Source organism: Leucopleurus acutus (genome assembly GCF_964270905.1).
Source record: "Leucopleurus acutus genome assembly, chromosome: 2".
Lineage (NCBI taxonomy): Eukaryota > Metazoa > Chordata > Mammalia > Artiodactyla > Delphinidae > Leucopleurus > Leucopleurus acutus.
The window spans coordinates 22,309,698-22,453,876 of record NC_139143.1 but is presented as its reverse complement, the minus strand read 5'-3'; the positions used below and the strand labels follow the sequence as shown (position 1 = coordinate 22,453,876).

At 40.3% G+C, this 144,179-nt stretch overlaps 2 protein-coding genes across 4 annotated transcripts; one reads left to right on the top strand and one right to left on the bottom strand.

The window, feature by feature from the left end:
- Nucleotides 1–74,560: 74,560 nt before the first annotated feature.
- On the top strand, nucleotides 74,561–117,853 carry WDR26 (WD repeat domain 26). 2 transcript variants are annotated; one of them, XM_082832388.1, is made up of 14 exons: nucleotides 74,561–75,639; nucleotides 77,482–77,581; nucleotides 77,682–77,738; nucleotides 83,330–83,466; nucleotides 85,811–85,908; nucleotides 87,603–87,759; nucleotides 92,953–93,091; nucleotides 98,557–98,697; nucleotides 102,720–102,839; nucleotides 105,004–105,149; nucleotides 105,460–105,538; nucleotides 105,806–105,935; nucleotides 110,213–110,398; nucleotides 113,080–117,853. In XM_082832388.1, the coding sequence occupies exons 1-14, from the start codon at nucleotides 75,212–75,214 to the stop codon at nucleotides 113,103–113,105; spliced, it is 1,944 nt and encodes a 647-aa protein (XP_082688514.1). In that variant the 5' UTR covers nucleotides 74,561–75,211; the 3' UTR covers nucleotides 113,106–117,853. The 2 variants fall into 2 exon arrangements, with proteins under 2 accessions (XP_082688514.1, XP_082688513.1); XM_082832387.1 differs by having other exon boundaries at nucleotides 77,682–77,786.
- Nucleotides 117,854–124,936: 7,083 nt separating this feature from the next.
- CNIH4 (cornichon family member 4) lies at nucleotides 124,937–142,999 on the bottom strand (the record flags this gene model as incomplete). Of its 2 annotated transcripts, XM_082832958.1 has the most annotated exons (5): nucleotides 142,912–142,999; nucleotides 139,501–139,569; nucleotides 133,363–133,475; nucleotides 128,830–128,970; nucleotides 124,937–125,534 (listed from the first exon to the last, which is right to left on the bottom strand). In XM_082832958.1, the coding sequence occupies exons 1-5, from the start codon at nucleotides 142,978–142,980 to the stop codon at nucleotides 125,507–125,509; spliced, it is 420 nt and encodes a 139-aa protein (XP_082689084.1). In that variant the 5' UTR covers nucleotides 142,981–142,999. The 2 variants fall into 2 exon arrangements, with proteins under 2 accessions (XP_082689084.1, XP_082689085.1); XM_082832959.1 differs by lacking the exon at nucleotides 124,937–125,534 and having other exon boundaries at nucleotides 128,830–128,923.
- Nucleotides 143,000–144,179: the final 1,180 nt, after the last annotated feature.

Here is a 144,179-nt window from a genome sequence, read left to right as displayed (position 1 = left end):
GAAGCCCGCATGCCATGATGAAGAGCCGGCACTGTAACGAAAGGTCCCTCATGCCTCAACGAAGACCCCGCGTGCCACAACTAAGACCTGATGCGGCCTAAATAAATAAATAAATAAATAAATGATGGAACTGAGGCTGAAAGGGTTAAAATAACTTACCAAGGTCACACACATGTCATATCTGGTGACATGGAGCGATTTTAGACCCAGATCTGCCACATCTGGATCTCAAGAGACATCAATGTGGAAAGCCTAGAGAGGACTGAATTTGGAACCCAAAGGCTGGCTTCTGGCCCTGCGCAGGCTGCTTGTGTCTCCAAACCTCCATTTCCTCATGGTAAAACGAGGCCAGTCCTTCTGCCCTGCCTGTGTCACAGTTATTGCAGTGACTGAATGAAAAAGGACAGCTCTGAGGGCAGGTACCAAGTCTGTCTTGCATCCCCAGTGTTTTGCCCTCAATAAATGTTTATTGCAGTAATGATGCATCCAAAAGCGCTTAAAAAGCTGTAGAACATCATAAAGTACAAACGTATGAGATTCCTGAAGCACTAGTGTCTGTGGCCCCCTTTGGTGAGGGCCGGCTCTGCTATTGCAGCCTCCCCGGAGGGTTTGTGGATTCATGGCCAAACCTCAGGCCTCCGAACATTACAAATGGACACCCTCTCCAGTCTACAAATTACAACAGGGAACCATCATCCTGCTGACTTCCTAGAGGATGGCCCCAGGTGTGGTCCAGATTCCTTAGCCCCTTCCAAATGGACCCATCATCCCTAGGGTCCAGCAGAGTCATAACATCTTCACTGGATTGCCAGTAATGACATCCCAGCAACTCTCCTCAGATATGCTCCGAAAAAGAAAAACAAGAACACATTTCTCCTCAGAGAGAAATGCCCTAGATGCTAAGGTACCAAATGCCTATCCACGGAGGTACTTCAACCCTTGTGAGGCTGAGACAAGCCCCGCCCCAGCCTGACAAAAACACTGTGTGTAGTGTGAGTTTATGCATCTTGGTTCACAGGACAGCTCAGATAAATATGTTCCCGGCCTGTCATTTCTGCACACTTCACAGGCTAATGCCCTGAGAACAAGCCTCCCTCTGAGGTCTCTTCAGCACCACAGGAACCCAGGTCTTCAGCGGGCATAGGGGTCACCCTCAGCCCGTCAGCCTCCATCAGATCAGGAGTGCTGAGAGGATCAGGGCGGGGGAGCAGGGAACACAAGAGACTGGGATGCACACACAAAACCCAAATATATCCCATAGCCAGAACACTCATATTTGCCCACCACAATACATGGGATGCCCCATCTCCAGGATCCAGGTGAAATGTGCCCCACCCCACTCTAAAAATAGCGCCTCACTTCCCAGGCCCTAAAATAGAAGCTGGGCTGGCGGGAGTGGGTGGGGCCATCAGGCTTTCTACCTCTGTCTCCTAAAACACCCCCAGGGGGCCCAGGAAGGCCTCAAAGGAGAGAGGGTGTCTCCCTAGTGCTGCCTGGGGACAGATCATCTAGTGGGGATGATGCCAGGATAGCAGAGGGTAAGAAAATGTGCTGCAGAGTTTGTAGGCTGCCCCATCTGTTCAGCGCTGTTCTGTCCACAGGCGCCAAATGGCCCATCAGCTCCTGCCGTGCAGGCCAGCGCCAGGGCCCAGGCACCTGGAGAAGTCTGTGGAGACCTCTCCCAGGAGGGCCGGGCCACACTGTCTGGGGAGGTGCAGAGGGTTCACGCAGGCCCAGCGCAAAAGGCCAGAAGCCCATGACTCTTCACGGCAGCACTTTTGCTTTGAGATCTAAGAATTTGCCGTCTGTGGTCTGTGGTCTTGAGCTGGGCTCTGAAAAGACAAGGATGAATAGGATGCCACGCCCACCCTCAAAGTTCACGGTCTCGTGTAAAAACCACAGATGGGGCCAAATGGTAGGGTTTGTAGGTGAATATAAACTGAGGCTACACTGTGAAGGGCTTCACGTGCTAAGCCAAAGCGCCTGGATTATATATGTACGCTTGTGATCTCTAGATTTTGTGGGTTGCAAAAGATGATCCAGAGGGTGAAGGAAGAAAATATTAACTTTTCCATATATTTATCTCTATATAATTGAATAGAAAAATAAGATTCATTAATATTCACCATAAGCAACGGCTTTCACACCTTCCCTCAGTCCACTCCTCAGTGACGATCACACATCACTGAGGTTCTCTAGGGATCTTGGGGATGTGTGGACATTGGCTGACAGTGGCAACTTCGTTTCTAGGTTCTCTTTCAGCACCACATGACCTACTCCAGATGAGCCTAGGTCAGTGGAATTACAGAGCGGATCCAATTTTTAACTAAACTAACCATTGCAAAAAAGGGGCAAAAGGCTTACATTTTTTTTCTAAAAAGAAAACATGGATTGAAGTAACAATGCAAGACCAAGAAAAACGAACACCAAAGAAAAAGGCAGCCCTGACACATTGTTAGTCAGCCACATTACAAGGGAAAACAACGACAGTATAGTCAGATCTCACAGGTCAGCCAGAAAGTTTTTAAGTTACCCAGAAGACGATTTGAAATGCAGCTTTACATTTACTGTTGGTAATGAACCCAATCTTAAGCGTAAATGGTGCCTGAGATATTAGCGAATGACTGTAGAGAAACTGTTGCAATTAACAAAGCATTTTAAAATACTGTTTACATTATCTTTAGTATGTCTTCTCTGAATCTTTATGCATAATGTATTGGTACTGTAATGCATGTATAAAATTACAAGTAAATGAGTATACATCTGCTGGGAATGCATACTCAACACATTTCACTGCCAACAGTGGGCATTCAAAACGTCTTGGAAGCCGCTGCTCTAAGAGATACAACCCAGAGCTAGCCTAGATCCCCATCCAAACCCCCCTGTACTTCCCGAGGACTTCTTTGGCTTTCATACTCAGCAACAGAAGGAAAATTGTTAAGAAGGGAAGCTAGGCACTGCCATGTTCACAACTTTGTCAAAGACCAGCCCGAAGCATAAGACCTACCGGTTTAACCAGACTGTTTCCGCCATGGCCACGTGCCAAAGAGGAAACAGACCCAGCTAAATTCAGCTCCGCAACTCACAGAGATTTGGGGCAATTCACACCAATTCCACGCATGCAGAACAAAGGCTATGTACTGGGTGCTTTTATTTTAATGTTAATTCTTTATCTTAACATGTATTTGAGGAATATTAACTTTCTATTTATGGTCATGGTTTTCTTTTAAAATCAATTCATGTAAGTTTTCTATGAGTGGGTGTTAGAATACTAAGCAAATAATTTAGCTGGAGTGCAGATTCATATGTCAAAAATTGGAGAGGTGGGATGGAAATGACTGTAGATTAGGAAACACTGGACTAGATAACCTCTATCCAGTGCCCAGGTCTGAAACTCTGACTATCCTTATCTCATACAGATAAACTCAAATACTGTAAAGCTTTTATAGCAAATAATAGGACTTAGACATGTATAGTTCAGCTCAGGTTTTACCCATGTCTTACAGTCCATTCAGGCTGCTATAAGAAAAATACCACAGACTGAGTGGCTTAAACAACAAACATTTATTTCTTACAGTTCTAGAGGCTGGGACCTCCAAAACCAAGGTGCCAGCAGATCCAGTAACTGGTGAGGGCTTCCAGGTTCTTCTGGCTGAGTCCTCACATGGTGGAAAGGGCTGGAGCCTCTTTTATATGGGCACTAATTCCATTCATGAGGGCTCCACCCTCATGACCTAATCACCTCCCAAAGGCCCCATCTCCTAGTACCATCATATTGGGGGTTGCAGTTCAGCACACAAATTTTGAGAACACAAACATTCAGTCCATAGCACTTGGACCCAAGGAACTCTGGCTCTCGATTTAAGATGAAAAAAATGCAGATCAAAGGATGATGAATGACATGGCTCTTTGTGGTGACAGCTTCTGTGGCTTGGAGGCAGGGCCCCTGATCTCTGAGCCCAAGACCCTCACAGGACCCTCCCGGGAATTCCTAATATCGCTGGGCAGCTTTTTGCTTCTTTTTCCAGAAAAGGGGAAGGGGTGGTTTATTTGTTCTTTTAACAAAGAACATTCTCTGCTGTTCTGCTGTGGAATCTATTACAGAAAGAAATGGCCAAATCCCGGGAAAGAGAAGACAAGCAAACAGACTAATAAGAACGTAAGCTGGAGGCCCTGTCGCTCAACCAGGCTCCATCTCCCAGCAGAACTGTGCAGGTTTGGTGCCCCCTGCTGTCCCCTTCCTGCCTGTGTCTGTGTCCTGTGTTCCCCTGTGTCCTGTGTTCCCTGTGTCCTGTGTCTTGTGTATCCCATGTTCTGCCAGAAACAGACATCCCAACCATGGTGGGCAGGAAAAATCACTGCAAAATGAGCATTTAACAGTGGAATGAGGGCACAGTCTTGGAAAAATGCATCTGAAACATCAATGACGTAAAATCCATGACTGTTAAGAAAATCGAGTGCAGTGGGGTAGCTCTGCATCTCCACCCCTCACCACTATAGTGAACTGCTGTGTGATTTGAGACGACAGCAGAACCTGGTGAATGTCCTCAGTTAGGCAGCCCCAGTGTCACCTGGGTGTCCCAAGAACACAATTGCTGTCGTGCCAGCCCCTATGTGCCTTGAAGAATCATCTCTTCAAGAAATTAATAAGGTTCTACACTGAGCTAGGAGGCACTGTAAATAATACAAAGGGTATTTAATACAGACTAGGGGCAAGGGTCCTGCTGTCAAAGGTTTTCCATCTAGGGAAAAAAAAAAGATAAAAACATAAATGGCTAAATAATATTAGTCACCATTTATTGCCAGCCATTTACCATTATCTCCCATGTTAACAATGCTGTGAACTAATCATTGCCCAGGTTACAGATGGGGAAACAGGCTCAGAAAGGCCAAAGGACACAGGCCAGAAGTGGAAGAGGCAGGTCTCAATCCCTGGCCGCCTAACTCCAAACCCCATGCTCTGCACTTACATCCTCTATGGCTTGATTCTGTCACACAAGGGGTTGGGGGGACTACAGCCACCAACGCTGGTGCACACAGGCACACACTCTCATATCCATGACAGGGTCACCTCGGGACTTAGAGGAAGGGCAGTGAGTGAGATGGGAAATATACAAATGTTTTATTTCTTTTCTTTTAAAAACAATCAAGGTTTAAAACCCACAAATAAACTCATGGTGTGTTGTTAGATAAAAATAGATTCAAATGCTAATAAAAAGTGTTAATTATAAAAAATGTCAATAATTGTTCATTTGGTTGGTGGGTACGTGGCTGTTCATGATATCTGTGTGGCTCCATATTTTTAAAGAATTTTCCTAGATAATATTTTTAAAGAAGAAGGAAAGAAACTGGAAGGGAATAAACGTCCTCCAAGGATCAGAATATGAAATCATGAAAACCAGTCTACCCGCTTAGCAATCACATCTGAGCTTGACTGTGAAACCACAGGTTCGATCCTGGTGGAAAAAATCCAGCTATTTACACAGCAGCTTTCATCTGGGGACCTCTGAGCACTTCACAAACACAAATTAACGGCACCTCCTGTCACCTCCTAAAAGATGGAGGAGTATTTTACAGATGGTTAAAGAGAGTCTGGGGAAAATGAAGTGTCTTGTCTAACATCACACTCTGAGATGCACACTGCACTGAGTCTAGAGATTTAGAAACTCGACAAGCAGCCCTCTGGCCTCACCCCAGCTGTGATGGTATCCCTGATAAAGATGAACGGGCTACAGCTCCAGCCGCTCCCGTTCTCTTCCTGATGGAGTCTGATGCACTGCACCTAGAAGGAACAGCCCTTACAGAGAGGGCAGCCTCCCTTTCTTCACATTAAGCCTCATCTGAAAATATCCTTCCACATAAATAGAGATCTTTTTCAGGGACAACCCAAACCACATCCTCTGGCTTTTATTTTACACGTCCAGCCAGGCTTTTTTAAGCGCTGGGCTTAGGGTGGAATGAGGCAGCTCACCTCCTTTCCCATTTCCCCTTCTCTTGGCAGACTGGGCGTGGCAGGAACAGGGTAAGCCCTCAGCCTCAGGCCTCCACTGCCAGGGGAGGTCTAGTCTGAGCAGAGCCAGTACAGAGATCACCGGCTCCAGAATCCCCTTTGGAGCCATAGGAAACATCTCTCAGTGTTGATCCTGGAACCCATCACCTCTTACGCGTTCCTCTTTCCTGCCTACCTGATCCCACAGCACCAAGGGCAAGGCATTGGCCGGGACACTATAAGGTTCTGGCCCTTGCCGTCTCAATTGCCTCAGTTCTTAGCCTCCTGACTGGCCTCGGTGGCTCCAGGCTGGGACTGCTATAGTTCTAAAGCACAAATCTGACCATGTTGGGCCCCCACTGAAAACCTGATGCCTCCCCACCAGTGGAGGATGGAATCTACAGTCCGGGGCAGGCAGCACCTGGCTCCCACTGAGCCCTCCAGCCTTGCCTGCTTCTGCTCCCCCTTCCCAGAAGCAGAGCCCCCGCGGAGAATTCCCCGTGGAGCATCCAGACACTTCACTCATGTATTGGTCAAGAGGGAGGAATGCAGGGTTCAGTGATCAAGTTTAAGCAAGGCAGGAGGAAGGGGGTGGGCAAGCAGCAAAAAGCCAATGGAGCTCCAAACTGCAGACACCACTGCCTTCTCAGGTCTCCTGCCCCAGGGAGAGTGGCCACGGCTTCCTGGATTTGCCCCGGGAGACACTGGCACAGTCCGCTGAAGCTCTGCGCATGCAACGAGGCCTCAGGATGCTCCTCAGGCCCGGATGCTGCCCTGGGAAGGCCAGGCTTAGGCACTGCCATGACTCCAGCACTGAGACTCCTGGGGGAGGGAAGCCCAAAGGCGCCCAGAGGCGCCCAGAGCCTGAGCACCTGCCTCATCACTTGGGCACCTCACATGCACAGCTTTAGAGTCACCTTGTGACCAAGAGAGAGCCATGGAGGATTCTCCCCTGGAGGAGGAACACGATCAGATGGGGGGTTTGCAGAAAGACCACTCTGCCAGTTGCTTGGGTGCAGGGAGACGACCTGGGAGATGATAACAGGAGTCTGGGGGGGGATGGCAAGAGCCTGAACTGTGGCAGGGCCCTGGAGTCAGGGTGAAGGGTGCTGGGTCTCCAGGGCTGGGTGATGATACATGATGTGGGGGAAGCATGGAACCAGAACAGATAGAGGGAACTGAGAGGAACACCCACGGCCAATAAACCAGCAGTGATGGGGGTTTTACTTACCATAACATTCGCCCAGTAGTAACTAAGGGCACTCTTCCCATTTATTATCTGACACATTTTACCACCAGTCTTTGCTCAGATGCCTAGTTCCACTCCTAAACTGTAAGTTGCTTTATGATAAAAATCTTATTGTATTGAATTCTCTGGTGGTCCAGTAGTTAGGACTTGGCGCTTTCACTGCTGGAGGCCGGGGTTCAATCCCTGGTCGGGGAACTAAGATCCCAAAAGCCACACGGTGTAGCCAAAAAAAATTTTTTTTAATTTTAAAAAAAACCTTTCCTTTCAAAAAAAAAATCTTACGGTATTTATGTCTGAACCCCAGGGTCTAACACTGTACCTCACATTTAGTATAATAAGTGTTTAATAAATAAAGTCAATAAGGTCTCACCAGCATAAGAGAACATATATAGATATAAAATTAATGAGAGAAGCTGGAAGGTAGAGTTAAACGGTATTTTAAAATGTTGAATTAAAGGGATAGTTGTATATTTGATATTGTAAGTAGTGGGGAGTCATGGAAGTTATATGAGCAGGACAGCAATTTGATCAGAGCTATGCCTAGGAAAACCGAACTGGCCAAGATGTGTTCAAGAGATGAGAGCAGGGAGGAACGGGAAGTGAGATCAGTCAGAAAACTATAGCAATATTTTATCATAAAGAGCTCCTGCTGAGAGTATCACTCATGGCCTATGGCCCCATTCTACAGAGTGCAAGCCAAGTCACTGCCCATTAACTTGAAAATCACATCCCAGGAATTCCAATTAGGACAGACACAAATACAGTATAAAATCCAACTGTGCTAGTCTGAATATTTGTATTTGCTGGGAAAGCCTGCTTCTTCAAATGCCAAAAGCATTTACAACTCTCCCAAGTCCGAGCCTGTGCCACCTTGGGAGTTTGAAGAGGCCACATCTGGCTTTAATGACCACTGTCTAAAAAGAAACATAGAGAATTGGAAAGGAGGGAAAAGCTTGTGTTTGGTGGTAAATGGGAAGGATGGGTTTTATGTCAAACCATCTAGCTTCTATTTTTTAAGACTCCCCATCACCAAACACATTTCAGGCCTGGAGTCTCACAATGCTTACATATAACAGAAAATCGGGGCTAAAGTGGAAACACCTCTCATTTGTTACTCGGGTACAGCAGATGGCCTGCTCCTGATATTCAGGGAAATGGACTTTGCTTTCAGAGAGAAAAGGCTACAAAACAATGAAGAGCCGTCCAGGATGTGCAGAAATGCTTAACCCCTCGTGCACAGGCATCAAACGTGTACACGGACTAATCAACAGCATTCTTGGTCCATCAGGGACCAGGCCTTGTTCAACTTCGTATCTCCACAGTGCAGGTACATAGCAAACACCTCTAAATGCGAATGTCTATATAACCAGTTGAAGGAGAAGTCTCGACTCAAGGTATAAATTTAAATTGGTTTCTCGTACTGGTAAGCCTATGAGGTTCCCGCAGTTCAACAAGAATCCAACTGGGAAGCAAGATACCAGGTAGCTGCTTTTGCAGACACCCTTTGCTAAAAGAGCAGGGATGGGGGTGAGTTTGAAGTTCAGACTGTGTTATACTCAAAGCCTTTTGGTTCAACAATGGGCCCTAGTTGACAAATCAGGCTGCAGTATCTAGCATCATGGGGGTGTATTACATCAGAGAAACACCAAATATATGCATTTGACAAACATTTATAGAGAATTTATTATATTCCAGGCACTATTTTAATCGCTTTTAAAATATTCATTTAATTTAATGCTTGTAATAAACCCAGAAGACAGGTGCTATTATTAACTTCATTTACTGACGAGAAAACTGTGAGGCACAGAGAGGATACTTAGCCTGCCCAGGGTCACAGTGCTATTAAATAACAGACTGAAGATTTGAACCCAATCTGTTTGGACCCAAATTCTGTGTCTTAACGCTAACACCTGGCCTCATACATGCCTATTTTGGGGGTAGATTAAAACGTGATCATTTTCTCCCTAGTCCAATGCTGGGCATAGTCTGATGGCTAAATCCATGCAAAATTCCAGTACAGAAAAAGGTCTAATGTAAAAATGACTAATTCCATTTCCCAAGGTCGGCTGCTGGACATGGCGACTTGTTGCTCCCCTTCTGATCTCACATTGTTCCCCGAAAAGGGCTAAATCAGGTTTAACTTCAAGGGAGGCCTTAGAAGTAGGGATGGGGCAAACCCCATTCTCATTCATCCTCCCCTGTGCAAATGCCCCCGGGAGTAACACGCACACTGAAACTCAGTCCACTGAGCAGCAGAGTCCATGACTGCCAACAGATCCCTTACTACTGGAGCCAGGAGGAGGGAGGAGGGTGTTACAGGGCAGAACCCTGATGCCTGGCAGAACAGAGGCCAAGCCTGAAGGGGAAGGAGCAAAGACAGTCAAAACGGAATGTGCTCCGTTCAGAACTCTGCCCAGAGTGTTTCACATTCCACTGTTCTGGGACAAAGAGGAGTGGCTGTGTGTGCAGAAGATGGGAATGCAGCCCCTGTCCTGGGGACTCACACCAACACCACTTCACTGCTGAGTTTGTGGCTGTGTTTAACATCCAGCTGCCTTTGTCACAAAGGAATTTTATTCCCAAGAGATTCACTCATCCCAAAAGCTTCATTCCCAAAGGATCATAATAAATCAAAATTCTATGAACCAAGATTCCTAAAAATAATCAAACTTCTCCAGACCTCGGGCAACAACATCTTGCCGACGGGGGGGGGGCGGGAGAGAGGGTGTATTTTCCAAGTGGCAAACAAGAGTAAGCCTGATTCAAGCCAAGCGCTTCAAGAGATATAACCAAACTTTTAGTGCAACAGGTCACAGGGATCAAAGTACTACTTTCAGTTAAAGCTCTGACATATTCGAAGTATTATACTTTGCACCCGCAGATTTTTTTGTCATCAGTTGACAGTTCAATTTTGTCGAACACCAAGAGTTCGTATTGTGTCAGTATACCCAGTAAATGAAATTAAAGTTCAGAATCTGTTCTGCAAAGACAGTGTGACTAGAAGGCACAAACAGTAAAAATAAAATGAAATAAGACTTTAGATTCAAACAGACCTGCACTGGATTCCCAATCCTGGCAGCTGTATAATCTTAGTTAACTTAATCTCTTTGAGACCCAGTTCTCCTGTTGGTAAAATGGGGATAATTATAACTGTCCTAGGGATTTGATCTTCCTGTAAAAGTTAAATGAGATAACCTGTACAAAGTGCCCAGCACCGTGCTGCATACAGGTGTTTCTTTTCCCTGTAAAAGCAATATGCCAGAGAAGCAATATGCCATCATTGTCAATCTGCAAATTTACAAACGAGTCAACCAAAATGGGGGGAAAATGTATTCAAGGTATTTATTGATTACCCGACACATGTACACCACAATTCATGATATGATGAGAAAACAGAAGACATGCCTGCTTTTAAACAGCTTACACTCAAGACAGGAAGACAAAATGTTCACATTAGGCACTTAGCAACATAAAAGTCATAACGAACCTCGACTGAGCACTTACAATGTGCCGAGCATGGTGTGGACTTCAGGAACAAGGTCTCATCGAATCTGCTTAACAACCCAATGAAGTAGTTACTGTTATTCCCCATTTTCCAGATGAGGAAACTGAGGCTTAGCAAGGTTCAGTTGCTTACCCAAGGTCACAGAGCTCATATATAGGCTCTGAACTCAAGCAATCTGAATCTATAGATATGACTTAGATACAACAGAGTCTTGGGTGAACTCGGAGGTAGATTAAGGTAGAGTTAGGCTAGTGACACAAGGCTTTTTGGAGGAGTTGAGCTGGGCCCTAGAGGAAAAAATGGGATTTGGACTGGCAGAGGAAGCAGAATGAGTAAATCACAGGAAAAGCCTCCTACTGAAGGCACCAAAGGACCACAGGAAGAAAGGGAAACTTTCTTAGGGGGAAAGGAGACTAGAAAGGGAATCCCTTTACAAAATGCTGCTTGGAACCAAGAATTTCAGCTGGCCTGACATATAAGAGTAATGTCGGACTTGCATGGTGGCGCAGTGGTTGAGAATCCACCTGCCAGTACAGGGGACACGGGTTCGAGCCCTGGTCCGGGAAGATCCCACACGCCATGGAGCAACTAAGCCGGTGCGCCACAACTACTGAGCCTGCGCTGTACAGCCTGCAAGCCACAACTACTGAGCCTGTGCTCTAGAGCCCGAGCTCGGCAAGAAAGAGAAGCCACTGCAATGAGAAAGAAGCCCGGGCACCTCAACGAACAGTAGCCCCCGCTCGCCACAACTAGAGAAAGCCCACACACCCCAACAAGACCCAACGCTGCCAAAAATAAATAAATAAATAAATTTACAAAAAAAAAACAAAGAAGAATTTCTCACATCTTTAAAGAACACACCAGGGTTTACAAAATGCTTACACAAAATCATCCCACTTGGTGATGACAAGAAGTAACATTTACTGAGCAACTTATAATAAAGCAGGCACGGTACTAAGCTCATTCCAGCCTCAACAGGACCCTGTGAGTTAGGTTCTATTATTGTCCTCTCCAGATGAGAAAACAGACGCCAAGGTCAGCTAACATGTGGCAACAGTAGGGTCTGAACCCAGATCTAACCTTGGGAGGCATCATTCAACCACGTGGTCCTCAGAACAGCCCATTTGGTAAGCAGGGCAAGTATTACTGCCATTTTTCAGATGAAGGAAGTGAATCTCAAAGAAAGGAAGTAACTTAAGTTCACTCCGTTACAACCAAACCAGGTTTGGTGGCACCTACTCCCCGATATCCCCTCCCCCACCCAGGACAGGCCGCCCAGTCCCCTTCCTCCTTCCCGTGACCAGGTGTAAAATAGGACTCCTCTCGAAGAAGGGAGCGCCTGTTTGCCTTCCCACGACCCAGGGGTCTCCGGCTTCCCCGCGCCCCGCCCTCCCGGTAGCCGGTTGCCTGGCGGCCGCCAGGACCCCGCATTTGTGCCTCTGGGCCGGGCCTGTTATTTCACAGGAGTTGGCACTCCCTCCGCTGCCGCTGCCGCTGCCTCTGCCAGAGAGAGGGGCTGGGTCGGTTTTCCTGTCTATCTCCCCTGCAACAGCTGTGTTTTCAATAGGGACTCTCCTGCTCGTCTCTCCTCGTGGGAGGACCGCACTCCCCTCCACTTATTAAATACCAGGCTCCGGTGTGCAGCAGCCGTGGCAGGGCTGTGCGAGGATAAGATTAGGAGGGGGGCCCCGCCCCTGTGCGGTGGGCGGGCACCGAGGAGGCGCCGGGCTGCGGCTGGCTCTGGACAGCCCAGAGCACAGGCCTCCCCTGGGCCGCCGCTTGTGCTGCTTTGGGGGCTGGGAGGCCCGGGCTGTCAATTTCAGCACCTGGAGACCCAGGGGCTGCAGGCAGCATGGCCTTCGCTCTGCAGGGAACCCCGCGGCTTCGCCCATGCCGCGAGGAAGGAAATGAAAAGGGGGAGCGAGACAGAGACAAAGGGAATGAGGAAAAGCCAGGGAGGAAAAGACAGAGGAGTTCCGGGCCAAAAGACTAACACGGGAGAAAGAGGCCACTAAATGTGCTGCCCGCCTGGCTTTCAAACAAGTGTGAGCCCCGTGTCTCATACCCTGCTTAACAAATAGGAATTTTAACTATACAACGTTAACTTTTACACAAAAGGTACTACGTCGTGGCCTAAATAGTGTACTGGCTTTGAATGCAAAATAAAGACCGTTCTCTTATCCTCCTCCCAAAAGGGTGGTGATTTCACCCTTGCACAAGTCTCCCAGGTTTCCGGGACCAGGTTCTCTCCCCGGGAGGGAGCCGTGTGTTTTAGAACAGATGCTGTTCCTCTTCCTCCCGAGGCTGGCACCTGGCTTCCTTCCCGCCCCGCCTCCTCTCCTTCCCCAGGCCCTACCCCCCCTTCCTTTGCCCCCCACCACTCTACCTGGCAACTCACACATTTTCATCATCCATCTCACCCTCCCCTCCACCTTTTCTATCTCTCTGGCTCTGTTCCTCACCATTCATATGGTCTTTTTGTTTGTTTTTGCTTTTTTTTACATCTTTATTGGAGTATAATTGCTTTACAATGGTGTGTTAGTTTCTGCTTTATAACAAAGTGAATCAGTTATACATATACATATGTTCCCATATCTCCTCCCTCTTGCATCTCCCTCCCTCCCACCCTCCCTATCCCACCCCTCTAGGTGGTCACAAAGCACCGAGCTAATCTCCCTGTGCTATGCGGCTTCTTCCCACTAGCTATTTACCTTACGTTTGGTAGTGTATATATGTCCATGCCACTCTCTCACTTTGTCCCAGCTTACCCTTCCCCCTCCCCATATCCTCAAGTCCATTCTCTAGTAGGTCTCTGTCTTTATTCCTGTCTTACCCCTAGGTTCTTCATGACATTTTTTTTTTCTTAAATTCCATATATATGTGTTAGCATACGGTATTTGTCTTTCTTTCTGACTTACTTCACTCTGTATGACAGACTCTAGGTCTATCCACCTCACTACAAATAGCTCAATTTCGTTTCTTTTTATGGCTGAGTAATATTCCATTGTATATATGTGCCACGTCTTCTTTATCCATTCATCCGATGATGGACACTTAGGTTGTTTCCATCTCTGGGCTATTGTAAATAGAGCTGCAATGAACATTTTGGTACATGACTCTTTTTGAATTATGGTTTTCTCAGGGTATATGCCCAGAAGTGGGATTGCTGGGTCATATGGTAGTTCTATTTGTAGTTTTTTAAGGAACCTCCATACTGATCTCCACAATGGCTGTATCAATTTACATTCCCACCAACAGTGCAAGAGGGTTCCCTTTTCTCCACCACTTCCTTTCAGTGGTTCGAGAGGGGATAAAAGCTTTCCTTTAGGTTTGCCGGTGTCTAAATTGCTTCTGAAAACACCCAGTGGTAAAGACTATGAAAAGGGGACACTCTTTTTCAACTGATTGTTTATGTAGAACTCAGAGGGACTATAGGCAGGGGGTGCTCGGTAATATCTAGACTCCATCCACCTGGTCCGCATCCTGGCCCTCCCCCTAACGCTTCCTGGTGGAACAGGGCTGGCTAGTGTAAGGTCACCTTCACTGGGGCAAAGGTTTTGCCCTCTGCTCTCCCAAGCCAGGGGTCTCTGAAGCAGGCAATGTGGGCTTAGCTATGAAGGAAGGAGTGAGCCTCCAAGTCAGAAGCTCTCAACTCCTGCTGCACTGCTGCCACCTTTCAGGAGACCTGGGCTTTCTGCTTCCATGGATGCCCCTCTTCTCTTCCCGCTACATCATCCACATGGAGTTTCTACAAAGAAAGGCCCTCCGCTGCCCAGCTGCTTTCTCACAGGTAATTTCTGGCCACAGTCTCACCACTTATTTTATCTTTGCAGATATTCACTTGGGATTCTAATTTCCATTTCATCAAGCCAGTAAAATGACTTGATTCCCTCATGTGTGAGGACTCCAGGGAGACAAGAGCCTCAATCAGGGTGCTGTACTCAGCAGCACTTTGGATTCTGCCCACAAGTGGTATCCCAAAGGAAGACCCTACTCTGGCAAACCATCCTGAACAAGGCCCGGCGTTTCCTAGCCCTTCTTCCTTCTTCCCGACAGTCCCAATGTCCATTTAGGTGTCCATTCAGTTCTGGGGAAAACTTTTGATGTAAGGAGGAACCTTGTAGCAGCACATCTCACTACCACAGGGTTTGGTGCAGGAGTAAACAGATGACATAAACAAGTCTAATCAGATTGAAGATGGGTTAGGAATGCTGGGGCAAAGACGTTCTGTCTTTCTTTAGAGACATGAACAAAGAAGCACAAAGCCCAAGAGTTGCTGGCAATCATCTTGGGACCATGAGAATCAGACAGAAAAAAATTGGGTCCCTGGGGAAATTGTTGAGCTGCTGGACCAAGCGCTGCCTGCAGCTCACACTGATAATGGCCTTTTTTTTTTTTTAACCCAGGAGCAAATAAATCCCTGTATTGTATGAGCCAATTTGAGCCTAGCTTTTCATTTCTTGATGTTCAAGAGATGACCTGAAATCATGTATAGCAGGAATTTGGGGGGGGGGGGCATGGAGGGATGTAAAAGACATTGAAACTTGAAAGGTACTAGAGGGTTAAATCATGAGAGGCATAGGTTCCTTGTCCTATGCTAAGGGATTGGAGTTCATGTAGGCAGTGGGGAGACCCACTGAAGATTGTTGAGGAGGGGAGCTGGCACGATAGACTCTGTTTAAGGAAATTAACTCTGATGGCAGGATGAATGATAGACTGCTGGGAAGAGAGATTAGAAGCAAGAAAATGTGATTAGTAACGAGTCTGGGAAAAGGACATTTTATCAAGTAACCCCAGATGTCAACCTTGCCAGGAGCGGGGAGGGGTAAGCAAGCAAAGATACTCCTACGGCAACCCCTCTGATCAGTACCAAAGGCCTTTCCTCTGCCCTTAAGGGCATACAGTATACAGCTGAGGGTCCAAATCCCAATATTGTGATGCCTCAGAAGGCTATCCAGTTGTCTTAGAAGTTTCAAATAACAGGAATTTTTAAAACTTTTAAATCTAAGACAAAGTTAATTCTAATTTACTTAAATGTTACTTAAACCAAGAATACTTTTAAAGGGTAGGGAAAAGAATACACCCCCAAACAACAAGCTATAACAAAGTGTCTTCACCCCCAAGTGTGTGAATCACTGATCTAAATCATGGTGCTCCCAGGTCCCTTCCTGCTGGGGGCATCCATCACAGCTCGGGTTCCCAGGCCCCTTGGCAGCCGCCAGTGGGCTAGGACTTTCTGGAGCCTGTGCACAGTAAGGGGCCTCCAGCACTCACGTGGCTCCATCCCTTACACACACGAGAAGATAGAAATCTCTCCTGGAGCAATGTAAGCATCTTCACTTTCTCATACTAGACCTAGAGAGCCCCCGTTCCCTGCTGCCCTTGCTGCCCCACCGTTCCAGCGCTGCCTTGGGCTGATAATGCCAGGGCAATGATGGTCCACACCCCCATATATTGCCCCCTGCCTCACAGTTTCCTCCCCTGTGCTGTACCGGTGGCTTGATAACCTGGCTGTTCCCATCCTGCCTCATTCTCCAGTCTTTCCCACAGGCAGACTGCCACCTGCATTCCAAAGCGACTGTTTGATTTACATAATTCCAATAGCTTTCATTGCCAGCTTCCTGTTTTTGTAAACTCCTGGACAATTTTTTCGTTTCATAAGAAACAAGAGCCTTGGCTCACAATCAACCCTCAACCAACCTAGTCCCTCTGCATCAAAGGAGACAGGGAAGCTTCTATCTGATGGTTTCCCTTCTTGTTTTAGAAATAGAAGCTTAAAAAACACCCAGTGGTTTCCAATCCAGAGGGTTTCATACAAGCTTTTGACTTCACTGGTTACTGGCTTCCTGTTAACAGAAAGAAGTTTCAGGCTGAGTCAGAGAAGAGAGCCAGGCCCAGCCATGATTCATTAGTGTTACTAATGACACCCCTGCCACCACCAACGACCACTATCAGTGCTGCCTCTGCTGAGGCTGCTGTGGCCTCCACGTTAGCCTAAACCTAGGAAAGCAAGCAACTGAAGCTGTTTCCCTGACTTTCTCTTCCAGATGGTATAGCAGTCAGCACAGGCAAGCTGGCCTTGGGATAAGGAGACCAGATGGGCCCTGAATCAGGGTGATCGCAGGGTTGCCCAGGAAGGCACCACTGCTTCCAAATAACTTCCCACTTCACCCCACCCTCCCTTTTCGCAGGGCCTGCTGATTCCTCCCTCTGAGTTTTTTTTTTGGTCTTCCTTTAAGATACAAAGACGGCTTAAACAGGCCACTCACACCCTAATATGATTCATGTGATGAACTCACTTTGGAAAACACTGATCACTTGAGAAAAGCAGATGGAAGAGATGCAGAAATGATAACCCAAAAGGCTACCAGGCCAGCAAAGTGACAGAGATGTCAATTACTTCTCAGTGTTGCCCAGGACCAGGCTTGGCTGCCAGGTCAGCAGCTGGGAAGTCACTCACCCCTTTGCCATGACTCTAGTTTGGGGATTTCTCCTAATTTCAAGGTCCTCTCAAAGAGCCCCAGCAAAGAGCAATCCATGCAGAAGTTGCTTAATAAATGCACGAATGGGCTTCCCTGGTGGTGCAGTGGTTGAGCGTCCGCCTGACAATGCAGGGGACGCGGGTTCGTGCCCCGGTCCGGGAGGATCCCGCGTGCCGCGGAGCGGCTAGGCCCATGAGCCATGGCCACTGGGCCTGCGCGTCCGGAGCCTGTGCTCCGCAACGGGAGAGGCCGCAGCAGTGAGAGGGCCGCGTACCGCAAAATAAATAAATAAATAAATAAATAAAAATAATAAATGCACGAATAAAATGAGGGGGTTCCACTCCTACACTGTTGGTAGGAATGGAGAACAGTATGGAGGTACCTCAAAAAACTAAACATAAAATTACCATATGATCCAGTAATCCCACTCCTGGGCATATATCTGGATAAAATTATATTTCAAAAAGATACATGCAGCACTAAAAAGATTCATAGCAGCACTATTCACAGTAGCCAAGACATGGAAACAACCTAAATGTCCATCGACAGATGAATGGATAAAGAAGATGTGGTATATATATACAATGGAATACTACTCGGCCATAAAGAAGAACAAAATAATGTCATTTGTGGCAACATGGATGGACCTAGGGATTATCATACTAAGTGAAGTAAGCCAGAAAGAGAAAGACAATACTATATAATATCATTTATATGTGTAATCTAAAATATGACACAAATGAACTTATCTACAAAACAGAAACAGACTCACAGATATACAGAACAGACTTGTGGTTGCCAAGGGGGAGGGCAGGTGGGGGAGGGATGGATTTGGAGTTTGGGATTAGCAGGTGCAAACTATTATATATAAAATGGAGGGCTTCCCTGGTGGCGCAGTGGATAAGAATCTGCCTGCCAATGCAGGGGACACGGGTTCAAGCCCTGGTCCGGGAAGATCCCACATGCCACGGAGCAACTAAGCCCGTGTGCCACAACTACTGAGCCTGCACTCTAGAGCCCGTGAGCCACAACTACTGAAGCCCGCATGTCGCAACTACTGAAGCCCATGTGCCTAGAGCCCGCGCTCCGCAACAAGAGAAGCCACCTCAATGAGAAGCCATGCACTGCAATGAAGAGCAGCCCCTGCTCAACGCAACTAGAGAAAGCCCGTGCGCAGCAACAAAGACCCAACGCAGCCAAAAATAAATAAATAAAATAAATTTATTTAAAAAATTAAAAAAAATAAAATGGATAAACAACAAGGTCCTACTGTATAGCACAGGAAACTATATTCAATATCCTGTGATAAACCATAATGGAAAAGAGTATTAAAAAGAATGTATGTATATGTATAACTGAATCACTTTCCTGTACAGCAGAAATTAACACAACATTGTAAATCAACTATACCTCAATTAAATAAATAAACAAATAATAGGGTTCCAAACCATGCTGTAACCATAACGATAAAGAAAGCTCCCAGGTCTTCTTACAGCCAAGTCTATCCCATGGGTTGTCCTGTCTAATCTTCACAGCCACCTAGGAAATATAGCTTCTCCTGATTCTAGAGGTGAAGGGTGAGGATGACTCCACAAGGAAATTTGACCCAGGCTTTCTGACTCAAAGTATTACAATACATCGCAGTATAATTGATGAATTCCTAGATTTATTACAAATCAAGATATAACTCACACAACATAAAAGTCACCATTTTAAAGTATACCATTCGATAGCTTTTGTAGATTCACTGTTGTGCGACCACCACCACTATCTCATCCCATGTGCCAGTGGCACCTGATGGACAGATGTGAAAGTCCTTCCCCAGGCCCATCTGTGGCCAAATGGGCCAATCAGCTCCTCCTCAGGTAGATGGTAGTGGGCAGACGCCAGAAGACACAAGAGAGGAGGCAGCAGCAGAAGCCTCGAGGAAGCAGAAGTTCTGAGGTACCCAGAAAAAGGGAAAGGCGTTGCCTGGTAACCATTTTGTCGGTGCAGAAGATCAGAGATGAACAAACTCCTGCAGCCAGAAAGCCAAGGGCTGACTCTCTGGAATTACATGAGCTCTCCAGTAATTTTTCACTTCCCCGGTGGTGTCCACTCCACCTAAAAAGAGCACGTCCTACTGCTTAGCTGGTATCTCTCTACCCATGGATATCTCATAAACGTCTTCAACTTGACTAAATACAAACTCAAATTCTCCATTTTTCTCCCCAAAGTCTGCTCCCTCCTCCTACTCCCTTCCACTCCACCTTTGTCCTCCAAACTCGCTGGCCTTCTTTCATCTCCTTTGACTCACGCTGCTCCTCTTGCACCAGAGAATCGGCACATGCTGCACCTCCACTGGGGATGCTGCTCACCTTGTCATTTCCCTGAGCCCCGCTTCTCACCAGTGCCCAACAGCTCTTCAGCTAGAATGCCCACTCCTCCTGGGAGCTCAGCTCAGTGTCACTGCCGCAGGCAGGATCCCTTGGAGCAACAGGGCCCCTTCTAGGCTCTCACGGCTGCTCTAGGCACAGCTTCTTTGTAATAGTACATGCAGAGTGTGATTACTTCACTAACATCTATGGCCAGCTGAACTAAAACTCTACTAGAGCAGAGACCCTGTCTATTTGCCTCACCTTTGTACCCCAGCACCTGGCACAACGCCTGACACCTAGCAGGGAAATAGATATTTGATAAACAAATGAATTCAACTGGCGGCGGTAGGTATTACCTATCTATCATTGATATCTATTGAAGTATAATTGGCATTATAAACTAACATTATGTTAGTTTCAGGTGTACAATACAATGATTCAATATTTGTATATATTGTGTAATGATCACCACAATAAGTCTAGTTAACCTTCGTCACCATACATAGTTACCAAAAAAAAAAAGGGTTTTTTCTTGTGATGATTAGGACAGAATCCCTCAGAGCTCTCTAAGATAAAGTGGCTGCAAAAAGAACCTCAAAAGAACCACAGGAGTTAAGCTACAGAAACCGTATTTAATACTATCAAGCTGCTGACCACATGGCTTCAGCTACAAGCAAAGGTTCAGCAGAAATGCAGATTCAAGGACAGGGGTTGTCAGGCAGTGGGTTGATCAAACAGTGACTGCTTTGGTCTACTTTATCACCCTCCCCTTTCTGCTTTCAAAATGTAGGTTGGGGGCTTCCCTGGTGGTGCAGTGATTGAGAGTCCGCCTGCCGATGCAGGAGACGCGGGTTCGTGCCCCGGTCTGGGAAGATCCCACGTGCTGCGGAGCGGCTGGGCCCGTGAGCCATGGCCGCTGAGCCTGCGCATCCGGAGCCTGTGCTCCACAACGGGAGAGGCCACAACAGTGAGAGGTCCGCGTACAGCAAAAAAGAAAAAAAAAAAAAAAAAAATGTAGGTTGAAGGAGGACCTGAGTATGTGACAGTGGCTACTGTCAGACATATATTCTCTCAGCCTAGTGGTCTGAGAGCATTGGAAGGACACAGGGATAAAGTGGCAGGACTTGGCCTGCTAAGGAGATGTGAGCAGAATTCGTTCATTCTAATCACTTGGACTACACAGCATTTCAAGGGGCTTGGCAATTTTTGAAATTCTGTATGAAAATGATATGAGATCTAATTTTTCAAGTCCTTTTAGTCAATTTTATCAATAAACGATCTGAAATACCAACACTGCTGATAAAATAGAGATTATATGACCACAGCTTTTGACCCAACATCTACGATAAGACATTTAAAAATCGACACTGGTGACTTTTTTTTTTGCGGTACGCGGGCCTCTCACTGTTGTGGCCTCTCCCGTTGCGGAGCACAGGCTCTGGGCACGCAGGCTCAGCGGCCATGGCTCACGGGCCCAGCCGCTCCGCGGCACGTGGGATCTTCCCAGACCGGGGCACGAACCTGTGTCCCCTAGCATTGGCAGGCGTACTCTCAACCACTGCGCCACCAGGGAAGCCCGACCCTGGTGACTTTTAAAGACTAAAAGCCTGAAAGACACTATAACTGGTTTTGCAGTTCATCTGAAGAACCATACCTGATTTTACATTGTCCTTTCTCATCAGATCAATATGTTCAAGTTTATTGTCTGTTAAAATGCTGCAGTACAGCAGCTAATTTACATGGCATTTTGGTTCTAGGGCAGTGATAAACACAAAGCAGAGTTAATGAAGGAGCTCTAGCCTGTCCTTCGCACATTGGAGAGGAAGTATATGAGTCTCCATAACCAGGGGTGCCAGAGGAGAAAGGAATTGCATTCTGTCCTTCCTCACTCTCTTGGCCTCCAACCCCTACATACAGCTTCAGTCCTACCCTTGTTACTGGGCTCCCAAAAAGCACTCGGGAGGGCCAGGTGTGAGAGTGACCTGAATTATCTCTAATACATGATGAAAGCAAATCATTCACAAATTACAATATTTTGATAATAACGTTAACAAATCACTTGTGATGCACCTTGCAACCCATCCGGACACCTTGTTGAGAAACTTAATAAGGAGTTGATTGCTTTCCTGGGGAAAAAAAAAAAAAAAAGATACACTTGTTTACCAGCCCATGTTTACACATTACCACTCCCTGCTAACAAAGGGGATAATTCTGCTTCTTTTCAACCTCTTTGTAGTTGTGTCTCACTTAACACAACAGCTATGTTCCTGGAAACCTGTGTGCATTTCATGTCTTGTGAACAGTGCCATATTTGAAAGGCACTAAGGGAGCTTCCTATTTAAAGGAATTCCACATTAAGCAAATATCAGAACTATGGCTACCAAGACTTTGTGGCAACATGAAAAATACTTATGACTCAGTGTTAGGAAGAAAACACCATAATCAAAATTGTGTGTATACAATGATTAAATTTTTTACAAAACAGATGTACATATGACAAATTCTGGAATAAAATTTACCAAAACTGATAATAGCTACATTAGAGAGATGGGATATGGGTTATTTATGTCTCATTCTACTTTGCAAACTTTCTGGAATTATGTTTTTGAAACTGAAAATGTAAAGTAAAAGAATTATGTGCTAGGTCTTATAGAGTTGAACAGTTATTCAATCATGCTATCAGTCTGGATCTTTCCATGATGAACTTCACTTAAGTTCAGGCAAATCTGTATTTCAAAAGGTTTTAAAACCATTAATTTAAACACATTTTAAATTTAACAATTAGAACAACCCTAAAGTCAATCAAAATTTGCTAAGGACGATTTTAAAAGTCAAAAATGGCTTGTAAACTTCCTTTATGCTCTGCAAATATAAAATTTCCGCATGTCTATTACACAGATCAGTCACCTACCCACCTCTTTATTACCACCGTATCAAGTTGATATACATAGACTAAGCAAATAACTTTCAACAAATTGATTCCTTTAAAAAAAAATAAATAAATAGAAGAAAGATTTTATTAGTAGGCTTAAAATGCCCTTGTCAACTGATGACAAATGAAACACATTTTATGGGTTGAATTAAAGGCCCTGGGGTTAACCCCCTCCCTATCCAGGGAAATTATTGACTAAATCTTTGTAAACTGATTAGATGGCTCACTCTCCTCCATTCTCATATTGTTGGATATTAGAATAAAATAGTTGAAGTCATTCAATCTTGTCATAAACAGATGGCAGTCTGCCTTTCCCTCATACTTGCCTAAAGGCCTCTGCTATAAACTCAGAAGAACAATTGAAACTTTTGGAAGTAATCTCAAAAAGAGATACAATAAAAACTGTAACAGGTACTCCTAACTATTGATAATACAGTGAACAGACTCATAAGTGCAGGCTTCCCAGTCGAAGCTGACATCCACAGACACCTGTCCAGTCTGTATCAAGGACAGAAGGCCTCCAAGCTCAGAAACACGTGACTCCATGAAAGCTCCGTGACAGCTTAGTCTGAGATCGGCAAAATAAAAATGAATTTCCTGGGATTACGGAAACTGATTTAATTGTGGTTGATGTTCTAAAGAAAAGGAAAACTCCTTTTCTTTCTCCTTTATCTCTATCAGTCTAAGAGGACATACTTTCATAAATTGGAATGAAATATTCTTTAAGTGGTAAATTATTCCAACATCCCTCCTTAGAATTCAGAGGAAAAAAACTTCTTATGAAAATTCTTAGTATATATTTTCAACCTAAAAAAAACACTTAGAAAAACTCTAAAATAGTGATTCTGTAGAATACATTAATAGACTTTATGTACAAACTACCCAAAACAATAGTAAAAATGATTAAATATTATTCAAAATGCTTTTTCTAAATTCCTTTACTTTTTGTGATAATGTAGTTATTTACTCAGGCTCAGTAAAAATCCATTCTCCTTCCTATAAGATTGAACTGGATAAATCAAATTTGCAACAATAAGACACAACCTCATTTCATTTTAAAGATATGACAAGCTGCTACTAGGACTAAGGACTGTGCTTTACAAGTTGAAGGGAAATGTGTGTAAACAGTAATATGTTGGTAAACATTTAACAACTGGCTCTCTAAAATAAAAAGAAGTACTTCTTGGTATCATTTGCCAATGTCTGTGTTGTAAATTGTCCTATCATGGCCAATTTTAACATGACACCACTGAACATAGAATTGGGAAGAGACATGCAATAACGCACAATTATATAGAATTTCCACCACAAAGATACAATACATATATAAAAAAACCTCAAGAGCATACTTTTCTTTTTAATAAATTTACTTTTTTATTTATTTATTTTTGGCTGCATTGGGTTTTCGTTGCTGAGCACGGACTGTCTCAAGTTGCGGGAGTGGGGGCTGCTCTTCGTTGCGGTGTGCAGGCTTCTCATTGCGCTGGCTTCTCTTGTTGTGGAGCACGGGCTCTAGGTGCACGGGCTTCAGTAGTTGTGGTGCACGGGCTCAGTAGTTTTGACACACAGGCTCAGTAACTGTGGCTCGCGGGCTCTAGAGCACAAGCTCAGTAGTTGTGGCGCACGGGCTTAGTTGCTCCGCGGCATGTGGGACCTTCCCAGACCAGGGCTCAAACCTGTGTCCCCTGCATTGGCAGGCGAATTCTTAACCACTGCACCACTAGGGAAGTCACAAGAGCATACATTTTTTTAAAAAAGGTCATACAGAGTGATTGGTTCAAGATGGCAGAATAGAAGGACATGCGCTCACTCCCTCTTGCGAGAGCACCAGAATCACAACTAATTGCTGAACAATCATCAACAGGAAGACACTGGAACTCACCAGAAAAGATACCCCATATCCAAAGACAAAGGAAAAGCCACAGTGAGATGGTAGGAGGGGCACAATCACAATAAAATCAAATCCCATAACTGCTGGGTGGGTGACTCACAAACTGGAGAACACTTGTACCACAGCAGTCCACCCGCTGGAGTGAAGGTTCTGAGCCCCACGTCAGGCTTCCAGGCCTGGGGGTCCAGCAACAGGAGGAGGAATTCCTAGAGAATCAGACTTTGAAGGCTAGCAGGATTTGATTTCAGGACTTCTACAGGACTGGGGGGAACAGAGACTCCACTCCTGGAGGGCACACACAAAGTAGTGTGTGCATCAGGACCCAAGGGAAGGAGCAGTGACCCCAGGGGAGACTGAACCAGACCTACCTGCTAGTGTTAGGGGGTCTCCTGCAGAGGTGGAGGGTGGCTGTGGCCCACCATAAAGACAAGGACACTGGCAGCAGAAGTTCTGGGAAGTACTCCTTGGCATGAGCCCTCCCAGATTCCGCCATTAGCCACACCAAAGAGCTGGGTAGGCTCCAGTGTTGGGTCACCTCAGGCCTAACAACCAACAGGGAGGGAACCCAGGCCCACCCATCAGCAGACAAGCAGATTAAAGTTTTACTGAGCTCTGCCCACCAGAGCAACATCCAGCTGTACCCACCAACAGTCCCTCCCATCAGGAAACTTCCACAAGCCTCTTAGATAGTTTCATTCACCAGCGGACAGACAGCAGAAGCAAGAAGAACTACAATTATGCAGCCTGTGGAACAAAAACCACATTCATTGAAAGATAGACAAGATGAAAAGGCAGAGGGCTAAGTACCAGATGAAGAAACAAGATAAAACCCCAGAAAAACAACTAAATGAAGTGGAGACAGGAAACCTTCCAGAAAAAGAATTCAGAATAATGATAGTGAAGATGATCCAGGACCTCGGAAAAAGATGGAGGCAAAGATTGAGAAGATGCAAGAAATGTTTAACAAAGATGTAGAAGAGTTAAAGAACAAACACCTAGAAGAATTAAACAACAGACAAACAGAGATGAACAATAAAATAACTGAAATGAAAAATACACCAGAAGGAATCAATAGCAGAATAACTGAGGCAGAAGAACAGATAAGTGGCCTGGAAGACAGAATGCTGGAATTCACTGCCACAGAACAGAATAAAGAAAAAAGAATGAAAAGATATGAAGACAGCCTAAGAGACTTCTGGGACAACATTAAATGCAACAACATTCACATTATAGGGGGTCCCAGAAGGAGAAGAGAGAGAGAAAGGACCCAAGAAAATATTTGAAGGGATTATAGTTGAAAACTTCCCTAACATGGGAAAGGAAATAGCCACCCAAGTCCAGGAAGCACAGAGAGTCCTAGGCAGGATAAACCCAAGGAGAAACACGCCAAGACACATAGTAATCAAATTGACAAAAATTAAAGACAAAAAAATTATTGAAAGCAACAAGTGAAAAATGACAAATAACATAAAAGGGAACTCCCATAAGGTCAACAGCTGATTTCTCAGCAGAAACTCTACAAGCCAGAAGTGAGTGGCATGATATATTTAAAGTGATGAAAGGGAAAAACCTACAACCAAGATTACTCTAACCAACAAGGACCTCATTCAGATTTGAGGGAGAAATCAAAAGCTTTACAGACAAGCAAAAGCTAAGAGAATTCAGCACCACCAAACCAGCTCTACAACAAATGCTAAAGGAACTTCTCTAAGTGGGAAACACAAGAGAAGAAAAGGACCTACAAAAACAAACCCAAAACAATTAAGAAAATGCTCATAGGAACATACATATCGATAATTACCTTAAACATGAATGGATTAAATGCTCCAACCAAGAGACACAGGCTTGCTGAATGGATACAAAACCAAGACCCATATATATGCTGTCTACAAGAGACCCACTTCAGACCTAGGGACACATACAGACCGAAAGTGAGGGGATGGAGAAAGGTATTCCATGCAAATTAAAATCGAAAAAAAGCTGGAGTAGCAATACTCATATCAGATAAAATAGACTTTAAAACAAAGAATGTTACAAGAGACAAGGAAGGACACTACATAATGATCAAGGGATCAATCCAGGAAGAAGATATAACAATTATAAATATACATGCACCCAACATAGGAGCACCTCAGTACATAAGGCAACTGCTAACAGCTATAAAAGAGGAAATTGACAGTAACACAATAATAGTGGGGGAATTTAACACCTCACTTACACCAATGGACAGATCATCTGAACAGAAAATTAGTAAGGAAACACAAGCTTTAAATGACACAATAGACCAGATAGATTTAATTGATATTTATGGGACATTCCATCCAAAAACAGCAGATTACATTTTCTTCTCAAGTGCTCATAGAACATTCTCCAGGATTGATCACATCTTGGGTCACAAATCAAGCCTCAGTAAATTTAAGAAATTTAAATCATATCAAGCATCTTTTCTGACCACAAAGCTATGAGATTAGAAATCAATTAGAGGGAAAAAAAGGTAAAAAACACAAACATATGGAGGCTAAACAATACATTATGAAATAATCAAGAGAACACTGAAGAAATCAAAAAGGAAATCAAAAAATACCTAGAAACAGGCTTCCCTGATGGCGCAGTGGTTGGGAGTCCGCCTGCCAATGCAGGGGATGCGGGTTCGTGCCCCAGTCCAGGAGGATCCCACGTGCCGCGGAGCAGCTGGGCCCATGGGCTGTGGCCGCTGAGCCTGCGCCTCTGGAGCCTGTGCTCCACAACGGGGGAGGCCACAGCAGTGAGAGGCCCGCGTACCGCAAAAAAAAAAACAAACCTAGAAACAAATGACAATGAAATTATGATGATCCAAAACCTATGGGATGCAGCAAAAGCAGTTCTAAGAGGGAAGTTTACAGCAATACAAGCCTACCTCAAGAAACAAGAAAAATCTCAAATAAAGAATCTAACCTTACACCTAAAGGAACTAGAGAAAGAAGAACAAACAAAACCCAACCTCAGTAGAAGGAAAGAAATCATAAAGATCAGAGCAGAAATAAATGAAACAGAAACAAAGAAAACAACAGCAAAAATCAATAAAACTAAAAGCTGGTTCTTTGAGAAGATAAACAATATTGATAAACCATTAGCCAGACTCTTCAAGAAAAATAGGGAGAGGACTCAAATCAATAAAATTAGAAATGAAAAAGGAAAAGTTACAACAAACACCGCAGAAATACAAAGCATCCTAAGAGACTACTACAAGCAACTCTACGCAAATAAAATGGACAACCTGGAAGAAATGGACAAATTCTTAGGAAGGTATAACCTTCCAAGACTAAACCAGGGAGAAATAGAAAATATGAACAGACCAATCACAAGTAATGAAATTGAAACTGTGATTAAAAATCTTCCAGCAAACAAAAGTCTAGGACCAGATGGCTTCACAGGTGAATTCTATCAAACATTTAGAGAAGAACTAACACCCATCCTTCTCAAACTCTTCCAAAAAATTGCAGAGGAAGGAACACTCCCAATCTCATTCTCTGAGGCCACCATCACCCTGATACCAAAACCAGACAAAGATACTACAAAAAAAGAAAATTACAGACCAATATCACTGATGAATATAGATGCGAAAATCCTCAACAAAATACTAGCAAACAGAATCCAACAACACATTAAAAGGATCATACACCATGACCAAGTGGGATTTATCCCAGGGATGCAAGGATTCTTCAATATACTCAAATCAATCAATGTGATACACCATATTAACAAACTGAAGAATAAAAGCCATATGATCATCTCAATAGATGCAGAAAAAGCTTTTGACAAAATTCCACACCCATTTATGATAAAATCTCTCCAGAAAGTGGGCAGAGAGGGAACCTACCTCAACATAATAAAGGCCATATATGATGAACCCGCAGCAAACATCATCCTCAATGTTGAAAAACTGAAAGCATTTCCCCTAAGATCAGGGACAAGACAAGGATGTCCACTCTCGCCACTATTATTCAACATAGTTTTGGAAGTCCTAGCCACAGCAATCAGAGAAGAAAAAGAAATAAAAGGAATACAAATTGGAAAAGAAGTAAAACTGTCACTATTTGCAGATGACATGATACTATACATAGATAATCCTAAAGACGCCGCCAGAAAACTACTAGAGCTAATCAATGAATTTGGTAAAGTTGCAGGATACAAAATTAATGCACAGAAATCTCTTGCATGCCTATACACTAATGATGAAAAATCTGGAAGAGAAATTCAGGAAACACTCCCATTTACCACTGCAACAAAAAGAATAAAATACCTAGGAATAAACCTACCTAGGGAGACAAAAGACCTGTATGCAGAAAACTATAAGACACTGATGAAAGAAATTAAAGATGATATAAACAGATGGAGAGATATAACATGTTCTTGGATTGGAAGAATCAACATTGTGAAAATGACTCTACTACCCAAAGCACTCTACAGATTCAATGCAATCCCTATCAAATTACCAATAGCATTTTTTACAGAACTAGAACAAAAAATATTAAAATTTGTATGGGGACACAAACGACCCCAAATAGCTAAAGCAGTCTTGAGAAAGAAAAACGGAGCTGGAGGAATCAGACTCCCTGACTTCAGACTATACTACAAAGCTACAGTAATCAAGACAATATGGTACTGGCACAAAAACAGAAATATAGATCAATGGAACAGGATAGAAAGCTCAAAGATAAACCCACACACCTATGGTCAACTAATCTATGGCAAAGGAGGCAAGGATATACAATGGAGAAAAGACAGTCTCTTCAATAAGTGGTGCTGGGAAAACTGACAGCTCCATGTAAAAGAATGAAATTAGAACACTCCCTAACACCATACAAAAAAATAAACTCAAAATGGATTAGAGACCTAAATGGAAGACCAGACACTACAAAACTCTTAGAGGAAAACATAGGAAGAACATGCTTTGACATAAATCACAGCAAGATCTTTTTTGATCCACCTCCTGGAGTAATGGAAATAAAAAGAAAAATAAACAAATGAAACTTAAAAGCTTTTGCAAAGCAAAGGAAACTACAAACAAGATGAAAAGACAACCCTCAGAATGGGAGCAAGTATTTGCAAATGAAGCAACTGACAAAGGATTAATCTCCAAAATATACAAGCAGCTCATGCAGCTCAATATCAAAAAAACAAACAACCCCATCCAAAAATGGGCAGAAGACCTAAATAGACATTTCTCCAAAGAAGACATACAGATGGCCAAGAAGCACATGAAAAGCTGCTCAACATCACTAATTATTAGAGAAAGCAAATCAAAACTACAGTGAGGTATCACCTCACACCAGTTAGAATGGGCATCATCAGAAAATCTACAAACAACAAATGCTGGAGAGGGTGTGGAGAAAAGGGAACCCTCTTGCACTGTTGGTGGGAATGTAAATTGATACAGCCACTATGGAGAACAGTATGGAGGTTCCTTAAAAAACTAAAAATAGGATTACCATATGACCCAGCAATCCCACTACTTGACATATACCCACAGAAAACCATAATTCAAAAAGACACATGCACCCCAATGTTCACTGCAGCACTATTTACAACAGCCAGGTTATGGAAGCACCCTAAATGCCCATCGACAGATGAATGGATAAAGAAGATGTGGTACATATTTACAATGCAATATTACTCAGCCATAAAAAAGAATGAAATTGAGTCATTTGTAGAGACGTGGATGGATCTAGAGACTGTCATACAGAGTGAAGTAAGTCAGAAAGAAAAAAACAAATACCGTATATTAACACATATATGTGGAACCTAGAAAAATGGTAAAGATGAAGCAGTTTGCAGGGCAGAAATAGAGACACACATGTAGAGAACAAACGTATGGACACCAAGGGGGGAAAGTGGTGGAAGGTGGTGGTGGTGTGATGAATTGGGAGATTGGGATTGACATATATACACTAATATGTATAATATGTATAACTAATAAGAACCTGTTGTTTAAAAAAACAAATTAAATTAAATTTAAAAAAAGAACTTGCTGTATAAAAAATAAATAAAATTCAAAAAAAATTAAAAAGTTAAAAAAATAAATAAAAGGGTCATACAGAAAAGATGCTCAGGACTTCCCCGGTGTTCCAGTGGTTAAGAATCCGCCTTCCAATGGACACAGGTTCGATCCCTGGTAGCGGAACTAAGATTCCACTTGCCCGTGAGGCAACTAAACCCTTGCGCCGCAACTGCTGGGCACACAAGCCACAAGTAGAGAGCCCGCGTGCCACAACTACAGAGCCCATGCACTCTGGAGCCCGCGTGCTACAACCAGAGAGAAGCCTGCACGCCACAACTAGAGAGAAGCCTGAGCGTTGCAACAAAGATCTCATGTGCCACAACTAAGACCCAACGCAGCCAAAAATAAATAAATAAATAAATATTTTAAAAAAGAAAGAAAGAAAAATGCTCAACATCACTAATTATTAGAGAAATGCAAATCAAAACTACAGTGAGGTATCACCTCACATCAGTCAGAATGGCCATCGTTAAAAAGTCTATAAATAATAAATGCTGGAAAGTGTGTGGAAAAAAGGGAACCCTCCAACACTGCTGGTAGGAATGTAAATTGGTGCAGTCACTATGAAGAATGGTATGCAGGTTCCTTAGAAAACTAAAAACAGAGTTACCATATGATCCAGCAATCCCACTCCTAGGCATATATCTAGAAGACAAAAACTAATTCAAAAAGATACATGCACCCAATGTTCATAGCAGCACTATTTACAACAGCCAAGAATGGAAGCAACCTAAGCGTCCATTGACAGATGAGTGGATAAAGAAGTTGTGGCATAGATAGAGATATAGATATATATCTGTGTGTGTATAGATAGATAGATAGATAGTATATGAATACTACTACTCAGTCATAAAAAAGAATGAAATAATGTCATTGCAGCAATATGGATGGATCCAGAGATTATCATACTAAGTGAAGTAAGTCAGACAGAGAAAGACAAATATCATATGATATCACTTATATGTGGAATCTAAAATATGATACAAATGAACTTATTTACAGAACAGAAACAGACTCCCAGACATAGAAAACAAACTTATGGTTACCAAAGTTGAAAGGTGGGGAGTGGGGATAAATTAGGAGTTTGGGATCAGCAGATACAAACTACTAGATACAAAATAGATAAACAAGAAGTTCCTACTGTACAGCACAGGGAAATATATTCAGTATCTTATAATAAACTATAATGGAAGAGAATATGAAAAAGAATATATATATGTATAACTGAATCAGCTGTACACCAGAAGCTAACACAACATTGTAAATCAACTCTACTTCAATTTTTAAAAATAGTTTTAAAAAAGGTCATACATAATTAGGAGGTGATAAGTTTTGAGCATTTATTATCACTGATTTAAATATAATTTATTTAATTGTAAGTTATAAAGTTTAATTTCCAATAATGGCCATGTTTAACAAGCAGCTTACAAAATTCCTATAAATTTAACAACAAGTTCTCATGAATCAGAAGGAGCCAGTTCCAGTATACCAGTCCCAGGAAACTGTCCTGGAACTTATTCTATGGTTTAAAGAATATCAGCTTTGGGACTTCCCTGGTGGCGTAGTGGTTGAGAATCCGCCTGCCAATGCAGGGGGCAAGGGTTTGAGCCCTGGTCCGGGAAGATCCCACATGCAGCAGAGCAACAAAGCCCGTGTGCCACAACTACTGAGCCTGCGCTCTACAGCCCGTGAGCCACAACTACTGAGCCCACGTGCCACAACTACTGAAGCTCGTGCACCTAGAGCCCGTGCTCCAACTACAAGAGAAGCCACCGCAATGAGAAGCCCACGTACCGCAACGAAGAGTAGCCCTCGCTCGCCGCAACTAGAGAAAGCCCGCATGCAGCAATGAAGACCCAAGGCAGCTAAAACTTAATTAATTAATTAATCAAAAAAAAAAAAAAAGAATATCAGCTTTACAGGTAATAAAGAATTTTCTAGCAGGTCAGGAATTTGACAAACTTGAGTGTCTCAGACAGAGAGGGACCCTTTCAGGCTACTATAGGTAAACTTCATAGAAGCAAATTGGAAGGCCCTTGTTCCTTAGTTCAGTAGATGAGCAGATAAAGGCAATAAAATAATTCTGATACATAAAAGTAAATTACAACTGTAGAGGATTTACAGGTTAATTCTTAAACCAGAACTGCTCTGGTTTTATTAATATATAACAAGGATGTCTTTGTATATTAACATCTCTTATATGCTACATAAATAAAACCAGTTAAATAAAACAAATTGAATGAATAATAGTGAATCAGATAATCTCTAAACAATTTATGAGGTCAAATCTGCATGTGAGAGTGGGAGTTGACCATAAAGAATTCCAGTGACAAAACACACACACACACACACAAACACACACACAAAACATACACAAAAAATGTGATCACTGTGTATAATTCTAGTCCTCAAAATATGAAATCTTGATTCTTTCCTGTAGGTTAATGCCTCCCTAACAAAAATATCTCTATCCCTAACTTTTGTAATATCAATGTCTGAAGATATATCTCTACCTTTGTAAATGTTAAAGTCATGCAAGAAAACTACTGTTTTTCCACCATAAACAGAATGACAGTAAACTCAGTAATTTGGTGATTTTTTTCCTTTAAATTCCTGCTGCATTTTTTTACTTGATAAGCCTGTTTTTCTGAAGCCTGGACTCCCTTGCAAACCTCTTCATAAGTAAAGTTCTTTTCTTTTCTAAATGCTTTTGTCTCTGAGTCTTTATTTGACAGTAGCTTGCTTATTTGACCCTATGTTTTTTTGGTCATACATACCTACCTAGGTACTGCTGCTAGTCATGGCCATGTGGCTCCTGTGAGACCAACCTTCTTGCAGATAACAAATATAAACTCTGAGATAAATACAGAAACAACTCTGAAGACACTGAAAAGCAACCAAAAACAGGTAGATACTGAAAGGGAGTCAACATCTGGATGAAGAGAAAAGCACTGGTGAGTTTCCCATTTTTTTATGACTTTTATCCTGAGGGAAGTCCTCAAATTGCACTACACAGTGCAGCTAAAAGTCAGAAAGAAAAACCCAAAATCTTACTGGCTTGAAAAACCAGAAGACAGAGTTTGAGGGAAACACAGCTGCTGGAAAACAAAGGGAGAAATCCTAAAAAGTAGAGAGCCAGAAAGGAGGAGCCCCAAATCATGTGTATAAATTCTAGCCAGATCTCTGGCACGTGTTGGAACCATACATGTGTGAGGCAGACTTCAAGTAGTCTAGCTAAGACTGAAAGAACTGAGCAGAAATTTGAGCCACCATTCACTGCAAGGAAGATAAAGTTTAGTTTGAATTCAGCCAAGTTAACTTCCTACTATTAAAAAAAATAAAAAATACTCTTCAGGGGAACACAGCAGACCTGAGAATCTCTATAACGTATCATTCACAACATCCAGGACAGAGTTCAAAATTATATAACAGTCAAAGAAACAGGAAGACATTACCTATTCTCAAGAAAAAGTAAAATCAATGAAGGTCAATCCTGAAATGATTCACATATTGAAGTTAGCAGGCAATGGTTATAAAACAATTATTATAAATAAGCTCAAGGACATAGGGGAAAATATGCTTGTATTGAATGAAAAGTATCAACAGGTAACTAGAAACTATAAAAAAGAACTAAATATAAATTCTAGAATTTAAAAATATATATCTCAAATGTTAAAAATTACTGGATAGGCTTAACAGAAGAATGATGATAGTAGAAGAAAGAGTTAGTGAATTTGAAGAAAGATTAATACATTAATTATCCAATCTGAAGCACAGAAGAAATGATTGAAATAATTAACAGAGTTTCAGGAACCTGTGGGACATTATCAAAAGATTTAACATGTACAACTGGAGTCCCAGAAGGAGAAGAGGAATAAAATGAAGTAGACAAAATATTTGAGGAAATAATAGCCAAACATTTCTCATAATTGCTATGTCCCCATCTGGACTGCAAGCTCAGTGAAAGCAAGGAATTCCGAGTTATACCTCTTTAGTGGTCCACATAGCACCTAACAAAATCAGGCTACATAGCAAATTCTCAACTAATACATATTTATACATTCAGCATCAAAAATAATTATTTATTGAGTGCCTACTGTGTGAAAGCATGACAAAAGGTGCTAGAGACACAAAGATGCTTTAGTTACAGCCACTGTGCTTAATGAAGACGATTTTGAAAAAGATAAAAGGAGAAGCCCCATTGTTTCTGAGGGAGGAAAAGGTTTTCAATGGCTCTTGTTTTTCATTCTTTCTTTCCTTTTTCAATTCATCATGATTTTAGTTAACTTGCTTATAGTGATCCCTGCTAAAAGGAGAATGTAACATTGTAAATCTAGAGTGAGGGGGATCTCACATCAGAGGTCATGGTTACAGGCATATCATTCCAGAGCCTCTTTGGAGGCTTTTTACATTTCTAATGTAACATGTAATGTAACAGTCCTTTTCTTTGTTCTTTTAAATTTTTTGGATGCGTCAGGTCTTAGTTGCGGCACACGGGATCTTTCGTTGCGGCATGCGGGCTCTTCGTTGCGGTGTACAGGCTTCTCTCTAGTTGTGGCTTGCAGGTTTCTCACTAGTTGTGGTGTGCAGGCTCTGTAGTTGTGGTGCACGGGCTCCAGAGCGCGTGGACTCAGTAGTTGCAGTGTGCGGGCTTAGTTGCCCCGAGGCATGTGGGATCTTTGTTCCTCGACCAGGGATCAAACCTTCATCCTCCGCATTGCAAGATGGATTCTTAACCACTGGACCACCAGGGAAGTCCCTAAACAGTCCTTTTCTCCCCAACTTTGTTCAATTAGGACAAAAAAGGGAGACTCTTCTATATAATTTTCACTGATTTTTTACATTTGCCTTTACTTTTCGGCAGAACTTATGTCCTCTAGACACTTACAGATGATTAATAAGGACATATTTTTATACTTCAGCAAAATATAGTGGGAAACAGCTGAGAAAGACATTTCTCCACTTTGGGAAGAGTACACAGAGGTGTGCATATGTCTCCAGAACCTGGAGAGTATAAGATCAAAAGAATTATGTGTGTGTGTGTGTGTGTGTGTGTGTGAGAGAGAGAGAGAGAGAGAGAGAGAGAGAAAGACAGAGACAGAGAGATAGAGAAAGAGGACCAAGAGAGAGTCAGAGAGACAGAAACACAGAGACAGACATAGAGACAGAGAAAGTAGGACTCAACATTCCTTTCTCTCTGTGAAAGCTTGAAGCACTTTGCTCTGTCTGTTTAAAAACAATCCACTAACAGTCTGTGATTCCGAGAACCAGTCTGTCCACAAATAAACTCAGCAAAACACCACAACAGAGATGTGCTGGTCTGATATGCTCATTTCAAATATTACTGTGGATGTAAGGACATGGTTTGGGGCACAAAGCCCAAACCTAGATGCGTGGAACCATAAATTTAGTAAATCCCCTTGAAATGAGCAGCTGGAAATGTTTTGTTTCTATTATAAAACAGAATTCACCCATAAAGATATAAGAAGAAATTAGATTTTGGTATGTTTGCAGGAGGCTCTGAGTCCAGGAAGTGGCATTTATGACTTTGGTTATGGATCTGTCTGTGACTTTAGTCAGTATTTTAGTCTCTCTGGTGCCTATTTAGTCAGTCAATTAGGGATAATACTCTTTGCTATCCATTCCACAGCACTGCTACATCTGTCAATCATAATAGCTGTCATTTATTGAGTTACTACTATGCAACAGGCACTGTGATAAACACTCTTGTTGTATTATTTCTAATCCTAACAATCATCCTGAAGGTGGGTGTTATTCAGTTTACAGATGATGATACTGAATCTCTGAGAGGTTTAGCAATTGGAAAAGTCACACCAACTAGTAAGTAGCAGTGCCAGGATTCTACCAGAGACCTGGCACTACATTATGCTAACTTGTTTTTATTCATTAAGCATAATTGCTATATAAAGAACACTCTAGTTATGTGTCTGTGTGTATATATATATACATACACACTTAGGGGAAAAAATCTTAGAAATCTTAGGAACTGTATTCAAGGAGCGTGAACATAGATTAAATATGAGATATGACCTAAATCAACAAGAGACTATAAACAAAGCACAGAGCAAAGGCTACAGGCTGCAATTAAGGACTATGTATAAAACACAAAGTGACAGAGTATTTGAGATGCTTGGGGAATCACTGGAGACTCTTAGTCTTCATGTTGTATGCATCCTAACCTGGATAAAAGCCAAGAGTCCTACACACACAACCCTCAAGACAAAATGGGTTGTGTATTCCCTACCACATGATTTCTAATGTAACTTGAAAATAAGTTTCTAACGTTTGTAAATCAGAAGCATTAGAAAAATACAGTTTCTAAATCAACTATACCTCAATTTTAAAAAGAAAACACTGTTTTTTAAAAGAAAAATACAGTTTCACAAGTTAATGATTATTGATTGGTAGGTGGGAATACCTATTATACCAGTCTCTCTATCTTTTTGAAGGCTTAAAATTTTCCATAATTAAAGTTTTAAAAGAAAGTAAAGGGGAAAAAGGAGAGGAAGAAAAAGAATGGCAATCTGCCTAAGATGGAAGAAGAGTGACGCCTGAAAACAAGGAAGAAATTCTAATAAAATAAATGACTTATGAAGGAGCTTTTTTCCCCCAGTTCACCAATAGTTGTAGGATTTCCAGAGGAGAAAACTCAGGGAAGAAAGCAAAAGATCCTGTTGTTAAAACCTGAGAGTGTTCTTACAAGAAATGAGGGACTCTAAATGACCAAGAATAGCCAGTATCTTGGAAGATACACCAGAGTGGCCCAATAGGGAGAAGCTGAGAGTGGCTACACAAGGAGTTCATGAAAAAAGGGCAGGTTTGTAACAGAGGACTGTTTCCAATGAACTTAATGGCATCTAAGAACAAACAAAAATATTAATAAAATATATAATATATATGTATACATATCAAAAATATATCTATACTGATTTCTCAGCCCATCAGTCTGTTTAAGCACTTATCAGGGCTTCCACGCGGTTATTTTGCCCTAGTTGATCTTGTTGTTTGCTTCCACTGGCATGAAATGGCCAATTGTGGCTGTTACGGTTGTTCTTTCATTCAATTCTAACTTGTAAACCAGTGATTTCCAAACTTTTTCAAGTTAAGACACATTACCATTGCTTATTTGATTTTATGAAACGCGTTCCTTCTTTTCTCCTTAAAGGAAAAAAGCTATATGACATATTTTTAATAAAACTAAGCAAAAATAAGTTCTGATAATTCTTTAAAAATTTTTTTCAATATTAATAGGTATATAAAAATACCCAGCATTCAAAATGGTACAATTAACAATTTCTGGCATCCTATCAAAGATTACCAGACACACAAAGAAATAGGAAAACTTACCCTTAAAGAGAAGAATGATCAGTCAAGATTAACTGAGCCAGAACTGAACCAGATGTATTGTGTCCAAACAAGGACGCAAAAATAGTCATTATAGTTGTAGTACATATGTTCAGAATTTAAGTAGACATATGAAAGATATTTTTTAAATATCCTTAGCAAACTAATCCTAACAATCATCCTGACACACATAGACACACATAGATCAATAGAACAGAATAGAGAGCCCAGAAATAAAACTATGCATATTTCGGCAACTAATTTGTGACAAAGAAGCCAAGAATGTACAATGGAGAAAGAATAGTCTCTTTAATAAGTGGTGTTCAGAAAACTGGATAGCCACACACAAAAGAATGAAACTGGACCACTGTCCTACGCCATGCACAAATATCAACTCAAAATGAATTGAAGACTTAAATTTAAGACCTGAAACCATAAAACTCCTGGAAGAAAACATGGGCAGTAAGCTCCTTGACATCACTCTTGGCAATGACCTTTTGGATTTGACACCAAAAGCAAAAGCAGCAAAGCAAAAATAAACGAGTGGAACTACATCAAACTGAAAAGTTTCTGCACAGGAAAAGGAACAATCAACAAAATTAAAAGGTAACCTACAGAATGGAAGAAAATAATTGCAAATCTTATATCTGATAAGGGGTTAATATCCAAAATATATAAAGAACTCACACAATTCAATAAAATATCCAATTTAAAAATGGGCAGAGGAACTGAATAGACATTCTTCCAAAGAAGATATACAAAAGGCCAACAGATACATGAAAAGGTGCTCAATATTACTAATCATCTAGGAAATGCAAATCAAAACTACAATGAGATATCACTTTACACCTGTTTGAATGATTTTCATCATAAAGACAAGTGATGGGCTTCCCTGATGGCACAGTGGTTAAGAATCCGCCTACCAATTCAGGGGACATGGGTTCGAGCCCTGGTCCAGGAAGATCCCACATGCCACGGAATAACTAAGTCCGTGTGCCATAACTACTGAGCTCACGTGCTGCAACTACTGAAGCCCGTGCACCTAGAGCCCATGCTCCACAACAAGAGAAGCCACCACAATGAGAAGCCTACACACTGCAATGAAGAGTAGCCCTCACTCGCCACAACTAGAGAAAACCCATGCAGAGCACCAAAGACCCAATGCAGCCCAAACATTTTTTAAATAAAATTTTAAAAATTAAAAAAAAAAAGACAAGCCATAACAAGTGTTGATGAAGACATGGAGAAAAGTGAACCCTTGTGCACTCTTGGTGGGAATGTAAATTGGTGCAGCCACTATTGAAAAAAGTATGGAGGCTCCTCAAAAAATTAAAAATAGAACTACCATATGTTCTAGCAATTCCACTTCTGGGTATATATCCAAAGGAAATAAAAACAGAATACCAAAGAGATATCTGCACTCTCATGTACACTGTAGTATTATTCACAATAGCCAAGATATAGAAATAACCTACAGAATCAACAGATGAATGGATAAAGATGTAAGATACATATTTTTTAAATGGAATATTATTCAGCCATGTGAAAGAAGAAATTCCTTTCATTTGAGACAACATGGATGGACACTGACAGCATTATGCCAAGTGAAATAAGCCATACAGAGAAAGACAAATACTACATAGTATCACTTACATGTGGAACAACAACAACAAAAAGTCAAGCTCATAGAAACAGAAAGTAGAAAGGTGGTTTACCAGGTATAGTGGGGTAGGAGAAGTAGTGAGAAGTTGGTAAAAGGGTATAAACTTTCAGCTATAAAATGAATAAGGTCTGAGTATCTAATGTAATGCATAACATGATGACTATAATTGATAACACTGTATTATAAAATTGAAATTTGCTAAGAGAGTAGAACTGACATGTCCCCACCAAAAACAACAACAGCAAAAAAGATAAATAAATATGTGATATCAATGTATTAATTAACTAGATGGGAGGAATCCTTTCATAAAGTATATGTATATCAAATCATCCCAATGTACACTTTAAATATCTTACAATTTAATTTCTCAATTATACCTTAATATGCTGGAAAAAGTAAAATAAAATAAAATACCAATCTACCAACCAACATCTAAATAATCCTGGTGGGGGGGCGTCTAGAGATGAAAACTACATTACGTAAGATAAAAAAAAAATAAGTTGGATGGAATTACTGGCAAAGTAGATACTGCAGAAGAAAGAATTAGTGAATTTGAAAACATAGCAATAGAAACTATTCAAAATGAGACAGGGAGAGGGGAAAAAAAAGAATTTAAAGAAATGAAATCATCAGTGTGCTGTGGAACAACTTCAAGCAGCCTAATATATATGTAATGGGAATCCCCAGAGGACTGTCACAAAGGAGACATGGGGATGCAAAAAAATTTGAAAAATGATGGCTGAAATTTTTCCAAATTGGATGAAAATTATACAGCCACAGATATAAGAAGTTCTATGAATCCCAGCACATGAAATATGAAGAAAGCTACACCGAGACACATCAGATTCTTAGCCCAAAACTAATGCTGAAGGGAAAATCAAATGGATGTCCATAGGCCAAGAAAAAAAACACTTCAGCCTAAGCCTCGCACCTTTTACAAAAAATTAACTCAATTAACTCAAAATGGATCATTGATTTAAATGGAAAGAGTAAAACTATGAAAATTTTGAGAGAAAATCTTCAAGATCTAGGACTAGGTAAGACATGCTTAGACTTAATATCAAAAGTATGATCCACAGAAGGCAAACTTGATAAGTTGGACCTCTTAAAATTAAACAATTTTTGCTCTGTGAAAGACCCTGTTACAGACTGGGAGAAAATATTTTCAAACCACATATTCAACAAAGGACTTGGTACCTAGATGATACAAAGAACTCTCAAAACTCAACAGTTGACAAGCAAACAATACAATTAGAAAATGGGGCGGGGGGAAGAAGGATGGACTGGGAATTTGGGGTTAGCAGATACAAACTGTTACATTTACAATGGATAAACAACCAGGTCCTAATGTATAGCATAGGGGACTATGTTGAATATCCTGTGATAAACCATAATGGAAAAGAATATTAAAAAAATAATGTCTATATGTGTATAACTTTGCTGTACAGCAGAGATTGGCACAGCATTGTAAATCAACTCTACTGCAATAAAAAAAATTTTTTTAATAAGTAAAGTAAAACTCACGCTCAAAAAAAAAGAAAGAAAAAGAAAATGGATTAAGAATATTTCAGTGGGCTTCCCTGGTGGTGCAGTGGTTGAGAGTCCGCCTGCCGATGCAGGGGACGCGGGTTCGTGCCTCAGTCCGGGAGGATCCCACATGCCGCGGAGCGGCTGGGCCCGTGAGCCATGGCCGCTGAGCCTGCGCATCCGGAGCCCGTGCTCCACAATGGGAGAGGCCACAACAGTGAGAGGCCCGCGTACTGCAAAAAAATAAAAAATAAAAGAATATTTCAGTGACGGGAATTCCTTGCCAGTCCAGTGGTTAGGACTCTGTGCTCTCACTACCAAGGGCCTGGGTTCAATCTCTGGTCAGGGAACTAAGATCCCACAAGTCGTGCAGCATGGCCAAAACATAAATAAATAAAATAAAATTTGCTTTTAAAAAAAAGAATATTTCAGTGAAGGGGATATAGAGGTGGCAAATAAGCCAATGAAAAGATGTTAAACATCAGCAACTAGGGAAATGCACATTAGAACCACAATGAGACATCACTTTACAATAGCATCAAAAAAATATGAACCAGTAGGAATAAATCTGAAAAAAAATATTCAGAACAGGCACACTGAAAACTACACAACACTGATTAAATTAAAGAAAAACTCTTTTAAGAAGTAGAGGGAGAAATAGACTTTGTTCTTGGACCAGAAAACTCAATATTAAGACATCAACTCTTCCCAGATTGTTCTATAGATTCAATACAATCACAATGAAAATCTCAGTGGTATTTTCTGTAGAAATTGACAAGCTGATTTTCCAATTTATATTAAAATGCAAAGAACTTAGAAGAGCCAAAACAACTTTGAAAAACAGTAAAGTTGGAGGACTCACACTACCTGACTTTAAGATTTATTTAAAGGCTAAAAGAGTCAAAACGTGTGGCTTGGTGTAAATAAGGCAAATAGATGAGTGGAACAGAATAGAGAATCCAGAAATAGATCCATACATACATGGACAACTAGTTTTTGACAAAGGTGCCAAGAGAATCCAGTGGAGAAAGAACAGTGCTGGAACAATTGGATATCCATATGCCAAAAAATGAACTTCGATCCATACCTTGCACCATATATAAAAATTAGCTCGAGATGGAGCATAGACTTAAATGTACAACCTAAAACTATAAAACTTCTAGAAGAAAATATTGGAGAAAAATTCTGTGACATTGGAGTAGGCAGAGATTACTTAGATATGACACCAAAGAGTGACCCATAAAAAGAAAATTTAATAAAATGGACTTTATCAAAATTTTAAACCTCAGCTCTTAAGAGAATGAAGACAACCCAAAAGGTGAGAGAAAATCTTTGCAGAGCATATAGCTGATAAAGGACTTACGTTCACACTATATAAAAAACTCACTATATAAAAAACTCTCGGGACTTCCCTGTTGGCCTAGCAGTTAGGATTCTGGGCTTTCACTGCCCAGGTTTGATCCCTGGGCAGGGAACTGAGATCCCACAAGCTGTGCAGCGCAGCCAAAAAAAAAAAAAAACAAAACTCTCAAACGTTGACAAGAAAACAAACGACAATTTTTCTTAATGGGCAAAGGATTTGAACAGATACTTCACCAAAGAAAATATACAGATAGCAAATAAAAACCAAAAGATGCATTAGGGAAATGTGAATTAAAACCACAATGAGATCCCACTACACAGCTATTAGAATGGCTAAAACTTAAAAGATTGGTCATCCCAAGTGTTGGAAAGGATATGGAGGAACTGGAACTCCCGTACACTGCTGGTAGGAATGTAAAACGGTGCAATCACTTTGTAAAACAGTTTGGCAGCTTTATAAAAAGTTAAGCATAGCACAGATGATTTTCAGGGCAGTGAAACTATTCTGAATACTATAATGATGGATACATGTCATTATATATTTTTGTCCAAACCTAGAGAATGTAAAACACCAAGCGTGAACCTTAATGTAAACTATGGTTGAGTGATAATGGTGTGTGAATGCAGGTTCATAGATAGTAAAAAATGTACCATTCTGGTGTGGGATGTTGATAACAGGGGAGGTCGCGCGTGTGTGTGGGCAGGGAGTTTAAGGAAAGTCTCTCAATTTTGCTGTGAACCTAAAACAGCTTTACAAAATAAAGTCATTTTTTAAAAAATGTAATGAAGTACTGATACATGTTACAATATGGATGAACCTTGAAAACATCATGCTAAGTGAAAGGAGCCAATCACAAAGGACCACATATCAGATTTCCCTGGTGGCGCAGTGGTTAAGAATCCACCTGCCAATGCAGGGGACACAGGTTCGAGCTCTGGTCTGGGAAGATCCCACATGCCACAAAGCAGCTAAGCCCATGCGCCACAACTACTGAAGCCCATGTGCCTAGAGCCCATGCACCACAATAAGAGAAGCCACCGCAATGAGAAGCCCATGCACCACAACGAAGAGCAGCCCCTGCTCACCGCAACTAGAGAAAGCCTGTGTGCAGCAACGAAGACCCAATGCAGCCAAAGATAAATAAATTAACTAAGTTTTTTAAAAAGTAAGTTGTAAGTGTAATAAGAATATTTGATTGGAAAAAAAAAAGCTAAGCATACGCCTACCATGTGATCTAGCCATTCTAGTCCTCTCTATACATCCAAGAATAATACAAAGACCTGTACACAAATGTTCATAGCAGCTTTAATAGCCAAAAACCAGAAATGATCCAAACATCTATCAACAGGTGAATGGATAAACAAGTTGTGGTATATCCATAAACTGAATATTATTCAGCAATAAAAAGGGGATAAATTGATACATGAAAAAGATGGCTGAATCTAAAAAAGATTATTCAAGTGAAATAGGACAGAAAACCAGAAAAAAAAAGAGTACATGCTATATGATTCCATTTACATAAAACTTTAGAAAATGCAAACTAATCTGTCATGACAGAAAGTAGTTCAGTGGTTGCCAGGGGTGGTATGATGGATTACAAAGAAAACTTTAGAGGTGATGCGTCTGTTCACTCTATTGATTGTAGTGACAGATTCACAGATGTAAACACATGGCAAAACTTATCAAATTATCCAGTTTAAATAGGTGCAGTTTATTGTATGTCAATTATACCTTGATAAAGCTGTCGGGTTTTTTTTTTTTTGAGATGACTCAAAGATCAAGAAAAATATGGGTCATCTGACACTAACAAGCTCACCTCCCTGGTGTGCAGGGGAACGGAACCAAGGGCCTCACCTCTGGTTTCTCTGAGCTCAGTACCAGAGCTTTTTACAAGCTCCAAACATGCCTGCAGGATCTTAGTTCCCTGACCAGGGATTGAACCCGGGCCAGGACAGTGAAAGCACCAAGTCCTAACCACTGGACTGCCAGGGAATTCCCCAAACATGCATTTTTACAAAGGCAATGAGATCAGCCTGGTTTTCTCCTCTGCGACCTTAGTAGCCTTCGTCACCGCCCTCCACCATACTTAAACCAAAGCTAAGAAACACGAATGTGTGCTTTTGAAACTCCAGCTCTACCCCACCCCTACTGTGAGAAAGACTTAAAATCAATAATTCTAAGAACAACAGCACAACCAGATCTACTTTGCTGTGTGCACAGAGTCCAACCAGAGGAAAGCCCCGCCAGAGATTCAATTTGTATTATTTCTGCTCTTTATTAAGAACTATTTGCCCCTATGCCATAGTATAGACGAGAACAAGAAAACACCTGGATATCACGGAGGGTCGCTGTGTATGTTACAGTTAGGTTTGGCTGCAGATAACAGAAAGCCCAGTCATTCACATAGGTGGGGGATTATTCTCCTACTTTATTGAGGACAAGAAGTAAGTAGTCAAACTGTTTTGGCAGCTCCACGTAAGTCATCAGGGTCTCAGCCTTTTTCTGTCTCCCCAAGCAGGTGGTTTCCATCCTCAAGGTTACATGGTGTCTGCTGGAGAGCTTTGATCCGAGCAGTAGAAGAGAGGAAGGAGGAAAGGAGAGGTACCCTGATTGTCCCGGAAGGTAGAAGGGTGCTACCTGGAGGAAGGAGAGGTGGATCGCCAGGAGGTCAGTGCCTGGCTCTGGGAGTCAAAACGATGGTGGACCCGGAACTGATCCTGGCAGAGCACTCATGCTGTCTTGCGCCTTGAGGTACTCCCCAAAAGAGTTAATCACTGGAGCTGAAACATGTTCTCTGGATATAAAGACCAACAATTGAGTGGGGTGCTATGATTTTCTTTCCTGGGAGAGCCGCTTCAAAAGAGTTCCACTCCTGTGTCCTGGTCCCATCCTCAGGGACTGCGTTACAAGGACAGCAGGACCTCTCTCCTCCCTGTAGACCAAACGTGGCCCTGGGAGACTCCCCTGGGGCTCTGCCCCTGAATGTCTTGCATCTTCCTCTCAGGTCACTCAGCCCCCCAGTGTTTCTGGGCTACTGGTTGGTAAGCCGGGTGAATGGGCACAGTCAAGTGAGAGGAATGTTTGCTGTCCTGAGCACATACTTGGAAAGTGGTTACGTGCAACACATTCGTAAAAGTATGTTATCTTTGGGGGGGTAGTGGGAAAGCAGTGGGAGGTCTGTTCAAGAATGGAAGGAAATGTTGGTATCGCACAGTAAGAGGCATAGAGAAGCTAGTCAGAAGGTAGCCGCTTTCATCAGACCGGGCTTTCCTGCCAGCCAGCCCCAGGCCACATCCGCCCCCAGCCCTGCTCTCTGATGTTAGAGCCCGGGGAGCTTCTGCCTCACACCCCGAGTGGCCTCACCACGCCTTGTGAAACTTGGCTCCTGGCGCCTCGCACCTGTGAGGCATCGGAAACTCGAATGAATGGTTGGCTCTCCAACCACTGCTGAGCATGACCTTGGGAAGTGGGCAGCCCACACCTGACAGGAGCACTGCTTCCTTCACTCCTGTGACCACCAAGGGAGCTGGGAATTTTTCCCAGCTTCAGCACTCCGGCCAGACAGCTCCCTAGGACCAGTTTCTACTCAGTTGCTGGGCTCCTCCACCACCATCAGTGAACAAGATCAGAGGGAGAAATGGATATAGCCACTATGGAGAACAGTATGGAGGTTCCTTAAAAAACTAAAAATAGAACTACCATACGACCCAGCAATCCCACTACTGGGCATATACCCTGAGAAAACCAGAATTCAAAAAGAGTCATGTACCACAATGTTCATTGCAGCACTATTTACAATAGCCAGGACATGGAAGCAACCTAAGTGTCCATTGACAGATGAATGGATACAGAAGATGTGGCACATATATGCAATGGAATATTACTCAGCCATAAAAAAAGAAAGAAATTGAGTTATCTGTAGTGAGGCAGATGGATCTAGAGTCTGTCATACAGAGTGAAGTAAGTCAAAGAGAAAAACAAATACCATATGCTAACACATATATATGGAATCTTAAAAAAAAATGGTTCTGAAGAACCTAGGAGCAGGACAGGAATAAAGACGCAGATGTAGAGAATGGACTTGAGGACATGGGGAGGGGGAAGGGTAAGCTGGGATGACGTGAGAGAGTGGCATGGACATATATACACTACCAAATGTAAAACAGATAGCTAGTGGGAAGCAGCCGCATCACATGGGGAGATCAGATCAGCTTGGTGCTTTGTGACCACCTAGAGAGGTGGGATAGGGAGGGTGGGAGGGAGACGCAAGACGGAGGGGATATGGGGATATATGAATACATAAAGCTGATTCCTTTTGTTATACAGCAGAAACTAACACAACATTGTAAAGCAATTATACTCCAATAAAGATGTTAAAAAAAAAAAAGATCAGAGGGAGTCCAGCCGTACTCCATGCCCTCAAAACACGTGAAAGCACTACAGGTCCTTGGACACAAAACCAGGAGAGGGTAGGAGCCCTGGAGGGGAATATCCTGGACTTCTGGACCTCCTGCCCAAGTGGGGTACTTCAGCCACAATTAAAGTAACACATCCATTTTGTTTAAAATTAATTTCAAAGAGAACTAGAAGGTGTAAAGTAAAATAAGTCTCTCCTCCCCCCACACCTAGCTTCACTTCCTAAGGACTATGACATGAAGTTTCCGGTATATCTTCACAGAAATTTTCTATTCAAGTGTATTCTGTTGAATGCATTTGCAAGAATTTTACTTATAAATAATTCAATTAGTAATAATAACTAATGTGTAAAGTACATGTTATTTACATTGAAATCATAACTGGAAAAACAAAAATAACTAAAAGTGATCGAAGTGGACCTTGGATCCTTCCAGAGTGCAGTTTTTGAAGTGACCACCAGGTGTCAGAGTTATCAATAGTATTCCCCAAATCACACTGGAAAGTTACAAGAAGGGGAAGTGCCCGGCTGGAAATGAGATGGCGAGATCCTAAACGGATTATTTGGCCCTTCGGCCCAATATTTTGTCTACTTAGGGTTAGGTAGGGAGAGAGTAAAGGGAGCTGCGGAAAAAACTATTATATTCTCCGACCATAGATTCCCATTCAGTTGGGCACCCCTGGATCTTTGGCCATGGCTCACGCGCCCAGCCGCTCCGCGGCATGTGGGATTTATCCCGGACCGGGGCACGAACCCGTGTCTCCTGCATCGGCAGGCGGACTCTCAACCTCTGCGCCACGAGGGAAACCCCGCACTCCTGGGTCTTCAGAGAAGCTGTCAAAGCGCTGGTGAGTTTCACGTAGGAAATGTAAAAATGGCTGGGCAGAGTCGGGCCTCCTATAGTTGTGAGGCTACTTTTGGAATCCAGGGCCATCTCTCCTCTCTTCAATCAGGAGACCAGAGTGGGGGTGACCACAAGAGGAGGACACACACACGAGAAGTGTTCAGCTATGGCCATCCTTGTTTTAAAAGGGAAAATCCAGTTCTGTATCAAGAGCTCTTCCTACCTAACCTTGAACATCATGGTCTCCTATTCACTTCCAATTTGATCTCCTCATGTATACTTCCTTTACCAGGCCTGACCCGGCTGTTGTCCAGAGCCGCTGGCCTAGAAAACATCCGCCCTCCATGCTTGAGAGCTGCGGGCAGGGCACCTGCCATCGCAGTCTTGAGGCTGTGGCCCAGGGGTAGTTACACTCGTCTTCCTCCAGGGGCCCAGCCACTTCTCTGGCTCCCCCCATCTGGCTCTAGAGGAGTCAACATCCTCTGGAGGATTCCAGACGCCACCCATGGCAGGCCTCATCCTTCTGGAATCACCAGCGTCCACCCCAGCAGAAAGGGGGATGTTGATGCAGTCACAACACAGACTTGTGCAAGGAGGATGACCTAGGCTCCTCCTCCCTGGGAGGGCACAGCTGAAGGGTGTCAAAAAGGAAGGAGAACCCTTGCCACGTGTCTCAGTTGGCACTTGTCTAGGTTGTTCCCTGGACCACATCCCATTTCTGGCCATGGGTCCAGGGAAGGGTTCAGACCCACTATGTACCGGGACTTGTCACTGGTGGAACTTTACTGTGAATAACAATGCCAAGCTTGTGGAAGAGGTAAGAAGTGGTGTAAGGAGAGGGGAGAAGGAAAGAAGGATTCAACATTTCATGGACAATGTTATTGATATTTAAATACTTCTCAAGACCTGTGATTTCCATGAATTTGGACAGGCAGATTAAGGGGACTTTTTATGTGATCTGAATGACATCATCTGCTAAATTGGTACATCCTATATAGGCCAAATGAAGCAACAGTAATGATTTCAGTCACTATATACCTTAAGTGCTATATACATAATTTAAAATGATACACCTGTGGTACCATACACATAATAAAAATCCCAGTTATCATTAAAACATAGGTAGTATTCATATTCAAATATGATCATGCATTATGTTTGATGTTTCAAACAGAATATACAAGCCAAATGGTTCATTGAAAAACAAAAATGGATAAAACAATGTTTATATCAGGACCCATGTTAATTTACCATGACTAGTATATTAACTGTTGCTTTGATGTGGCCAACACTGGTATGGCAACTGAGGGGTTTTTTTTGTTTTTTGTTTTTTCCATTATCCTGTTACATATGATATAAGAGGGATGGAACAGAAAGAATCTCTCATAATGCTAACCATAGCCTGACTGTTTCAAAGACAATGCTCTCCAGACTAAAGCCAAGGATAGGGACCATGAAGCTCCACCCTAATCTCTCTGGGTTTATCTCCCTCAAGGAGACCCCAGTCATTGTGACTCCTGGATAATCCTGGACCCACTGGATCCCCATAAGTCAAAGAGCCTCCCACATCCCTGAAAAGTCTGGCTATCCATCACATGTTCCACCTCATTTGGCCACTCAAACAACAAGGGTTTCACAAGCCCAGGACAGACTTCACTGGTCAAGGTGTATCTTGAGATCCCCAGACTTCTAGGTCCTCTGGAAAAGGAACAACCAATGGGGTCCCCAGGCTGGGAAGGGAAAGGATTCAGGCCCCTGCCTCACCAATGCCTGCTTACCACCCGCCCCCTCCAGTTTAATCATGCTTTGTGTCGGTGAGTCACAGAGGAGATGGGGCCGGTTGCGTATGGTCTGGCCATGTGTGTGGTATTCTAATGACAATGACTCCTCCCCCTACTTAATCCTTCTTCCCAGCCCTGCACTCAGCCAGGCAAAAGGCCGGATTCAGAATCTCCTCACGGGTACCCAAGGCTGTTTCCCTTTGATAAAGCGAGTAAGGAAATCGTTGATGTGAACACACAAAAATAGAAGACTTCCTGAATCAGACGTGAGTTTGGGTGCAGAGTAAGGCCAAGCTAAAAGCTCAAACTCACTGACCATAATTATCCCTCCCGTAGTGCAGCCTTCCTTACCTGTAGCCAAGCAGCTTCAGAGGCTGTGACAAATAGCTGAGCCTGTCGGAACTCCAGAAGAAACATTCCTCATCAGGCCTCCCAGCCCCAGCTTCAGCGACAGGGCACCAGGAAAGTAAACAGATTAAACCCATCGCAACAAGAGAGAACTGGTTCTTCTGCTCTCCAGACACTGTTCATGACACTTCAATCAAGTTCAACACAATATAGCTGAATTATTTTTAACCTTTATGGAGGCTCCTGGCTTCACAAACGAAATATTAGTCAGCAGAGTCGGTATAAAAATCTCTTTGCGGATTTCCCTTGTGGCGCAGTGGTTGAGAGTCTGCCTGCCGATACAGGGGACACAGGTTCATGGCCCTGGTCCGGGAAGATCCCACATGCCACGGGGCGGCTGGGCCCATGAGCCATGGCCGCTGAGCCTGCGCGTCCGGAGCCTGTGCTCCTCAACGGGAGAGGCCACAACAGTGAGAGGCCCGCGTACCGCAAAAAAAAAAAAAAATCTCTTTGCAAAACTTATCAAGCGTATACCACAATGTCACAGTGAAAAGACATATCCAAAGTTCTTCTGATCATGGTATTAGATCCTTCCACAAGAGTTGCAACTTCCAATGCCTTACAGATGCCAAATAGATCTGCTTCCTAATATCACCTTGAGCTGTATTCTTTCGACCTGTATAAAGGTAGAAGCCACTGTTAATGCCGATAATCCTGCAGGAGTGTGGACTCAAGTCTTTCTGGAGAAACCAGAAATCCAGATGTTTATGTGTAATCTCCCAATTTTTAAATATGGACTACTAGCTTAAAAAAAACACACTTTGCTACCTCCCTTCAGTGACTAAAGGCAGTATGACTGGGAGTCAGGAACCCAAGTTCTGACACCAACTCACTGTCTGTCCCTGGGAAAGACACCTAACCGTCCTGGTCTGCAGTCACCTTGTCTGAAAAGTTTAGACACCCAAAATTCCTTTCAATCCTAAATTATTACACTGTATAGTTAAGTAAGTGTTCTAGATGGTCAATTCTCCCAAGAACAACCAGAAACAAAAATAAAGGGAAAAAAACCCACAAAACATAGATCACTGTGCCATAGCGGGGTCTATTACGATGTCTAGACATGGCCTTGGTGTGGCCAAGCCACTTGCTTAATATATCCACAAGAATGTGAACACTTTTATCAGACCAGATCTCCTCCATGATGGCCACCCACCCACTGGGGAAGATAAAAATTGTATTATCACCATGACTGTGGCAGGGAACACCTCTCTATGAAACAGAACACTCTTGGGTCTTTTGAACCCAAACCCAAGGTTTCAAGGGAACATTTTGAGTTGGGAAACAAAGCTGACCCGCAGGCTGCCCTGAGCCATGACTCCTGACTTTCAAGTTCATGCTCAGCCTACCTGCGATGAAATTCGGAGTTGCCAAATTTGGAGTTGCCTTCGGTATCAGCCAACTGTACTCGGAACAGTTTTGTTACATAATCCTCAGCTGTGCCCCACGTGTGTACATGAGCACACGCTCACCCTGTACAAAAGCCCACAGATCTTCAGATACAGCACCTTTTTTTCAGCACAGGAAGGGAATAAAAAATATTAAGCTGGAAAATAATGAGGGACGGGTAAATTAAAGGCCCTTTCCCACTGTAAATGTTAAAAAATAGACACATTTCAGAGCAAATAAAAGTATTCACATTCTTTTGGTTATATTAACTGTGGCTTGGGCAAACTGCAGGCCCAAAGAAGAGAAAGCCAAGTGGATTACAACTGGGCAGTTTCTTCACACAGGCCACCTTGACACAGGTAGCTTGGCTCCAAGTGAAGTGGGAAGGGGTATTCCGCAGGCACCTACATTCCTAAGGGCTTTTGTGCATCAGTTGTGAACAACAGGGCCTTTTTATTTTGCTGTTAGTAGCTGCCAATAAATAGTATGGTGTAAAGAACCTTTGACTCCTAAACCAGCTGTGACCTATCGCTTCAGTTCTGCCTGCTAGAGACATTTTCTTCACTGTGCCCCACTGTTGCCCTGGCTTTAGGTAACCAGTGTTTATTCTAAGTCAGCTTGATCTTACCCTAAGGCCTTTGTATTATCCGTTTCCTCTTCTTAGAATGCTCATTACCCTGACCTTCACCAGGTAGTTCATTCAGACCTCAGCCTCCAGGCTGCCCTCAGAGAGGCCCTCTCTGGCCATCCAACATAAAGTACACACCCATGCATTCTGTGTCACATGACCCTACTTTAATTCTCTGCCTACACTTCCTACCACCTGATTTATTTCCTCTTTCTTTCTTTCTTTCTTCTTGCCTGTCTTCTCTCGCTGGTATATAAGCTCCATGGCAATAAGGATTTTGTGTCTTTTTCAGCATGGCTTTGTAGCAACTAGAACAGTGCTTTGCGTATAGCAGTTGCTCAATGATTATTAGTTGAAAGGAAGATGGATGCTTGGATGAATGGAAGAATCCATCCAGCAAATACCTGTGAAGCATTTATGGTGCACTGGGAATAGATGAAGAATGAAATCCTCCTTCAAGACTCCACAGTCTACCAGGGAAGACAGATGTTTATACGGTGCAATACCGTGAGAGAACTGCTTTTAGAAGCATACCGTGCCTTCTACCCAAGGTGAGTACGAAGACAATCTCTAAGGAAAGTTAAGAGTTCGCCGAAAGGGCAAAGGTGAGAAAAAAGGTGGCAGGGAAATCACCCTGTTGAGAAACATCACAAGAAAGGCACCAAATCTGAAAACAGACCGTGGGTTCCAGGAGCCCCAGGAGGTCTAGGATGGTTGGTGCCACAAGTGACAAAATGAGGGAGACGGGACCTCGAAAGAGAGGTCTGGGCCAGTTCTTAAGGAGCCTTGTAGACCAGCCTCTGGATGTTAGATTTTAATCCTCTGAGCAATGGGAGCTATTGAGATGTTTTTAAGTAGGGAAGTGACATGAGGGTTTTATGCTTTATAATGTTGATGGCAGTGAAGGCAACTAGTCAGAGAAAAGAACAAAGCATTCAGGAGGCTATTGTCCAATCCAGGTGAACAAATGTCAAGGATCCCAACTAGTGGCAGTGGAGAAGGAAAAGAGAAGACAGATGTGAAAGCTATTAAAAGGGTAGAATCAATAGAGCTTAGTGACACATGAAACGTGGGAGGTGAGAGAAAGGATAGGGTCAAAGGGAACTCCAGGCTGTGGTTAATGTCATCAAAATTAATGGTTCTCCTGCTTCAGGCCTGGGAAGCCCTAGGTTCATTCTGTTTGTGATGTGACTGGATCTGAGTCTGCTCGCTTACATGAGCTCATGGACACTTGCCCAGGTGGCTATCTACGGTCCTAGCACAAAGGTTCATTTCCCTGCTTAACAAATAAATTTGTATAGAAGTCCCTCTGATGTGTGTGCATCCAATCTACAACGGCAATTATTTATTGGTTCGCAAAGAACATATGTTATTATTTCGATGCACGGCCATTTTTGGAGGCACACATTTATCCATCACCACAGAAGCATGACTATTGGTCTAAATATAGATGTGCCTGTCACCTCAGAGAAACAACAGACCAGAAGTCATGATTCCACTTATTCCAAGGAAATTTTAAAGTGATAAAATTGAAAAACAAATCAATGTCATGTTTTGAAGTCTGTAAATCTGATCTACAGATCCCATTATGATTACCTCACCACTTCTCTTGAGGTTAATTGTTAATTTAGCCCCCAGACCCCTTGAAAGCAGCCCTCACCCCCACCCCAAGATATTGCTTACAGCCCTCACGGGCTATCTCACAGGTGCTGAAAAACAAGTAGAGTAGGCTCCTGGCCAGACACCCTTCAAGGATCCCCAGTTTATTCCTTTTCTCCTACTCTAGCCCCCATCCGCCGCTGCCACCTGAGAGGATATATAATGTGAAGAGATTGGGCGCTGGTGCCTGCTAGCTGGAGTTTGAATCCTGGATTTACCACTTATAAGCTGTGTGACCTGAGACAAGTTATCTAGCCTCTCTGTGCCTCAGTTTCCACCCTTGTAAAATACGAATAATATTATCTAATTTACCTCATGGGGTAGTTGTGATGATTAAATGAGTTAATGAGTTAATGTTTATAAAGTACTTAGAACAGTACCTAGCACGGTAACAAGTAACAAGCACTCAATAAATGTAAGCTATTATTCCTACTACCACTGCTCCTGCTGGCACTGGGGAAGCCTCTGGTGACTCCTGCCATACGGTGCCAAAGCGACAGACAGGAGTTCTGTTATAAGGTAAGGGACAATGTCCTCCTTTTGTAATATGATATCAAAGGGGTCACACAGCAGTACAGTGCATGCCCAGTGCTTTCTGAAATTACCAGTAAAAGAGTTATTTGCATTTTTCACTTGCAGCCTTCCCTCCTCACACCAAAGGACTGAGACTTGAGTCCAGGAGCACCCAGGCTGGAAGACACATGAGTGACAGACACCACGCGATCTCCCTCCCTTGGAGCAGGGCTTTGTTACAGGGTCAAGTGGGTCCAGCCTGGCTTCCACTCCCGTAGGATGAGCTCTTCCCAGGAGAATCCTTCGATCCTCGCCTATATTTCCTTCTAGAGCCACCCACTTCTCAATCCCTCCAAAGGAAGCGTTTAAATCTGATCCTTTAAAAGAAGGAGACCAGCTGTATTGTTAAATTATTTGTAAGTAAAAAGCAAACATAAACTGTAAAAACATGCTAAATTCAAGACTAAAGAATAGTTCTGATATGGACTTTTAATTTATCTTTGATGATAAAGTACCTGTCCATAGTCTTAACATTGGGACAGGCAGAGGAAAGTCAAATTTTGAACATGATGCCATTTATATTAGCATAAAAAAAATCCAATACATGGAACAGAATCGAGAGCCCAGAAATAAACCCACACATATAAGGACAATTCATTTACGACAAAATAGCAAAGAACATACAGTGGAGAAAGGACAGTCTCTTCAATAAATTGTGTTGGGAAAACTGGACAGCCACATGCAAAAGAATGAAACCAGACCACTATCTTACACTAGGCACAAAAATTAACTCAAAATGGATTGAAGACTTCAGTGTAAGACCTGATACCATAAAATTCTTAGAAGAAAACACAAGCAGTATGTTCTTTGACATCAGCCTTAGCAATATTTATTTGGATCTGTCTCCTCAAACAAGGGCAACAAAAGGAAAAATAAACAAATTGGAGCTAATCAAACTAAAAAACCTTTACACAGCACAAGAAACCATCAAAAAAAAGGAAAAGGCAACCTACTGAATAGAACAAGATATTTATAAATGATATGTCCAACAATGGGTTAACATCCAAAATATATAAAGAACTCACGCAACTCAACAGCAAAAAAACAAACCATCCAATTAAAAATGGGCAGACAAACTATTTACAATAGTCAAGACATGGAAGCAACCTTAATGTCCACTGACAGTTGAATGGATAAAAAAGATGTGGTATATATATATACAACAGAATCCTACTCAGCTCTAAGAAAAGAATGAAATAATGCCATTTACACCAACATGGATGGACCTAGAGGTTATCATACTAAGTGAAGTAAGTCAGACAAAGACAAATACCATATGATATCACTTATATGTACAATCTAAGAAAATCATATAAATGAACTTATTTACAAAACAGAAACAGACCCAGACGTAGAAAACAAACTTATGGTTATCAAAGGGGAAAGGGTGTAGGGGAGGGATAAGTTAGGAGTTTGGGATTAGCAGATAAAAACTACTATATATAAAAGAGATAAGCAACAAGGTCCTACTGTATAGCACAAGGAAACATATTCAATATCCTGTAATAAACCATAGTGGAAAAGAATCTGAAAAAGAATATATATGTGTACACACACACACACACACACGTATGTATGTATAACTGAATCACTTTGCTGTATACCAGAAACTAACACAACATTGTAAATCAACTATACTTCAATTTTTAAAAAATGGGCAGACAAACTGAATGGACCTTTTTCCAAAGAAGACATGCAGATGGCCAACAGACATATGAAAAGATGCTCAACATCACTAATCATCAGGGAAATGCAAATCAAAACCACAATGAGCTATCACCTTATACCTGTCAGAATGGCTACAATCAAAAAGACAACAAATAACAGGTGCTGGCAAGGATGTGGAGAAAAAGGAACGCTTGTGCACTCTTGGTGGGAATGTAAATTGGTGCAGCCACTACAGAAGATGGTATAGAAGTTCCTCAAAAAACTAAAAATAGAACTACCATATGATCCAGCAATTCCACTTCTGGGTATATATCCAAAGAGAACAAAAACACTAATTTGAAAAGACACATTCACCACAATATTCATAACAGCATTATTCACAATAGCCAAGGTATGGCAGCAACCTAAGTGTCCATCAACAGATGGATAAAGAAGATGTGATACTGAGATAGATGATAGATAGATAGATATACACAATGGAATACTACTCAGCCATAAAAACGAAGGAAATTTTGCCATTTGCAACAACATGGATGGACCTGGAGGGTATCATGCTTAGTGAAATAAGTCAGACAGAGAAAAACAAATACTGTATGTTATCACTTACACGTGGAATCTAAAAAATAAAACAAACTAGTGAACATAACAGAAAAGAAACAGACTCATATATAAAGAATAAACTGCTGGTTACCAGTGGGGAGAGGGAAAAGGGGGAGCGGCAAGACAGGGGTAATGAATTAAGAGGTACAAACTACTATGTATAAAATAAATAAGCTACAAGGGAATATAGCACAGTGAATATAGCCAATGTTTTAGGACTATAAAAGGAGTGTAATCTATAAAAGTTTTGTATCACTATGTTGTATACCTGAAACTAATATAATATTGTAAAACAACTATACCTCAATTTTTTTAAAGATATATGCACCCCTATGTTCATTGCAGCATTACTTACAATAGCCAAAATATGGAAACAACCTAAGTGTCCATCAATGGATGAATGAATCAAGAAGATGTAATACATGTATACAACGGAATATTACCCAGCCAAAAAAAAGAATGAGATGTTGCCATTTGTGACAACATGGATAAACCCTGAGGGTTTTATGCTAACTAAAATAAGTCAGAAGGAAAAAGACAAATACTGTATTATTTCACTCATATGGAGAATATAAAAAAAAAAACAAAAAACCCACAAATGGAGAAATAAAACACATCAAAAACAAACTCATAGATACAGAGAACAGATAGGTGGTCACCAAAGGGGAAGTGGGCTAGGGAGTGAAGAGGGTCAATTGTATGGTGACAGATGGTAACTGGACTTTTGGGGTGAATCACTTTGTAATGTATACAGATGTTGAATTGTACTGTTGTACACCTGAAACTTATATAATTTTTTTAAATCCAATACATAGGAACCCAGCAATTCCACTCCTGGGTATATATCAAAAAAACCAAAAACACTAATTTGAGAAGATACATGCACTCCAATGTTCATAACAGCATCATCAAGCAATGTGGATGGACTTGGAGGGCATTATGGTAAGTGACATAAGTCAGACAGAGGAAGACAAATACTATATGATATCACTTATATGTGGAATCTAAAAAATACAACAAACTAGTGAATAAAACAAAAAACAAGCAGACTCACAGATATAGAAAACAAACTAGTGGTTACCAGTGGGGAGAGGGAAAGGGGAGGGGCAATGTACGGGTAGGGAATTTTTAAAAGGGGTTACTATGGTATTATATGAAATCATGTGTGTGAAACTCTTGAAAATTGTAAAGCACTATAGAATTTAAAGAATCCTTCATTCAATTAAAAAAAATCCAATACATAAGAATAAATCCAGTAAAAGATGTACAAGATCTACCCAGAAAATCAAGAAACATTACTAGGAAAAATGAAAGACCTATATAAATGGAGAAATATGCCATAGTCCTAGATACAAAGATTCAATATTACAAAGATATTTGTTCTCCCCCAATCGATCTACAGATTTTACTTACTTCCAGTCAAAATCTCAGAAATTTTTTTGTGTAAACTGACAAGATGATTCTATTTTTCTATGAAATGTAAAGGGTCAAGAATAGCCAAGACAATCTTGAAGAAGAAAAACAGTTGATAGATTTACACTACCAGATGGCAAAACTTATTATAAAATTATAGCAATTAGGGCCGCATGGTATTAGCACAAACTTTTGTCAATTAAAGCATAGAGTGGGGAGCTCCGGGAATATGGCGGAAGAGTAAGACGCGGAGACCACCTTCCTCCCCACAGATACACCAGAAATACATCTACACGTGGAACAACTCCTACAGAACACCTACTGAACGCTGGCAGAAGACCTCAGACCTCCCAAAACCCCCCAGGTACCTGGGTAGGGCAAAAGAAAATATAATAAACAGACAAAAGGATAGGGACGGGACCTGCACCAGCGGCAGGGAGCTGTGAAGGAGGAAAGGTTACCACACAGTAGAAGCCACTTCGCGGGCGGAGACTGCGGGTGGCGGAGGGGGAAAGCTTCGGAGCCGCGGAGGAGAGCACAGCAACAGGGGTGCGGAGGGCAAAGCGGCGAGATTCCCGCACAGAGGATCAGGGCCGACCGGCACTTACCAGCCCGAGAGGCTTGTCTGCTCACCCGCCGGGGCGGGCGGGGCTGGTTGCTGAGGCTTGGGCTTCGGTCGGAGCTCAGGAAGAGGACTGGGGTTGGCGGCGTGAACACAGCCTGCAGGGGGTTAGTGCGCCACGGTTAGCCGGGAGGGAGTCCGGGAGAAGTCTGGACCTGCCGAAGAGGCAAGAGACTTTTTCTTACCTCTTTGTTTCCTGGTGCGCGAGGGGAGGGGATTAAGAGCGCTGCTTAAAGGAGCTCCACAGACGGGCGCGAGCCGCGGGTAAAACGTGGACCCCAGAGAGGGGCATGAGCAGCTAAGGCTGCTGCTACCGCCACCAAGAAGCCTGTGTGCGAGCACAGGTCACTATCCACACCTCCCGTCCGGGGAGTCTGTGCAGCCCGCCACTGTCAGGGTCCCGGGATCCAGGGACAACTCCTCCGGGAGAACGCACGGCGCGCCTCAGGCTGGTGCAACGTCACTCTGGCCTCCACCACCGCATGCTCGCCCCGCACTCCGTGCCCCTCCCTCCCCCCGGCCTGAGTGAGCCAGAGCCCCCGAATCAGAGGCTCCTTTAACCCCGTTCTGTCTGAGCGAAGAACAGACGCCCTCAGGCGACCTACACGCAGAGGCGGGGCCAAATCCAAAGCTGAGCCCTGGGAGCTGTGTGAACAAGGAAGAGAAAGGGAAATCTCTCCCAGCAGCCTCAGAAGCAGCGGATTAAATCTCCACCATCAACTTGATGTACCCTGCATCTGCGGAATACCTGAATACACAAACGAATCATCCCAAATTAAGGAGCCGTGTGGATGAAAAGCTCTTGGTGCTGCAGCCAGGAGCCAGTGCTGTGCCTCTGAGGTGGGAGAGCCAACTTCAGGACACTGGTCCACAAGAGACCTCCCAGCTCCACATAATATCAAACGGCTAAAATCTCCCAGAGAATCTCCATCTCAACACAAGCACCCAGCTTCACTCAACGACCAGCAAGCTACAGTGCTGGACAACCTATGCCAAACAACTAGCAAGACAGGAACACGACCCCACCCATTAGCAGAGAGGCTGCCTAAAATCATAATAAGGTCACAGACACCCCAAAACACACCACCAGATGCGTTCCTGCCCAACAGAAAGACAAGATCCAGTCTCATCCACCAGAAGACAGACATCAGTCCCCTCCACCAGGAAGCCTATACAACCCACTGAACCAAACTTAGCCACTGGGGGCAGACACCAAAACAACGGTAAATACGAACCTAGAGCCTGCAAAAAGAGGACCCCAAACACAGTAAGCTAAGCAAAATGAGAAGACAGAGAAGCACACAGTAGATGAAGGAGCAAGGTAAAAACACACCAGGTCCAAACAAATGAAGAGGAAATAGGCAGTCTACCTGAAAAAGAATTCAGAATAATGATAGTAAAGATGATACAAAATCTTGGAAATAGAATAGACAAAATGCAAGAAACATTTAACAAGGACCTAGAAGAGCTTAAGATGAAACAAACAACGATGAACAACACAATAAATGAAATTAAAAATACTCTAGATGGGACCAATAGCAGAATAACTAAGGCAAAAGAACGGATAAGTGACCTGGAAGATAAAATAGTGAAAATAACTACCGCAGAGCAGAATAAAGAAAAAAGAATGAAAAGAACTGAGGACAGTCTCAGAGACCTCTGGGACAACATTAAATGCACCAACATTCGAATTATTGGGGTTCCAGAAGAAGAAGAGAAAAAGAAAGGGACTGAGAAAATATTTGAAGAGATTATAGTTGAAAACTTCCCTAATATGGGAAAGGAAGTAGTTAATCAAGTCCAGAAAGCACAGAGAGTCGCATACAGGATAAATCCACGGAGAAACACGCCAAGACACATATTAATCAAACTGTCAAAAATTAAATACAAAGAAAACATATTAAAAGCAGCAAGGGAAAAACAACAAATACCACACAAGGGAATCCCCATAAGGTTAACAGCTGATCTTTCAGCAGAAACTCTGCAAGCTAGAAGGGACTGGCAGGACATATTTAAAGTGATGAAGGAGAAAAACCTGCAACCAAGATTACTCTACCCAGCAAGGATCATATTCAGATTTGATGGAGAAATTAAAAGCTTTACAGACAAGCAAAAGCTGAGAGAGTTCAGCACCACCAAACCAGCTTTACGACAACTGCTAAAGGAACTTCTCTAGGCAAGAAACACAAGAGAAGGAAAAGACCTACAATAACGAACCCAAAACAATTAAGAAAATGGGAATAGGAACATACATATCGATAATTACCTTAAACGTAAATGGACTAAATGCTCCCACCAAAAGGCACAGATTGGCTGAATGGATACAAAAACAAGACCCATATATTTGCTGTCTACAAGAGACCCACTTCAGACCTAGAGACACATACAGACTGAAAGTAAGGGGATGGAGAAAGATATTCCATGCAAATGGAAACCAAAAGAAAGCTGGAGTAGCAATTCTCATATCAGACAAAATAGACTTTAAAATAAAGACTATTAGAAGGGACAGAGAAGGACAGTACATAATGATCAAAGGATCAATCCACGAAGAAGATATAACAATTGTAAATATTTATGCACCCAACATAGGAGCACCTCAATACATAAGGCAAATACTAACAGCCATAAAAGGGGAAATCGACAGTAACACATTCATAGTAGGGGACTTTAACACCCCACTTTCACCAATGGACAGATCATCCAAAATGAAAATAAATAAGGAAACACAAGCTTTAAATGATACATTAAACAAGATGGACTTAATTGACATTTATAGGACATTCCATCCAAAAACAACAGAATACACATTTTTCTCAAGTGCTCATGGAACATTCTCCAGGATAGATCATATCTTGGGTCACAAATCAAGCCTTGGTAAATTTAAGAAAATTGAAATCTTATCAAGTATCTTTTCCGACCACAACGCTATGAGACTAGATATCAATTACAGGAAAAGAGCTGTAAAAAATACAAACACATGGAGGCTAAACAATACACTACTTAATAACGAAGTGATCACTGAAGAAAACAAAGAGGAAATCAAAAAATACCTAGAAACAAATGACAATGGAGACATGACGACCCAAAATCTATGGGATGCAGCAAAAGCAGTTCTAAGAGGGAAGTTTATAGCAATACAATCCTACCTTAAGAAACAGGAAACATCTCGAATAAACAACCTAACCTTGCACCTAAAGCAATTAGAGAAAGAAGAACCAAAAAAAAAAACCAAAGTTAGCAGAAGGAAAGAAATCATAAAGATCAGATCAGAAATAAATGAAAAAGAAATGAAGGAAACAATAGCAAAGATCAATAAAACTAAAAGGTGGTTCTTTGAGAAGATAAACAAAATTGATAAACTATTAGCCAGACTCATCAAGAAAAAAAGGGAGAAGACTCAAATCAATAGAATTAGAAATGAAAAAGGAGAAGTAACAACTGACATTGCAGAAATACAAAGGATCATGAGAGATGACTACAAGCAACTCTATGCCAATAAAATGGACAACCTGGAAGAAATGGACAAATTCTTAGAAATGCACAACTGCCAAGACTGAATCAGGAAGAAATAGAAAATATGAACAGACCAATCACAAGCACTGAAATTGAAACTGTGATTAAAAATCTTCTAACAAACAAAAGCCCAGGACCAGATGGCTTCACAGGCGAATTCTATCAAACGTTTAGAGAAGAGCTAACACCTATCCTTCTCAAACACTTCCAAAATATAGCAGAGGGAGGAACACTCCCAAACTCATTCTACGAGGCCACCACCATCACCCTGATTCCAAAACCAGACAAGGATGTCACAAAGAAAGAAAACTACAGGCCAATATCACTGATGAACATAGATGCAAAAATCCTCAACAAAATACTCGCAAACAGAATCCAACAGCACATTAAACGGATCATACACCATGATCAAGTGGGGTTTATTCCAGGAATGCAAGGATTTTTCAATATACACAAGTCAATCAACGTGATACACCATATTAACAAATTGAAGGAGAAAAACCATATGATCATCTCAATAGATGCAGAGAAAGCTTTCAACAAAATTCAACACCGATTTATGATAAAAACCCTGCAGAAAGTAGGCATAGAGGGAACTTTCCTCAACATAATAAAGGCCATATATGACAAACCCACAGCCAACATCATCCTCAGTGGTGAAAAACTGAAACCATTTCCACTAAGATCAGGAACAAGACAAGGTTGCCCACTCTCAACACTCTTATTCAACATAGCTTTGGAAGTTTTAGCCACAGCAATCAGAGAAGAAAAGGAAATAAAAGGAATCCAAATCGGAAAAGAAGTAAAGCTGTCATTGCTTGCAGATGACATGATACTATACATAGAGAATCCTAAAGATGCCACCAGAAAACTACTAGAGCTAATCAATGAATTTGGTAAAGTAGCAGGATACAAAATTAATGCACACAAATCTCTGGCATTCCTATACACTAATGATGAAAAATCTGAAAGTGAAATCAACAAAACACTCCTATTTACCATTGCAACAAAGAGAATAAAATATCTAGGAATAAACCTACCTAAGGAGACAAAAGACCTGTATGCAGAAAATTATAAGATTCTGATGAAAGAAATTAAAGATGATACAAATAGATGGAGAGATGTACCATGTTCTTGGATTGGAAGAATCAACATTGTGAAAATGACTCTACTACCCAAAGCAATCTACAGATTCAATGCAATCCCTATCAAACTACCACTGGCATTTTTCACAGAACTAGAACAAAAAATTTCACAATTTGTATGGAAACACAAAAGACCCCGAATAGCCAAAGCAATCTTGAGCATGAAAAACGGAGCTGGAGGAACCAGGCTCCCTGACTTCAGACTATACTACAAAGCTACAGTAATCAAGACAGTATGGTACTGGAACAAAAACAGAAAGATAGATCAATGGAACAGGATAGAAAGCCCAGAGATAAACCCACGCACATATGGTCACCTTATCTTTGATAAAGGAGGCAGGAATGTACAGTGGAGAAAGGACAGCCTCTTCAATAAGTGGTGCTGGGAAAACTGGACAGGTACATGTAAAAGTATAAGCTTAGATCACTCCCTAACACCATACACAAAAATAAGCTCAAAATGGATTAAAGACCTATATGTAAGGCCAGAAACTATCAAACTCTTAGAGGAAAACATAGGCAGAACACTCTATGATATAAATCACAGCAAGATCCTTTTTGACCCACCTCCTAGAGAAATGGAAATAAAAACAAAAATAAACAAATGGGACCTAATGAAACTTCAAAGCTTTTGCACAGCAAAGGAAACCATAAACAAGACCAAAAGACAACCCTCAGAATGGGAGAAAATATTTGCAAATGAAGCAGCTGACAAAGGATTAATCTCCAAAATTTATAAGCAGCTCATGCAGCTCAATAACAAAAAAACAAACAACCCAATCCAAAAATGGGCAGAAGACCTAAATAGACATTTCTCCAAAGAAGATATGCAGACTGCCAACAAACACATGAAAGAATGCTCAACATCATTAATCATTAGAGAAATGCAAATCAAAACTACAATGAGATATCATCTCACACCAGTCAGAATGGCCATCATCAAAAAATCTACAAACAATAAATGCTGGAGAGGGTGTGGAGAAAAGGGAACCCTCTTGCATTGTTGGTGGGAATGTAAATTGATACAGCCACTGTGGAGAACAGTATGGAGGTTCCTTAAAAAACTACAAATAGAACTACCATATGACCCAGCAATTCCACTACTGGGCATATACCCTGAGAAAACCATAATTCAAAAAGACTCATGTACCAAAATGTTCATTGCAGCTCTACTTACAATAGGTGGGAGATGGAAAGAACCTAAGTGTCCATCATCGGATGACTGGATAAAGAAGATGTGGCACATATATACAATGGAATATTACTCAGCCATAAAAAGAAACGACATTGAGGTATTTGTAATGAGGTGGATAGACCTAGAGTCTGTCAGAGTGAAGTAAGTCAGAAAGAGAAAGACAAATACCATATGCTAACACATATATATGCAATTTAAGAAAAAAAATAATGTCATGAAGAACCTAGGGGTAAGACAGGAATAAAGACACCGACCTACTAGAGAATGGACTTGAGGATATGGGGAAGAGGAAGGGTGAGCTGTGACAAAGCGAGAGAGAGGCATGGACATATATACACTACCAAACGTAAGGTAGATAGCTAGTGGGAAACAGCCGCATAGCACAGGGAGATCAGCTCTGTGCTTTGTGACCGCCTGGAGGGGTGGGATAGGGAGGGTGGGAGAGAGGGAGACGCAAGAGGGAAGAGATATGGGAACATATGTATATGTATAACTGATTCACTTTGTTATAAAGCAGAAACGAACACACCATTGTAAAGCAATTATACTCCAATAAAGATGTAAAAAAAATGCATAAAGATACACAAATAGACCAACAAAACAAAGAGAGTTGGGAAACAGACCCACACAGGTATAGTCCTCTAGTTAGGATAATGATAGCACTGCAGGACAGAGGAGAAAGGAATCTTTTCAACATGGTGCTAGATCAGGAATTTCCTAGCAGTCCTGTGATTAGGACTCCACACTCTCACTGTGGAGGGCCAGAGTTTGATCTCTGGTCGGGGAACTAAGATCCCGCATGTCCCACGCCATGGCCAAATAAATAAATAAATAAACAATAACTAAAAAATGGTGCTAGATCATCTGGGTATCCACATGGAAAAAAATTAACGGGGGCTTCCCTGGTGGCGCAGTTGTTGAGAATCCGCCTGCCAATGCATGGGACACAGATTCAATCCCTGGTCAGGGAAGATCCCACATGCCGCGGAGCAACTAAGCCTGTGCGCCACAACTACTGAGCCTGTGCTCTAGAGCCCGCGAGCCACAACTACTGAGCCTACACGCCACAACTACTGAAGCCTGCGTGCCTAGAGCCTGTGCTCTGCAACAAGAGAAGTCACTGCAATGAGAAGCCCCCGCACTGCAACAAAGTGTAGACCCCGCTCACCACAACTAGAGAAAGCCCGTGTGCAGCAACGGAGACCCCATGCAGCCAAAAATAAATAAATAAATAAAATTAAAACAAACAAACAAATTAACACTGACCCCTATCTCACACTCGTCACAATCCTAAATTCTCGAAGGAGTGTAGACATAATTTGGAAAAGCAAAACACTGAAACTTCCAGAGGATAACTTAGAATATTGTCATGCCCTTGAGGCCAGGGGATGACTTCTAAAGCAGGACACAAAAAGCACAAATCATAAAGGGAACAACTGATGAACTGGATTTCATTAAGAACTTCTGTTCATTAAGACACCGTTAAGAGAGTGAGGGCAAGCCACACAGTGGGAGAAGAAATATGCAGTACATACATTCAGCAAAGGACTCGTATTCAGAATATATAAAGAATTCCACAAATCAATAAGAAAAATGAAACACAATTTTAAAAGGGAGAGAGAGGAGCAAAAGATTTGTAAAAGGAACTTCTTTAAAGAGAATATACACATGGCTCCAAAAAAATATTTTAAAAGGACTTAGCGTCATCAGTCATCAGAGAAATGCAAATTAAAACTACAGTAGGGTACTACTGCGGTCCCGGTAAAGTTCTATTTCATAGGTGGTGGTTTCATAAGAAAAACTTCACTGAGTTGTATATAAGGATTTGTGCACGCCTCTCTGTATATTATACTTCAATAAAAATTTTTCCTTAAAAAAAGTGAGATTTGAGAAATATATCAACCAAATGCAACGCGTGGATCCTGTTTGGACCTTGCTTCACACGAGCCAACCATTAAAAAAGAATATGTGAGACAGCTGGGGGAATTTGAAGACTAACTGCATATTTGATGATAATTAAGGGATTACTAAGTTTTTTAGGTATGATGATGGCATTGTGGCAATGTTTTCAAAAAGAGTTCTTATCTTTTAGCGCTACATAGTGAAGTATAAATACATATATTATAAATAAAATAATAGCTTGGATTTACTTCAAAATAATCAGAAGAGGGAGGATGGATGAAATGGGAATCTCTGTACTATTCTAGCTTTGTGTATGTTTAAAATCTTGCATAATAAAACCTTTTTTTTTTTTAAAGCTATGGCATAGCCAAGGTTTTATGCTTTGGGGCTATTTATGACTCCTCTCTTCTACTCCTCTGCAACCTAACCAAGTAATATTATGTAGTGACGATGGAAACCAGAAACATTGAAGCCTTAGGCTACAGGGACCTCAGAAGTCATCTAGGCCATTTCCTCGTTACCAAGCAGAGTGTCTGAAACAGGAGAACCCACACCACATCTGCTGCAGAGACTAGCATAGGAGGCATAGTGTGACTACTCTCAGAGAAGCAGTTAAAAAAGAAACTTTCCAGAGACCTGGATGTGGCAGAGCAATCATTTACCCACATTCTTCGGGGCACATGCCAATGTGAGGTCTCTAAGCAGCCTGGCTGCCCTCCCTACAAAAGTAAACTCTCAACAGGAGCTCTGGTAGCCTCCCTGAGCTGGCCCTTCCTGTCCTACCGCTGGATGCTATGCATATGCTGTCTGACCTCATCTCAGTTAGATATCTATCTTCCTTTGCCAGCTGACCTGGCTGGAGCTGTTAAAGGAGTAAAGCAATGAAGTATGAATTCCTGTATAAATCAAGGCTGGTTCTTCCTTATTCCACGATCCTAGACGAGTACAGGCTTACACAGTTTAGAAACCCTCACTAGATAGATACAAGTAGTTGCAAAAACAAGCTGGATGAGGCCTCCTGACTTAATGTGTCTCCCAAGAAGCCCTCTAGGTTTGGAGCTTTCCCGCTTTGAAAGGAAATTAAACGCATTGATTCCTTCTGGCCCTCATTCACTATTTTAAGATGAAGTCGTTTAAATGGAAAAAAAAATCTCCAGGTTACACCTAGTTTTAGTGTGCTATCCCTTCTTTGCAAAACGCTGCATTTCAACAAGGACTTATTGGAGAAATGAACTCTATCTTTGATAAGGAGCTTTCAGGCACTCTCAGTGGTAGCTTCTGGAGGGAGGAAAACCTTTTACTGGCCCTCACATACTCACTTATCTACCACTAATTAGGCCAATGAGATGATGAGGGCTTCAAAGGTGAGGGACCATGTTTTCATGTACACAAAAAGGGCAAAGTTGAAAAATCAATTTATAGGACTTGTTTATTTCTTCTTTTGGCCCCTTTAAACAAAGGGGACTTTTCAGACTGATACCAGTTCTGAAGCCTGTGCATCCAGCTCTCCCACACACCAGCTATGTGACCTCAAGTTTTCTGTACCTCAGTTTATCAACTGTAAAATGGGGGTAATAACAGTACATACCTTATAAGGTTGGTGAGAAGGCTAAAATAGTACAATGTATGTAAAGCACTTAAAACAAAGGCTGGTTAGTGTTAACTCTTTGTATTGTTTGATTATGACAGAAGCCCTGCCATGGACATGTGCCATCACAGGAAAGAAAGGATAAGAATGGGAAGAGTGGACACTAGGAAACAAAAGGAAATGAGCGGTGTTGTTGAAACTCTGTGGCTAAACCTTACAAACACACCTATTTCTAGCTATTTTTATAATATATGTCAGTAATTCAGGAATAGAGAAAAAGATACTCCGAGATAAAGGGTCAGAGGTATAGCAAGAAAGTGGACATCCTTGTATTTCAGATATGTATATAGAAAGGGTACTCTTATGTGAAGATACAAACGCCATTAGTATTAAAGGGACTGCAAGTCCTGTTGGTCTTGATTTAGCCAAGGACGGCTCCACCAGCCACAAAAAGAAGCTAAGAGCTACTGTTTTGCTCTTTTGTTGTCAACGACTGGCATTCACGAGTTCATTAAGCTTTTTTATCTTATTTATTTTTTGGCTGCGTTGGGTCGTTGTTGCTGCAAGCAGGCTTTCTCTAGTTGCAACGGGCTACTCTTCGCTGCGGTGCACGGGTTTCTCATTGCAGTGGCTTCTCTCCTTGCAGAGCACGGGCTCTAGGCGAGCAGGCTTCAGTAGGTCCGAGGCATGTGGGATCTTCCCGCTGCAGGAGTCGAACCCGTGTCCCCTGCCTTGGCAGGCAGATTCTTAACCACTGTGCCACCAGGGAAGTCCCTCTTTTTTTTTTTTTTTTTTTTAATTTAGGCTACTATGTCACATTTGCATATACATTTAGTATTATTTAGTAAAGAGCACAATTTTGAAATAAAATTAATTGAATAAATGCAGGGACACTTTCAACAGTTTTCTTTTCAACTTTATGAATAATCACCTACTACAGTCTTTAACATTTTTAATTTTTAAAAGTCTAGTCATTAGACCATTACCTCTATATGGGCTGTGTATACATAATCAGAACACATATTTTCTCATAATAATTAGCATTTGTTTGTTAACAATCATAATTGTGTTTTCCCATTGATTATTATTTACTATTATCATAGTGCCAGAGGGATGAACCACATATAGGAACCTGAGAAGAAGGAAGACTGCCCAAAGGGCCTGCTGTCCACTGTCCACGGACTCTAGGGGCTATTAATTATTTATCTACTTTTCAAAGTTAATAAATAGGAATGTCTTTTTGCCCTTTATTCCCCAGATGAATTTAACCAAATGAGAGATGGGTGTGTGTGTGTGCGCAGCATCTACAGTCTGAGAATATAAGAGGTGCAGGTAATGGGAAAGAAGGAGATGTTTAAAAAGTAAATAGGGCTTCCCTGGTGGCACAGTGGTTGAGGGTCCGCCTGCCGATGCAGGGGACACGGGTTCGTGCCCCGGTCCGGGAGGGTCCCACATGCCGTGGAGCTGCTGAGCCTGCGTGCCCGGAGCCTGTGCTCCGCAATGGGAGAGGTTACAACAGTGAGAGGCCCACGTACCGCAAAAAAAAAAAAAAAAAAAAAGCAAATATATTTAATGTCATCAACTATACACAACACTGCTTCCTCTGGCATTTTTTATTATGATTAATTTTCATGAATAGTTTGATTGGTTTTGAGTGTGCTTTTAAGAACATGAGTGCTTTAAAAACATGATACTTATTAATATCAAAAAAAGCAAAATCCAAATAACCCTTATTGACACTTAAAAAATACTTACATATGGGCTTCCCTGGTGGCGCGTGGTTGGGAGTCCGCCTGCCGATGCAGGGGACACGGGTTCATGCCCCGGTCCGGGAAGATCCCACATGCCGCGGAGCGGCTGGGCCCGTGAGCCATGGCTGCTGGGCCTGCGCATCCGGAGCCTGTGCTCCGCAGCGGGAGAGGCCACAGCGGTGAGAGGCCCGCGTACTGCAGAAAAAAAAAAAAAAAAAAACACCTTACATATAGTTAGAAAATGCAAACCCTGCAGAAAAGTATCAAATGGAAAAATAGGAACCTCCCTCCTCAACCACCCAAGTCCTTCCACCCAAAGGTAAACCACTGTCTTATGCTCCTCTATCCTACCAGAAAAAAATGTATGTGTATATATTCATTTATTTACCCAAATGAATTACATTATGCACACTTCCGTTATAGGCATCTTTTACTTTATGTATCTTGATACTACTTCCACAACAGCACATGGTGATGACCCCATTCTTTTTGCTCCTACAAACAGTGCTGCAGTGGATATCTCTGCACACACAGTGAACATCTTTGCACACCCATCTTAGTGTTACATGCGTTTTGTTACAGTGCAGCAAGAACAAGCTACTCCAAGCAGTCTAACCCAGCTGTGTGGTGGGAGAAGAACAATCTAGTTTTCTTGGAGAAAAGGACGGTATTCAGCTTAGAGGACAGTGAATACTTCCACCTGTTCACTTCTGAATATAAGGCTCCTGTCTCTGCACTTAGATCCACCCAGTGTGCCACCCCTTTTCCCCTCACAGGAGGACACTAGATTCTTGTGGCATGAGTGGAATGTTTGTAGAAGGGGGAAAATAAGCAAGCACTGGAGAGACATATATGGAACAGTGGGTAAAACTGCCAGGTAACTGTGCCCTTCACTCTACTACATAGGTATTGGAAACTCCCCGTCCATGGAAGACCAATATAAAGACAATATTCAGACTTGTCTGGCTAGAGGTACACAGGAACACAGTTGAGTGGCAGAGTTGGGGTTAATAAGTGACTAGAGTCCACAGCTCAGACATATGAGTAATTATAAAATCTTCTTATATCTTTGAACTTCATTGCCTCAAATCCTTTTTGAAATGATGGAGGATTTAAGTTATATTTTGAAACCTTTCAAGATAGTCTTTTCCCAACGATCTGTTATATTTGATATGTCATTTGACTCACAGATCAATTCTCTGAGGCAGGTAGGCCAGTGCCATTATCCCCACTTCATTCATGAAATGAGTGCAGGGCAGCGAAGTTAAATGACTTGCCCAATGTCAATCAGCTGACTAATTGTTTGTTCCCCAAACAAAGAAAAGCTAGGAATGAAGCTAGAAATGTAAACACAAATATGTCCCTCTCCAGGGATACCTGAGATTCTGAAAACTACCTCTTCAAATAGAAATTGAATAAATTGAATAATATTGATGATGCTAAGTACCAGGTTGAGACACCAAACTTAAAACTTGACAGAAGAACAATAGTCTCTTCTAGTTTTTTTACAAAGTCTTTTGAGAAAATTTGGTTTCATGTTTTATTATAAACACCTATACTATCTCAGCTTTTTTTAATATAGTAGCTTTTAATTTTTACAGCTAAGACACTGCCGTGGACAGAACTTGTGATTTGTCATTTAGATATCTAACACCAATTTCCTGAGTTGCCTTTTTGTCAGTCAGGAATGTCCTAGATGAGTGTTTTGGAAACTTTTTTGAGAATGGTCTACAGAAGAGATATATTGTACTTTGTAAAGCATAGATATATATCTGCCATTGAAACAGAACTTCCACAAAATAATAATGACCTTTCCTATGGGTGACTGACTTGGATGTTTTCTACTCTTTCTCACTTTTCCATTTCATTTTTTTAAATTGTAATCATGACCAATACACTGATTTCATGACTCACAGATAGGTCAGGACCCACAATCTAAAAGCACTGGCTTAGACGAACAATACACAGATCCTACCTCAAAGAATTTATACTCTAGTTGGGAGATGCGTATGTGCATAACTCACAGATATCTTGTAGCTGGAAAGTCTTTAGACATCAATTAGTTCAACTACCTACTCTGTAATATCCCTGAAAGCCTTTGCTTGAATATCTCTAGGACAATAAGTTGCCTCTTATTTGGAACCTAGCACAGGCTTGGTCATATAAAGATTTGGTAAAATAGCACAGAAACAAGATAAATGAATCAAATACCTGAATATACATTCAATTTTTCCCCCCTAAAAGACAGCTTGGGCCTTTATTCATAAATGCATCTCAGTTTTTTCCAGGATGAGGGTGAAAAGGGGAAGGCAAATCAGGGGGACAGCAATCTAGAAAGGCTCCTCCCTGATAACTTGAAGAAGGGGCTTTACCAAGTTAAAAAACATTGCAAGGGCTTCCCTGGTGGCGCAGTGGTTGAGAGCCCGCCTGCCGATGCAGGGGACACAGGTTCGTGCCCCGGTCCGGGAAGATCCCACATGCCGCGGAGCGGCTGGGCCCGTGAGCCATGGCCGCTGAGCCTGCGCGTCCGGAGCCTGCGCATCCGGAGCCTGTGCTCCGCAACGGGAGAGGCCACAACAGTGAGAGGCCCGCGTACCGCAAAGAAAAAAAAATATATTGCAAGCAGACTTCAATATTGGAAGGTTAAATAAATGATCCTCAGAAGGAGGGCAAGGAGGCTGGAAGTCAGGAAAGGCTCCCCCGAGGAGGTGAGAAAGGAGCCAAGTCTTGGATCAGAAGGATGGAGAGAAGGTAGGAGGTATGGTCAGATGCAGAAGAAATGAGCCCAGCACATTTGGGGGACAGCAGTGAAGGGTTCAGAAAGGGGGTAGGAAAAGACAAAGTCAAAGAGAAAGATTGAGGTCAATCTACAGAGAGCAAGATAAACCCTGGATTGTATTCTCTAGGTAATACGGTGTTACTGAAGGTTTCTGAGTGTATGTAGAGTGGTATTTCAGAATTATTCATCTGCAATGGACTTGAAACCTGGCTCTAAAAAAATCCAGAGTTCAGACAACAGAGTCTCCAGCTGTACTTCAGTTTAGAGAAAAATGTGTGCACACGTGGACTTCATAAATTCAGAATTCTAGTAACAGCAGTCTCGGTCTCATAAAATATAGAAAAGCTGGGGTATATATATTGAGTTTAGACACCAGTTGAGACCAGTTTCTTTTGCCTTTCATCCTTTACTTTTGTTCATGAAGTGTAAGCCGTGTCTGTGGCTACCACTAAGTCATTGTTTCCTTTATGAAAGCTACAGATTTTATTCAGAAGCTTGTCCTCAGCACTGCTATGGGCCTCATAAATTATTACAAACGACTTTGCAAAATTTAATTTTGTATAAACAATAACAACGCTTTTAATAAGAAGTCTAAAGTTAATGAACAAACAGGGATCTCTGAAGTGTTAACTATCTAGTAATTCAGGCTCCTCTGGATATGGTGGCAGTGCCCTACGAAACTTAGCTAGAACTCAGGTCTCTTTCAGGTGAATAATAAAATTGAATGTGAGTCACCTTAAAATTACACCGCCACCTGGAAGCACATTTAAGAGATGAGACTAAAAGCTAAATCTCTGTCAGATCTTACAGTGGTCTTCCTCTCCCTTCCTCTAGCCTGTGGATCAGTAAAGCTTAGGATTCTTTAATAATTTCTCATAAGCATTATTTTTTTAATTATTTTTCTAAATTTGAAAAGTAACCAAAGACCTCAAAGTTACTTTGAGCTATAAAATTTGCAATTTCAGAGCTATAAGATGCATTAGGGACTTCCCTGGCGGTCCAGTGGTTGGGACTTCGCCCTCCAATGCAGGGGGTACGGGTTCGATCCCTGGTCGGGAAGTTAAGATCCCACATGCCTCGAGGCCAAAAAAAGCCACAAAACGTAAAACAGAAGCAATATTGTAAAAAATTCACTAAAGACTTTTAAAATGGTCCACATCAAAAAAAAATCTTAAAAAAAAAGATGCATTAGTTGAGTCCATGTTTTTCCACAGGAAAACTTCTTCAGAGAAAGATTGTTTAAATTTCTGAGAAAATGTCTGTACATATCGGTGTATATGCTATCGACCACACACCGGTAAATAATTGTTTGGGGTAATGGAGACTATTCACCAATGATCAAGATTCAGCCCAGCTCTTCCTTGCCGCTTTTCTACATCCACATAAACGAGTAAATTACAGCGACGCTGAAGCCTCACAGTTCACCTAAACATTGCAAGCCTGGATCTCAAGTTGAGTATGAATTCTTCTTAAGGTGCATGTTTTGGAGGCAACAGCTCGGTCTGTATTACTGCTGCCTAAACTGGGCAGTGACTCAAGAGGCAGCTGGAAGGAGGTGCTGGGCAATAGCTAAAAAAAGAGTGAAAGCCCCTCAGCAAAGTCCCGCCTCACTACACCCACAGTCTTTTTCTGACTCCTTGGCCCCATCAGATATTGCTCTTATCCATTATCCCACCTTCCTGGGGTAGAGCACAGAGTCTCCTAGGCTCATCATCTCAAACCTCCTGGGATGGCCCGGGCACGACAACTGTGTGTGGCACTTGGCTGTGGAAGTTCGAGTTCTTCACACTCAAACGAAGAGCTGGTCAGTCCTGGTTACCATTAAGTGAGTCGACAAGGACTGCCACAGCCCTGTGCCTGGGAGTTCTCGTGACAAAACCTCGCCACCTGCTCGACCCCATCCTCGGCCGGGGATGGAAATCTGCAGTCCCTCCGCACGCCTGGCGTTTCTAGGTCACCCTGGGGTCCACACGCACACACTCGCGCACGCGATCGCCGCCCTCTTGTGCACGCCCGGCTTCGGAGGGACGGAACAAACTTACTTCTCGCCGACGCAGCCCAGCCAGGGCGCTGGGGGCGAGACCTAGCCGGCCAGGCCCGAGCTCCGGGGTGGATCGGGTCGGGTCGGGTCGGGGTCGGGGTCAGCCCCAGCCGGCCCGCCGGCCTCCCTCCCCTCGCGCCCAACCGGCCCCCGGCGCACGTGCCGGGTGACAGGCCCCCTATAGGTTCCATACCTGCCACCGGAAGTGAGTGAGGAGGGCAGTATAGGCATTTCCTGTGACGCGAGCGCCTGGACTCCATTAGGCAGCAGCTGGGGGAAGAATCAACACACCAGGGAGCAGAGCGGAGCGGACCCGAGGACAGAGGCGGCAGCTGCCTCCGCTGCCGCCCGCCGCCGCCGCCGCCACCGCCGGGGCTCAGCCCAGCGGCGGGCCCCACGCCCCCGCAGCCGCCCCGCGGCGCCCCCCGGCCCGACCCCCGGGCCGCGCACCCCGAGCTGCCTCCGGGAGGGGGGGGGGAAAGGGCCCGGATCCTCCTTCTCCCCCTCCTCCTCTCCCTCCTCCTCCCCCTCATCTCACCCCTTACCCTGACCCCTCCCCGGCCCCCCCTCACCCCGACCCTCTCCCCGGCCCCCGCCTCCCCTCCCCCGCCTCGCCCCACCGGCTTCCCACCACGGCCTCTCTCGGCGAGGAAACTCTGGCCTCCGCTTCCTCCTCCTCCGACTCGGACACCGGCGGAGCCTCCCCGCCCCCGCGGAAGAAACCCCGAGCCTCGGCGGCGGAGGGAGCAGGAGAGCCCGGGGCTTCGGCAGGCAGAGCAGGCCTCTCCCCTCCGTCCTCGTCGTCCTCGTCCTCGTCGTCGTCGTCCTCCTCCTCCTCCTCCGTGGTGGTAGTGGTGGGACTCCCCCCGGCTGCCCCTTCCGCCGCCGCTGCCGTCCCCCACCGAAGTAGCGGCCACAGCCTGGTCAGCGGCAGCATCATGCAGGCCAACGGGGCAGGAGGAGGAGGAGGAGGCGGCGGCGGCGGCGGCGGCGGAGGAGGAGGAGGGGGCGGCGGGGGCCAGGGACAGACCCAGGAACTCGCCTGCCTGTCGGCCCAGAACGGGGAGTCGTCCCCCTCGTCGTCGTCGTCCGCGGGGGACCTGGCCCACGCCAATGGGCTCTTGCCTTCCGCCCCCTCCGCCGCCAGCAACAATAGCAACAGCCTGAATGTCAATAACGGGGTCCCCGGCGGGGCCGCCGCCGCAGCCTCCGCCACCGTTGCAGCTGCCTCCGCCACCACCGCCGCCTCCTCTTCCTTGGCCACCCCAGAACTGGGCAGCAGCCTCAAGAAGAAGAAGCGGCTCTCCCAATCAGATGAGGATGTCATTAGGCTAATAGGACAGCACTTGAATGGCTTAGGGCTCAAGTAAGTATCCCTTCCAGGCAGCTGGTGTGGACAGACCGAGGGACGGAAGCTGGCGGGAGGGGAGGGCGGGGGGTGGCTGGAAAGAGCTCAGGCAAAGGGAGAATTACTGCTGGGCCCAGGATACAGGAGGACGCAGCTCAGACAGGCTGACCGGGGAGGAGGAGCCCACCTGCAGGGAAATAAGGGGAAATCAATCAGTCTGACAAATTGTGTGGTTGGGGGTTGGGCAGGGGGCGTAGAAACCAAGAGTCACCCCTCCCCGTACACCTTCAGAGCGTAATTGTCTGTCAATAAAGACAGATGCGGGAGTGTGTCTGTGTGTGTGTTGGGGGAAGGGTGGATTAGAGCTGGTGGAAATAATGAACCTTGGAGGATTTGTTTTTCAAGGGTACCTCAGAGGCATCTTTGTGGGACACCTCCCCCCCGCCCCCAGCCATGACAGACAACCCAGGCAAACTACCAATCAGGAAAGACAATCACTTACAAGTGTTTATGGGAACTGAGGGGCTGGGATAATTTGGAAGGAGGCTGCTGAATAAATCTGATGGGAATAATGGAGTAAGTTACCATGTTGATGTCATTTAAAGGCCCTTGTGTGTGTACAAGAGGCCTGCCACTAACTTGTCTGAAATCCCACTGTAATACCAAGAAGGCGACTGCCTCTGAAAAAGGGACATCTGATCTGGTGAATCATTTATTTTCAGATACAATTTAGATGACCTTGTGTACCTAAAGTAGGGTGAAGGTAGACGACCTTGGCCCCAAACCCCCGTTTTGTATACACACAAAGGAAAACCAGGGGTGGTGGAAAGTAGGATTGGTGGGAGTGCCGTGGAGCTTGATGGAGGATGAAGCAGAACCAGAGAGAATTAAGACTAGAGAACAACATGCAACAGTTTCCAGCTTCAAAGCATAGATTAAAATAAGCTCTTAGTATATTTTGGATTTATAGATTTGTTCTGGGGAGAGGGAGAAAAGAGCACTTTTTAAAAGTGACATAAGTATTTTGATTCTCAGGCAGATTATTGCACTGTTTTTTGCTGAAAAATAAATGGAGCTGAATAAGAAAGCATTGAAACATAAGCAAATATGTAAGACTGTTAAAGATTCTTAGATATCAAAATATCTGATGGAAGAAACCACATGTGAATCGTTTAAGCTCTGAAAGAAGTATATCGAAGGAAGATTTCACTTTGTTCCCTAAGGAAAAGCATTTCCTAAATGCTAACAGAACATATTACTGAGACAAGAAGCAAGCTGACAGCAGCAGGAGGAAATAACTCGTGACTGTTTGGAACCTACACCATAGTAAATTTGCTATTTTTAGTATAGAGAGAAAGCGAATGATTTTTTGATGCTGGATTTATTTCAGTTTTAAAGATTGACCTATTAGAATTTCTTTGCAAACATAATATCTGGATGTAAGGCTTTTACCTAATACAGGTCATCTCCATTACCTTGTATGTAACTAACAGTTTTTATCTTTCCAAATGTAGTAACGTGGTTAGTATGTAGATCATGGTTTTTCACTTTTTTTAACCGGTTGGTTAGAACACATTTTTAGAAATTTTATACTTCATTAAAGACATTAAATGGAAAAGGAGGAAGAATTTATTTTGATTCTGGTTTCAAGAACGTTTTTGACTTGACTAGATGTAAACCTAGGTGGCAGTTTAAAAATCAAGTTTGTTTAGCCAAGCACATCAAAGCTATTTATTTCTTTTTCCTTCATCATGAGGTTAGCTTAAGAACTTTTGCAACTGTTTTCATAGACAGTAGTTTATTTGGAAGAGTAAACCCTAAAGTTGGTCAGGTCTTTTTTACACTGTATCTCTCCTGCAGCCAGACTGTTGATCTCCTCATGCAAGAGTCAGGATGTCGTTTAGAACATCCTTCTGCTACCAAATTCCGAAATCATGTCATGGAAGGAGACTGGGATAAGGTAAAGTAGGGCATATAGAGCTGTGTAACTGCTGCTAAAATTGTATATTTGATGTGCATTTTGTGACATTTCTGTTTTTCTCTTATACCAATTTTTGCAGGCAGAAAATGACCTGAATGAACTAAAGCCTTTAGTGCATTCTCCTCATGCTATTGTGGTAAGAGGCGCACTTGAAATCTCTCAAACGTTGTTGGGAATAATTGTGGTAAATACACTTTTGTTCTTAGTTTCACATTTATGCTTATTTTAGTAGGTTATTGATAACTCTAGGCTTCTGCCTCTTATAAAAGATAAGGCCTTAACTTTCAAATAATTAAACTTGTAAACTAGGATGAGTGTTGATGTTTTAAAGTTTGAGTTTTATATTTTTAAAATCATGTTTAGTAAATGTGTCCTTTGAACCTTTGAGTTTATAAATTAAGCTTTTGCTAAATTATGTTGAAAGATCTTTATGCTTTTGGTACTGTTAATAGGAGTTTAATATTTATAGAATCAGGAATAAATTATACTTTTATTATTTAAAATACTGAATGTGCTGGTAAAGAAAACATGTTTGGGTGTATATATATCCATATAGCCTTAAGTAGCTGACACATTCATTATCTTTTTTTAAAACAAATCTTTGGGAATTGTAGTTAATTCAAACCAGCTCCATTGGTGTGCTCACCATTTTCCATTCTTGCATTCCAGTTGTGTGAATTGACAGTGTCCAAGTTTGTATAATAGATATCACTCTGGTGGAGGTTTAGTATGCAAATTTGACCATTGGGCTCTGCTTACCGGCCTTATTTCCTGACAAGATCAGTTTAGTAGTTTAATCTGTTAGCCTCTTTCATAAATCTTAATGAATCTTTTATACTAATAGGCTTTAATTCTTCAGTAGATGTTGGTGAGGGAGAGGAGGGGATGAGTTTTTCCTAAGTCCTTGTGATTGGAAACCATGAAGAATCAGCTGCTGGCTGCTGGCTTTTTAACTTCTAGCTGATTCATTTGTTGTCAAAAGCAGTTTCCTGTCTGGTGGGGGAGGGACAGAAGGCAAATAGGAAGTGAAGTAGGGAAATCAGCTGTTTGTTAAATATTAGTAAATGCCTGTTACATTTTGATTTTATTTTTAATTGGGTCAAACATTAATCTTTCTGCCTTTATGTGTAGACCTAATAGACTCTCCTGTTTCAGTTTTGGGTTTTTTTTTTTTTAAATCTTAATTACAAGAGTTTTCAAATTCTTAATATAATTGTTTACAAAAATATCCTAGAGAATGGACTTCAGGTGAATTAAAGGAGCAACCAATATGAACAAATACGGATTCAGTTAAATTGATGCTCTAGTGTTTTGTGGGTTGTTTTTTTTTTCCGTAAATACTAAAATTTTTAACTTATTATCAGGCATCTGATTCAATAGTAACTCATGGAATAATCAGTTCCATGGTAAATTTTTAAAATGAAAACACAGAAGTTAAACATCTATATTCAAAAGGATTGCAAATTTTCTAGTAATTAAATTTTCCCCAACCCATATGTTTGGGTTTTTAAAAAAAAAAAAAAATACCTAAGTAAATTTTTATTGGGCAGTTTTTTGTAAATTGTTAGCCCTGACAGAATGGAAGGTGACCCTAATATAAAGACAATTACAAGGCCAAAATAAGAATTGGGTTTCCTTTCCCACTGGACAAGTTAACACTGCTTATATGGTGACAGTAGAGAACTTGCCCATGGACTATTTTAAAATAAGTGTGTGATTTCTTGGAGGATCATTATCCTTTTTTAAGCTTCATCCAAATTATATCTGTAATTTAGCAGTAAAAATTATTAATTAGACACACTTTTTTTCTTATTTGTTTATAGTAATTTGAGACTTCTGTATTGGATTTAGATTATAACTATTTCATTAGAAATCGTCTTTGTAGATAATAAGGAGGAATCCTTTCTTTGTACAGCTGTTCAGTCTGTAGAACATTCTAGGATCTAATAAGAGATGAAGATTAAATCTCTGGCTGAGCCTCACACCATCAAACTGTTTAGGTATTTATACACAGAAAGGGATTCCAACTTTATCTCACTTTAAACATTAATGAATCAATTGCTTTTAAAGATTCAGGTCAGCATTTTTTCACCTAATTGTGTTTAGATTTACTCCTCTCCCCCATTCCATCTCCAGAAGATAATCTAATGTAAACGTAAATTTGTCATAATACCTTAGAAGACAACTATTTGGCTTTTGTTTAACATAATTATTTTAATTGTATGCCCAGACACATTTGATAACTTAGTCTAGACTAAAGTTGTATATTCTTTTTTAAACCTGAATGTTTCTATTGACCCAATCCACTCCCCCCTTTCAACCCCTGTATTTTTAAATGGTTTCTAGTCAAATGATACTAGGAATAGCAGAATTTTTTCCAGAGTTTCTGGAAGCTGAGCTTATGAATCAACATATTTTAGTTTGGGGTCAGATATTCTTAGCCATGTCTGGGGAATTTGGGTGGGTATTTGAGATCAATAACAAAACTTTTATATGTCTAAAAATGTCTGATTCTTATTTTAATAGAATAGAAACATGCTTAACAAAAGTGTTCAAATATTAACTTGATCTACAGAAATTTACTAGTATATTTTAAAGTCAAATAGGGAGGAGTTTTGAAAGCCATGGTTTAAATATAATTCATTTCTGCTTTCCTCTGAGTCATGATTTAATTGATATAACTTGGTTATAACCTTATCTCAGAGCTGGTCAGAACCACTGCTAAGTTAGCTAGGAGCTAACTGCCCTTGATAACCAGACTTCCTGTGTATCATAACTTCTGAGTTTCACATTGAGTTCAGTATAATTATATGGGAGGAAACAGTAAATCCAAATATTGGGTAGGGTGATGGGGGACAACAGCAGGATTTACCACGTGCACTATCTATCTTTCAAACTATCCTACCTAGTCACTTACCAATTTCAAGTTTTTATCAGATAGTAAAAGAGAAAAAATTACTGCTAGGCCCAAAGATGCTGAAACATTTTCAGAGATCAGGAATGATCTCTTACAGAGGTCTAGTTAGGAGTTGGGGAAGGATACAAAGGAGAGTTTATTATCTCAACCTGTTTTCTTTTTTTCTTCATTTAAGAAGCTCATGATCTTTCAAAAAAAAAAAAAAACCATAGTAAAGCCCTGTCCCCACCTCAGCAAACTTCAGTTTTGCCTGATTCTTTAAATTTTTTCAGTACATAATTAACGTCTTTTGTGACAGATGTTCATTTTCTTGAAACTGTATTTACATTTTTGTGCTTTAAATTTGGGGAAGTAAAATATAGCTTTACTTTCTCCATCTTTATCGTATGTGTCAAATACTTGAATTGAACTGATTTTTAGGAGAATAAACAGTTTCTCAACCAAATCTCTAGCTATTCTTGGCCAGTAGCTTATTAGTTGCCAGGTACACTACCAGGAATTGGTATCTGTTTGAGGGTATTCTTTGTCTTAATCTGGATAAAATGACTCATAGGGAAATGTTCTTGCGCTGCTTTTATAGCATTCCATGTATATACAGAAATATGTGTGTATATTGGCTTCTCTCAAAGTGTTACTCTGCGTTCCTCTTCTCTCCTGCCCTGCCTTTGCTCCATAGAAAGAGAGTAACATGTTCTAGTAGGATCTTGATGGGAAAGTAAGGGGGAAATAGGAAATAGCAACTAGGGCACTGTCCCTACACACATTGGAATGGGGAAGGTGGCGTGCATAGGACTTAATGATTGATACCCCCAAAGTTAAGACTTGCCCTGAATAAAAACAGACAGAATTTTCCCCCAGATTCCCAATTATTAAGAAAATTCAGTGAAGAAATTAAATACACATGCTGCCAATGGCATTTAAACAGAAAAATTCTGCAACTAAATGATACTCAAGTTTGATTCAAAAATCCTAGGTAAAGTGAAACTCTTAACATTATATTGATAAATGGAAGTATATGAACTCTTCATAAAGAGTTGAAGTTTTTTCAGAAGATAAAATGGTGAGAATATCCATAATAACTTTGAATATTTGATTTTTAGATTTTGTTCTATTTAGTCTTTTGTTTTTTGTCACCTGATGGACTTTAAAGTATTTTTTTTATTTGACATCTAGAGTTTAACGTTAGGTTACATGTGCAGTAACGTGTTTTCAGGGCATCTCGGTAACCTATTTCCGAAACATTCATTAGTAAATCTAACTTTACGTGTAAAATTTGTTAAGTGTAATTTTTCTAGTTATAGGAGCTTACCTCATAGTTTGAAATTTTTTCTTTTGTTCTTTAGCTATCGATTTAAGATTCGATTATTACCAAACATAAGCAATGTATCTTGTAGAAGATGTATTTAAATGTATGCCTAACTTACATGGGAGGGTTTGTTTGGTTTACTTTCTCTAGAAACGATTTTTATAAGCTTGTAGGTTATGCCTGCCTCCCCAATACTCCCTAAAAGAAAATCTTACAGAGCAACTCGTTATACTCTTAATTTTGTGAATAAACGATAATTTCTCCACACCATTTTTGACAGCAGTTTATTTTTAATGTCTTTTAAAGTAAGCATCTTAATGAAGAAAAGGCTGTCATTTGGGGTTTTCTTTTGAATGCATTTGGAATCTTTACCTCTATGTTCCTTGGAATCTCTAAGTATGACTAACATTTCCTGTCTACTAAATTTTCTACCTGCATCAGTTGACTTGCTCAAGTGCCACAAGTAACAGATTTGATAAATGAGTCCCTCCAAGCAGTGGTCTTTAATTAGGTTTAAGGTTTAAAAGAAATTGCAAGCTTAATATTCGTAAAAGCTCTTTTGTCTAGCAAAAAGCTGCTAAAACTGCGATGATCACTTTCAAGTCAAAAGTAAAGTAACAGAGTAAAGGAACATTAAAAGTATTAAAGCTGTACACATTTCAGAAAAAAACTAAATGTGAACGGGCTTCACAATAAGCTGGAAATGGTTTGTCCTTTTGGGGGAAAAGAGTTGATAATAATTGTGCTTCATAGTGAAATGCATCAAGATAGTTACCAATACACAAAGACCTTTGAGTTCAACCTTCGATTGTTCAACCTTCGATGGCATCCCTTTATTGCCACCTAGAGACAGTGAGTCCATCAAGCTCATGCTTGTCCACTTTAGTCATAGGAAACTCAGTACTTTGCACACCAGCCTCTAATCCAGTTGCTGGACACCTTTTCTTACCTTTGATAAGCCAAAATATGACACTTTGTAACTTTGACCCAGTGGCTGCAGTTCTGCTTTCTGGTCTACTTAGTCCTTCTTTCACATTGTGGCCTTTAAGTAATTCCTCCATTAACTGGTTTTTCTGCTGTCTTTTTAAAACTTGTTGCATGAAACCCCCCAACAGCCATTATAGAAGCCAGACTTTTTAAAAAGCAAATTTAGAATACTTGGAATAGTTCTAACTTTTCACGCAAGAAGTAAAATTCTAGGTGAATGTTTTGAGGGCAGAATTAATTTTCTCCTGTGTTGATGCCTTGGTCACTAATGATCTTTTCTAATTTGAGATTATTTGTTCAAAGCAGACTTTTATTAATATGTGAAATGGAGCAATAGGGTCACATTTAATCTGCTGTGACCCTATTAAATCAAAATATTTTGAGTCTTTTTAAAGCTTTATAACAATTATTTTTAAAGGGCATAGTAGAATGGTTTCTACTGTTCTGTTTAGGCACAAACATTTTCTGAAACTTCCATCAACTTTTTTCCCCTGACTGCTGCTTTCTGTCATGTCAGAGGATGAAGTTTTTGCTGCTGCAGCAGAAGTACCTGGAATACCTGGAGGATGGCAAGGTCCTGGAGGCACTTCAAGTTCTACGCTGTGAATTGACGCCACTGAAATACAATACAGAGCGCATTCATGTTCTTAGTGGGTAAGAAAGCTCAGTTCTTAGCTCCAGGTTGAGGAAGGAGCTATTTTTATCAAGGTTACCATTCCAAAGTTGCATTTCTTTTAATATTTTCCCAAGATGTGAGTATTGCTAAATTCTTGGGTAATATTTGTCTGGGTAATTTCACTTATGTGTGTACAAACTATTTTTGTCATCCTAGGAAGCTTTCCATATTGAAATAGATGCTTAAGTGGGTGAAGGGAGAAGAAATATGTATTAACAGTGAAATGCCATTTCATGATCTTCTATAAAAGCCCTGTGGCATAATCTTCTATTTAAAAAAAAGCAATAAAGTTTCTAGTGTTGATGCATACATTTTTTTTTTTAACATATACTTGTCATGTACCAGGTCCTTGCTAAGCGTTTCATAGACACAATCTCATTTTATCCTCGTGTTGATCCCTTAAATGTTAGAGTGCCCAAACCCTTGGTTTTGGACCTCCCTCCCTTCTCTGTCTACACACACCTTGTAGGTGATCTCATTCTATACTATGCCTTCACATACCATCTACATGCCAGTGGCTCTTAAACTTACCCTCTCATCTGAACTCCCAGTGTATATACCTGATAGCCTACTTGACAGTCTTCATTTGGATGTCTAAAAGGTATCTCAAAGTTACGTGTTGAGAACAGAAATGCTTAATTCCCATTGTCCCTCCACCCACCCAGCCCGCACAAACCTGCTCCTCCTCTCGTTTTCCTCATCTTCGTAAACGGTGAGACCTTCTACCCACTTCTTCCAACAAAACACTTAAACCTCATCCTTGCATTTTTATCTTTTAACTGTGACAAGTATTGTTCACGTAAGGAAATGGCCCAGAAATGACAAGATGTCTAATTGACATGGTTTCTTCCTCTTAGTCCAGTGTCCTTTGAGTTATACCACATGACTTCCCATAAATAGACACGCGTTTGAAACCTTAGGGTATAATGTGTATTTTCAAAAGGGAGCAGAAGCAACCATGGGTAACTTTTGGAAAATTCTAAAAGTAAACAATTTTTCGTAAAATTGATAATAACTCCCCAAAAGTTATTTTGGAAGCCAAATTTTTGCATTGTCCAACTTCTTTTATAGGGTTTTGTGAGTGTAATTACTTACATATTAAAAAGTAAGTTCTCATCAGCTAAGGCACTATATATTTAGTAAACAGCAAGAGAACAAGTAGTTCTGCTGTTGGGTAAGAGGCTATTACATTATTTAGATGCTAAATGTAATATGCTAAATGCAATTTGCAGTTAAGAAAAGGAGGTGGTGATACTCAAGTTAACTGAGAGGTTTCTGATACTTACATGACCATTTATCAAGCTCTACCTATATACCAGGTAGTAGACCAAGTACTTCATATACTCCCTCTTATTTAATCCTCACTACCCTACTTAATACCCTTGTTACAAATGAGAAGAACAGATTGTCTGAGACCAGAGTACCAGGCGAAATAGCAGGAGAGTTACTTGCCAGGTCTAATCTCCAGGTTTGAATAATTCTTTCACTTCTTTTACTTTTAAAGCCTGTTCTTCTGAGAAGAGCCAGAACCAGGTCAGGGTCACACTTCCAGCAGGGGGCCCTCATGTATTCTCCAGAATCCATGAATTTAGCATTTATGCCTCCTTCGGCACATATAGTGAGTAATAAAACAGTTCCCAAATATTCTGCTTTGGGATCTCAGTACCTTTCACAAGATGACACAAGGATGATTATCCAATTATACCATTTCTTGAGTGGCATTTATGAAAAACTTTTGAAGGTATGTTGTTTTTGTTTAGTTAACTGAGTATGAGTATCTTTGAAGGTTTGTTTTTTTTTTTTAGTTTCGTTTTGTTTATTGAGGAGCAGTTAGGTTAGCATACTGGTTAAGAGAAAGTTCTGCAGCTACAATGCCTGGGTTCATTTTCTACTTTGCTGCTTAACCCTAAGCCAGCTACTTAAGCTTTCTGTGTCTTGGTTTCCTCATTTATAAAAATAGAATAATAGTGTTTACTTCATACAGGATTGTTATGAACATAAAACGAACCAATATATGTTGAGTGCTTGGTTAAGAACAGAGCCTGGCACCCAATAAGAGCTACATATGTATAATGATAGATAACAGTAAATATAAGGAGGCATTTTGTTAATAGATAGCATAACAATAATATCTACTATTCTATTATTGTTATATTCAGGTGCCAGGTTGTATTAATGAATTGGGTCCACTGTAGAAATTTCTTCTTGATTTATATTTCTTAGTAAGAACTAGATATCCAAAGTAGAATCAGTGCTTTTCAATTATGTTTAATTCAGAGAAAAGGGTTTGATATTTGGTGCTTTCTCCTGTCATATTTTTAGGTATCTGATGTGTAGCCATGCAGAAGACCTACGTGCAAAAGCAGAATGGGAAGGCAAAGGAACAGCTTCACGATCCAAACTGTTGGACAAACTTCAGAGTAAGAGTCTTGAATTTTGATGTTTCTGTATTTTCTCTTAGAAATGATACTACGAATCAATTAGGAAGACTTGTGTCTAGACATACTCTTATCAAGTGGTTATGTAAGAGGAGTGAGGGGGAATCCATTAAGAGGCTCTTTATTTATTTTTTTGATAGGTCTTTATTTTTTTTTTAAACACCTTAATTGGCATATAATTGCTTTACACTTTTATGTTAGTTTCTGCTTTTTAACAAAGTGAATCAGCTATACGTATACTTATATCCCCATATCCCCTCTCTCTTGCGTCTCCCTCGCACCCTCCCTATCCCACACCTCTAGGTGGTCACAAAGCACCGAGCTGATCTCCCTGTGCCATGCGGCTGCTTCCCACTAGCTAGCTATTTTATGTTTGGTAGTGTATATATGTCAGTGTAAGAGGCCCTTTAAACCAGAGACTTCAAATTCCACCATGGAGTCTAAGAAGCTAACTTCAGGAGTCAGTAACAGGATGCTGGTCCCAGAGCAAGTCTCCTTTCATTTCTTTTATGTAGTGATGCTCCGCTTAAGATTCTGTTTGGGGTAGAAATGCTGTGGTTAGAGAAAAAAACATGTAAACCACAGCTTTAAGCCACAAGTGTTTTAGATAGAGGGAGACTTCGTTTTATTGCTCTTCACTTTATTGCGCTTCGCAGATAACTGCAGTTTTTACAAATTAAAGGTTTGTGGCAACCCTGAGTTGTCAAATGATAGTTAGCATTTTTTAGCAATAAAGTATTTTTTAATTAAGGCTTGTACATTTTTTTAGACATAATGCTGTTTCACACTTAACACACTACAATGTAGTGTAAACACAGCTTTTATATGCACTGGGAAACCAAAAAAATATTTGTAACTCGCTTTGTTGTGATGTTCCCTTTATTGCGGTGGTCTAGAACTGAACCCACAGTATCTCCGAGGTATGCCTGTTTTTTGTTGATTTCAACAGTAAGGCACAGATTTCTTTAGGTAAAATGTTTTACCCTCCTTCCAAATATTTTATATAACTTCCAAATTAGAGTAGGGGTTTCATTTTTGCCACATCTTTATAATGAAAGACCCTCTTTCCCTCTCTGGTTATACCATATTCTGTGTTTTCATGTTGAGGTGGGAGTGGAGATCCTAAGAATCAGAAGACCATGTGGTTGTGGAGGTGTAAGCCTTGAAGGATTGGAATTGATTGGTATCTATAATCAAAACTCCAGTTATATTCCCTGAATTTTCACACTATCCTTGGCATTAGAAGCAATTTGATGGGACCTGGAACTTGTTCCAACATTTTGGCCCGCTCTTCGTTAAGTGGGTATTTTTCCTATACTTGCAGTGATGCTTCATCTCCCTCTGGGACACAGTTATCTCTAGATTTTCTTTTCATCATCAGTGCCCTTTTATTTTTTGCTGAGTAGTTGTTGTTGTTCTAGGGGATCCACATGCAAATTAAAGCCCTCCTGCCCAAGTGTATTCCATTCTAGTGGCAACCTAGCTGTAGGTGCTGACAGATATTCATGAAGCTTACATGTTATGTCGCCCAGAACTGCTCTATTTAAGGGCATGGTATTATTACAGTAAGGGCAAGTACAGCAGAAGATGAGTCAGATGTCCTAAATAAAAGTAAACTGTTTTGTTTTATTAATTTTAATTTTTATTTCTCTTTTTAAAAATATCTTCTATTAAAGCCTATTTACCACCATCAGTGATGCTTCCTCCACGGCGTTTACAAACTCTGCTGCGGCAGGCGGTGGAACTACAAAGGGATCGGTGCCTATATCACAATACGAAACTTGATAATAATCTAGATTCTGTGTCTCTGCTTATAGATCATGTTTGTAGTAGGTAAGAGAAAAACTTTTTACATTCTAAAGTAGGCTAACCTTTTATGGTCTCACTTATGAACTTTATTAAAATGTTTTTTTAGAGTTTTATCCTGTCACCATAAAACAATTCATGTTTGCTTTAGCATTCACAAGTACAGCTAGAACTCTTGAAGTTGACAATTAAGAGAAATTTGTATATGTTTATATAGGAAACCAGTCCTTGAGAACTGAAGCTGCAAAGCCTGTTTTGCCTTTATTTGCCTGTGGGTTTGGTTGGTCATTTTCTATATCTGGCCATTTTTTTAAGAATTTGTAAGTGATACTGTATAAGAATGCCAGTGATTGAAGTGTTTACTGTCCTTGGATGCCGGAGATCACTTAGTGATTTTTTTTTTTTCCTGGACATTATGGCTGTTTTAACTATAGCCCAGATTATTTTCTGCTCGTAAAGGTCATGGAAATACTTTTTTCATAATGAAAGTTCTGCTTTTTAGTTGAAAGTGACCTTTCAACTAGACATGTTTAGAGCAACAGGTATTAACTTTCTGGTTTGGGTTTTATCATACCTACCCATCTACATAATTTAACTTTGAAGAATTCGGGCTTCACTTTCGATGTTAGGAGTGTTTTGAGTAAAAAAGTCCCTACTATTTGAACAATGATCTCCAAAATTTAAGCAGAGCTTTAATTTTTAAGATACTGAAAAACAAATTGTGAAATCTTTCAAACTCCAGGAAGAAAATTATTTGGGTCTGGTGAACCAGACATAACAGCTGCAGTGCACATGCTCAGTTTCTTTTATCAAATATCCTCAGAGAACTACTGAAAATAACATGCATAGGAAGAACAAAAATGTATAAGTATGAGAGCTTTGGAAAAACAAGGAATTTCTGAATAACTACAAAACTCATATATGTGTGCATACATGCACTGCGATTTAAGATCATCGTTTACTTGGGCATAAACTACTTTTAAATGTAGTTGGATTCTCACTTCACCCTCCCCCATTGCAATTTAAAAAATAGTGATAATTGAACTATTGGCCATAAATTACTTAAGTCTTAGTTATCTTAAAGTATTGGATAATTATGTGGTGTACTTAAAGAAAGTGATTAGAGATCTTTTTTCCTTTATCCCTTGTTATTCTTTAACATTGTTCTCTGATTTGCTTAAGAGAATTTTTAACTCTTTTCGTTTAAGTTGAATAGAGGTAGGAGGAGATAATAGATTAAAAGGCTATCTGGTTTCATATTTTATAGCTCCTTTAGGGAATTTGAGATCAATGTTAAAATTAAGGCGATTGTGAACCCGAATTTTTTTTGGTTCATGAATTTATTGGTGGTGGAATACATTGAAAGGTATATATGGTAGACTTCATGGTTCAGGAGGTGTCAGTAAGCTGAGAGCTTGCCTTCCTGTTTGGAAACTGCAATGTTATGAGCACATGACCTACATTTTTCTTAAGTGCTTTAATTTCTATACCAGTACCTGTGAAAGTAAATGATGGACAGTATTTAGTCTGACTTTTTCCAACCCTCAGATCAGGGATCAAACTCCTATAAACCTGCATAGAAAGCACTCTGAAGTGTTACGTAAGAATGAAAGAGTTCTTGCTCCTCAGAAATAACCATTGACTATTGGAAGGTCTTCCCTATAATCTTCTAAAAACAAAACAAAACTTTGATTCTGTGCTCTTCCTGGTTATTATTGCCCATGCCCCCCTCCCCCCCGCCGTAGAGCTAACTTCCTAAAATAGTTGCCTTCCTTACTACTTCTTCACCTTTCAGATCTCTGTAGTATTAGGGTTTACGCAGCCAACACAACACCAGAACTGTTCCTAATGTTGATAAAGAACAACATCTTTATTAAATCCAATGGCTACTTTCCAACCTACATCTTAGCATTTCTATAGCATTTGACTGCTTTGCCGTGAAGCTTTTCCTTTTTCCAGACTCGGTTTTACTCCTGGCTACTCCTCCAGGAAAGAGGCTCCTCCACTTTCCCTGTCCCTTTAGTAAGTTTGTGTTCCAGAACTATGTTTCTTTTCTCACCCTACTCTTCCTGTTTAGGTTATACTTACATGATTCTAACGACCCCTAGGTCTGGGCTAGAGCTACAGAACTATCTCCTAAGCCTTAGACCTTAATACGACAATGTGGATATTACTCAGGTACCGTAAGTGCAACATCTCAAACAAGAATTTCCCTCTCCTCTCACTTATCCCTGCAAAGTCTGTTTTTCCTATTGAATTCCCTCTCTCAGTGAAAGGCTTCCATCTACCCAGTTTCTCCAAGGAGTCAGCCTTGACTTTTCACTCTGGGGAGACACTAAGTGGGGAGATAGATGTCAGGCACTAACTAAGTCAGTATATATAGTCTTTAGAGTGAGTTGTGCCCTTTATTGCTGAACTGGGAAAATAGAACCTAAATTTTATGTAATTGCTGGTGTTCCTGACTCATCTGAATGTCTTCAAAATAAAAGTTGATATTTTTTATTGTTTGTTTTATTCCCTTTTAGAAACTACATTTTAGCACTGAAACTAGAAAACTGTATTTTCGGAATTAAATCTTAGCATTTAAATCTAAATACCGGCCTTCTTTAATCTCTGGAGAATAAAGAATTGATTATGAAAATATGAACTATAACTTTTTTTTATCTTGATCAGCACTGAAGAAATTTCATTAGATTGTATATTATTTATATTTTTCACAATTCATGCATACATATTTTTGGTGAAATTTGATCAGTAAGGGACAGGAATTTTCTTGTTAAGTAATTCTGTGGGATTTTTTCCACCAGCAAACGGTGGAAGAATATTTCCACAGATAGCTGCTTATAAGTATTATTTTTTAGTAAAGGATCATAAAATATTTATAGAGTGTTAAGATTTATAAAATGTTAAGGTTTAAAATGCTTGATTAAAATGCTACTTTTCTTCAGTTTGATTTGGGAAGGTACTGATATTTTTAACAAATCTAAAAATTTTAAATTTACTTGAACACAAAGACATAGCCTTTTAATAAACTAGGGGTTGTCAATTAGTCTTTTTAAAAGATTATTTAAGTAATAATAAAATAATGACAATTTAAATACCACCTTGACATTCAGATACAACTGACTGTCAATAATCTGGTTGCCTTGCACCCTGTAATTTTGATTATGAATCATTCCTTCCTTAAGAACATTTTGCTGCTCTGATTTTAGATATATCTTCATTCATGATCGACTTTAGCCATTTGAATTATTGTGTATTTTGTACCTAGATATAAAGTGTTTCTCACTGAATAAATATTGACTATTACCCATAGGAGGGGGAAAAATCATTTTTGATTTAGAAGTACTTATTTGATTGAAATTTTATCCAGCAGTGTCTTGAAAAATATGATTTGAAAAATGATATTTGGAAAGAAAACTGACCCTGGAGTCAGCCATAGGTTTAAATCCTAGTTCAGTTATTTATCAGTTTTATATATGTTAAGTTACTTGCTCTCCTTGAGCCTCCTGAAAATGGGGCTATTACTTGCCTTGCAAGGTAGTTTTGAGAATTAACGCTACTGTGTGTAAAGCATGTAGCGCAGTCCTTGGCATCTAGTAGGTGCTTAATAAATGTAAACTGGAATTGACTATGTTTCAGTTCAGATATAGACTAATATTTTAATATTAAAGCAATTTATAGTTAGTCTAAACGTTTAAAGCAGTCTCCAAGTAGCCAACTGCTAAGGTACATTACCATGTGTGCCAGATAAAGAATGTTAATTTAATTTACATATTGCCAGTCAGGCTGGTGAATTGACAGAATATGTTCTTAAATTATAGATTGGTTGGGGGAAAAAAATAGAGAAGACCATTTTTTTAAAACAGACTTAGAAGTTACCCATTAACGTTTAAGTAACTTTTTTACAATACAGATCTGTACTGTCCCAACAGTAGCCATTAATTACATGTAGCCATTTAAATGTAAAGGAAAAGTCATTCAAATTAAAATTAAATGAAAAAAATCTAAGTTCCTCAAGTGTGCTAGCCACCTTTCAAGTGCTCACTAGCCACATACAGGTAGGGTTATCACATTGGACAGTACAGTTATATAACGTGGGTATTATCACGGAAAGCTCTATTGGACAGTCCTGATGTAGAAACTGGAAAAGGATAGAATGGTTTTTAAAAGTGAGTGCTTAATGAGAATAGTCATTCTTAGGATAACTTTATCCTCTTTAACTTAGGAAAGTTAATCATAGAATTCTTTACCCTTAATGTATAAAAACTGCAACTTACAAAGTACTGGCTAAAAACTGCAACTTACAAAGTACTGGCTAAGCGTCAGACTCAGTCTAAATGCTTTACATTCATTATCTCATCCTTGTAAAAGGAATTCTATAACGCAAGTACCCTTGTCTGTCTTTATTTTATGGCTGGAAAAATTGAGATTTAGAGAGATTAAATAAGTTCCCAGAATCACAGCTAGTAAGTGGCCAGGATTTGAACCTAAGTCTCTCAGACTCTGCTGCTCCCATTCTTAAGGCTTTACTCTTGACCACTACAGCCTCTACCATGTATTGCTCTTCTCCTGTGCTGTCCCCAAAGTAATACTGGTAATCACTTCTGAATAGCTGTTACATTCCAGCAACTTCAGATGTGTTTCTCATCCTTATAGGAACCCTAAGAACCTTGTTACGTATATATTCATCTCATTTTATAGATGAGAGAACTGAGACTCAGAGGAGTTAAATGACTTGGCAAAGATAATAAAGCTTGTGACCCAAAATTGTCTGGCTACAGTGCCTGTTCTGTTTGTTATGCCAAGTTGCTTTTATATAAATGAAAATGTACATTATTTCTTCTAGAACAACCTGATGCCAGCCCACTTATACAGACAAACATGAAGCCCTGGTTGTTAATTTTTATTTATATGAACTGACTTAATCAGACCAAAAATTCTCTTTAATCTTGAGGGTGGGGGGAAAGGATAAATTGTAAATTGAAGCAGACTTTAGGTTACTGATTTCCCCTGAGATTGCCTGACTAATGTTATAATATTTTCTTTTTCAATATAACCAATATAAATGTGATTCTTAGGATTTACAAATGCATTCATATTTTATTTTGAAAGTTTTTGGATCTTCAAAGAAGTTTCATCAGTTGTTTAACCTTTTTCATTATTATTACTCTTAATCTATTTTAAAAGAATAATTATTTGTGGACTTATTTGTTTTAGGAGGCAGTTCCCATGTTATACTCAGCAGATACTTACGGAGCATTGTAATGAAGTGTGGTTCTGTAAATTCTCTAACGATGGCACTAAACTAGCAACAGGATCAAAAGATACGACAGTTATCATATGGCAAGTTGATCCGGTATGTACTCCAGTATGAATGTTTAGATTGCAAAAAGTAGTTTTTAATCTAATTGATTGAGTACATATTTTTAAAGTATGTGTATATAAGTAGCATTCTTTTCCAAGAGCCTTTTTTGTCATCTTTGTCATGTCTTATCTCTTTCTGTGTTGTTTAGGTAATATATACAGATTAATATTATCAAAATTGTTGAGCGTTATGTGCTAGGATTGTACTTGGTCTGTGCGTGCATTATCTAGTTTTATCCTCTGAATAACGCTGTGAGATTCTAATATCTCCTGTTTTCCGATGAGGAAACCTAGATAAAAGTTAAATGCCCAGGCCCTCACAGCTAATAAATGGCAGAGTTAGACTTAAATCCAGGAATACTTTTACTCCAGACCTACTGCTCTTAATGTCTCTGCCAGTTTATCTTTGTTAATACTTGATTTACAGATTAATACAATGTCCATTCTGTCACAGGTTAGAAAAGACTCGTTACCATTTTGCCTTCTGAAACCCTTCATTATCTTCTGTAATTTGTGGAACCTCTGTTAAACACCCCCCCCATTTCTCCCCCCCCCCCAGTGATACATACGAAAAGTATTGTATTCTGGATTTAAAATTCTAAGTTCTCTCTAAAATTAGATTTGTCCTTGTTTATAACCAGGTGACCTACAGATTCGTAGAAATAAGTGTTTCCATTTCTTTCAGCCAATTAAACATTTATCGAGCAATCAAGGAAGTACGTGACTTCAAATAGGTTAGGGAGATGTATTTGGTATAGGAGTCATTCACCTAAAATGAGAAATTATAAGTAATCTTATTTTAAAATTTAGAATTAGAATATGATATTAGCCCACAATAAAGTTTTGAACTCTTACGTTGAAAAAATAGAGAAAGGGAGCCATAAAAGGAAATATTTTAAAAAGAAGAGAATCAAATTTGACAGCATACATCAATTCTTGTGTACCTGCACTATGCTATGAATGAAGAAAGGTAAATAAGATCTACCCTTTGTCTTAAATAAGGCATTCTTTCCCTTTTATTGTACCATGTACTCCTCTGGCAGTCTGAACCCTGTGGACCCCCTCCTCAGAATAATGTTTTTAAATGCATAAACCAAAACACATAGGAAGCCCAAGTATATATTATATATTAATTACAAAGGTAACCCAATTATATTGAAATATAGTTATCAAAATAGTACAGATACAGTATAGTAATAATGCTGCTTTTTTATTAACATATTCAGTAACAAATTCTAGCAGCAGATCTGATAGCTATAAGAATTTTGAATTAGTGACAAGCATAAATAATATTTTGAGATATCTGCAACAACTATAATATGATGTGAAAATATTTGAGATTTCCATTATTAACAGTCACCTAATATGACCTAATATAATACTTGATACTACCTTGCTTGTTAACTGCCTGCATTCAAGATTGAAGGAAATACTGAACTTCAGTCTGTGGTTAGTGAAAATAAAGGTGTGCATTTTCAAGTACAAAGACTGCTGCTTCTATCCCTGGATGACTCCTTTAGATCTCAGGTTAAGAACCTCTGTGAAAGGAATGCACAGTTTAGAAAGGGGAATTACATACATTGAAATAAGAATCATACAGTATATGTAAAGTATTGTGAAAGCACCAAGTAGCTTCACAGGTTAGGAGTACCTCATTTGAGGCTTGCTGTGCATAGCACAGGTGGAGACAGGAAAAAGAAGAGAGGGACCTTCCCTTCCTTTCTCCCCACCCCCAAGTAAGAGAATAGGATGACTAAGGCAAAGCGTGGGAAACATGACTAGAAAAATAGGTTGGGATCCAGTCATAGCCTTTGAATACTATTATGAGGAGCATTTTTGTTCAGTAGTTATTTGCAAGATGTCTGAAAAGAAAGCAACAATATCAAAACTTTTTTTTATTTTGTTTTTTCTTCTAGCAGCAGTGTGTAAGAGTTCCTTTTGTTTAGCAAGTATTTATTGAGCACCTGCTGTGTGCCAGGCCTTTTGATAGAGAGAAGTCACACTGGGCTCCTGATAATATAGTGTACTGGAACTGGAAAGCAAGGGAAAGTTAAGGCAAGTTAAGTCTTGGGTGAAGGAGAAGTAAATAATTATTTAGGCAAAACCAGTTACACCTGGTCGTTGTGTGAAAGATAATGTGGCTGGACATTTGGGCAAAGAGATTTTGTAGACTAGGAGATGAGGTTAATGAAGTAAGTAGCAACCAGGTCGAGGAGGATCTTGCACACTAAGGAGTTCAGACTTTTATGCCAGTGTTTCCCAAAGTGTTTCTGTGAGAATACTGCTTAAGCAAGATGTTAATAGGTGTTATATGTAAAGGGCTTTTATGGCCAGATTAGCTTGGGAAATGCAGAGTTAATGCTTACATTCATAGACTTTGGTATCATGATATTTTATTCTGTCAAATACTATTTGAAAAACTTCTTAAGAAAATTGGTGCTCTTTTGGAACATGTGTTTTGTGTGTGTGTACTTTTAATGGATAGAAAAAAGAATGTATAGAGAACCTTAAGATTTCAATTGATGTGATTCCAATGCCTAGTTTCTTTTAACAGGTTTTCTTACCTTTCCCCCAAAAAGGAATTTTACCCATTCCCCTGCCCAAAATCCAAGCAAAGTTAAGTGGGTTCCATGAACACAGTATTACCACTTGGAATATCTTACTATAGAGATATTGTACTTCAGAAGATACAATATTAATATTCTCATTTGTTTTCAACTTCTTCTTTTACAGTGGTCCCCAACCTTTTTGGCACCAGGGACCGGTTTCGTGGAAGACAGTTTTTCCACGGGTGGGGGCGGGGGGGGGGAGATGGTTCAGGCGGTGATGCAAGCGATAGGGAGCGACGGGGAGTGACGGGGAGCGGCAGGTGAAGCTTCGCTGGCTCACCCGCCGCTCGCCTCCTGCTGTGTGGCCCGGTTCCTAACACGCTACAGACCAGTGTCGGTCCAGGGGTTGGGGACCCCTCTTTTACAGCGTTGTATTTTTTAATTAATGTGCATGAAACAGTTAGTTTTTGGTATTTTTTTTATTGGAGTGTAATCGCTTTGCCATGTTGTGTTAGTTTCTCCTGTACAACGAAGTGAATCAGCTATATGTATACATATATCCCCTTCCTCTTGGACCTCCCTCCCATCCCCTCCCCCCATCCCACCCATCTAGGTCATCACGGAGCACCAAGCTGAGCTCCCTGTGCTATACTGCAGGTTCCCGCTAGCTGTCTGTTCTACACATGGTAGTGTATTTATGTCAAACATAATCTCCCAATTCATCCCACCCTCTCCTTCCCCACTGTGTCCACACGTCCATTCTCTACGTCTGCGTCTCTCTTCCTGCCCTGGAAATAGGTTCGTCTGTACTATTTTTCTAGATTTCACATATATGTGTTAATATACAATATTCGTTTTTCTCTTTCTGACTTACTTCACTTCGTATGACAGACTCTAGGTCCAGCCACATTTCTACAAATGATCCAATTTCAGTCCTTTTTATGGCTGAGTAATATTCCATTGTATTATATGTACCACATCTTTATCCATTCATCTGTTGATGGACATTTAGTTTTTGAGTTAAACACTTCTGTAGTAGTATTGTTTGTCATTAGTTTAGAAGCAAATCTTTGTGTAGATCTAAAGCACCACTATGAATGAAAGTTTGTTCCTAGAAGATCTTGAACTAGTCCAAAAGAATTGACTTGCTTATTAAATTATGCAAGCCACTTTGACCTAATGATACTGTGATCAAATACTCCATACCTATTGTCATCTTCCCGAAGAAGAATCAGAAGTAATTACATTGTGAACTGTTGAATTTTGTCAAACAAATTCCCAGTCTTGTTTTAGCAGGCTAGTTCCAGACCCATTTCTAACTGCTTGTGGGTCATCACCATTGGAATTTCCCCGAGGCTCAAAACTGGTCTCCATAACTCTTTAGTCTAGCCAAATTCCTGCTTCCTCTATTCACTGTCCGTATCCATCCTTATCCCCTAAAACAGAAATTTAGAGGTTGTCTTTGAACATTTCTTGTCTCATCCTGTCATGTCAGTTTTGCGTCCCATAGATATTTTGATCTGACCTCTTTCAGTCCCGACCATGTTAGTTTAGGGCCTCATTTTTTTGTCTTAACTAGATGGCTGCTGTGCTGGCTCATTAGGGGTGTCCTTATCCTGTGTCTCTTCGTTCTGATTCATCTTCCACACTGTTGTATGAGTTCTGTTCCTAAAACCAAGTATATTATATATTCCAAGCTTAAAAATCATAAGTGGCTCTTCACTCACAGGATAAAATTTAACCCTTTAGCCTAAAATAATGGTGTCAGGTTTTCCAGTCTTGTCACTTGCCACTTCAGTGTTTGCACTATATATAGTTCATCCTGTAAAGCTTCAGAGTCGGGCACCTCAGGTTCCCTGGTATCAACAAAGGCAAGTTTGTAACCTATCTGAACCTTCAGTTCCTTCCCTGAAATACAGGGGAGGAGAATTGGTTTAAATGAGATATTGTTTGTGGATAGTGCTATTACTGATCAGCACTAAATAAGTGATAGCTCTGCTGGTGGGAATGTAAAACGGTTCAAACACTTGGAAAACAGTTTGGCAGCTTCTCAAAATGTTTAGCACAGCGTTGGCATATGACCCAGCAATTCTACTCCTACATATAGACCCAAGAGAAATAAAGACAGGTCTGCACAAAAACTCATACATAGTTGTAGCAACATTATTCATAATAGCCAAAAAAAGAAACAGTCCAGATGTTGCAAAATACAGTGTAGTCATAAAATGGAATATTATTCAGCAACTAAAAGGCATAAAATACTGTTATATTCCACAACATGGATGAACCCTGAAAACATCATGCTAGGTGAAAGAAGCCAATTACAAAAGACTTAGATGTTGTATGATTTCATTTATATGGAATGTCCAGAACAGGCAAATCCATAGAGTAAGTCGGGTTGCCAGCGCTGGAGGGAGGGAGAATGGGGAATAACTGCTAATGAGTATGGGGGTTCTTTTTGGGGTGATGAAAATGGTCTCAAGTTAGATAGTAGTGATGGTTGCACAATCTGTGAATATACTAAAAGCCACTGAATCATATACTTTAAAAAGGGTGAATTTTATGGTAAGTTATATCTCACTAAAACTGTCTTAAAAAGGAGGGGGTTAGCTTCTATTATACCTGTTTTCAGTTTCTTTGAAAGTCTCATAAGGACAAGGTCTGTGTCATCTTTATTTCCATCTAGCATACAATGCCCTTGTGTGTAGTAGACGCTTAACAGATACTGCAGCAAGAACGAGTCTTTATGAAGCAAGCTGTTAGAGCTTCAGTTGGGGGGGAAATTGGTGAAATCTGTGGAAATGTCTTCAGATTTAAATTATATTATCAAAGTTCATCTTCGCAGCTATTTAAGTTCTTGGGACTTTAGGAATTGGAGTTAACTAAGTTGTCTTGTTTTCCCTCCTAGGATACACACCTGCTAAAACTGCTTAAAACTTTAGAAGGACATGCTTACGGTGTTTCTTATATTGCATGGAGTCCAGATGACAACTATCTTGTTGCTTGTGGCCCTGATGACTGCTCTGAGCTTTGGCTTTGGAATGTACAAGTGAGCAGATTTCATCCTTGGTTTAGTCTTTAAAGTATAGTCATACTGCATGTATTCATTATAACTTTATTCATGATCTGTAGACCTAAATTACCATGAATGTATCTCTTGTAAAAGATAATTCGTCAAATGGAACCCAGGTGTCCAGATTTATACTAAATTTAAATATTATGTTGAGCATAGTAGCATTTTTGAAAGAATGATCAGCAGGTATTTTTAGGGATGTTGTACTTCGTAGTGTATAATTTGTACTATTTACTGTAGTACTTTGTACCTCAAAAAAGACTTTACAGTTGTTTTACAGTTGCACAGTGGTACACGAAACTTACCTTTCAAGTGTGAAAATATTGACATTATACCAAATTTTCCATTCTGATGGCAATTGCACCATCTCCTTGCCTATATTTAATGTTCCAATCTCGTTTAGTAAATTTAAATTATGTTTTCAGTACTTATTATTAAGGGTTTTATTACGGTTTCTAAATGAAAACTTGAACATTTTATCTAGGGTCCCATCCCATTAGAAAAACTCAGCACTGAGTTCACTCCATTATCTACAGACTCTATTTGGAAACCTTGTAGTTATCATTTAAAATTATTTTTGGGCTTCCCTGGTGGCGCAGTGGTTGAGAGTCCGCCTGCCGATGTGAGGGACACGGGTTCGTGCCCCGGTATGGGAAGATCCCACATGCTGGAGCGGCTGGGCCCATGAGCCATGGCCGCTGAGCCTGCACATACGGAGCCTGTGCTCCGCAACGGGAGAGGCTACAACAGTGAGAGGCCCGTGTACCGCAAAAAAAATATACATATATATAATGTGTATATATATATATATATATATATATATACACATAATTATTTTTTAAACTTCTATAAGGTGACTGGTTAGGTGATTTTGCGGGAGGGGGTGGTTGTTTTGGGTTTTTTTTTTTTTTTAATAATGTTTCTTTTCTTTTTTTTGTTTTTTTTTTGCCGTGCTGCGCGGCATGCGGGATCTTAGTTCCCCGACCAGGGATCGAACCCCTGTCCCCTGCAGTGGAAGCACTGAATCTTAACCACTGGACCACCAGGGAAGTCCCGTTCTTTGGTTTTTTAACCTCTAGGCAGGTGAATAGTTCAGGCTCTGGGTTTGAGTGTAGAAGTGTAAGTTGAAAGGATGTGGTTTTGAGTTTGAGGACCTATAAGTAAGTTGATTTTTACCAAGAGAGTGAAGCTAGAGCTCCATAGAAATGACTCATACAATAAGATGGTATAGAGGACAGATGAATACTAAGATGTACCTGAAGATGATGTGCTATAAATCTAATTCTACAGTAAGATTTCTGTTTCAACCCAGCTTTTTATTAAGAAAATTTCCAAACACTGAGAAAGGTTGAAAGATGAGTACAGTGATGACAGTGATGACCTGTATTCCGGCCACCCTAGATTCAACAGATGTTACTAACATTTTGTCACATATGTGTGTACATACCTACATGCATGCATACAAATGTACGTGCTTTTTTATATATATATATATATATATATATATATATATATATATATATATCTCCATACCCAAAACATCTGGAAGTAAATTAAGATGATATTTTACTCCTTAATACTTAAGCACGTATCTCCTAAAAAATAACATTCTCCTACATAATCAAATGCCATTATCTTATCTAAGAACATTAACTTTAATTCTCTCATGTCTAATATTCATTTCATAATTAAAAAATCCTCAGTTGTCCCCAAAATGTCTTTATGCCATTTTTATCAAACTGGTGTTGAATCAGTGTTGTATTTCTGATTGGGCTCGGGGGGTGGCAAAGCACAGAATAGATTGGATGGCTTCTCAATGAAACAGGCTTGAACTGAATCTGACCTAAAAGACAATTTTTTTTTCCATTAAAGTTGTTTTTCCCCCCTCAAAGGGAGGAGAGGTACATAGTCATAATCCTATAATAGAGACTCAATTTATAGTGCCTGTGTAGTCTTCCTTTGAGTCAATTTTGAATTTCTGGACAGTTCAACTATGTTCTAGCTTAACTGTTTTACTGTGCATTACGTTACATAGACTTGTTCTAAAAGAGTGGTTCTTTTAAGTCAGTTTTCAAATTGCTCCTTTGTGTTTTTAGGTAGATTCCTAATTACAGGTTTCCCATGCTACTTGAAAAGTAGAGTATTCCTGTGGAATGTTTCATAAGCTGAAATGGCGTAAAGCAGCGGTCCCCAACCTTTTTGGCACCAGGGACCGATTTCGTGGAAGACAGTTTTTCCACGGACAGGGTGGGGGGGGGGTGTGGCGGGTAGGGGAAGGGGATGGTTCAGGCGCTAACGCTAGCGATGGGGAGCGGCAGATGAAGCTTCCCTCGCTCGCCCGCCGCTCACCTCCTGCTGTGCGACCCAGTTCCTAACAGGCCAGGGACCGGTACTTGTGCGCAGCCCGGGGGTTGGGAACCCCTGGCGTAAAGTGAAGAAGCAGTTACCTTAGGACACATCTTACTAATGGATGCACAAAAGAAATCAAGATAAAGCACAGATGCTCACATAGTTCAAAGCCATGGCAGCTTGATGCTGAGATGCTGAGCACAGTTCCTGGGAAGGAGCTTAGCGATGCCACTCTCACTCTTCAGGGTGTGTGCTGCCTCTGTGACAATTCATTGCAAAACACTGAACACTACTTTCCCTTTTCACGGACTTTTTTTGTAAAAGCAAAAATCCTCTTCAGATGTCTTTTGGTTAGCAAAAACAGGTACTAATGTAGGTCTTTGTGAAAGCCACTTGGCGGAAAGTGAACTTTTGAAAAGCAGGGGATACCTGTAATGGCCTCATACACTCATGGTCCTGAGCATAACAGAGAAAAAGACCATTTCTGCCTTCAGAACTTAGTGTATTAACACATTTGTGAATAGAAAATGCTGAGGATTTAGCTGTTTCATGTGTATTCGTGTTTCTAAACTTTTATTTTTTACCTGTTTATATCGAGCAACCCAAAAAAACAGTGACTTGAGAGCAATAAACAATATGGGAGAAGGATTTAAGATTGCCGAATTTTTTTTTTCTTTTTCAGTGTAAGGAAGACATTCTGGTTTTTGTGCCCTCTTTGCTTTTATTACTTGGCCCCATTTCCTGATCATGCACTTTTTTTTTTTTTTTTTACTTTTGATTACCCATTTCTCACAGGAAAATTATGCCCATGTACTTTTTATTATACCAAGGGCAGCTATTATCTCTCAGATCCTGTTTCTAATCCATGAACAAAATGGAATCAAGACTAAATTAAATGGTATGTGTCTACCTTCTAAGTTGGATAACTTAGAAAAAATAACAGGAGGATATCTGAGGGTTGTAATCAACTAAATAGTCTTGATTAGTTGGGAATGCTTTAAAATGACTGTGCTAAACAGTACAAAAGTTCTTCATTCTTTTCTGTTACTTTTAATTGAAATAAAGTTATATATCAGAAAAATAATTTTTGTTTTTCTCTCCCCATTTTTCCTACTACATTTTGAGCATCTTGAATATGAAGTTTAACATAATTTAGATTGCCTACAGTCTTGGCCTAGTTTAAGGGCATAGTTTTTCTGCTTATTAATCGTGTTCTTAAGGAGTTGCTAATTGCATGAACTGTAATTTTAGAATAAAATTTATAAAGAACTATGAACTAAGGAGAAGTGGAAACTCAGAAGGAATAGGTATGTAGTACTGGGCATTTCATTATCTTACTTGGGAAAAATTACATGTTTTAATTTATGAATGTAATTGATTTAAGACAAGAGTTCTATTGGCGTTTATCTCATCTCTTCTTTGGATCACATACGCCAGGCTTTGTTTGACTCCTGAGTTTTCCTTCAAGTCCTTAATTTCTCTTCTGAGTGCTATAGTCTCTTTCTATGAGGGCAATTTAAACAGTTTATTTCTCTAATTAGAAGTATTAAACTAACCAGATATCCCAGTTACTATCTTTTTTTTTTCTTTGTACATTTCCTTTAGAAGAGTATCTTGAAGATCTCATCCACAGTTTTATTTCTTTGTAGACGGGAGAGCTAAGGACAAAAATGAGCCAGTCTCATGAAGACAGTTTAACAAGTGTGGCTTGGAATCCAGATGGGAAACGCTTTGTGACTGGAGGTCAGCGTGGGCAGTTCTATCAGTGTGTGAGTATTTAGTGCCCTCTTTCAAATGTTTGCTTATTTAAAAGCAAACTTAGTTTTGTAAAAATAAAGAATTCATTTGACTTGATATCTTTTATAAAATATACTATATGAAGACCTACTTTGCCATCTTTCTAGAAAAGCACTGTCCAATAGAACTTTCTGTGGATTTTTTTTTAAACCATTTCAAGTGCTTATACAAAATATAGGCTTTGAATTTAGTAAAACATTAAAAAAAATTGTCCTACTAAACATTTTGTTCTTATAAATAAGTTCCTAATGTATAGGGACAAAAAAGTTTAGTATTTAATTTCTTTGGGTTTTTTTAGCCCTTTGGAATTTTTTGTATCCAAAAAAAAAAGCTGAATTTCATGAGGAGACTGTCTTTAAATATTTGAGGAATAAAAGTGATGATGAGTGTTACCAGAAAACTTTGCGGTCTTGATTGGAGGTATCTTCTAATCATTACCTGCCCTGTTAATCTTGGAGTGTTGGGATAATAAAAATTAATAGGTAAAAAGTCTTATGACAAGGTAGATTGTGATACAAATCCCGTGTCATCACTCTTTATCTAGATTCCACATCTCATATCACTACCTAGCGTGGTTCTAGTAGGCCCGTCTAGATAAAATAAGATAATAAATCCCATCAAATCATTCAATGTAGGTCATTTATCATAAAGACTTTTATGTAGCCACTACAAATTATCAATTTCACTAAGCTGGCTGCTAGACTCGTGGAACCTAGTGTCATATTCTCTCAGCATGGTTGTAAGCCATTTCTTTCTTTTTTTGTTTGTTTTTTTTCCAGTTGTCCCAACACTCTTTATTGATATACCCATGATTTTCCAATTCTTTTTTTTTTAATTTATTTATTTATTTTATTTTTGGCTGTGTTGTGTCTTCGTTTCTGTGCGAGGGCTTTCTCTAGTTGCGGCGAGTGGGGGCCACTTCATCGCGGTGCGCGGGCCTCTCACTGTCACGGCCTCTCTTGTCGCGGAGAACAGGCTCCAGATGCACAGGCTAAGTAGTTGTGGCTCACGGGCCTAGTTGCTCCGCGGCATGTAGGATCTTCCCAGACCAGGGCTCGAACCCGTGTCCCCTGCATAGGCAGGCAGATTCTCAACCACTGCGCCACTAGGGAAGCCCCTAATTCTTTTAAAAAGTTATTTCAAGTGGTCAATACCATTGTTATATACTAATTTAGCATTTTATTTCTGGACTTTCTCTCCATGGGCTAATACTTTACTGCATTGATTGATTGATCTAATTGACATATAACATTATATTAGTTTCAAGTGTACAACATAATGATTCAGTATTTGTGTGTATTACAAAATGATTACCACAATAAGTCTAGTTAACATCCATCACCATACATAGTTACAAGAATTTTTTTTTGTTATGATGAGGATTTTTAAGATTTACTTTTAGCAACTTTCACATATGCAATACAGTATTATTAACTATAGTCACCATGCTGTACATTTTAGCATTTAAGCCATTAGTTCTTAATTCCCTGTGTTCAAGACGCATATATGTTTCTGCTGACTTTGCCATCCCATACATTGTTTAAACCTTCATGATACAGGACTTTGGTAGTTCCCTAATCTGTAAAATGGGAATGGGAATGCCTCTCAGAGCTCTGAATGTTCAATAAGATAATGATCCTAAGAGCTTTGCTCAGCATGTTACAGACTTGGTGACTTTTTAAAAAATGTCGTAACAGATTCCTAAGTTCTATAAAGTTATAATTAATGTTTTAGTAATTGTTTTCCATATCATAACTTGTGAATATTACAGGACAAGTCCCAGTATAGTGAATTTTAAAGGAATGTTTGAATTCTTTTCCAAAAGTTGTGAGACCTTAAAACTTAAGGATTCTTTCTTTCTTTGTATTTATTGTACTTATCTGTGCATGGTAGGTTATTGAAGGGAAGATAGATTTACTAAGATTCTCCCCCTCCCCCTTAGGTATTGTAATGAAATTTGACCTATATTCAAATTCTGATGATTAAAAACACTTATGGAACAATTAGGTTGAGATCAGTCTCAGGAAAAGACAAACATTACAAAAAGATATGCTAAGAGATTCTTTTGTTTTTGTTTGCTTTCTGAGTGCTGTTAAATAATGGTGTTAAATAAATTAATAGTAATTTTCTCCTCAGGATTTAGACGGTAATCTTCTTGACTCCTGGGAAGGGGTGAGAGTGCAATGCCTTTGGTGCTTGAGTGACGGGAAGACTGTTTTGGCATCAGATACACACCAGCGAATTCGGGGATATAACTTCGAGGACCTTACAGATAGGAACATGTAACTATATTTTGTATCCATTAAACAACAGTTATCTGATTTATGTTAAAATAAAAGTGTAGTGGAACTTACTTCTTCAGAAAAAGTTTTTATTATGGTTTTGGTTTTCGTTTGATTGGTAATTTGGGTGGATAGTCAGGTGGTGCTTAGTAATTATTAACTCAGAATCTTTTTATTGATTGAAATATAGTATATAATAGCGAATACAGACAAAATTTGTGATACTTAAGCTAGAACATTTTGTATTTTGATAATTTGAATGTGTTGATTCTTAGTATGTTTCTTTTGACAAATTATTTTTTGGTTACAGAGTACAAGAAGATCATCCCATTATGTCTTTTACTATTTCAAAGAACGGCCGATTAGCTTTGTTAAATGTAGCAACTCAGGTGAGTTTATTAGCATAATTCTCAGAAAAATTTAGCTTAAAGTTTATTGTGATTTTTAGTATATATAAACAAGTATTTCTGTGAATTCTTAAATTTCAAATGTGTTTGATCCTTAAGTTTGTAGAGTCAACTCGAAATTTTTCAGTTGGTATTTCGCATAAATAGAAAATGAAAATGTTCATCAGGCAAAGGGATAGTCACAGGTAACTTTTTAAAATTGTTTTGAGTTGAGTTAGAATAAATACCTGAATTCTCTTTTGCTTACAGGGAGTTCATTTATGGGACTTGCAAGACAGAGTTTTAGTAAGAAAGTATCAAGGTGTTACACAAGGGTTTTATACAATTCATTCATGTTTTGGAGGCCATAATGAAGACTTCATCGCTAGTGGCAGTGAAGGTAAATTGTGTCTCTGTTGGTTCACATATATTGATGGACTGAAAGTTCTATAATTCTCTCAACTTGTGAACATAGTCATGTCTCCAAACAAATTCAAGATGTTAAATCAAAAATTGTATGAGCTGTTTATCCAGTGCACTGTTAATTTCCTTTTCTTGGAATGATTTGAGTCCTCTTATTGTCACAAATTAATAGTGCCTATTTTGGCTTATGTGGAGGTGTGTTTAGTGCATGTGGGAAATCAAGATTTAGTTAAATCTTTATTCTCTCGTATGTTGACTTTTTTTTAATAGATTTATTTTATTTATTTTTTTTTGGCGTTGGGTCTTTGTTGCTGCGCACGGGCTTTCTGTAGTCGCAGCTAGTGGGGACTCCTCTTCATTGCGGGGTGTGGGCTTCTCGTTGTGTTGGCTTCTCTTGTTGAGGAGCATGGGCTCTAGGCGTGTGGGCTCAGTAGTTGTGGCGCATGGGCTTAGTTGCTCCGTGGCATGTGGGATCTTACCGGACCAGGGCTCGAACCCGTGTCCCCTGCATAGGCAGGTGGATTCTTTTTTTTTTTTTTTTTTGCGGTACGCGGGCCTCTCACTGTTGTGGCCTCTCCCGTTGTGGAGCACAGGCTCCGGACGCGCAGGCTCAGCGGCCATGGCTCACGGGCCCTGCCGCTCCGCGGCATGTGGGATCCTCCCTGACCAGGGCACGAACCCGCATCCCCTACATTGGCAGGCGGACTCTCAACCACTGCGCCACCAGGGAAGCCCGGCAGGCGGATTCTTAACCACTGCGCCACCAGGGAAGCCCCACTATTTTTTCATGAGACTGATGGTTTTCAGATGTTAGTAGGTAGTATCTTAAAAATCAAGGTTAATTGTTTTACCTGATCTTGGACAAAATTGACTATAGTTAGATCTTCAGTGTTTCTTTAGTGACCAAAGAAAATAATTTAGGATTCTTATGGTCTCAGAGAAGCTGAAATTACAGAATTGTGTCTACTACCTTTTTGAATAAACTTCTCTGGTCTAATAACATCGGTATTTCAGGCAGGCATGTGCCTAAACTAGTCAGTCTGATTTAAAATAGAAATTGTTTAAAATATGCAAGCACAAGTAAGTGAGGCAGTATTAAAAGTTGGTGTACGTTTTAAGGTGATGAAACATAAATAATGGCAAATTATTGAAAATTTTCATTCAACACATTTTCTTGAGTACCCACTATACTGTTCTAGTACTGTAGCAGCAAATTATTTAAGTCATTTTTTTAAAAACTGAATCTCGTTTTCCAAGGTAGACCAAGGAACTGGATTATGTTGGTAAACACCTGGTAATGTTCAATTACTGTGTAAGATGTTTCTGTTACCCATTTCTTGACAAAAAACTGATCTCAGTAGCTAAGAGGATCACAAAATGACACATGAGTTTTTCCTTTGTGTATAAGATATTTAAGGATTAAGACAAAGAGACATTTAGGGATTTAGATTTTAACATGAAGCATGTGAATTTATCTATTCTTTCTTTTCCCCCAAAAAAAATCAGTCAGATAAGATTGAGAAAAGAGAAGAGTGGTTTACTAGGTAACAATTGGGAGTTCACTTCTTTCCCATCAAAAAATCTTTTTTTATCTGTTAGTTTAATCATGTTATTTTTTTCTAGGTTCTCTATTGGCTTCTAATTTGATATGATCTAAACATATTAATAAGCCTTTTACCTGCTTTTTAGCTCTTCCTACTCAAAGATCTCTTTCCCCTTGCTCTATTTAATCCTGCTCCTGGGGGGTTTTTTTGCCTCTTAATTATGCCTCACAATCCCCTATAGCTCTTTCTAAAAATAATATGTAGCCTAGAAGTGCTTTAAAAATATGTGTTGCTACCATTATCCCTAGTGATGCCAATCTTTTTTTTTTTTTTGCGGTACGCGGGCCTCTCCCGTTGCGGAGCACAGGCTCCGGACGCGCGGGTTCAGCGGCCATGGCTCACAGGCCCAGCCGCTCCGCGGCATGTGGGATCTTCCCAGACCGGGGCACGAACCCACGTCCCCTGCATCGGCAGGTGGACTCTCAACCACTGCGCCACCAGGGAAGCCCCAATCTTTTTTTTTTTTTTAAGACCAAACTAACTTTAGAATTAAGCCTGATGAATAATGTAATTAAGCCACACATTATATTCTGCTTAGGGATAAAATGAAACATAACTATGATGGAAAGAGATTAGCATTCTCATGATTCAGGTGGTTTAGAATGGTTCTAAAAGTGTTTTCAACACCAAGTGGATATAGCAACTATATTATCTCCCAAGATGACCACAGTAATCCATTTGTCATTTATTGTCAGAAATATATTCCAAGAACCTTCCAAATCCCCAAATATATGAATGTCAGTATAAAATAGAGCAATTAGGAAACCTTTCCCCCTTAAAGTTATGCCATTACTCCAGCCTTTTCATTGTGCTGGAAATATATAGAAAAACTTATGTTTTACCTCTGCATAGGCACTGGATTCCCTAAACTGGTACAGTAAGCAGAGCTTGATCATAAAGCCTGTCATTCTGACCTTGACTACATCAAATCTTAATTTTTGCTGACTGTTCAGCAAATATCCTCCTCGGGTATGTGTTCGCAAATCCAAATGTAGGCAGATTTCAGTTGCATTCACACTTTTCAAGCCTGTAATCTTTCTTTGTGGACTTGCTCTGTCCAAGGGGAAACATAGCTAGTCTGGGCTTTTTTTTTTTTTTCCTTTTGCTAATTTTATTTTATTGAAAGAAAATTATTTTCAGAAATGATTGAAGAATAAGTACCCTCTAGGAAAGATAAATTCAGTACTTCAGTGAGTGCCTTTTAGCTTTTGCTTCACATACTCAAAAAAATGTTCAGAAACAGTTCCAACTTTTTATCTTTGTAAGTTGAAACCAGGGCATGGTTTTTTTTTTTTTAACCACAAGTTTATTACCTTTTCACCACTCTGAAGTTTCCTCAGTTGGCAGCACATCCACTGAAAGTTCCCACATTGATCTCATAGTTGATTGACAGATCTTCAGATAGGACACTTTTCTGATTTACCCTGGGATTCTGCCTTCTGCTGAAAAGCCATCACTTCTATTTCGTTAACTCTTTGTGGTAGTACATGGTGTTTACTACGTGCTAGACTCTGTTCAAAACACTTTTTCGTGTACAGACTTACTTTATCCTCATAACATGATGAGGTAAGTACAGATCCCCGTTTACAGAGGAGTTGCAAAGAGTGGGTAATGTGCCCAAAGTTACACGGCTGGTCCGTGATACAGGGAGCGTGTGGACTGGGTAGTCTGACTCTACAGCCTGTACTGTGAACTTCTACTCTGTACTAGTCCGTTGTTTTGTTTTGCTTTGTTTGTTTTTGAAGATTATTTTATCACAAAGTTGTCAGGGTTTTTGTTTTTTATGGTCACTTCATGAGATTACAAATAGACTACTACGAAGTCATATTATTATGCTGTCTAGCCTCACAAGTAAACTCTTGAGCAGGGCCTCCTGGATTTCAACCCCAGTTTCACCATTTACTGGCTGTTAACCATGAGCAGATTGCTTCTTCAGTCGCCATCCATAAAAGGGATAAGCATAGTGCCCACCTCATGATGATGGTGAAGATTAAATAATACACTTAAGGGCTTCCCTGGTGGCACAGTGGTTGAGAGTCCGCCTGCCGATGCAGGGGACACAGGTTCGTGCCCCGGTCCAGGAAGATTCCACATGCCGTGGAGCAGCTGGGCCCGTGAGCCATGGCCACTGAGCCTGTGCGTCCAGAGCCTGCACTCCGCAACGGGAGAGGCCACAACAGTAAGAGGCCCGCGTACCACAAAAAAAAATAATAATTAAAAAATAATAATAATAATATACTTAGTACATTATAAGCACTCAGTATTTAGCTATCGTAATTGCTATATTTGAATTTGGATACATTGCTTTTCTATCACCTCTCATTTCCATAGAATCTGTCTCTATCCTAGATTTGTTTATATTCAAAGATCTTGACTGTGATTATATATTATGTATTACAGGATATTACAGATAGATTTTGTGGTGACTTGCAAGCTAGTCAGTCATCAGTAACAGGGAAAAAAATGTGTATTTTATTAAAATGGCTTTTTTCAAAAGGTAGTTTGTTAAATTATTCACATTGTTTTTGTTGTCCTTTCAAGTTCTAATAAGTTATACGTTCTGTGTGTAATGAGCAGTAAATTTAAAATCAGTTGGTTTTGTTAATATGTAACAACTCCTTGACTTTTCTCTGAATTACTGTTTATTCAGATCACAAGGTTTACATCTGGCACAAACGTAGTGAACTGCCAATCGCGGAGCTGACAGGGCACACACGCACCGTAAACTGTGTGAGCTGGAACCCACAGATCCCATCTATGATGGCCAGCGCCTCAGATGACGGCACCGTTAGAATATGGGGACCAGCGCCTTTTATAGACCACCAGAATATTGAAGGTAACTATCATACAGTATCCCTGTGTTTTCTCCAGATGAAACGTTGCCCTGCTTATCATAAAGTTGTAGCATTTTTAAGCGGTACTTTATTAAAAGTGTAGGATACAATCAATTTTTTTCCCTCATTTAGAGATTGTACACTATATCTCACTCCGCAGAAGTTTAATTAATCTAAGACACAGCAGTATTTTGTTTGTTTGTTTTATCGGTGACACTGGGGAGAATAAGCTGCAATGTGCCACCTCATTTACATCCAGTTAGTATTGCCACTTTCAAAATTTTATTGAAAATCTTGCTTCATCAAGCAAGAAGTATTTTATACTTTCATACCCATGAAAACTAGCTAGTATATGAAATTTGAACTATTTGAACAACTTTAGAATGATCTTGATTATGGTTTTACCCTTAAAAATAAATATCTGTTAATACCAATAGAGAAAAAGAAGGGAACTAAAATTTATCATGTACCTATGTGCCAGGCAGCCTGCTAGGCCCTTTATATACACCGTCTTGCGTAACATCTTCATAGCCCTGTAAGAGAAGTAGAAGTGTTTTTATCCTCATTTCTGTGGATGTAAAAACTGAAGCATGGCAAGACTAGTTAACTTGTTGAGAGCTGCCAGGTCTTCAAATCTAGGTCTGAAAGGTTTTTTCCACTACTTCCAGATACTTGAAGAAAGCCCAAAGCCAAAAAGCTTAACAGTTAAGGACATAGCTTAATTGAGCAAGATATTGGTACTAGAGAGAGGAGATAACGAGAGCAAAAATATTTAGTTTGCTTAGAAAGAAGTAATTTACCTAGAAACAGATAAACAGATTTTTTTGTTCAGTTAAGTTATTCTTAGAGGAGGAGGGTTGTCAGGGTAGCATGTGTGGTTTAAAAGTGTATTTTCTGTGCTTTTGTCTTTGTGGTTCAAACTGTAAAAGACTTGACCAGATCTCACTGGTCGGTGAGGATGTACAGCCAAAGATGAGAGTAAAAAGCACGAAGAGCACACAGGTCAAAAAGCTTGAGAATTACTGTTCAGTTATTCAGAACCTTCAAGGACCTTTTTGTATTTGTACATCACTACATGACATTCTAACATTCCTCTGAAATCAGCTAAAACTAGAAATCTTGTTGATCTCCTGTTGTTCGTTGTTGTCCTTTTTTAGGTTTCAAGCCCCACTCTCTTAGATGTTTTAGAGATCTATAACTGAGATTATATGTGCTTTTCTAATTTTATTAGTCATTTTGGAAGTTATTTCTTCAAATAAACATTTGATTTGAAGAAGTAGGAAAACATTAGGTATATAGTAACAGATTTACCTTGTAAGTGGATTTATTTTAGACATACCTTTAAGGGTGTGTTTATGCTTCTACTGTGAAACAAAAGTTACACTGCTATTTGGTAGCTTAGCTATTGTGGATACTCATTATTGTGGGTGAGCCAAACTTGGCCCAGTTGTAAGCACTGGTTCTAATTCAGCAATTTTCAGTTGTGCTTTGCAACATAGGTATAGCCCTAAAATTTCATTTATACCTAAAATAGGAAAACAGCTTCTGTATAACTAGAAATTTGGGTAATGCCTTTTATGCAGGCATCTTCTGGGTTCTTTTTCCCACACTTGAAAACTTGTTTTTCTAATTAATACCTGTTTGGAATAGACGTTTTGGAAAAATATAGATGAGAAGCTAAGGAAATGACATTCAAAAATCATGATATCCTAAGATACTATAAGTCATTGAAGTAAAAATATTTCACTTAACTCAATTTCAAAAAAGAGAATTGCTGACCTTTTATTATAACAGTAAAGTTCCAAACTGCATTTTTTTTTTTTGAGGACTATAGATAGAATAGGATCAAGTACTAATAGAATAGTACTAAATAGAATAGGATCAAGTACTAATGCATGCTACAGCATGGATGAACTTTGAAAACAATATGCTAAGTGAAAGGAGCCAGACACAAAAGAGCACCTACGGTGGTTCCATTTACATGAAATGGTCCGGAAGAGGCTAATGCATAGAGAAAGTAGACTAGTCGTTGCTTAGGATGGGGGGGTGAGGGTTCGCTTACGACTGCTAATGGTGATGAAAATATTCTAAAATTGATTGTCATGATGGTTGTACAATCCTGTGAATATACTAACACCTATTGAATTGTCCACTTTAAATGGGTGCATTGTAGAGTGTGTGAATTTATATCGGTAGCTGTTGACACATTACCCCTCCCACACACACACAGAAGTGTAGGGTGATATTGCAGAATTTCAAACTGAGCCACTGAAAGGAGAATTAAATACATAGTTATGATGCACAGTTTATCTTGGACTGCCAGATCTTCTTTATTCTCTTCTATTGTAAACTACCATGAAGATTTTTCTATTCTGCATAAGTATTTCAAGGTTCATTTTTAAAGTATGAGATTCCAATATGATTATTCTCTTGGGTTCTCCAATTTTCAAAATAATCCTGAGTTTAGACTGTAATATATAGCCTAAGATGTGACGTGGACACAGTTCTAACGATAATGATGAAAGTATCAAGAATTTGCCTCGATGTGATTGTTTTCTAATGTTACGATATTTTGTAATGGCATGATGCTGATTTTAAAACTTTCTAACTGGTAACTTTTTTCTCCCCCTCCCCTCTTCTTCCTCTTTTCCCCCAATACACATTTCATCTTGTCTTCATTCAGAGGAATGCAGTAGCATGGATAGTTGATGGCGAATCTGGAGCAGACGACTTCTGTTTAACTTAAAATTAGTCGTATTTTAATGGCTTGGGATTTGGTGCAAACAAACATGATTGATAGCTGGACAGACATGCTCGTCATGAAAAAAGAACCATTTCTGAAGCCCGACTGGGGCCAAACATTTACACCTTGCTTCATAGTAACCAGTTGAGATGAAGCACGTCGTTAGAACGTTGTTGGACACCATGTTGAATTATCCCCCCATCGGTTGTGAAGAACTGTGCTACATTCAGGCTTACCCATTGAACTCAGTATATATAATTTTTTCCCTCCTGCCTTTTGTCGGGCAGGATCCATTCTTGTTGCTCTTCTGTGTAATGAAGTTTAAATGCTTGTTTGGAAAACTTTATTTAACAGTTTAGAAGGCTTGATAGAAAGAGTGCATTAGTCTGAAGAGTATACATTGGATAGGAAAGAATTTCCTTCTTTTGTTTCTCCAAATCTTTCCGCCTTATTTAGCTTGAGATCTTTGCAGCTTGGTTCATGGATTCTAGCCTTGCCCGTTGCGCAGTATATACTGATCCAGATGATAAACCAGTGAACTATGTCAAAAGCACTCTCAATATTACATTTGACAAAAAGTTTTGTACTTTTCACATGGCTTGTTGCCCCGTAAAAGGGTTAACAGCACAATTTTTTAAAAATAAATTAAGAAGTATTTATAGGATTAAAGTGACTTCATTTGTATACATTTGGAATCTAAACCAGCTTAAAAAGAGTTTCCTCTATGACTTAGATATGCAGTATAAACTGATGCTCTTCTGGAATACCACATGAGACATGGTCAGAAACAGTGCTTGGAAGGACATCACACAGGAAGTTCAGAGTAGCGCTTTGAAGATTTTCCCCCTTTTGTTTTATTCCTGAAGGAACATCAGTACCTGATCGTCAAGAAATTCAAGATTCATAACGAGAATTTTAAATTTATACCAACATGAGAGATCAGTAGTCAGTCCAGGTTTTCAGCAAAGCTTGTTCCAAGTTGTTCTCAACTTGGGGAATCATTTTGGTGTGATCTAGCAAGAGAGTAGAAGTCAGCAGATATAACCACTTTGGAAATTCATAGTATAACTGAGCTTGTTAGAAGAATTCAGCAGGTTACAGACATACTTAAACTGGGTTTAAAACCTAGGAGTCATTTCTCTAATTGCCCTTAATATTTTGACATATAGGGATACGTAAATTTAAAGAATATTTCTTCTCAGATTTTCAGATATTGCCATACTGAACCTCATTCTAAACTGGTGCTGTGGATAGTCTCCCTCTCCCCTCCCCTTTTAGTTTAAGGAAGGGTTTCCTTCATGGAAAAGCACTTTTAATTTTGAGAATTTCACGTTTAAAATAAGCCAAAAGCCTGATGTTCACGTTGTGCTTTTAAACCCCGTAACAGCTGAGTACAACATACTTAGTCTCCTTGGAAATTCCCTCCCCTCTTTAGTAGAGGATATAAATATGGTGACCATAGCTGTTACGTTGGGAAGAGGAGTGGGAATACCCCCAAAATAAGATTCTGGTGAAGAAAAAGTCTTACACTGTTCCCTTTCGGCCCAGCCAAGTCTACAATATATTATTACCATGAGTAGACTCCTTCAGGATCCACAAAGAAGAGAAAGGCTTGGATGTTAGGAGTTCTTCCATCGGGGGATGGGTGGGTAGGGGAAGGGAGCAGGGAGAAATGGGTAAAGTCAGGGAAGGGGAGAAGAAAGAAAACACAATTGGCCTTAAAATAGCTCGGATTCTCCCAGAAAATGATAGATCGTGGTCAGCAGATTATTTTATCAAATTGGTAATGTAAAAGATTTCTTTAAGCTCCATTTTGCAGAGACCACCACTTAGAGAATCAAGAATTCCTGTTTTGATACTTCTAAGTTAAAATAACTATGTTACAGTTTATCTGGTACTTCATTTTTCGTAACTAAAATTACTTTTTACTTTAAGCTTGAATAAAATCTTCATTGGTAACTGTATATAATTAAGTGGCAACTTCTCTTTACCTCAGTACAGTTAAATCCATTCATATTTTAAGTGATTCATGTATACCCTGAAGCCATTAATACACCCCAATCTCTATGGTAACATCACTAACAAAATGTGGGCATAGAAACTCCACAGCTGTTTACAAATTTGGTTACAGTGTGCTATGGTACATGTGTAACATTCACGGAGATTTGTGCCCGTTCAGGGGCAATTTGGCGCTCAAGTCTACTATACTTCACCCAGCCACCCCTAGATCTGAGTTTTCAGAGTGCTTCTGAAGTACAGTTAAAAACACTTTAAAAAAGTGGAGTAAAAGAGAGGCACATTTTACAAGAACATAACTCCATTAAAACGGAGTAACAACTATGCAAAGGTTTCTATAGCAGCTAGGTGAGTTTGTGTTCCGAGTCTGTCTTAACTGGCAGCTCCCTATATATACTGGTACTTTACTGTGCCAATTTGCTGTAAACGTCTACTTCATGCATGTGCCATGCAGCGACTGTGCTAGAAAGGTAAAATAAATGAAGATACCTAGGATTTTATGGTACAAAGAACCCGATAGCAGGATGGTCTAACTCATAGCTCTTAACTGAAAACTTCTGACAGTGCTGTAGTCTCTATATAGGCTTGAGGTGAGAATATACAGAGTGAGAATACTACCAAGCCAGCTGCAAGATACTAACAAACGTATAAACTGAAAAGTACCAATACTTTTTGCACATAGATCAAAATAGAGTGGAGAATTTTGGCTCCAAAAATCAGGTTAGTAGGCTCATTTCCATGTGCTTAAAAATGTTTTTTTGTTCTTACTATTCATTGATTAAGGGCTAGAGCACGTATGAAATTAAATGTCTTTTTCCTCCAAATAACTGGTTATTAGTAGTACAGTGTTGGATTTGGGGATTCTTAAGACTGGTGTGTGGGTGGTGAATTAGAGTTGGGGAATTAGCTGGGAGGGATGACAAAGTTTCAGTTTGGGTTTTTGTATGTTATTAGTGTTCATTCTAGCTAGCTACATTTCTTTTGCTCTTATTGGCCAGGTAAATGTTATATTTAACCAGGTAAGTAGTTTAAACAGAGGAAATTTTTTTTGCAAATGCCCCTACACATTGGCCCATTTCAGTGGGTGGGAGAACAGAAAGGGATTACCTAACTTTAAAAATAAACTTAAGTAATTAAAATAACTTGGTAATTGAAAGGAAAAAAATCAGTTTTTATCAGTATTTTCTTAATTTGAAATCACACTAGTAGTAGTATGGTAATTTTTATGATTAGGAGTGTTCTCCCTCTGGAGTGGCATTTCATGACATTAATAGAAAACCCTTTTTTCCCCCACCCCTCCCCATCTTGAAATTTTCTTTTTTAGGATGTTGGTTCCTGCACACAAGAACTGACCCTATCACCTCTGCTCACAGTGGTAAATATAACGTACATCTCTTGAAAGGGAAATATCCATGTCAGTTTCTTTCACAGCAGAAGAATGGCTACTTTTGAATGGGGAGGAAAGAAGACATTTTTCTTAATATCCTTTTTGTCCCATCTCTGAAGTGTATAAATATCTTTATTTCGTTTTAATTTCTCATTTAGATTTTAGCAACTTCTCTTTCGGGGTTGTTCTCCAAAATACTACTTCCATTTCAAAAACCATATCGGATTTAATTTAAACCGCTAACTTTAAAAGAAGAGGTGAATCTGCATTTATACTTAAGACACTTTCTAAAAACAGGGTGAACTTAATCGAAAATTTTCAGTGTTGTTAAGCTATTGTTATAGTAGCTGCCCTATAGTTGCAAAAACAAAAACTATAAAAACCCATCCCTTATCTACTTAATCCAGATAGCCTGGATTTTATGAAACTAAGAGAATAAAAATGTGTGCGTGTGTGTGTTGTGTGTCTGTGTGAAAGAAATTACTTAATTCATAAAAAGTCCTGGAAACAGCTGTCCTGGGTTCTTGTCAGTTTCACTAAAAGTCTCGTGCACATGTGAAGTGCCCTCTCTGAATTGAAGGTTTGGTTAATACTGGTATATTTTTATAAGACTGAAATTGTGTCCCCATCTTTAACTTAAAACATTTTCATCATCAGGGTCAATGTGCTAAAAACTGAATCGGAACATTTTTAGGCACAGATGGAAAAAAATGTTATTGGCTCCTTGAAAATGTGTGTGTGTGGCGAGGGGAATAGATCCACAAAAGCATGTATGTACTTACAAACCAAGCTGTAGAGATCAAGAAAAGAACTTAAGTGTTGATCTCAAGATTTCTAAATTGTCAAGATTTACATGGCATTGTGGTGGAACTAGTTAAAACTTAGAGCTTTTGATATATAATAACTATTTGCTATGGACTGATTAAATGTTTCAAAGGATTGTGTTCTTAAATATTGGGGTTTTTTTTTTTTAACTGCCTCTCAGATTATATTTAGTAGTTTAAATTTCTTTGCTTTATTATTTCATTAAAGCATAAGAAACTTCAGGTCTCTGATATATTTATTTTCACTTGTTCTACTAATTATTTACAAAACACCCTTTGTTAACTCTTATTTTATAAATGTGTAGTACATTAAATGTCTTTAAATTTTTGTTCAATTGAATCTACATTAACTTTGATTTGCTTTCCTGGGATTTTTTTTTTTAATACACCTTTTCCATGTCAGTGCATAGCACTTAACCAATCGTTTGTATTCCCTTTCAATCCAATAAACAGAATGAATAATTAAGTAATTGTTGCTGTGTTAAATCTCCTAATAGGCATTAGCCTGAGTGTCTAACCAGTACTATTTTTACCTAAAACAATTGATTTGCTGAATTTGACATCCATAGATTTACCTGGAGTTTTTTAGTGGTGTCTAACAGAGCACTGCTTTGCCAGTTGAGATATCTGTTTTTTTAAAAGCTGTTGTGTGTAATCATGGATTAATTTAGAAAACTCTCAGGAACATTTGCATTTTTAAAGGAATCATAAGCCGCATGTTCAAAAACATTACTGCGTCTGAAATTATGCGTTTAGGCAGTGGATATGCTGACAAGGGGAGAAAATATATTTCCAGTTTGAAATTAAAATTTATTTCATAACAAATAAATATATAGTTATTTAAAGATATCCTTGGAGAAAGCATTCAATGTATACAAACCTATATAGTACATTTGTATTTATGAAAAGAAAAGAAAACCAATTGCCCATCAGGGTGAATTATTACAGAAGTAGGCTTTATGATTTTTACTACTAAGAGTGGTGGTCTGCACAGTAAAAGGAAGTGCAAATGTGAAAAATTAGTACTTGGCAGGCAATCAGTGGAGACTCAGGATAGCAGATCCAGTGATGAGGCAGAGAGGTAATGCTTCCACACTACTGCTTACCACCTTAAAGGTACGGTTTGCCACTTCCTCTGATCAACAGGCAAGAGAGAAGTTTTTTCTACTTGAAGTCTTTAAATACAGCTATACTTTGCAGACTTAGCTTAAAGTTTCATGCCAGATCCCAGCACCAGGTAAAGAAAATTTCCCAACCTTAATAAATCTTAAGAGAGTTGTATTTTAAAAACACAATTCAATTCCCTTTCATTTAAGCAAAAGAAAAGTTGATGGTCTTCAGTTACATCATTTCATGACTTCTACTTGAAATTTTTCCCAGAAAAACTTAAAACTGTTAAAGAACATTCAACAAACAAAATGACCCCATCATCCTATCACTACTTCCAAGAATCTTAGGTGTCTGCCATTGGTTTTGTGGCAGTGGGCTCTCCTCCCTCAAACCTGATGAGCGTGCGTAACATGGGCTTGCTGTATAGGAAACAGTACAATCACGTAATTAACAAAATGTTAAATCGGCATGTAATGTATAGCTAATGCTGGAAACGGAAGAACAAGAACAAATTTTCAGCAAGTTTTAATTTCCTTTTCTGATGCGAGGATTAGTGGCTTCTTTGGTCACTGTATTAAATTGATGCAACTGGAGTCCCTCATACACAATTTAAGACTTTTAACATCTTATTCAAGACATAATTAGCCATGGTGATAGGCCGTATCTAGAATTCAAATAAATGAATGTGCTAATGTTCTTCATTTAAGTTCTGTGTGGCTTTTTCCTCATTTTGAATATAATTTTAAAATGCAGCTACACATTGAATTGGGAGTTGTATACCAAATAGTTTCCAAATATTGAATAACTTTTCCCTCATTCCCAAATGGAAAAATACCAGTTTGTGGCCTATGAATTCAGAAAAGGGGTCTTGATTTTATTATCAATGAAAAACTTGTTCTAAAAGTTCTTTCACACTATGTATAAATGGGCTCTCTTTCCCGTTAATGGATTTGCATGAAAAAACTTTTCAGTTAAGATTTTTTCTTTCTCCCCTGTTAATGGGTTTGCATGAAAAAAACTTCAGTAACATTTTGTGTTCTTGTCCACAAAGAACTGATACTATTCAACTGGTTTGGTTTTAATTTCCTTTCTCTTTCTGTGCTTTCTCCTAGTGTTTGTATAAATAACTGGAGTGCTTATTGGGCACCAGGCGCCTTATATACATTATTTAAACTTCTATCTCTGTAAGCAAGTATTGCTCACTTTTTTTCAATGATAAACTCAGGCTTAAGGAGACTGAAATACAGTTAATAGATGATAGTACTGGGATTCAAACCCCTGTTTGATTCCAGAGCCTGTGCTTTTAACTCCTAAATCCAAGGGCACGTGAGACTCAACTGAAGGCTTTTTTAACTTTTAGATTTCGAAGCCACCTTCCAGATCACAAGTCAAATTTGTTAACACGTCAGGTAATTGTATGTTGTCAGCTGACACTGATCCACACTGGTGGGTTTTGAAAACCGTGGGACTACGCTATATTATTACTTCAGCAATGAGACCAAGAATCAAAAGCAGGAGCAAGAATGGTAATGAGAGGGACTAACCACAACGCACACACTATTTGGTCGTTGAGTAACACGAGTACAGAACAGGTATTCCTTTGGGCTAATATACTGGGTGCTTGCTTTAGGCCAGTCACTATGGATGAGCCACTCATTCCATTCTCATTTAATTCTCAAGGTACCTTCATGGGGCAAATACTCTAATTTCCATTTTACAAATGAGGGAAGTAGGCTTAAATAAATTAACTGGTATGAAGGAGCTGGGATTCTAAGCCAGGTGCCCCTGAGCTTATGCTATTAGCCACTGCACACATAAACCTCCCTTGGTCTGTAGATGGCCACTTACACCCTAGATTAAAAATTGACTGTTAAAAACTTGTCAAAGCTAGGTAAAACATTTAAGGGCACACTTCTTTACTGATTCTAGTTAACTGTGTAGTTCATAGAAGAAAATGACACTTGAAATTGTACAGATTTTTCTCCATACAATTAAAGCAATCAATAAAACAGACTCATGAAGTTTCATAGAAGATAGAAGCACAATAAATTTGAATGTCTTTAAATTGTTTTATAAAGTAGTGGGTTTGGATTTAAATATAAATCCTATCACTTGGTGTGTCACTTTAGACAAATTACTTATCTGTCAGAGATCCCTCATCTATGAAAGAAGCTAACAGTATCTTCTTACCAGACAGCTTGTGATGGGTGAGAATGCACATAGTAAAATCACAAACGATTTTTTTTTAAGAGTCTATGGCAGTCAGCAAAAGCCAGATACTGGAGGTTCTACACAACAAATGATTGCTATGTCCAGTGAAACAGTTTCTTCAACAAATTGCAAGGAAAATAATAGGGAATTTAGTAGATTAAGAGACTTAAGGACATTAACCAAATGAAATGTACAGATCTTTGCTGAATCCCAATGTGAACAAACCGACTGTAAACCTTGAGCCAATGGGGGAAATTGGAGCACCCGTTGTGTATTTAGTACTAAGTAATTACCAATTTATGTATGCTGCTGGGACTGTGTGTGTGTTTTAAGAACCCTTATCTTACAGAGATACGTGTAGAAATACTACATATGTACTGATGTCTGGTATTGGCTTCAAAATAGTGTGGGGGAGGGAAGGTAGTAGGTTACAGATAAAACAAGAATGCCCGTAAGTTTGATTATTGTAACTGGTAAAATAGAAGATTACCAACTGACACGGATTAGTCCTGTTATTGTCTTCTAAAAAGTTAGTATCTTTATACACAGCTACACCAGAAGCTAGCCTTGCCCTGCAGGTCACTCTGATACAGCAGATGCAGTGGCAGCCAAACTTGTTGCTTTTTAATTGAGCTGTCAAGTTCAACCCTCGCCTGCTTTGCATCCAACCTGTGAAATAGGCTGCTGATCAGATAAAGTGATAAGATCAGGCTCTACAACTTGATTCCACTCACATCCTCTCCTTCAGAGATTATCAATTTGAATGAACTGAGGTGTGAAAACAGACGAAGGATTCAAGCTCCTTCCTTGTTCAAGTGCCAGCCTCTTGCCCAAAGAATATATGGTACTTAGAATAGCAGACTGAAGATGAACCAAGTCCCCTGGATAAATAACAAAGTGGGGATTCTGACGAAGCACCGGGTGCTTAGAAGGGAACCAGGAATCAGAGAGATGGCTGGAGAGTGATAGTATAGCAGTGTGTAACTCCGCACCTTTACTAGTCCTCTCAACATCTACACACAAGGTGCTGCACTGGAGAACAGCAATTTCAGTATTTGTTCGACTGACTCACATTCTGACTATGCGCTAATGTTGAATGGGAACTAATACAGGTGAAACCAAGACTGTTCCATAACGGATGTAGCAAACCAAATACACAGCAGGGGAAGCCACGGTCAAACCTCCGAGCTCCCAGCTAGCTGATTCTGACCACTCACCCACCACCCACCCCTCAGCCAGCCTCAGAGGGAAGCCATTGAAAACAAAAACAGCTTTTATCAAGGAATTTATTCTAAAGAGCAACTTGAGCTCTTAGTGACCAATCCCTTTAACATCTATGTCCTGACGGTGATTATTACTGTGATTACTGCGGTTCACAATGCTAACCCTAAGGCTCTGAATGACCCTCAGTCCTTAGATTATATTTAGAGCAGAACAATTTGACTACTACCTTGTACAATTTTCACGGTAAGTATGGCTTAAAACCAAAAGGCTTCACTGACAAATGCTCAGATAGAACAGCCCATTCTTTGAACAGCCTTATTAACTGTAGTTTCACTACACCAAGAATATTTCCATCTTTGTTACACTACATTGCAAAATAGTATTTTTGGCTTAAAGTACACAAATTCAGGTGGCAGCAATCTAGATAATAGGCATAGAATTTCAAGACTTCCCTTCTCTATCTTGCTGCCTGTTTCCATGTATTAGAACAATTTTACTTACATGCAGGGGGTAATTAATTATACCTAGTACATACTTTTCATCACAATTACTTCTGACAAAATATTACTTGTGAGGAAAACTGACTTCACAAGCCTCCAGTACACCAAATACAGCGATTTCCTTTCCTAACCTAGCATGTCTTAGAACATTCCATAATGCGACTGCCTTGAAAACAGATGGTAGACTTTGATTATGTTGCTCCATTGCTTCTTACTTCCCTGATGTAAAGGACATTAGTTAGACTTCATGCTGAAAGAGCAACAGAACAACACAATCAGATTTATGTATTCATTCAACAATCATTTATTGTTTCCGTGTGCAAGGCATGGACTGCGTTAGGTGCCAGGAGCAATAGGAAAATGATACAAATATGAATAAGAGGATACTCTGCCCTCCAGGAGTGTACAGTCTAGTAGGAGAGATTAACTGCATACAAATAACCGTAACACCAGATAGAAAGTGGTAAGTGCCACAGAAGAAAAAGTTCCATGGGGAGCTTTCTTATCCCTCAAATTCAAAGTGAGCTCAGATGAGAGGAAGCAGATTTGGATTATTATTCCATTGTCATCTGTGTGGCATGAAAAGGTGGCTGTCAGGCTTTGATGAACCAAGCTGCACCTTAGATCTTTCTTCCTCGGCTCTCTCAGCTGAGTCCAGTGATTAGCAAGTGCACCTGCTAACCACTGAAGGGATGGAAGGAAAAGGTCAAAGGAAAATGACAGAATACACAGATAAAAATATTCTGCATCCAGGAGCATGCCATAGTAGTCTGCACTGGCTGGGCCCAGGGTACTACCTTCACAGATGGACAGGGATGAGAAGTGATAAGGGAGAGAACACTGGACTAGCCAGGAGGATTCCAGATGTCTAAGATGAAGTTAGACCAAATGATCTCTAAGGGTCTCTGCAACTCTCCAATCAGTTAAAAGCACAGAAGATTAATCTTCGGCATCTTAACCACAGCTTTTAAAGTCAGTGCTTTTTCCCTCTTTTCATAATTTGTAGAAGGGCCCCTAAAAAATCCAAACAAAAAACTAGAGTTACCCCCTTTCCTGCCTTTGATTACAGACAAGCAATACAAGAAAGGTGGTTTTGTTTTTAACCACGGTTAATGTTTCAGAAGTAAAGAGCTCCTGTCTTTCGTTATAAATGAGGCACCTTTCTGATCTGCTCAGCCTCACCAACAGACATGCCTGAAAGGTATGTAAACTGACAGCCAGATGCTCTCAACTACACAGGTTTCTATTTTGGTTACTAAGAATACTTGTATATTCCAGACCTTGTAATAACCTATAATGGAATATAATCTGAAAAAAATAATTGAATCACTATGCTGTACATCTGAAACTAACACAATATTGTGAAAATTTCAATTTTTTAAAAAAAGAAGAATGAGAAGATAAAACATTTTGGTCAACAGTCCTCCACCACCTTTGAGCTTCCTGAAGTAGCTTGTTTATCTCTCAGTTCTAAGGATTTAAGTTCTCCAACAGTTTCATTGCTTTCAAAGCTTGAGCAGAACATTTAGAGGCACTGGAAGTTAGGGATAAAGTCAGAGTTAAGTGACTGTTTTTCTTTTTTTAAATAGAGGAAGGTGCCTAAGAAGGAAAGGGTAAGAGAGATGCATCAAACTAACTTCTGTGTTACAGCTTCTTCTTGGCTCTTTGCCTGGAAGAAAAACAAGATACCCCCAAGGAGCAATTTTTGAAGCTCGAAAGAGGCCAACAGAACCAAGTTTACTTTGCCTACCATTTCACCCTTCCTTTCACGTGTGGCCAGGGTATACCACCATCCTCAAAATGTGGGTCTATCCATATAGGGAGTTTTGCTTAGAGCCTCTCCGGCTTCTGCCAAGGCTAGACCCAGTCCAGGGCCGAAAGGACATGCAACATTTGATATCTGGTGACCACACACCTTATGTGACTATGCAATTCTGTCTCAACAGAGTGAATAACCTCTTTGGACTCAGCCATGTTTTGCCTAAATGCCAGCACTAAGATGGCCACATTAAAACACAAACGAGCACTGGGAATGAACTGCCAGGTTCACTTCACCCAGCAAACAGAGCCCAAGAGGTTAAGTGCCCTCAACAACTGCAAGAATTGACAAATATACCTCCAAGGAATCAAGTCTGGTTGGATACTGCTATGTCCATGAAATGGACAGTGGTCAGCGCAGCAGGACAGGAGTGCTACGGTTAATCAGGCCCCAAACAGAGCGCTGACAGGCTCAGTTTCACCGACACCGAATGACTGGCTACTCCTGCTTCTGATCTGATGGGCATCTTCTACCAAATCACCTCTCCAAACCCATTAAAAAATATATCGGACAGATCAAATACAACTGGACCAATGAGTGCAAAACCAAGACGCAGCAAGGGCCAGTGGGAGTATATGGGTTTGAGGGCGACTGTGGAGGCAGCGGCTTTTAAATGAAAGCTCTTGATGAAGTTTTGCTTTTTTGGTTTATTTTCCTTTCTATAAGCAGGAATTACATCGTATGTGTAATGGCTTATAAGGGTTCACAGATTCAGCAAAGAAATATATATTTTTTGAAATGTCATTTTCTGTTAACATTCTTGTGAAAAGACATTTGGCTTACAGCCCCATAAATCTGTAAACCATATTAAATACAGGAAGCTGCCGCAATATAGACAAAAGGGTAGTTTAGTTTCTTTCTTCCTTTGCCCAGACTAACAGTATCGCTTTGTACTCTGACTTCTCAGTAGACCTGAAGAGCCACTTTGCTCATCTATTACATCTTCCCTTTAAAGCGTGTCCTCTATTTCTTTGGCATGCAATGCTGGAATGACAGTCCTATTCCTACATACAAATAACTATCTTCAACATACAGATGATGAAAAACACCTTCACATGTTGGGGGTGCAGGCTAAAGTTGAGAACCAGAAAGCTACAAAAACTCAATTCATGTTTTTTAAATACTTTATATGGTAAAAATACAGCAAAAATATTTTTTGTTCAAAGAGGAAAAAATATACTGCTATGGTCATGGTTCTAAGGATGATTTAAGTCGTCTCTGGCTCCTCAACTGTGCACTGTAGTGTGGGCTGACTTCAACTACGGCTTCTCCAGCTTCAGTCATTTATCAAAGCTAAAATCATACTGTGGAGAGAAGAAATTAATGTTACTAATGTTTCCTTAGGAATGTTCCTACAGAGTCTGGTCTGTCCAGACTTGCATCCCTAAGGCTCAGCAAGGAACACTCATTTAAGTAAAAAGCAAAAGCAATCATTTACACCTAAAGGAAAGAATATCTATATTAGGACATCAAAAGGCCCTAACGTTTTCACTAAAAGAAAAAAAAAAAAGAAAGAAAGAAAACCGGGGTAGAGGTGGCGGTAGGGAGCGTAACCTAAAAGCACTGCTGGGCTCTAGCTTAGAGAAAACAAGCTGTGTCTAGGAAAAAACTTTAATTCTCCATGGAGATCTTTGCACATGTTGTTCCTGCCCCTGGAACCCCTCCTCTCATCCCCCATCAACCCAGTAACTTCCTCTCAGACTTCAGGATCCGGCAGGCTCCATCAGGCTCCGGCACGGCCTCTGGGAAGCCAGCCTCTCGGCCCAGGGCCGTTGCCCTGCCTCTTCCTGCACACCTCAGCTCATACCCACTTTCATTCTCCAGGATGACACCCGCGTGCTGCAATCAGCAGGCTCCCAGCTTTGACACAGGGATTCTGCACTGCTCCTTTTGTGTCACACGCAGTGCCTTACACAGTGTCTTTGACACATGGCGGTCACTCAGTAAATACTCTGTTAAAACCACCACACTTAACAAGAGTAACAAGACTATCATTTTTTTACTGAAATCAGCCTTGCTATGCTGAGAGCAAATGACTAAAACACAGAAATACCCTTACACTACCAATGGTATAAGTGATGCGTTGTCCAAATTTAAACAAACTAAGGGTACACAGTGCACAGCACAAATTAATGGTAGTAACCAATATTTTTGAACACTTTGTTAGAGCTTACAAGAGGTCAGCACAAACCAAAGTGCTTTATGTGCATTATCTCATTTAATCCACATCACAAGCCCATAAGGCAGGTACTATTATTATCCCATTTTCAGATGAAGAAATTGAGGCACAGAGAGGATAAGAAACTTGCCCCAGGTCACACAGTGAGGGAGTGGTAGATTACACCAGGCTGGCACCTAACCAAACACCAAAGGCATAGATTCCACCAATCTCTAAAGAAGATGGGAATTTTTTCCTTTAATTCTATTTAACAAACGCTGAATGTCTGCTCTGTGCAAGGCACCATGCAAGTGGTGGCAGGCGATACAGAAGGAGCAGCATAAATCCCTACATTAGAAATCGGATGATTTAGAATAGTAAACACTTTTTAAAAACAGCAACCAAAGCTAAGAGAAAAGTGTTACAAGAACATCTGCGATTACTCTTCCATCCTGATCCCTTGAGCTACAAGGAACGCCAAGGGGGAAGGAAATAGCAACATGGCTAAAAAGCTGAGAAGGGAAGGGAAAAGAAAGAAAAAGAAAGGATGCATCCAGTGAGCAATGCAGCTACTCAGGCAAACCAGTTATACTGGTTGCCTATCTTTTATTTCATTGTAAAGAACCATACCTTAAACCTGCCCCAAAATTGCTTCCTGATTCCTCCAATCCCCAGTCTTCAGTCCATCTTCCCACTGCTTTAAATTCAACAACTGAGAGGTAAGAAACACTTGTCCATTTTTAAATCCTAAGACTTTGGGTCTTACTAAGCAAGATACTGCTCCCTAATCCTACATTTACACCCAAAAGTGTGACTACATTAGCTTTGCTCCCAGATGCCTCAAGAAGCTCATGTTATCAAGACCTAGGGGATGTCCACTCTAGTTTATTCTCCAAAGCATAAAACCTGGAGGGGAGAGAAGGATGAAGAAAGGATAACCACCTTGCTTTTTGTCTCAGACAAATAGAAGGGAACATATATGATGGTAAAGATACCTTCATATGGTTTGACTTTAAAAAGTAATAAAAATAAGAATAGGGCTTCCCTGGTGGCACAGTGGTTGGGAGTCTGCCTGCCGATGCAGGGGACACGGGTTCGTGCCTCGGTCTGGGATGATCCCACATGCCACAGAGCGGCTGGGCTCGTGAGCAATGGCCACTGAGCCTGCGCGTCCAGAGCCTGTGCTCCACAAAGGGAGAGGCCACAACAGTGAGAGGCCCGCGTACCACAAAAAAAAAATAATAAGAATAAGAATAGGTGTATCATTGTATTCTTCATGTTAAATTTTGCTCTTTATTCTCCATCTTTAATGCTAGGATTAAAAATTAAGCACGTTAGCAATGAGGTATGAGAACCAGAAATGTTATTAGTGTGGTTTTTCTGTCCTATTTTTTAAAATACAGAAAAGCAAATATGATAAATAGTCAAAAGGAAACCACCTAAACTCTAATTTCAATCTAATCTGTGCATGGAATTAGCATAGCAAAAGGATTTTAGGAAGCCTGCTTTTTCAGGCAGAGGCTAAAATGGCTCTGACTTCTAAGCTATTTCAGACAAAATAGCAGGTTTTTAAAACTCTTATCTTTGTACAGTTTCTAATTATTAGGACTTTTTTGAGTGACAGAAGTTTAGTTCAGTACAAGTTTTTTCCTACTAGTCTCATGCCCATGTGAAAATTAAAATTTACCTCAGAAAAAAACAGGAATGATACAATTAAGCTTGGATACAAAAGCTTGACTTTTAGCCTCTTAAAGGCTTAATCAAATCATACACACATGACAATTTTTTTCTCTTCTTTGCTGTATTCTATGGGTCTATAATGGGTAAAGGAAAAGGTGGCATGTTATCTCTAAAACTTAAGGTAATAAATGTAAGTTTAAACAGGACTGCATGAGGCTTCCAGTGTCTGATAGCCAAACCTTCATATTAATTCTTACTTCCAATCTAACTGGAAGACTGATGAAATTTTACCCGAACAGACCACTTGCATCCCAGAGAAAAGGCATCACACCTAAATTCCTTAATGCCAAGAAAGATCAGCCCAACGTGGATATAAGTTGTTGAGAGCTGCTGCCAGTGCTCTGGTCCCCCGAAGACCCAGGAGTGGGAAACTCTCTGGGGGTACATATAGTAATGTTTATAACAGGCAGTGAGACCTCACAGCTGGATACCAGGGGAGGGAAAGAACAGCAAAGACAGTTTTAAGCATGTTGATAGCCTCAACAGCTAAGGAATAACTAATAACGCAGAGTAACTCTACTCCAGGTCAGACAGAATGGAATCCTGATTCAATGACATGACATAAAAAATCTACACAGCCACAAGAAATTCACATAATCCCCAAAAGCTCTGCAATGTTAATACAAAATGCTATGGTATAGTAATACCTCACCCGTCAAAAGCATATGGCATCCAGGAAAACGCCAGGACTGTAAACTCACCTATAAAGATACATGAAGAAACAGAGCAGGTGGAAACCAAGCTTGATCATGGCTTCTTTCATGTGTGACTTCAGCTGCCCTCGATTGTGTATTTCTGTTGGATCAAACACTCCCATGTTACCACTTGGCACCATAATGAACCTGGTAAATTAAAGGATGCACACACATTAGAAGGAAAATCAAATCATCAGCATAAATATTCAAAAATAAGTAAACCAGTAATAATCAACCTTCAAAAATGAACCAATCATAGCAGCCTTATATGACCAAATATGGACAAGGTATTATAATGATGTCACAGGCCATGCCTTAGTCTTCCTTTGAAAATACAATACTATTAATTTTAGGTGTAATTTCTGCCCTCTGAAACAAATACATTAACACTCTAGAGAAGGATATTTTATGCACTGAGACCCTTTTACCAATCTTCTGTAGAAAACTACTGAATCGGTAATACCTATAGCTGTCTTCCATGAGACACAAGTGAAGGGGGCCCCAAAACCAAACCAACTTTATCAAGTTCTTAGAAACTTCTTTATCTACAAGGTTCTAACTTAATTAATGCAATTCTCTTCACCTTCACAACATCTCTGCAAGTTGTCTTTATGTTTAACACTTACATCTTTGTGTCAAACATAATTATTCCCATTTCACAGATGATACTAAAAAGAGAGATTCTATATCCCAAATAGAATCCTCATGTTTGGTGCTCCTGCTGATCAACAGATATGTCTCAATCTGCATGGTTAATAAACAGTACCTACTTGAAAAGAGCAATTTAAAGAAGGCAGAAATGATTTAGAATAAATGCTACTGTGGTAAAATAAAACTCTTCAGTTAAGACAATAAATGGAGAGTTCAGATGCAAACGCAGTGCCTAACTTTACATGACACTTAAAAAGTACAGATTACACTTAATTAAAATATAAATTTTATTTTAAATTAATTTTTATGTAAATATTAAGTTAAATAATAATATTTTGACAAATAAGAGATGTACATTTTATAGTGATGGAGGTATGACCACAGTGAGGGAATGAGAACAGGGCTACAAAGACAATACGGAACCTAAAGGGCACAGTAAGCACACACCGAGTTCCATATCCAGACCAATTCAACTCAGTGCTCACACAGACTCAGACTCAAACTTAAAAAAAAATCTTCAAGATACTGTGTTTAACACGCTGTGGAGTCTTTGGGCCTCTTGAGATAACACATAACATTTCATATTTATTAAATACCACTGTGTATATAGTATTACATATGATAATCTTCTCCTTCTTCCCCAAATGATTCCTTTTACAAATAAGAAAATTGGGTTACTTTGAGAGGATCAGTGAGTTTAAGCGTCTAGGCTTCTGCATCCCAACTGTGCCATCTGCACAGCATGCATGTCCTAACCTAGCACTGATCATGACCTCTTCCTTCTCGCACGTCCAAGCTTCTCTAGTCCAACTTTGGGTTCCTCACTCTCGCCACACATTTGGTTTCTCAATTATGACTTCTTTGAAATGCAAATGGCTCTCTGAGTTTCACAAATCTAAATTCTCCCCCCAATCCTAGTAGCCCATCTATGGCTGAATAAACGGTATATATGGTATTTACAAATGAATATCTGGATAGCATCTCAACTCAATACCTATTTTCCTCGATTTACAATGGTATTATATCATGATAAACCCATCAAAAATTGAAAATGCAATTAACACACCTAACCTACCGAACATCACAGCTTAGCCTAGCCTACCTTAAACATGCTCAGAACACTTACATTAGCCTACAGTTGGGCAAAATCGTCTAATACAAAGCCTATTTTATAACATTACAAGAAAGTTTCGTACCGCATATCGCTAGTCCAGAAACAGATCAAAATTCAAAATTCGAAATACAGTTTATACTGAAATGTGTATCATTTTCACACCATCATGAAGTCGAAAAATCAAAAGTCAAACTATTGTAAATCGAGGACCATCTGTAGTCTCAAAGAGTCTTATCCTTCTCTGACTGCTAGCTTATCTAACAGGAGTGTCACCACTTCCTCAGTAGTCCTTAAAAACTTTCTCTTACTCAATTCTGACTTCTCTCTTCATCTTTCATAGGCAATAGGTTAAACTCTTGTCCATTCTTCCTTCCTATCACCACTTATATAGCCCTATCTTGTTGTTTGTTTTTCTTTCGGTACGCGGGCCTCTCACTGTTGTGGCCTCTCACGTTGCGGAGCACAGGCTCCAGACGCGCAGGCTCAGCAGCCATGGCTCGTGGGCCGAGCCGCTCCACGGCATGTGGGATCTTCCTGGACCGGGGCACGAACCCATGTCCCCTGCATCGGCAGGCGGACTCTCAACCACTGCGCCACCAGGGAAGCCCTAGCCCTATCTTTTTCATTCCCACTATCACAACTCTATTCCAGTACTATATTATCTCACCCCTGTCTCTGAACTGGTTTCCCTACCTCCTGCCTCTTTTCCATCCAATCAATACTATATAATCCTTCCAGAAAAATCTTCCCAAAGCATAATTTATATCATGTCAACTTAGCTAATCAAAAACATATGCAGCAAATGTATAAAATAAGCTACAAGGATATACTGTACAACACAGAATATAACCAATATTCTATAATAGCTATAAATGGAGTATAACCTCTAAAAATTGTGACTCACCATACTGTACACCTGTAACATATAATATTGTACATGAACTATAATTCAATAAAAAAGAAATTAATTAAAAACATATAGAGCAAGGAAGATATATGAATGGCTAATAAGCACATTAAAAAGTACTCAACATCATTAGTCACTAGGGAATGTAAATCGAAACCACAATGAGATACCACTTCACATTCAATAAGACAGCTAAAATAAAAAAGACACAACAAAAAGTGTTGGCAGGGATGTGGAGAAACTGTAACCTTCATACACAGTTGGTGGAAACGTAAAATAGTGCAGCTGCTTTTGAACACTCAGGTAGTTCCTCAAAAGGTCAAACCATAGAGTTATACCATATGACCCAGCAATTCCACTCCTAAAAGAAATGAAAATATATGTCCACACAAAAATATGCACATGAACATGAAAGGATGCTCTACATCACTAATCATTAGAGAAATGCAAAGCAAAACTACAATGAGATATTACCTCCCACTGGTCAGAATGGCCTTCATCAAAAAATCTACGAACAATAAATGCTGGAGAGGGTGTGGAGAAAAGGGAACCCTCTTGCACTGTTGATGGGAATGTAAATTGATACAGCCACTATGGAGAACAGTATGGAGGTTCCTTAAAAAACTAAAAATAGAACTACGATATGACCCAGCAATCCCACCACTGGGCATATACCCTGAGAAAACCATAATTCAGAGAGAGTCATGTACCACAATGTTCATTGCAGCTCTATTTACAATAGCCAGGAAATGTAAGCAACCTAAGTGTCCATCAACAGATGAATGGATAAAGAAGATGTGGCACATACATACAATGGAATATTACTCAACCATAAAAAGAAACGAAATTGAGTTATTTGTAGTGAGGCAGATGGACCTAGAGTCTGTCATACAGAGTAAAGTAAGTCAGAAAGAGAAAAACAAATACCATATGCTAACACATATATATGGAATCTTAAGAAAGAAAAAAATTCCCTGGGCAGGGACAGGGGCAGGACAGGAATAAAGATGCAGACGTAGAGAATGGACTTGAGGACATGGGGAGGGGGAAGGGTAAGCTGGGATGAAGTGAGAGAGTGGCATTGACATATATACACTACCAAATGTAAAATAGATAGCTAGTGAGAAGCAGCCGCATAGCACAGGGAGATGAGCTGGGTGCTTTGTGTCCACCTAGAGGGGTGGGATAGGGAGGGTGGGAGGGAGACGCAGGAGGGAGTAGATATGGGGATATATGTATATGTATGGCTGATTCACTTTGTTATAAAGCAGAAACTAACACACCATTGTAGAGCAATTATACTCCAATAAAGATGTTAATAATAAAAAAAAGACACGATCACATTGCATTTTGGTAAATTAAAAGAATAATTTTAATGAAAAAAAATATGCACATGAATGTTCACAGAATTATTTATAATAGGCAAAAAGTGGAAACTCAAATGCCCATTAATTGCAAACGGATAAACAAAATGTAGTATTGCCATACAATGGAATATTATTCCACAATAAAAAGGAATAAAGTACTGATACATGACACGGCATGGATGAACCCTGAAAATATTATGCTAAGTGAAAGAAGCCATAAAAGATCACATATTGATCTCTTTTAAATGATATGTCTGTCCAGAACAGGTTATTTTACAAAGACAGAAAGGAGACTAGCAGTTGCCTAGAGCTGGGGGAGGGGAGTGACTTCTAAAGGACATAGGGCTTCTTTTGGGGGTGATGAAAATGTTCTTAAATACGTTGTGGTGATGGTTGCTTACATCTATAAATATACCAAAAACATATTGGATAGTATAGTTTAAATGGGTGAACTTTATGCTACCAGTACTCATATGTATAAATAAACAAACTGTACTCACCGATATATATTCCAAGTGGCAACAGGCAAGTTGAGAAGGAAGATGAACCAGTGCAATGAAATAAGCATTAATACAGTGACAATAGTATGGCCAACCAATTCTGGAATTACCCACTGCAAGGGAAGAACACAGTATTACATCTCACTGCTGTGTCCTTCCGGAATGTACATGTTACTTGAAATTAAATCAAAGAAAGTACAGAGAATTTCCAAGCTAGTGTTTCAAGATTATTTTTAGGCTCGGATATCCCAGATTTGCATACTGCTATCACTGCTTACCCAGTGCAAATAAATCAGGACACAGCTTAAAAATGATGCACTTAGTCTTTAATTACATTTTACCCTAAGCAAAGATTCAGATTCATTCTCTAAGCAGGTACAAATGACAACTAGAGAAAAAATAGAGTATTATTTACTTTCTATTCCAATATCTGTGCTAAAGCCTCTTACTCTAATTTGGGATGGTTTATATCCACATACATGCTGCCTTTCAGGTCAGAATACCGATCCTAAACATTTCCAAGCTCCAGAACCCTGAGGGAAATCATCTCACATCCACCAAAAAAAAAAAGTACTTTAACAGCTTACAATATCAGCTCAAAGTTAAACAAATATGATAATGGACCAGGATAACAGAATCCCAGACTATTGGCTTCATAGCACCCAGTGCCCTTATCTATGTTCTTTGTTTATTGTGCAATATTATAGTTCTCATATATCAACAGCTATTGTGGCAGGTTCTCAATTCACCAATAGTTTTCCTCTCCTATGAGTAGAGATTTTTCTTTTAATGGAAGTTAATAGCTAGTATTTATTGAGCCACAAACTGGCACTCCCAACTTATAGAAATGAGGAAAATAAAATTCAAGAGAGATTAAGTAACTTGCCCAAGGTCACACAGCTACTTAGTGGCAGAGCTATATAACAGAAGCCCAGACACACTGGTCCCAGGTCTCTTGCATTTAGATTTCAGATACATTTTTTTCTTTTTTCCTGGGGGGGACGGTGTCACTCTGCGATGCCTACAGGATCTTATTTCCCCAACCAGGGAATGAACCCATGCCCTGGGCAGTGAAAGCACGGAGTCCTAACCACTGGACCACCAGGAAATTCCCTTAGATACGTTTTTTTTTTTTTTTGGCTGCATTGGGTCTTTGTTGCTGCGCGTGGGCTTTCTCTAGTTGCGGCGAGCAGGGGCTACTCTTCGTTGCAGTGCACGGGCTTCTCATTGGGGTGGCTTCTCTTGTTGCAGAGCACAGGCTCTAGGCTTCAGTAGTTGTGGCTCACGGGCTCTAGCGCTCAGACTCAGTAGTTGTGGTGCATGGGCTTAGTTGCTCTGCAGCATGTGGGATCTTCCCAGACAAGGGCTCAAACCCATGTCCCCTGCATTGGCAGATGGATTCTCTGCACCACCAGGGATATCCCACTTTTTCTTAATAAACAAAGAAGAAGGGCCTTAAACCTAATTTGCAATCAACCAAAATATTTTTAAGTATGTAAATGCATTTTTAAAGTGTAACCAATTTAACATAATGCTAATATGTGTAAGCTGCAAAATCAGATAAACCTGGAGTAAAACTCATGCTCTATCCTATTTATTAGCTGTGCAATTTTAGGAAGTTATCTACCCTCTCTAAATCATGACTTTCTCATCTGTAAAATGGAGATAATACTTACACCTCATGAGGTTGTTTCAGAGAATTAGACAAAATAATATATGTAAGCCACACACAAAGTAAGCACTCAATTCACATTCCCACCAGCAGTGCAAGAGTGTTCCCTTTTCTCCACACCCTCTCCAGCATTTATTGTTTCTAGATTTTTTTAATGATGGCCATTCTGATACTTATCTTCTGAAAGATAGATCAGTGGAACAGGATAGAAAGCCCAGAGACAAACCCACGCACATATGGTCACCTTATCTTTGGTAAACGAGGCAGGAATGTACAGTGGAGAAAGGACAGCCTCTTCAATAAGTGGTGCTGGGAAAACTGGACAGGTACATGTAAAAGTATGAGATTAGATCACTCCCTAACACCATACACAAAAATAAGCTCAAAATGGATTAAAGACCTAAATGTAAGGCCAGAAACTATCAAACTCTTAGAGGAAAACATAGGCAGAACACTCTATGACATAAATCACAGCAAGATCCTTTTTGACCCACCTCCTAGAGAAATGGAAAGAAAAACAAAAATAAACAAATGGGACCTAATGAAACTTCAAAGCTTTTGCACAGCAGAGGAAACCATAAACAAGACGAAAAGACAACCCTCAGAATGGGAACAAGTATTTGCAAATGAAGCAACTGACAAAGGATTAATCTCTAAAATTTATAAGCAGCTCATGCAGCTCAATATCAAAAAAACAAACAACCCAATCCAAAAATGGGCAGAAGACCTAAATAGACATTTCTCCAAAGAAGATATACAGACTGCCAACAAACACATGAAAGAATGCTCAACATCATTAATCATTAGAGAAATGCAAATCAAAACTACAATGAGATATCATCAGAAGTGAGAGAGTGGCATGGACATATATATACTACCAAACGTAAAATAGATAGCTAGTGGGGGACAGCCGCATAGCACAGGGAGATCAGCTCGGTGCTTTGTGACCACCTAGAGGGGTGGGATAGGGAGGGTGGGAGGGAGGGAGACGCAAGAGGGAAGAGATATGGGAGCATATGTATATGTATAACTGATTCACTTTGTTATAAAGCAGAAACTAACACACCATTGTAAAGCAATTATACTCCAATAAAGATGTAAAAAAAAAAAAAAGTAAGCCCTCAATAAATGTTAGCTGATGTTACTACTACTCCCCTCCATGCTATCAGACCCACATAGAAGTAGCTTTCAAACTTTGGATTTCTTACTGTGGGCTGCATTTTGGTTTACATAAACAAAAACCTAAAACAAACGTTTCAGGAAGCGGTACTTGACCTTATTATACTTGGATACTAACTTTCTACCAAGCCCTCTGTTCTCTTTCTCTTCCCTACTTAATAATGTGTTCTTCCCCTAACTTAGGGGTAAGAAGCTCTAGGCTTATTTCACCCAGGCAGGAGTTTGAAAGATTCTTCTCTGGAGTAACTTAATGGCACAAGAGAAAACACCTACAAAAAAACTGCTATTTCAGGTACCCCCAAAAAAGGTAGACACCAACTACCCTCAGTGAAGTCTTACCTACCAGTCAGTCAACAGCCTGGACCACCCAATGAGCTTCCAATGAGTATTTTCGTGCCTTACCCTAAAGTATGACTAGATAGCCATGTATCAGAAATTGAGGAAAGCCCTCAATATGAAAGAAGGGGGAAAAACAAAGAGAAAGGAACTTGGGAAAAAACAGATATAATGTAGGAAGCAGAAGGAAATTTCAAAACTACTATAATCAATATCCTTGAGAACAAAGAGAGTCAAGCATGAACCAAGAGAACAAAAAGCTCTTAGAAATTAAAAATTTGACATAAATGATATACATACAAGAAAATTCAGAAGATAAAACAGAGGAAATCTTAAAACAAGAAGGTAGAAAAAAGACAAAGGGACAAAAATAAGAAAAAGAAGAACTGGGAGATCAATCCAGCAGATAAATTATCCAGCAAATCCAAGTTACTGAAAGAGAAGAGAGAAAATAGAAGGGGAAGACATTATCAAAGAAAGAAGTAGAAGAAAATTTCCCAGATTCAAAGAACCTCTCAGATGCCCAAAACAATGAGTGAAAAAGGCCTAAACAAAGGTATACCACTGCAAAATTCCCAAACACCAAGGATTACCATAAATAAACCCAACCAAGGATAAAGGTTAAGATTCTAAAACTTCTGGAGAGGATGGAGGTAGGGGTGGGAGGAGAAGAAAGAGAGAGATCCCATCAAGACGATAAGAAATAAAAATGGCACCAGACTTCCCAACTTGAACAACACTAGAAGTTAAAAGACCTTGACCAAGCAAACTCTGAAAAAGAAATCTTTTCTAACCTAGAATTCTACACTCAGAGAACCTATCAATCAAGGGAAAGGATAAGACATTTTCAAACATGCAAGTTCTCAAAATTTAATTCCCATGTACCAAATCTCAAGAAGCTACTCCAGCAAAACGAGGTAGTAAGCCAAGAGAAAGGAAGACATGATTTCCAAGAATCAGGGGATCCAACCAGGAGTCCCAGGATGGAGGCTGTGAAACAGGCCTAAAGAGCAACCAGTCCAGACTATAGCAAGAGGATGTAGGTCTTGAGGAGAAATGTCACCTAGAAAAAAACAACTGACAGATTATTTTAGCATGTTTGAAACATGCAGAAAATAGTACTGAATGGCTTTAAAAGATGTTATCTGAAAAGACAAAGCTATGCAGAAAAAAAAATTGGAAAGAAAAATATGATCACTGTCTACCATAAGGCTCGGCAATAAAAAATGTTTATATAATATAATAGTATATCATAATGATATAAACATTGAATATAAACTTAAAAAGAAAATGGAAAAATAGGAGAGATGTTTAGAAGGGGGTACCTAAGAACTAAATCTGTCATATTGACTCAGAAGTCAATAGGTAATATGTAAAACTGATAAATCAAGAAATAGTGGGAGGGACTTCCCTGCTGGCGCAGTGGTTAAGAATCTGCTTGCCAATGCAGGGGACATGGGTTCAAGTTCTGGTCCAGGAAGATCCCACATGCCGCGGAGCAACTAAGCCCGTGTGTCACAACTACTGAGCCTGCACTTTAGAGCCTGTGAGCCACAACTACTGAGCCCACGTGCCACAATTACTGAAGCCCGCACGCCTAGAGCCCGTGCTCCGCAACGAGAAGCCACCGCAATGACAAGCCCGTGCACCACAACGAAGAGTAGCCCCCACTTGCCACAACTAGAGAAAGCCCACACACAGCAACGAAGACCCAACACAGCCATAAATAAATAAATTAATTAAAAGAAATTTATAAAAAAGAAATAGTGGGAATTCTCTGGTGGCCTACTGGTTACGATTCTGGGCATTCACTGCCGTGGTCTGGGTTCAATCCCTGGTTGGGGAACTTAGATCCTGCAAGCCACGCACCACGGCCAAAAAAAATGAAAAAGAAATAGTAGTGCAAGCACATAGAGAAATATGAATATAAGTATCAGAAAAAAATTAACAGCTCAAGTGTTGAAATCAGTTGCCCCTAAGAAGCAAGACAGATAGGATTTAAAAGGGTCAGGAAGGAACTGCTGTTTTTCACTACAAGCTTTGTAGTACCTCTGACTTTAGTTGTATGCAAGTATAACTTTCACAAAAACAAAAATTAACGTTAAAAAAACTACTTAACTTCAAACTGAAGGAGTAACTTTCTCAATAGAAGAATCCAGGTAACCTTTTTTTGTGTGTTTATTTGTATTTTTGTAAAAGAAAACCCACAAAATACCCACCTAAAATAGTGAGTAAGCAAGAAATATAAAAAGAAATACAATCCATCTGAAAATATATATATATTATTAGATGGATCTATCTATCAGTATAAAATCATTCTTCTAAAGATGAGGAGGCCTAATCAACCATACTTCAATTTTTTAAAAAAGCAGAGGGCCCGGCCTGGCACACAGCAGGAACTTAATTTGTTTAAAATTAATTAAATTTCAATTTTTAAAAAATTAAAAATAAAGATGAGGAGGCCTGAAACTAATGCAATGTTACATGTCAATTATATCTCAAGAAAAAAAAAGAACTCTGAAAGCATAGCAGATAAACAAAATCTTTTATTTAAATCTATCACTGTATTAAACCATGTTCTGGACAATTACGAAGGAAGGGAGGGAGGGAGAGAAGGAGGGAGGGAGAGAAGGAGGAAGGAAGGAAGGAGAGGAGAGGAGGAATATAATTTACTAGAAATTTTAATTTAAATTTAATGGCCTTAAAACAAATCAACTAATTCCATTTCTCAAGGAGCCACAAAAAGGTCCTCTTTCCAGAGTAAAGAAACAAAATTTCAAGTTAGGTCTTCTGGTATAGTTTCATGATCTAAAAATATTGCAAAGCACAGTAGTTCCACAAACATTCCAATGAATATCAAATACACATATGCTGACTATCTGTAATTATCTTTAACACAGAAAATGGAGAACTGCCTTCAATGCCAGAAAATGAGGAAAGAGATGTCTTACCTTGTTTAATTTTGAGCAACATGATCTAGCATTAATGTAATCACATTCTAAATCAGACAATGTAATTATCTGACAATCAAGATAAGGAATTATTAGACTTCTTTTATAACAACTATTTAAGTTTCAGAAAGCAATCCCAGTTGCAAAGCAGAATTAGATTTTTGACTTGAAAAGATTATTTCCTTAAAGTTCATTTATTAGACAACTAAATTTTCTCATTTATGTTCCCTCAGCAAGTGATTTTCACAAAATAATCCTCTTATTATGCACAATTCTAATGTGACCCATACCAGAACATTCAAGCTGGATTCCTCAAATGTCAAACAGTGGCCAAAAGAAATGGAAAATATGACCTATATAAACAGTTTAAATGTTATAAACCTGAATTCCCAATAGTAGAAAAAGTGTTTATTTATGATATATCCATAAAATGTCTTTGAAGACTTAAGATATGAAAAAAAAAGGATACAAAACTATAAACTCAGCTTGGTCATATGTTAGCAGTGGTTATGTCTTGAAAGTTGGATTACAGATGGTTTGTTTTCCCAATATTTTTCTCTATAATCAAACTTTCCACTTACATATATCATACTGGACTTAAACAAAAAGTGGGTTTTAGTACAAAATATAAACTTACAAATAAAAATGTGAGGGACAGATAGACATAAAAAGTCTTCAATTGAATGTGTGGTATTTACTTTAAAATGCACCCCCAGCCTCCCCACAATAGTTGGGAAAAAAATGAAAAAGAACGGCAAAATGTTGAAAATCACTGAAGGTGAGCAATAGAAACATGGGGTTTATTACACTACTCTCTCTACCTTTATGTTCGAAAATGTCCAATAAAATAGGTAAAAAGAAATGTTCTCAACTAAATTCTATACATTTCCATATGGATAGTCCCCCTATCACCTCAACCCAGTCAAAGCCAAAAGCATCACTTTCTCCACAAATAGTTCCACCCCCAGTTTATTTCTGTCAATGACACAAGCATCATTTGCCCAGGCTCAAAATATGGAAAGTTATTTCTACCTTCTGTTTCATATCTCAGAATCAATCATTACCAGGTCCTATCAATCATTTCTTTTTAACACCACTCACATTAATTCCTCTTTCACCTGTCCACAATTAGTATCCCATTCCAGATCCAAATGAACCCATTCCCTAATGGTTTCTTACCTTCCAATCTTTCCTGTTTCCAACCCACTCTACAGACTTATCTTCATAATACACCACTTTGTTTATGTCAAAAATTTTCAATGGCTCCCTATTGCCTAGAGGCTAAAAATGAAAGCCCTCCTCTCCTTAACATTCAAACCCTCCAAAATCTAATCTAATCTGGCCTTTCCAAACCTGACCTGCTGCCACCAAAATCAACCTTGTGCTCCAGATGGCCTATTCCTCCATTACCCAGAAAAGCCATGAACACACCTTTCTCTTCACCTTTGCTCTTGCCTGTATCTGATTTTGAATATCCACCCCTTTCCTTCTCTGCAGGTTTCTTTATTGGTTCAAAGTCCAGAAAAACTCTTATCCCTACAGAATGTATACCCGATGATTTTCCACCTCTTGGCTCTAATATTAAGCTAGTACAACTATCCCAAAATACAATAATACAATATGCTGAATTTCATCAAAACACATCCTGAATGTACCTTAATATCTAAGTCCAACACTCCACCTAACATGTTTCTATGTACATAAACTGGTATAAGCCAAGGCTTTTTTTATTTTTTGGCTGTGCCGCCTGGCTTGCAGAATCTTAGTTCCCTGACCGGGGATGGAACCCGGGGCCCCGCTGCAGTGAGCGCACCAAGTCCTAACCACTGGACCGTCAGGAAATCCCCTAGCCAACGCTATTTTAAATTATCAAGACTAGTTTTCCAAACTGCAGTAAGATAAATCCAAGTCTCATTTCTCTGAACTTAAGCTCCTGTTCCTTATGCCACAAGAGAGATGTAGGTCATCAAAACTTCCTAAGTGATGCTGCCCTTTCAGTCAGCTCGCCAAGCCTAATAAAATTCAGGGTTCTCCTCGTCAGAAATCATCAGTTAAAGTAAAAACTGCTGTTCAATGCGTGGTAGGGAGGGAAGGCAGAGCAATATTTACTAAACATTGGCCATGGGGTAGGCATTGTGCTGCTAGGTGCTTAACACGCCCTCATTGTGCACATACCTATCTGGGAAGTAAACATTTTCCCCCATTTTAAAGATAAGAAAACTGAGGCTTAGAGAGGTGAAATAATGTGCATAGCAAATAACTAGCTGAGCAAGGAGTCCTGATTCCAAGTTTTGTCCCTTCCCACTTCAACAAGTTGCCAGGCCACAACAAAGTATGAAGCCACACTGAAAACATACTCTGTACAACCATCCTAAAGCCAGAATGCTCTGGCAAACAAACAGTTTAATTCTGTCAGAAAGGGACACATGTAATTTCCAAGGGAAAAAAATACAATGCAGAGCTTCTCATGTTTTTTCTTCGCTTACATTTAATTACTTAAAATTGGATTGTGCGTTGCATCGTTGGGTGACAACTAAGACTAGAAGCTCCCTCGAGAGTAGAGTTGTAGCCCACACGCCTTCTAGAGTGCTAGGTTCAACGACCATTTATTGGCCTGGAAAATACAGTATGAATACTGTAGCAGGAACAGCGATACAAAATACGGAAGTTTTAAACATGGGTCGACCGAAATAAGCAGCTGCAGCTGGTTTCTAAAACAAACCCTTCCCAACACTCCCTACAAAAAGGCATCGCGAAGGAAACACTTGACCCGTTTTTGAAATGAATCAACTCCTGGATGTGAAAGGTCGCTACAAGTTCCAACACCCGCGAGAACAAAGGGGAGGGCAGCGGGGGTGTTGCCCAGAGAATGACAAGAGGCGCCAAATCGCCTCCGCCGAGCTCAGCGCGGGACAGTCCACTAGCGACCACCCCTGGGACGTGAGCCGTCGTTCTCGGGACCCCCAGCATCCGGCGAAGGGCCCGGCCTAAGGGAGCTGCAAGAAAAACCACAACCCTGATCTCTCCAGGACCCAAAAGGAGGAAAACCGCGACCCCTCTCTCCTGAGGACCACAAGGGGAGGCCAAGTGCCAGCCCCCGCGCAGGGCAGAGCGGGTCCGGGCGTCACAGGGGCGAGCTGTGGCGGGCAGGCCGGGCCGGGGCGCTTCAAGAGAAAGGCCCGCTCGGACCCCCGGGTGAGGGGCGAAGTTGGGCAGCCGGGGTCCTCCTCCCGCCCGGGCTCGCCACATCGGTCTGGCGGGCCGGGCCAGCGCCCAGAGTACCCGCGCCGGCCGCCGGCCGCCTGCCTTGCTCCCTCGCACCTGCCCTGGCCCCCACCCAGGCCCACCCCCAGCCTACTCCCTCGGGTGGAGGGCCCCAGGTCGGCCTCCGCCCGCCTCAGGCAAGGATACGAAGTACACTGAGAGGAAGATAAGCGCGCAACAGTCAAGGAGAGAGAAGACGAACACCGCCGCCTCCATTCTACTCCGCCACCGCCGCGCCGCTCCTTCCGTCAAACTGGCTGTGGTGCCCGGACCAGCCCCGCCCCGCCCCCTGATAGGCCCTTACCCCTGCTTGTTGGAGCAACACAGTCCACTCCGCCGGGACGCGGCATGCCGGGAGTTGTAGTCTTTTCTTTTTCCAAAAAACTCTACCGCCGTGAGTCTGATGCATGCTGGGAAATGTAGTTCAGTAGTACGAATACCTATCAAAGCGGTGGGCCGGGTCTCTATCCTAAATCTGATTGATTATTTCCAAAAATGTGACAAGCAATTAGTCAACGAGTATTTACTGATCGCTTGTAATCTTCTGGATACGCAGTAGAACTTCTTTGCCATGTGCTAAATTTTCTTTCGATTCCGCACTGGACCCACTGGATCCCTGACTTGGGAATGGTAAGAGGTTTTCAAGCCACTCCACGCGGCTTCTGGGATCTTAGTTGTGGCTCACGGGCTTAGTTGCTCTGAGGCATGTGGGATCTTCCCGGCAGGGATCGAACCTGTGTCCCCTGCATTGGCAGGTGTATTCTTAACCACTGCACCACCAGGGAAGTCCATTATCCCTCTGTTCTTGCACGTTGTCTACTTTTTCCAGTAGTTCCTTAGCTTATTAATCATAGTTGTTTTAAATTCATAGTCTGATAATTATAACATGCCTGCCACAACTGAGTCTGGATCTGGTTCTTGCTCTGTCTCTTCAGACTGTGTTTTTTTGCCTGTTAGTATGCTTTGTACTAGAGCCATCTGATGGAAAAAACCAAATGAACCTTTTGGACGACCCAATGCATCTTTCTCCATCCCTATCCCCTTACTTTTTTTTCCCTCTAATTTTATAACATATAATTGATATATAACATTGTGTAAGTTTAAGGTTTACAGTGTGATGATTTGATGCACATATATACTGCAACATAATTACCACAATAAGGTTAGTGAACACATCCTTTGCTTCACATAATTACCATTTTGTTGTTGTTATAGTGAGAACATTAAAGCTCTAATGTCATAGCAACCATGCCTTTACTTTTCATCTATATGTGTTTTTATATTGAAAGTGGGTTTCTTGTAGATGATATATAGTTGGGTTGTATTTTTTGGGAATTCCCTGGTGGTCCAGTGGTTAGGACCCTGCGCTTTCGCTGCTGAGGGCATGGGTTCAATCCCTGGTCGGGGAACTAAAA

Excerpts from the sequence above, each read along its gene's own strand:
- WDR26 (XM_082832387.1), top strand. The coding sequence starts at position 75,212 with ATGCAGGCCAACGGGGCAGGAGGAGGAGGAGGAGGCGGCGGCGGCGGC. Across the intron at positions 98,698-102,719 it reads TTTGGCTTTGGAATGTACAA|ACGGGAGAGCTAAGGACAAA; the intron begins GTGAGCAGATTT and ends ATTTCTTTGTAG. Across the intron at positions 102,840-105,003 it reads GTGGGCAGTTCTATCAGTGT|GATTTAGACGGTAATCTTCT; the intron begins GTGAGTATTTAG and ends TTTTCTCCTCAG.